At 43.8% G+C, this 138,311-nt stretch overlaps 9 protein-coding genes and 2 long non-coding RNA genes across 27 annotated transcripts in view; 1 reads left to right on the top strand and 10 right to left on the bottom strand.

Annotated features, from left to right (window-relative positions):
• LOC114846482 (nuclear factor 7, ovary-like) overlaps positions 1-1,837 on the bottom strand; it is a 4,076-nt gene extending 2,239 nt beyond the window's left edge. The window contains exons 1-3 of one of the 6 annotated variants that reach the window (XM_055507068.1): positions 1,691-1,837; positions 487-669; positions 1-187 (exon numbers count right to left, since the gene is read on the bottom strand). The exon at positions 1-187 is cut by the window's left edge and continues 415 nt beyond it. In XM_055507068.1, the coding sequence (XP_055363043.1) occupies positions 1-176 (176 nt within the window). In that variant the 5' untranslated portion in view covers positions 177-187; positions 487-669; positions 1,691-1,837. The other 5 variants (XM_055507069.1, XM_055507070.1, XM_055507071.1 and 2 more) reach the window with 5 other exon arrangements.
• A 2,341-nt stretch (positions 1,838-4,178) lies between these two features.
• On the bottom strand, positions 4,179-8,741 carry LOC114846503 (E3 ubiquitin-protein ligase TRIM39-like). 2 transcript variants are annotated; one of them, XM_029135545.3, is made up of 7 exons: positions 8,602-8,735; positions 7,845-8,407; positions 7,646-7,741; positions 7,311-7,544; positions 7,012-7,156; positions 6,374-6,400; positions 4,179-6,272 (listed from the first exon to the last, which is right to left on the bottom strand). In XM_029135545.3, the coding sequence occupies exons 2-7, from the start codon at positions 8,400-8,402 to the stop codon at positions 5,791-5,793; spliced, it is 1,542 nt and encodes a 513-aa protein (XP_028991378.1). In that variant the 5' UTR covers positions 8,403-8,407; positions 8,602-8,735; the 3' UTR covers positions 4,179-5,790. The 2 variants fall into 2 exon arrangements, with proteins under 2 accessions (XP_028991378.1, XP_040925600.1); XM_041069666.2 differs by having other exon boundaries at positions 4,180-6,272; positions 7,845-8,404; positions 8,602-8,741.
• Positions 8,742-8,865: 124 nt separating this feature from the next.
• LOC114846519 (E3 ubiquitin-protein ligase TRIM47-like) lies at positions 8,866-11,700 on the bottom strand. 3 transcript variants are annotated; one of them, XM_029135569.3, is made up of 4 exons: positions 11,568-11,583; positions 10,824-10,876; positions 9,428-10,017; positions 8,866-9,260 (listed from the first exon to the last, which is right to left on the bottom strand). In XM_029135569.3, exons 3-4 carry the CDS (start codon positions 9,962-9,964, stop codon positions 9,003-9,005), a joined length of 795 nt encoding a protein of 264 aa, XP_028991402.1. In that variant the 5' UTR covers positions 9,965-10,017; positions 10,824-10,876; positions 11,568-11,583; the 3' UTR covers positions 8,866-9,002. The 3 variants fall into 3 exon arrangements, with proteins under 3 accessions (XP_028991402.1, XP_028991420.1, XP_028991393.1); XM_029135587.3 differs by lacking the exon at positions 10,824-10,876 and having other exon boundaries at positions 11,568-11,700; XM_029135560.3 differs by lacking the exons at positions 10,824-10,876; positions 11,568-11,583 and adding an exon at positions 10,914-11,210.
• A 108-nt stretch (positions 11,701-11,808) lies between these two features.
• On the bottom strand, positions 11,809-14,824 carry LOC114846499 (E3 ubiquitin-protein ligase TRIM39-like). 2 transcript variants are annotated; one of them, XM_029135512.3, is made up of 7 exons: positions 14,688-14,824; positions 13,862-14,436; positions 13,687-13,782; positions 13,383-13,616; positions 13,143-13,290; positions 13,037-13,063; positions 11,809-12,950 (listed from the first exon to the last, which is right to left on the bottom strand). In XM_029135512.3, exons 2-7 carry the CDS (start codon positions 14,426-14,428, stop codon positions 12,418-12,420), a joined length of 1,605 nt encoding a protein of 534 aa, XP_028991345.1. In that variant the 5' UTR covers positions 14,429-14,436; positions 14,688-14,824; the 3' UTR covers positions 11,809-12,417. The 2 variants fall into 2 exon arrangements, with proteins under 2 accessions (XP_028991345.1, XP_055363047.1); XM_055507072.1 differs by lacking the exon at positions 14,688-14,824 and having other exon boundaries at positions 13,862-14,487.
• Positions 14,825-14,873: 49 nt separating this feature from the next.
• On the bottom strand, positions 14,874-26,347 carry LOC114867180 (uncharacterized). Its single transcript, XM_029169632.3, has 14 exons — positions 26,190-26,347; positions 24,843-25,315; positions 24,346-24,531; positions 24,059-24,154; positions 22,310-22,543; positions 21,623-21,770; positions 21,059-21,085; positions 19,993-20,528; positions 17,487-18,482; positions 16,694-16,789; positions 16,369-16,599; positions 16,124-16,271; positions 16,007-16,033; positions 14,874-15,895 (listed from the first exon to the last, which is right to left on the bottom strand). The coding sequence occupies exons 1-14, from the start codon at positions 26,194-26,196 to the stop codon at positions 15,342-15,344; spliced, it is 3,759 nt and encodes a 1,252-aa protein (XP_029025465.1). The 5' UTR covers positions 26,197-26,347; the 3' UTR covers positions 14,874-15,341.
• A 207-nt stretch (positions 26,348-26,554) lies between these two features.
• Positions 26,555-60,907, top strand: LOC129603832 (uncharacterized). The gene is made up of 4 exons (XR_008694061.1): positions 26,555-26,664; positions 26,888-27,008; positions 27,207-27,255; positions 60,759-60,907. It is a non-coding gene; the product is annotated as an uncharacterized LOC129603832 (long non-coding RNA).
• znf219 (zinc finger protein 219) lies at positions 50,081-66,788 on the bottom strand. 4 transcript variants are annotated; one of them, XM_055507066.1, is made up of 5 exons: positions 66,604-66,784; positions 59,223-59,304; positions 56,607-58,969; positions 56,295-56,441; positions 50,081-54,679 (listed from the first exon to the last, which is right to left on the bottom strand). In XM_055507066.1, exons 3-5 carry the CDS (start codon positions 58,957-58,959, stop codon positions 53,502-53,504), a joined length of 3,678 nt encoding a protein of 1,225 aa, XP_055363041.1. In that variant the 5' UTR covers positions 58,960-58,969; positions 59,223-59,304; positions 66,604-66,784; the 3' UTR covers positions 50,081-53,501. The 4 variants fall into 4 exon arrangements, with proteins under 4 accessions (XP_055363041.1, XP_028991259.1, XP_028991249.1 ...); XM_029135426.3 differs by having other exon boundaries at positions 56,607-58,962; positions 59,220-59,304; positions 66,604-66,783; XM_029135416.3 differs by lacking the exon at positions 59,223-59,304 and having other exon boundaries at positions 56,607-58,962; positions 66,604-66,788.
• A 6,045-nt stretch (positions 66,789-72,833) lies between these two features.
• Positions 72,834-117,163, bottom strand: arhgef40 (Rho guanine nucleotide exchange factor (GEF) 40). 3 transcript variants are annotated; one of them, XM_055504756.1, is made up of 32 exons: positions 117,065-117,163; positions 115,363-115,411; positions 115,077-115,139; positions 114,933-114,987; positions 114,743-114,835; positions 114,425-114,558; positions 94,874-94,963; positions 94,277-94,384; positions 91,712-91,997; positions 90,430-91,579; positions 89,950-90,188; positions 89,704-89,868; positions 89,484-89,598; positions 89,109-89,202; positions 88,914-89,000; positions 88,137-88,253; positions 87,404-87,502; positions 87,139-87,290; positions 86,339-86,477; positions 85,970-86,089; positions 85,221-85,412; positions 84,616-85,128; positions 84,141-84,523; positions 83,633-83,882; positions 83,338-83,427; positions 81,294-81,500; positions 79,652-79,831; positions 79,245-79,425; positions 78,199-78,309; positions 76,554-76,648; positions 75,549-75,592; positions 72,834-75,348 (listed from the first exon to the last, which is right to left on the bottom strand). In XM_055504756.1, the coding sequence occupies exons 7-31, from the start codon at positions 94,949-94,951 to the stop codon at positions 75,566-75,568; spliced, it is 5,178 nt and encodes a 1,725-aa protein (XP_055360731.1). In that variant the 5' UTR covers positions 94,952-94,963; positions 114,425-114,558; positions 114,743-114,835; positions 114,933-114,987; positions 115,077-115,139; positions 115,363-115,411; positions 117,065-117,163; the 3' UTR covers positions 72,834-75,348; positions 75,549-75,565. The 3 variants fall into 3 exon arrangements, with proteins under 3 accessions (XP_055360731.1, XP_028989248.1, XP_040924752.1); XM_029133415.3 differs by lacking the exons at positions 114,425-114,558; positions 114,743-114,835; positions 114,933-114,987; ... (1 more) ...; positions 115,363-115,411; positions 117,065-117,163 and adding an exon at positions 100,878-101,120; XM_041068818.2 differs by lacking the exons at positions 72,834-75,348; positions 75,549-75,592; positions 76,554-76,648; ... (8 more) ...; positions 115,363-115,411; positions 117,065-117,163 and adding exons at positions 81,805-82,064; positions 100,878-101,120.
• On the bottom strand, positions 105,452-114,393 carry LOC114851153 (uncharacterized). 3 transcript variants are annotated; one of them, XR_008693330.1, is made up of 9 exons: positions 111,635-114,393; positions 111,187-111,296; positions 110,890-111,075; positions 110,693-110,788; positions 110,480-110,594; positions 110,244-110,357; positions 107,486-110,148; positions 107,027-107,136; positions 106,845-106,915 (listed from the first exon to the last, which is right to left on the bottom strand). XR_008693330.1 is itself a non-coding variant. In XM_029142759.3 (7 exons), the coding sequence occupies exons 2-7, from the start codon at positions 107,132-107,134 to the stop codon at positions 105,949-105,951; spliced, it is 663 nt and encodes a 220-aa protein (XP_028998592.1). In that variant the 5' UTR covers positions 107,135-107,136; positions 107,486-107,638; the 3' UTR covers positions 105,452-105,948. The 3 variants fall into 3 exon arrangements, 1 of the variants encoding a protein (XP_028998592.1); XR_008693329.1 differs by lacking the exon at positions 111,635-114,393 and having other exon boundaries at positions 111,187-111,594; XM_029142759.3 differs by lacking the exons at positions 110,244-110,357; positions 110,480-110,594; positions 110,693-110,788; ... (1 more) ...; positions 111,187-111,296; positions 111,635-114,393 and adding exons at positions 105,452-105,992; positions 106,090-106,203; positions 106,325-106,439; positions 106,533-106,628 and having other exon boundaries at positions 106,730-106,915; positions 107,486-107,638.
• An 8,830-nt stretch (positions 117,164-125,993) lies between the features above and the next one.
• On the bottom strand, positions 125,994-128,810 carry LOC114851338 (putative ferric-chelate reductase 1). The gene is made up of 7 exons (XM_029143114.3): positions 128,656-128,810; positions 127,628-127,890; positions 127,323-127,511; positions 127,136-127,237; positions 126,870-127,002; positions 126,678-126,779; positions 125,994-126,574 (listed from the first exon to the last, which is right to left on the bottom strand). The coding sequence occupies exons 2-7, from the start codon at positions 127,886-127,888 to the stop codon at positions 126,534-126,536; spliced, it is 828 nt and encodes a 275-aa protein (XP_028998947.1). The 5' UTR covers positions 127,889-127,890; positions 128,656-128,810; the 3' UTR covers positions 125,994-126,533.
• Positions 128,811-131,362: 2,552 nt separating this feature from the next.
• LOC129603514 (uncharacterized) lies at positions 131,363-137,516 on the bottom strand. Its single transcript, XR_008693411.1, has 3 exons — positions 134,673-137,516; positions 134,489-134,590; positions 131,363-134,409 (listed from the first exon to the last, which is right to left on the bottom strand). It is a non-coding gene; the product is annotated as an uncharacterized LOC129603514 (long non-coding RNA).
• Between the last annotated feature and the right edge of the window lie 795 nt (positions 137,517-138,311).

Genomic DNA, 138,311 nt, shown 5'->3' with positions numbered 1-138,311 from the left:
TTGCATAACGGACACGTCCTGTCGTTGCATTTAAAGTTGAGGTCCAGACATTTCTTGCAGAAGGAGTGACCACAGGCTGTGGTGACTGGATCGTCAAATATCTCCATGCAGATGGAGCATTTTAGATGCCTGTCCAGCGAGGAGCTATCGCTGGGTGACGCTGGAGCACAGGCCATGTCTGCTTGGTCTGCAAAGGTAAAGCATTGTGACTTTAGACAACCACACTGATAGTGTACAGCAGCTGCCACAAACCTTTATTATGAAGTTCAGCATTTTTTATATTTTTGATTAAATGCAAACTTCTGTTGTCTTAAATCAGTCCACTCAAACTTTTTTCCCAACATTTATTGAACTCATAAATATAACAAACAAATAAACAAAACCTGGCTCATACAGTACATTGTTCTGAACATACTGGTGGCAAACCTGCATACCTGCCCTTTAATTGGAACATGACATCGTGGTGGTGAGTGTTTGGACACTCACTTATTGTCGCTGTATTGCTTGTCTCCTAGAACCCAATTTCACCAACCGGGCAACGAATTCACGTCCCAGGATTTTGTGCTGGACGGTAGGATGTCCGGCTGCCGGCAGGCTTCGGCGTTCCGTCACCTTCCTCCCACGACGTGGACTGTTGAGATCCGGCTGAAGGACCAAATTTTGTTGGGTCTGAAAACACCACAACAGCACTGATACGCACAGAGACAAAAACAAGAAAGCAAAACTGAGAGCCGACCAGTTTTTACTTCGCCATGGGGAGTTCTTCTGAGATCTTCACTAAGAGACCACCAACTCCAACAAACTTCCCCAAAGTACAACATTTTATTGATGCTTTACACACCTCCAATACTGTAGCTTATCTGATGCACTTGTTATTATACAGGAAACACACAACTTAGCACAGTACCACAAGCAGGTCCCCTATTGTGATTTCAGCACCTGTGCCTAAGTAGTAACGTGAGCACAATGTCAAATTTCCACATCCAATACCTAGAACAGGAAATATGCTTAGAAAATTGTACTTCGCAATTGGCAATACTTATGTAAGCACCTATGTAAGCGTGTGGTTAGATGTCTGCACAAAGGTCAATTTGGTTAGAAGGCACAAGTGTCAATGTGGTTACAAGTTACAGACAAGTTACAGCAAATGCCAAAGATAAATGATAAAGATAAACAAGATAAATGATGCTAAATGAAATAAATGATGAATGAAAATATATTTTCTCCAACACTCACTGTACAAACAATTAACTCAAAAAATGCACATTAAACACCAATAGGAATTTTGCACACTTAAACGTCTCAGGTTTGCAACAATGCAAACAAAGAAAAACAAACCAAACCTGTCAACATCTTCTACAACTACAGCATCTTATTTGACATTTGCTCTAACTGAGCTTACTTCTCTCTTATGGTAAAAGATCAGAAAAGTAGCGGGACAAAGATGATTTGTCCAAACAAAGGACGTTTGTTTGGGCAAATGATCAAAATGTCCACAAACCACAGGGTGAGTGGTTGGATCAAGTTCCTCCAGTTTACCTGTTAGTGCCCTGAATGACAAAGCATCTTTTTGCTCTGCCACGGGTGTGTGCGCGTTTGTGTCATGGAAACACATACAGTACTAGATATTAATAGACATAATAATTGCAGTTCCTTTAAAAAGTCTCTGTGTAAAAGCGTAGGTGATTACCGTTCAGCTGGGTTGCTCCGTATCACTCAGACTTGTCGCTTTATGGCTTCTCTCCCATCTAACATGTGACTTTCCTCCTTTTGGTTCTTGCTTTCTGTGTAAAGTTTCAGTTCTGTGTAAGCCGCACCCATTCTCCCTCGACTCCCACAGGCAGGCGGGCCTTGACGTCAACAAACAAACCACTGGTCTGCGTGCTGCTTGTCTAACAAGTTCACACAAATCAAATATTAGATATGCCAGGAGGGTTCTCACTTATTGTTAGGGAAATTGTTAGTTCCCTTTGTAAATCTTAAATAAAGCAGACACAATCAGTTGAGACCGTCTTCAGGATTTTACTTGCAAGGAGTGAGCAGTTTACAGCAAAGGCAACTTCCTCTCACTGAAGAGAAGACAAGGATTCAGCTCATAATATGTATTGCATTCTGGGAGGTGCATAGTCACACAGTACGTGGGAAATACTGTATTTTTCTGCACAAAGCAAGCATTGGGCTCATCAGATAAGGATTCTACACATCACTGCTCCCTATTTCTTGCAGAGCAGAAGGGAGAAAACTTTAAGGCTATAGCACAGCTAACGAGGCTTCAGCAAAATATGTTTCAATGATTAATGCATTTTTTTCCAACACTTATGCTTTATGGAAACCATTGTTTGGCAAAGATTTCTTGGAAAAAGCTCAACGCGCTTTGTTTTGCACACTGTACCATGTATGTTTGCTGATGAAGACCAGCTGTCCTTCATCATCTTGGTCAGAGTGAAGGACTAAGCCAACATGTTATTGTTATCATACGTCTATGCCTTTTAATAAATGTGTAACAAGGGCAATAACTAACTGTGACACCATGCAAAATCTGAACTACTGCAACTGCAGTAACAGACTAGAGTCAATGAGAAGCAGAATAAAAGCCGACCAGGAAATTCAAAATTACCAAAACCTAATACAAAGCGAGCCAGCCAAGAAACGATGTTAGAAGTGTCCTTAAACACATCGCGTCTCAGGTTTCTTCTTAGGGGTAAGCTGAACATGGCTGACATGTTCATAATGTACAGCAGCTCAGTAACTGTCGGCATTCAGAGAGAGTTCCTCCTTGAGTTTCACCACGTCATGCTACATGATCTATGTGTAGATCTCTGTATCCTGCATCTTTTGTTTCCTTTCCATTTTCAGAGAGAACAAAGCTCAGGTGCAGCAGCTGGATTCAGTCATACAGGTTGTCTGTTAAGTGCAAGTAGAAAATAACAGTGATTTGAAACAAACATCATATTTTCTGAAATTACTGCTAGAGGAAACACACCTGCACATGTTTAGACTCTGCGCAGTTCTGTAAAAGAATGCGTTTAGTTTAGTTTAGTTGGTCTGCATTTTATGACCATGTAAGACTAGTGATATAATTATTACCAATAATTGCCAGCTTCTCCAGTTCTTGTTCAATTTGTTCCATCATGATTGCTGTGGTGTTTCTAATACTTGGAAACATCAGTGATGTGTCCAACTCTACATTTGCCAAGTCTCTGACGTCCAGGTGAGGAAGAGGTGGGTAACTCTGGATAGAAAGAAGTAAGAGATCCATCATCAGACACCAAACTGGGGCCGACTTCTACATCAATGAGCTGTTATATGACAGATCAATATACAGTATATGACGAAACAATCGCTCTCACCTGCAAAAAAAAAATGTGATCCTCTAAATTAGACAGTTTATCAAGGTCCCAGATGGTCTTTTCAAGTTTTTTGATGTCTGAGGTCAGTATCTCCTGGAGGTCGTCTGCCTCTCTCTTCAAACGCTGCCTCCTCTCTTCCAGCGGCTTAAGAACTCTTGCCTGGGCTTGCTCCATTATAATGTGGATAGCAAAGAACACAGCCTCAATGTCAAACCACTCGTTGTCCAGCAGGTTCTGAAAATGAAAATACGCAACAGGCAATAAATGATAACATGTGCTCATGTACTGTACAGTATATTCTCTGCATCATCAAACTGCTGTTTTAAAAAGAACTACTTTTATTTTTACACCCAGTTACAGACTTGTACCTTGCAGTCTGTAAGTGACGTATTTATGTCAGTCCTCTTTGTTTGTCTCTTCTGCCAAGCTGTGGCCCTTCAGCCTTTGGGATGAACGGTGATTCTCCAGGTGGGTTGAACAATACGAGGCCAGACACACCAGACAGGACTTTACAGCCTTTAACCTGTTCCCTGTGCAGACGTCACAGGGCACCTCACCGTCCTTCCCCGTGTACATGTCATCATTTGTCTTCTTCAGCTTTTCTGCAATATCTCTCAGGACGATATTGACATCAGGGACTCTTCTGAGAGGCTTCTTACACAGGGGACACAATCTGTCGTACTGAAAGTTGATTTCCAGACAGTTCTTGCAGAAAGAGTGGCCACAGTCCGTGGTGACAGGGTCGTTATAGACATCCAAACAGACGGAGCATTTTAAAAGCATCTCCAGTGTTTCACCGCGTGAAGCTAGAAAGGAGGCCATGTCTGCTTAGAGACAGAACCGCAGGATAACATGATGTGATATTGATTGGTGTTTCACTCATTACCTACACTAAATGAATGGCCAGAACTGAAACTAGATCAGTCGTGACTTTTGGCTGCAATGCAAAGTAGTGAACCAGAAACGTATTGGTTTTAAAGGTACTCGCACTGCTACAATACATGAGAGCGAAAACCTTCTGTGGGCGAACAACGTAGAAACAAATAAACATTCAAACTTTAGCCACTTTTAAAAAAGATGCTTCTATTTCTCAGGTGAAGAACTTGTTATATTATATATATTCAGCACCAATCCTTATCATAATTCTTAGACAATACAGCAATGAAGGCCACAGGTTTGTTTGTACACATATTGAAATTGTTTATTACTTCATTTATAAAACAAGATAAAGCCTATGAAGTAAAAACGTTCAACAGAATTTTAAAAAATTGATGTTAAATATTGTCAATATTATTGATTGTCAAGTAAAAGTTAAATAAAAAACATTACCGCACGTCTGGTGAAATGTTCTGTATATCACAAGCTCCTCTTTCTCTCTGCTTCAACCTTCAACTTTATATCTCCAACCTCTCTTTTTACTAAGAGAGATGTGTTTGCATTTGAAAGAGCATCCAAATCACATAAAGGGTGTGTTGTTTGTTCAGTTACGTCAATGCAAATCAAATATCGGATCTTTTTCCTCCAACAAAATTGAGTTTAGCTTTATCTTTACAGTAGAATCTGCTTCTTTACTCACTGAGAAAATTCTGTCAGTGAGGTTCATTATTTCTTTTTTCATTGTCTGTTGGAACTTAGGTATGATTAATGAACACTGTTGTGTTCGTTGTGTCATGGAAGAGAAGCTTGCTGTTATAGAAACAATATGTTGCACCCCGTGTATGGACCCTAACGTTATTTCCCCACCGGGGGACGCTGTTTGTGTTTGTATGTAGTTTGTAAATGCTTTTAACAGTAATCTAATTTTCATGTATATTTCATGGATACATGGACATGATCTGGTTTGAGCATCACCTGCTGCTATCTTCACACCTGGTTGTTTTGTGTCTTTATATGTTTGTTAGTCCATATATGTTTGTATTTTAGCAGTTTAGCATTTACTTGTTAGGTTGGTTCCACCCTTAGGGAGTTCTGGGGTGGAGCTTTAGTTAGTTATGCTGTTCATGTTCAGGTGTTTTCAATTTCCGAATTGTTGTCTCTGTATTTAGTCTTGTTAGTTGCTACTGTGTCTACCCCTACACCTATGACAGTTATTGTGTGTGTACTCTCCCATCCCTTTAGTCTTGCGTAAGTAAGTTATCTTGTTTGTTAGTTAGTGCTGGCTTAATTTTCTTATAGCAATTGTTAGTTCCTGTTCATGCCGTGCTTTTTGTTTCTAGCTATTCAAGTTATTTTTGTTTTTAGATTGTTAGCTCCTGCCACCGATTTTGTCTTCTAGTTTTGCAAATTGTAGTCCCTGCGTATGCAGTGATTTTGTTTTAGCTGAGACCTCGAGTTACGGTGCCACAGAGCTTTTGTGATTTCAGTTTCTCAACTTCCCCTCCTCTGGCCGTGCGTTTGGCTCCATCCTAATTGCTAATTTGTACCACAGTAAGTAAGAACTCTAGACAGAGAGCCTGTCATTTCTTATACGTGGGCCGAAATACGGGAAAACCTCACCAGTGAAGGAGCAGTCAGTGAACGAGTACATGTGGGACTGAGCAGTTAAGTTGTAGAAGGAGAGAAGACCTTCCTTGTAGTCCACAAACACTCCCACTTTGTCAGGTTTGTGCTTCAGGGAAAGGCGAGCAGGTGGAGCTGGGAACCCGTCTAATTGTACGCGAAGCCGGTTGTTGATGTCTGGATTCGGGCAGACCTCCCCGTTGGTAGCATCGTATCTAGCTAAACCCAGATCCCACCCGGTTCTGTTGCTCACATCCACCTCCCAGTAGGATTTTCCAGAGGTCAAACTGTTGGGTTCCAGGATGTTGCCAGATAAGTGCCACCACTCTGTTGCATCAGCGTCTCCTTCATGTTCCACTGTCCTCCCACCATTAGATTGAACATAGTGCTGGTCAGACGTAGCTGGATCTGATTTTACATCCACTGTTAAATACAAGTTCAAAGTAACAGTGATTCACAAAAAAACATCCATTTGGTGGAATGTATTTTGTATTTGTTAGATAAAAGCTGAAAATATCACAGACCTGCAAACTGGGAAACTCTCTTAAGTTCTGTGAAGAGCAATTTTAGTTCATTAGTAAAGTCTACTGTACGTTTCAGGTCCAGTATTTGGACAAGTGTTTAGCATATTCCCTTTATATACCACAGCATTGGATAAAAAAAAATCAAGGTATAAATGTAAACGTTCAGCTGTATTTCTGCTTTTCAGCTGTATTTCAATAGGTTTCAATAGTGTTGTGGTAAAGGCCTGCTAAGACTACTGCAAAAGCAACTCAAGACTCTTTGAAGACAAAAGTAATTGAAAAAAACTACAATGGTGTCTGATTCTAACCTGACACATGATACTGTAGTAAAAATTAGAAAGACCCACAAAAAAGGGGGGAACTGAAGGCAGAGCTGATCAGGTCAGGAGTTTACTCCCAGACGTTGACTTCATGCTGTCACTGACCGTGAAGGATGAACTACTGTATGGTTGATTTTTAGAACGAAATACCTTTGACCCACTAACAACAGACAATTGTCACCAAAATGTAAATGCTGTAGTTTTGTGAAATCTGCTAAAAAGAGTTAAAAAACAAGTTGGCTGTGTTTTTAATACATCTGCTTTGTATAATGAGAAGAATTACACTAGTAATTGTGTCACCAGTGATTGAATTATTACCAACAGATGTCAACTTCTCCAGTTCCTCTTGAATTGTTTCCATCATGATTTTTGTGTTTTTTCTCATGCTGCCAAACATCAGTGATGTGTCAAACTCTACATCTGCCAGGTCTGTGATGTCCAGATCAGAAAGAGACGAGTAATTCTGAATAAAAAGAAGAATGATAATTATGTCTGTCATCAGACACATATCTGAGAGAATAATGTCATACATGTAATACTGTACTTCTAAAATGGGTTAGACAAGAACCTTTACAGTATATGACATCATTGCTTTACTATGAAACAATTGCTCTAACCTGCAAAAAAAAGATGTGATCCTCTAAATTAGACAGTTCATTGAGGTCCTGGATGGTCTTTTCGAGTTTTTGAATGTCTGACGTCAGTATCTCCTGGAGGTCGTCTGCCTCTCTCTCCAAACGCTGCCTCCTCTCCTTCAGTGGCTTAAGAACTGTTGCATGGGCTTCCTCCACTATAGCGTGGATAGCACAGAACACAGCATCAATGTCCCACCACTCCTTATCCAGCAGGTCCTGAAAATGGAAAATACACAAAAGGCAGTAAATGTGTTGACAGTGCTGCTGTTTGAAAAAAAATGACTTTTTTTACAGTACACCCAGTTACAGACTTGTACCTTGCAGTCTGTAAGTGACGTATTTATGTCAGTCCTCTTTGTTTGTCTCTTCTGAATTTTCTCTTTCATGTGTGTTTTAGTGTTTTCAAGTTCAGCCTAAAATAGACACAAAAGACAAAGGGAAAGGTGATACAGTCTCTTCTTCAAGCTGTGACTTAATATGATGAAGCTTCATCCACCCCGTCTTTGGTTACGTCACCTTCTTCCGGCTCCACTCCTCCTCGGTGGAGACGACCTCCTCTCCGTCTTCTTCCAGGCAGCGAACACAAACACACTTCCTCTGTTTCCTGTTGTACAGCTCCAGTGGTCGTCCGTGCTCCAGACAGGCTCGCTCATCCAAGTTCTTCACCGGATCCACCAAGCTGTGGCCCTTCAGCCTTTGGGATGAACGGTGATTCTCCAGGTGGCTTGAACAATACGAGGCCAGACACACCAGACAGGACTTTACAGCCTTTAACCTGTTCCCTGTGCAGACGTCACAGGGCACCTCACCGTCCTTCCCCGTGTACATGTCATCGGTGGTCTCTGGGATCCTTTGCTGCAGTTGGATGATGTTTCTCAGGACAAGGTTCACTTCCAATTCATCGCCTACTGGCTTGGTGCACAGGGGACACGCAGCGTCATCCTGACAGGTCCTACAGAACGAGTGTCCGCACGCTGCAGTGATGGGATCCGAAAATGTTTGCATACAGACGGAGCATTTTAGATGCATCTCCATTGAGCATGTGAGATTATCTGACGCACCGGAGGAGGCCATGTCTACTTAAAGACAGAAACCATGAAAATGTTTAATCACGTTGTCGTGGCAATAATCTAAAATGCTTCTTTGGTTTTGCTAAAGCACAGATTGGTAAGAAAGTGTGGAGGTGGTGCCAAAAATACAAAGTCTACCTGTACAGTGTGTCAATCTAAATTTATATTCTATTCTTTTCTATTTTATTCGATTCTTCTCTTACCTTTACAGGTGTCCGGCTTATGTTCTCTCCTTCTATTGTGTGTGACCTTTCTTCTTTTATTCCTCACCCAGTGTAGGTTTCTATTTCATTTAAAAGCCCAGCCTGTTGCGTGTTCTTCCCAAACTGACATACTCACAATCAAATGAGCAACCAAATAATTGGTTTCACTGACGCAGGGCGTGTTGCATCTCAGTGATGCTGGATATTTGTGGCTAAACCTGTTTGTGAACTGTACCGCAACAAAAAACAATATGGGCACATAGGTTTTCTTTGAAATTAATTTGTAGTGTACAGATGTTTTATTTATTCATCTTAAAACATGTTTTACATTTGTGTAAATACTGTAGGTTAATCCATTCACAGTGTGTTTGTAACATCCAGTTGCTTCAGTAGTGTGACCATTAACCATTGATGTGCTGAACCTTGGCCATGACAGCAGCCTGCAGGAAGTGGAGGTCGTCCTCAGTGTGTGTCAGGTGCTCCAGATCATGGTTTCTCTTCTCCAACGCAGAGATTTCTCCCTCCAGATGTTCTATCACCTTCTTATTCTGCATCCATGCCTGGTTCGGGTCTTCTTCGCAGAGCTTGATTTTCTCCACAATTCTCTTTTTATCATGAATATTTTGCTGAAGTTTGGACATTGTCCTTTTGAGCCAATCCTGTGGAGAAACACTGGCCACAATAAGAAATCATGGAAAACATACAGTATTTTTAAAACACACATTACTGTACATGTATCACCACTTTAGAAGCCCAGCGAAGGCTTCCTACTGCATGTTAGCTGATCTGAGAGCAGGCTGCATGAAGCCAATTCACTACACTTTACCTTTTTCCTCTGAGCTTCTCGTTTAATAGAAAGAACGCGGTGCCTCCTGTGCTCGGTCTGGGCGCACGTGGCACAAATGCACGACTGGTCACTCCTGCAGAACATGTCTAACTTCCTCCCGTGCAGCCGGCACACGGAGTCCTCCAGGTTCTTCACCACGCTGATGAGGCGATGGCGCTCAAGCTCTATCCTCTGGTAATGCGGGGCCAGATGAGCGGCGCAGTAGGAGGCCATGCACTGCTCGCAGGACTTGACTGCTTGACGCTTTGTCTGGCACGAATCACAGGGAACCTCTCCAGCTTTTAATGGCACAGCTGCATCCTCGGGCTGCAGAGTGTGGTCGATGTTGAGCTGTGGCCTGTTGGGGAAGACGGCTTTGCAGAGGGGGCACTGATACGGCCTATCGGTCCTCCAGTATTCTCCTATGCAGGCCAGACAGAAGCAGTGTCCGCAGGGGAGGGAGGCGGGGCTGGTGAAGTCCTCCAGGCAGATGCCACACTCTGGTGCTGAATCAAGCCCAAATGTCTGACTTTGCATGCTTGTACATGCATATGCACAGGTAATGGTGTAATCCGCTGGTTACTGTATATCTGCAGAAGAAACAATGACTGGCGTTAGCACAGATTTTCATCTTATAATCAATCTAACTCACTAAAGCACTGCTATAGTACAAGGCAGACAGAAAAGTGTTATTTGATTTGCTGTCCGTAGAAATTCCTGTTGTTGCTAAAAAAAATTTGTATCATCCACATCTGCACCATCAGACAAGTAGAGTAGTATCTGTCTGGAACAACCTACATCCTACCACACGGTATGTGGCAATAGTTGCTTATAAACTACATAATGGCTCGGTCAGCAGTGGCGTTGGCTATAAATATGTTCAATTGTGTCCCCTTAATTAAATTAATAGATTTATTCCAGTTAATTATAGAATAGGGTAAAAAATCTTCATTTCCTACGGAGCATTTATTAATTTTGTCAGTGGGCCAAATGCTGCCAGTTTTTCTACATCTTCATTGAAGTCTATTGGTGTAGTTGCACAGGGAGCTCGGTAGAGGGCGCCGTTTACTCAGGTGTCGCCAGAAGAAGAGGAAGCGCCGAGAGCGACTGCCTGTCGTCAGACTCCGTGAACTCCGTGACATCAAACAAACCGAGCAAGAAGAAAAGCTGTGCCGATGGTATATGAAAAGAGCCGCTGAGAATAAAACGCATCAGACGCTTCAAAAACCTGCTGTAGCTGCCGGTGGTCAACAGCTTGAGGACCGACACGATGAGTATAAATGCTACGCTATAAATACTACGCTACGTACAAATGCTTCTCTGTGATGTTAAAGTGAGTTCTGACTGTGTTTCGAACAAAGCGTTTTTCTTCCCATTTGGTTTACGTGTGGCTGACCTGAGATCTGTAACAGGCGGAGTCGCGACCCTCAGCTGTGGCAGCTCGTCATCCTTTAATTAAAGGGCGCATCTTATCATTAGCACTCACCGTAGGTCGCGTCCCTGTTTAAATTGTTTAGTGTCCTGTTAGTTCATGATGCAAAAGCAAATATTCTACTCTAAACTACTGCTCTAAGTGTTTCTTCTCCGGAGCTTGTTTTAGTATTTTTTTTTTCCGCCGTTTCGTTCAGGAGGTTCGCCTATTTTCTACTTTTAGATAAAGCCTCGACGTAAAACAGCTGGAATTAGTTACATGCAGCACTGACTCCCATAGACTGTAAGTATTAGTCACCCAGAAGAGCGTGGGTGTTACGTCAGAGCATGCAGTCACTTGAAAACATCGTAAAACCTTGGACCAATCAGAGCCCAGGATTCTCTTCCACGGTATGGCTCGTGTGTTTTTCTACTAAATATTAAAGATAACCAGTTTACTATTATATGTATTTCTACTTATCATTAAATATAATCAGTTTAGTTCCATATTTGTTAGAAATCCAAAGTTTGTAATGTTAAATTATGTTGGAGAATTCGTCCAGTGTGAAACTGAAACTGACATAAACCTACAGTAACCCTGACTAACACATTAATGTTGAGTAAATCAGCATATACCTGTAGGAAGTGACCTTTACAGTGTTTTACAAAAGGACAAAACTCTTCAAACGCTTAAAGAGTCAGATCATGATAATGAGAAGGTAAAGCTCACCTTTCCCAGCCGCGTCCCCCTGAGGCTCTGTCAGTTCTGAGTTACAGTCTTATCCGTTGGTTTCTTGTCAGACACACCTATACCGTAACTGCTGTGATGCAGTGATAGGGGCCGACCTGCTGCTAAGTTCCTGGTGGTTCATAACATACTTTAAAGATTTGAAGAACACCAATGCTCTTCCCAGCAAAGGATAAGAAATCATGTCTTTCAGAAACAAATAAAGACATATTGAAACTTTTTTTTATTGTTATTATGTTGATCACATGTTAATGATTGTTCAAGGAAACATTTACCAGAAATGAGCAATACAGAAATATGTTTTTATGGCAGTGTTGTAAAATAACTCTCTGAGCATCTAGTATAACTGTCCACTAGATGCCACTAAATCCATGCGTCTGAACCTGTATCCGCTGTATTTATATTTATTTTGGCCAAACCTGGTCCTCGAGAGCCACCGTCCTGCTGGTTTTCCAACTCTCCCTGCTGGTCACCTTCATCAGGTGTGTCAGCTGGCTGTGACTGAACACACCTGGTCAAGGTGATCAGATCTGGGGCAGGAACAGGTGGTCTCAGCTAAGTTATTATTATTTCCTAGTTGGAAATCGGAAGCCATTTTTACCCCCGTTGTCTGAAGTCTGATCTGTTGTTTTCAACTTGCTAAGAATGATGTTTGCTAAAGTTCACTGGACCTTAAATTCAGTGGCGGCACAGAGAAAACTGATGTAGCTGCAGTATTAAAACACACTTCAAACACATCCGCCGTAGTTCCCCAGGTCCAGGTCCTCCGAGGGTTTAACCAAACTTTTTATCTTTTGAGACTTTATTTTTTATCTCCTTGGAAAAGAAATTCTCATGTTTCCATTGAAGTTATAATAAGAGGCTCCGATTTCTTTGCCTTGCTGTACAAATAAAAGTAGGGGAACAGTTTCTCTGTGAAATGCTCCCCTGTGAAAGAGTGAATGTGCAGCTTCTCATTCACGTCATAGAAGGAGACTCTTCCTTCCTCATAGTCCACATACACGCCTATATTTCGTGGCCTTGGATTCAGGTGAAGGACTATGTGTGGTTTACAGTTAACTTCATAATCAAAAGCTGTTTTTCCAATAGAAAAGAATCCGTGGTCTCTTTGAACACTGACTTCCCCATGCCTTGGCACGGTTTCCTTGGCAACGCCAACATCCCAGTCATTCCTCAGGCCCACTTGGACTTCCCAGTAGTGCCGTCCCGAGGTGAAGCCGTTGGTCCCTAAAACCATGGGAAGCGTGAACCTCTGCAGGTCCGCAGACGATGGAGCAGGTGCATTTTTAGAGTGCTTCAGACGCTTCCCCCACTCCGATATCACAAGGCGACCGCCAGCAGTGACTGGGTCAAAGGTGACTGACTCTGGCAACATTACGCATAGTTAAAGCTCAGCAATAATTACTCATTAGGCATACTGATCTTTAAGGCAATAGAAAACATGATTGTACCTTTATATTGTTTCATTCTGGTGATTTCTGTAAAAAATAAAGACCCAAAAGTCACCATCACCATCACCATCACGGATGAAACCACTGCAGCTGAACTTTACTGTACCTGCGTGTGTCAGCGCTTTCAGCTGGGCTTGAAACTGGTTCACCAGATGACCCACGGCTCTCCTGGCTGTCTGCATGCACAGGTCCGAGTAGACCCTGGTGCTGGACCAGGGCTTGGTGCTGGCCAGGTTGGTCACGGCCTGCAAAGTCTGGAAAGTGCCCCACACGTGACGGTGGCGTGTCATTTCGTTGCATCGTAGCCAGTCGGAAGCGTTTGCGGCTCATAGGTGCATTGACTGACCAGCAGCAGGCGGAGATGGTCGTCACTCTGTGAAAGCACCTCCAGCTCTGACTGTTTTCTCTGCAGCTCTGCGATTTCCTCATTCAGCTTGTGAATCATCTCTGCGTCCTTTTCTTCCGATTTTATCAGCTTCTGCTCGATGTTTGATTTTAGTTTATGTCGCATCTCTTGCACTTGACTCATCAGAGTTTTGAATAGTGCGTCACTGTCGTCAATCTCCTTCGTGGTTTTCTCCTACAATAACATGAATCACGTCATCGGTGTAAATTTGTAATGCATAATAGAAATGATTCCTCATACTCACTCTACGCATTTCTGAAGAGTTAGTAAATTCTGTGATCTTTTCTCTTCTTTCCTCAATCAGCGTTTTTATTTTTGCTGTTTTGCACTCCATTGTTTCCTAAAATATTACAGCTTTGGTTTCAAACGCAGTCAAACCAGTGGGTTCAGTTACACTAAACTAAAACGAAGCGTCTTACTTTCTGCCGAGCCCCTTCCTCCTCCACAGTCACTGTCTCATGGTCTTTGTGTTCGCTCTCGCTGCACAGCTGACAGATGCAAACCTGTTCAGTCCTGCAGAAACGCTCCAGGATCCTCTGGTGCTTCACGCAGATCCTCTCCTCCAGGTCCCGCACCGGGTCAACCAACTTGTGTCTCATCAGTGAGGGAACCCTGAGGTGAGCTTCCAGGTGGGCTTCGCAGTACGACGTCACGCACACCAGGCACGACTTCATGGCCTTGAGCTTGAACTCCGTGCACACGTCGCACTCCACCTCCCACGTTTCACATGCCTCCACTTTTCTCCTCTTAATTTGCACCGAAATCTCTGCAATGAGCGCGTTAGTGCAGACCTCGGGCCTCCCGTGGAATCTCTTCTGGCACGTTGGGCAGTGGCAGAACTCGCTGTCGTCCCAGTGCTCGTGGATGCAGGTCCTGCAGAAGCTGTGACCACACGGAGTCGTGATCGGGTCGCTGAAAGTGTTGTGACAGAGCGAGCACTGGAAATGATCCTCTGACAACGAGGCAAGGACGCTGCATGATGACATTTTGATCCCTGTTGGAGAAAAGTATTTCAGTAGTCTTTATGTCAGTTTTCTAACATTCTACATCAAAGGAAACATGACAAAACATGTTAAAACAGGATGAGTGTAATTAGGTCTTGGACTGCAGTGTACGCGTGGATCCTGATCCCAGTGAGTCACTGTCATGTGAAACAGCTTCCACGTTACTCCTGCATCACATTTAGCTATTTAAATTAAACAAGGTTACAGAATATTGTAAAACTTAGTCTGTAGAATGACTCACCAGTCAGCTCGTAGTTCTTTAAATCAAAACGGTCTCTCGCATATCACATGTCAGTATCTACAAAGTGACAAATGGTGGGAAAAGCCCAGAGAGCTGTGGCAGCTCAGTGTCAGTGGGCGTGGCCAAGATTCAGCATTTGCCTGAAATGAAACCTAGACTGCACAGCAGCACAAACGGGCACATGTCTGAGAATTTGAGGCATTTATTGTTATCATGTTACCACATTAGTCACAGGCCACTCACACGACGTTACCATGCAAATTATATGGAGCAGTTCCTTCTCTGAAACGGGCTGCTTGGAGTTACAACACCTGCTGATGGTTGTTATATGAGAAAGTTCAGACTCGTCTCATGTTTGGGGGTAAATACAAAGCTACTGTACCACCAGCCAGTGTTTATGTAGAGATGCAGGTTCATGTTGCTATGTTTATTGCTAGTTCACCCTTTGGACAGAGGCCAGCTAGTGCTTTCACCCCTCTACATGTCCTTAGCCTGAGCTAAGCTAACCTATACTGTACAGATTGTCATATAGTCCCATTAACACGTGGTAAAAGTCTCATAGTCTGATATGAATTAATTATTTAAATGTACAGCATCCGACGGTCACTGCCACAGTAAAAGTCAGTTTCTGCTTCGGGAAGTGGAAACACGTCCTTAGCTTTGTCTGATGACGCCTTTCTCGTTCACAGCACAGATTGCGATGGTGTCGGAGGCCTTGTCGCAGCAGTACAGGTAGAAGAAGGGCAGAATCTTTTCTGTGAACGTGTCCCTGAACGTGTAAATATGCGTGCGGGCCCTCATGTCGTAAAAGGACACTTGGCCTTCCTCGTGGTCCACGTACACGCCCACTCGCCTGAGCCTGCGCTCCAGGCGGAGCTGTGAAGGCGGGGACGTTGACGCGCGGTAGCCTTGGTCCTTCTTCATGGCCAGAGCCCAGTAGCCCTGAGTGGTGCTCACCGAGATCCTCCCCTTCCTGTTGACCGACGCCTTGGCCACTCCCAGGTACCAGTCGTCCTTTTCGCCGACCTGCACCTCCCAGTAATGTCTCCCGGAGGCGAAGCCTTCGCGGCCCAGGACGATGACCACCGTGTCGAAGCGGTCGGGGTGATCGGGGAGGTCCTGCCACGCCCCCAGGTGTCTCACCTGATGTCTGTCCTGAGAAAGCTGCAGCCATGGATTGGCTGTGTCGGGGTCCAGGGTGACGTCCACTGCATAAATAAACGTAGCAGTTTATTTTGTTTTGCCTTTTGAGATGGCGATTTAATGAAACCAAATTCTAATAATATAATAATTGTCTAATAATAATTAAAAATGGTTACCTGCGTATTTCACAATCTTTTGAATCTCTAAATATAAAAAAACAACACTATTTAGGTTTTATGATGATGTTCTGATGTCAAAACCAAAATATTGGAAACATATGCTGTAAACCCCACCGCTTTCAGCCAGTTTGTCGATCATTTCATTTAACGTTGCCTCCAGTTTGGACACGGATCTCCTGATCATGCCTATGCACATGTCCGTGGGAACACTGGTCTCAGTCCAGTCCTTAACGGATGGAGGAGTGCTGAGGGCTGGGAAGCTCTGCAGAGAGATGCAGCACAGCAAATGGATACGTGTGTAATGTACCTTACAAACTCTAGAGGTCAGTGTTGACACGGCGCCGATGATGTGCAGGCACCTTTAGGAAGTGGATGTGGTCGGCCCGGGACACGTGTTCCAAGGCTGAGTTCCTGCTCCTCAGCTCAGTGATTTCCAGCTCCAGCTCCGCGATGAGGCCTTCTGCCCAGCGCTCCGTCTGCCTCTGCTTGTCCTCTATGGCCAAGACCAGCTCGGCCTGAGTTCTCTGGATGGAGCGCACCAGCTCGGAGTAGACCTGCATGCTCTCCTCAATCTCTCTCTGAGAACTGGCCTAAAAATGCAAGTCAAAAACAATGAGGCCTAAATTGAACCATGATGCTTGTAAGAAGCTGTTTGTGAGTTTGTTTGCTTCCGCGAGGACTCACTTTGTTGAGCTCCACAGAGTGTTTGATCTCCTCCACTTTCTTCACTCTGTCCTGGATCATCTGTTGAACGTCTATTCCTGTTCTCTTCAGCAGCGCCTGCACAACAGCATGTCGTATAAATAAGTCTGATGACATGTACAGACTTAAAGATGTACAAGGATAATAATGTTATTCATTCCTCACCTTGTTTTTATCAGTGATCACATTTCACTAAAAGCCACTATGTCTTATGTTGTCATTCAGATTTATGTTCTTGGTTATCTGATATTTTTCTGCCATAGAAAATGCACGTAGCAATAACAATACAAAATCAATAGTGCACTCTAGTGGAAAAGTCTACTTTTGTTTTAATGTGTTTGTCTCTCCTGGACTTTTAACGCAGCATTTATTGTGAGGGATCCACCCTGAAGCCCTCACTGGTAAATCTAAATCTACGGACAGAAGGTTTCAAAACATATTTGTTCCTGAGTGGGCTTTAGTTGTGCAGGAGCAATACTGTTGCACTATTACTACTGTGCACTGTTACATCCTACAGTATTAATAAGGTTTGTTTAACGTAATCACAGAATATACTGGGCTTTGATGTGAGTGCACTATAGACTGTGTAGACACAGATGCAGCAGCGGTGGTGGCTGTGGTTTTACACTGCCCTGTATGAAACACTACCTTCAGAAACATCAGAAACTATCTTTGTGTCCATGTTGCACCTCAGAAACATATCATTTTGAGAAAGCCTGCTTTCTTTTGAATGTAACTTTTTCCTGTACATTCAATCAAGGACTAGTGCTTGCACCTTTTTCTCTGTCCATTCCCGCTCCACGGGGACGGTGTAGTGCGCCCTGTGGTCCGTCTCAGTGCAGAGCACACAAACGCACATCTGGTCCTTCTTACAGAACAGCTCCAGGAGTCTTTCATGCTTCGGGCACATCCTGTCTTCCATGTTGGCTACGGGCTCCATTAGCTTGTGCTTGGTGAACCTGGCGGCGTGGGATTTCAGATGCTCCTCGCAGTAGGACGTCAGGCAAACCAGGCACGATTTGATGGCTTTGGGGCGACCTTCCCCGAGGCAGACGTCACACAAAACCTCCTCCCAGGACGGAGGAGGCAGTGCAAAGGTCGGAGTTGAAGGCGAGGGTTGAGGCGATGGAGCGGCAGGGATTTGATGTGTGGCTGAGGCTGATGTTTGGGGCAGCAGCATTGCAGCGTCCTGAGCTGCTGGGTGGGAGGTGGCCTTGAACATCGGTGATGGTGGAGGAGAGGTTTGGGGGCTTGGGAGCGTTCGGAGTAATGGTGGTAAATCCTCTTGCGCTGACCCACCTCCTGGACTCTCCTTTAACCCCTCCGTCTTTTTCCTCTCAACCTCTTGTTTCTGCCTCAGCTCTCCCAGAAGCTGCTGCCGCTGGTCTTGCTCCAGAAGTCTCTCTTCATCGTCCTGTTTCTTCCTTTCCATTGTAAACTTCTTTTCCTGCCCCTCGGCCTCTTTGCTCACCTTTCCTTCCACACCTCTAACCCTGATCTCCTTGAACTGCTCTGCAATTTCCCTCAGCACCGTGTTGACGCTAATGTCAGGCCTTTTGTGGAAGGACTTCTTGCACATCGGACACTGATACAAGGGGCTGGTTTTCCAGTATCCCAGGATGCAGCTCTGGCAGAAGTTGTGCCCACAGGGAATGGATACAGGGTTCGTGAAGACGTCCAGACAAATGGAGCAGTGCACCTGCTCTTCAGAAAGGTTCCCAGTGGTGGCCATTCCTACACGGCGGAGAGGGAGGGTCATTTTCAGCACAAGCTACCAGCCTTTGAATGGGACATCAAACCTGCTGTGATATTGAGGTTGCTAGGGTTAGATGGCGTGACTTTATTTGCAATATTTGCATGCACAGCTACAAAGCAAAGCTACAATGCTATATTGTATATATAACAATGCTAAATTATTACTAATTTATATGTATATTTATTATACTTTATTAATATTTCAATTTTTGAACACAACCTTCTTATTTGGAAGCAGGGGCCCTTTTTTCTCTTTGGGCGGTGAGTTTCAGACATTTAAACATACCATTATTTGACTGTACGTTTCTGTGATTTTCTGTGAGTACTGTAGCTAAGTGTGTGAGCAGCTCCCTGCTTGAGGCCTAGTATTGGTCTAGTGATCTGCAAAGCATAAAGCTTTAGGCTCTAGGCCATTAAACATGCAAATAAATATATTTATATACTGTACATTGTAAAGCGAGACATCTAATATGATTTAATATGATTTAGGTATCTGCGCGAATCTGCCTCAGCTGCACCAAAACACCTTTTCTTTTGCCACAGCATTTAAAGAGCACATACTGTATATTTTTAAACCTACAAAACATAACAACACTCCCCGAAGAGATCTGCACCATTGCAACGAAAAGCAGCTGTGACAGGACGAAAATTAAAACAGCGGCAACAGAAGAGCTGAGGTTTGGGGACACTCACCAGAGAGCAGCTGCCTCGAGCCTCTGCTGTGCACTGACACATGAGACTGGCTGTAACCACGTCCACCCCCAGTGTCCCCACACTAACAAACACCTCACGCCCAAAATATCCCCTCACTTGCTCTCCTTTTACCCCCGTGACAAATTTATACTCAACGGTCATGTCCCTTAGAGCTCCAGGAGGAAAGACCTTAACCCCTTTTTTTATTTTTTTTATTTCAAATTACTATGAGCATACACCAATAAAACATTCACTACATAAAAATCAATTACAGTAATCATCTTTATTTATTTAGCCTTTAGAAAGAAGTTACACATTCAAACATATGATACAAAAATACAGCAGGTTAATTGAAACAGCTAGGTTGAAGATGTTAACAACTTCTGTACAAATTTCATCTAGTTTCATTAGCAAAATTACAATGACGTCCCAAAACCTTATTAGCTACAGTTAGAACACTTACACAGTAAGAAAGGTGGAAGAAATAAAGCGTCATTCAAATAACGTATGTCAAGTCATAGAACAAATATTTCTAGACCTTTTCGATCAGCATTTAAGCAGAGTGTTTACATGACATCACTTTAGAGTATGCACTTGTATTTCATAGTCACAGTAGACTTTGGTTTCCCTCAACATTGGTTTCTGTCACTGTGTGTGGGGACGGCATGTTAGTGATTTACTGTAACTGGAGGGAATCCAGTAATAGTTGATAGTGGGTAGTTTTCATCCATCGATCTAGAGCTGGAGATTGGACTGGAACATCTACTGAGTAGTTGCTATCAAAGCTCTTGTTAGTCTGTGGAAGCTTCTCTTAATGCTTCCTGACTGTCTCAGGAGTGTTTAACTGGGGTTATAATGAGAGGAGCAGAATTCCTCCCATCCTGGTTGAGACAGGGGCTGAAGATTGGGTACAGGCTCTCATTGAACGTATCGATGAAGGTGTAGATATGCAAACGCGCCTTCACATCATAGAAGGAAACCTGGCCTCCATCGTAGTCCAGGTAGATTCCCACTTTGCCGGGGTGGGACGGCAGCATGAGAGGCAGACGGGCCGACGCCAGCGCCTTTATGGCCCCGTTCTTCAGCCACAGGCACCAGTATCCGCCCTCGGGGCTCAGCTTGATCTCACCCTTGCGATTGGCTGAAGCGCGGGTGACGCCGAGCGTCCATGCCGTCTTACGGCTCACGTCCACCTCCCAGTAGTGGCGTCCGGAGCTGATGCCTTCTCGGCCCAGGACAAATATGGCAGGACTGAAGCGTTTGGGGCCCTCGGAGTGGGAGACCTTCCGCTCTTCGTACTTCACCTGGTAACCGTCATCGGACACGACCAGGCTCCTCTGGGCCGTGGAAGAATCCAAAATCACCTCACCTGAACACAAGAGTTTGGAATCATCATTAACATGAATACATTTTCTTTGTAAACATAATAGTGTCGACTGAGGCTATGATCACTCCTCAGGTGAACTGTTATGAATTCCCAAGTTGCACGTTGCTACTTATTCTGAAGTGATGATACCTCATCAAACTGATTGTACAGAAAATCAAGTTCGTTTTTGAATGAAGTAAGTCAGTAATATAAAATTGGACTTTAGGTACTTTCAGGTAACTACATGTCTTATCACTGAACCTTTATCTTTTCGTTTTTTCTCATTAGGTGTCACCACAGCAAACCTGCTCCGTTTGCATCCCTGGACAGAGTTCATGTTTTGTCCAGGGACACTTCAACACATGACAAGGGATTAGTCAGGCCATGCATCACCATCCAGTGGGGTGATGGGCGCCCGCTGCACTGTACCACTGTTGCCCTCAAATATCTCAGCACTGAATCTAGAATTATATCCAGAGTCATGCCTGTTCACAAGAAACATGTCATAAGGCACAATTAAAAGCGATACTCACTTGAGTAGTTCTGCACCTTTCGGAGCTCTGAGACAAAGACAGAGGATGAGAGAGAGTTAATGCAGAACTCGGCCAAAGAATAAAAACCAAAGCAGACGATACACGTGGTGATGAATATGTGGGTCTAATCCAGAACCGCTCAAGACATTTGCTGCTGTCAGTCAACTCAGCTGCCTCTCAACGGGTTCCAAGTGGCATCAACACTGCCGCCATCTGTCCCACCATCTTGCGTGTGTGAATGTGTGAGTATGGTGCAACGCTGACTCACTTGGCTATTTCCGTGTGCTCGTACAGTGACCTACATACAGTATCTGCTGTTGTGCACAGGAAGCGCGGTCAACACTGGACATGAGACGATGGGTTTTACTGTAACGTTACATAATTAATCCACACACGCTGGGGGTTACAGGTCATCACTCTTTCAGTTTCCCATGAATAAAATACATATTAAGAAGAGTTCCTGTACTTTGCACATATTACAAATGACACAAACAAACTAAATGCATCACTTTAAGGATGAATTAAGTCTTCAACAAATCAAAGCACGGTCTCTTTGGCCCTCACCTTTCCCGTACAGTCTCTTAAGCTCCTCCTGGAACTTGTCTATGAGGCTGCTGACAGACGAGCGGATGGTTCCCAGGTAGAGGTCAGTGTTGATGCTGACCGCTGACCAATCAGTGGGCTCCGGCGGGGGTGAGAGCTTTGCCAGCTTCTACAGGAAGCGGAAGAGAAAGGTTAGAGGAGGTAAGATGAAATGAAAATTTAATGACCCCTCAGGGGAATCAAAATGGAAGCAGACACATTAAATACGTTGTTGAGGTGGAACTCAGAGTACTGACAGGCGCTGGGATGGTGAGAACATCAGCGCTGCCTTTTGATGGAACAAAAAAGCTTCCGACACCGGTCGGACACAGATTTGCTCGCGGTCTCTGTTAGTCCAGTTGCCCGACTTCCCTCATTAAGCTCGGTTTTGCTTGTGTTCTCGTTCTATCTGGAAAGTCTGCATCAGCGACTTCAAAGGCGTCTTTCATGTGCGTGAGAATTAACATTTACTGTAGCTCCATAAACAGCCCAGGATGAACACGCAGGGGAGCGCTTCCACAGCAGCTGGCTCTGCATACGCGCTTTGATGTCGTGCTGCTAACGCGCAGCTGGTGCAACCATGCTCATCCACCTGATCATTAACCAACTAAACACCGTCGCTTTGAGAAGAAGATTTGCTTTCGACTCGAGCGCCGCATCCGGCGTTACCTGCAGGAACACCACCTTGTCCTGGCGCTCGGCGTGGGCGTCCAGCTCGTTGCTCCTGCGCCTCAGCTGGCTGAGCTCGTTCTCCAGACCCCGGGCCAGCTCCTGAGCGTGGCGCTCGGCCTCGCGCTGCCGGGTGGCGATCAGCTCCACCAGCTCCGCCTGGCTCTGCTCCACCAGGCGCTGCAGCTCGGCGTACACCTGCCAGCTCTCCTCCAGCTCCTTCTGGGCGCCGGCCTGCAGACAGAGGGGCAGCCTGGGCGTTAAGGCGCACGCTCCACGGTTGAGGTGAAACGCCTCCAGACTATGTGTTTAAAGCTGGGGCCGAGGAGATATTATCAAGTAGATGTAACCGCAACTGTTTCAGTCATGTTATCTAGGAATTTCCAAACAGAAAGCCGACGTCAACACACAGTAAGTTAAGAAAACCTTTTCTGTGTCTAACGGAAACGTCCATTAGACACAGAAAGCTTCAGGTCAAACTCTCTGGACTCAACCAACTTACTAATAAATCATAACACATATCACTCTCTATTTGCCCCCTCCTTCCTTTAACCCAAGCATTTTGCCTTTAATAAAAGAAGTAAAACATTTAGACTTTAGGGTTTCACTTTTCGAATGTTTTTGGTTCCTGCTGATCTTCTTGCCTCACCTTGCTGTGAGAGAGTTTGTCCACATACCGTTGTCTCTCAAGGTGAGAGAGATTTAGGTCAAACAATTAAAAACTAATTAGACTAATAAATGAACCTGTGAATGGAGTCGAGTTTCAGCTCTCTGGTTTAATAGAGTGGTTCACAGGAAGTCTGAACAACTGGATTACCAGGTTTTTTCCCCTCAGTCAGATGCAGGAACACTTACTGTGTCACGTGAAACCTATGCTTTCGTTTTAGGTGTTGTGTTTGGTATTTCTAGACAAAAGTGTAGCAACTGAAAGTAATTAATACCCAGTTTATTTTTCTTTCCTTTAGATTTTCTGACTGTTCTTGTGTAAAACGTAAAAGGATCCTTTTTATCATTTATATAAATGTCAGTCAACGGCAACGTGCACGTGGGCGGTCAGGTGTTTGTAAACGCACACGCATTCAAACCCATGCTTGTTTTCCTTGCTTCATTTCTGAGCCAACAGAACGTTAATAATAACGTTTGCATAAAGTTCGACCAAATCTCATGTTACAACAGGTCAGTGTGTGTCTCCACATACATTCACTCACAGCTTCCTTAAATGAGGCTGTAGGTGAATAAACAGGGCGTGTGGTGCTAAAGGTAAACAGTGAGGCCAGTCACACTGGTTAGACTACATGCAGTGTGTGACAGCTATGGAAGCCTGATTCAGGCTCCACAGTCTGCATCGGTGCCCTTGAACCGCGACCCGCTCACGTTTAACAGGCTCCGCCTGCATCACAGAGCTGCTTGAAGTGCAAATAAAGCAACTGAGCTTCAGTGCATGGAAGCGAGCGCATTAAAGCAGACTGGGCAAATATTTAACACGCTGCAAACTCAGGCTTTACAACATGGCCACATACTGATTAACTACATGATGACAGGTGAAATAAATTAGCATACTGGGCAGTTTCATAGGCAGTATGAAAGTATTATGTAATAAAATCTGATCTTATTCATTATTTTGCTTATGACAAAGTAAAGGTTAGTTTTGAAATTTGATTCAAAGTTAATAAAGTTGAAACTGAAACTTTTATAAAGGCCCTAAGATCAGGAGGGTTGTGAAGGTTCTGATCCTCTAAGTGATCTTACCTTGATCACCTTTATGGACTGTTTGATCTCCTCAAGCTTCTTTGACCTTTCCTTGATCAGATGTTTGAGCTCAGACCTCTTCTTTCCCACAGTACTCTGTGAAAGGATGACGAGGAACGTGCATAAATAAAATTAGTAACGACCAAGAACCAGTTGTGAGAAAGCAGTTCCAGGTAAAAGCCCCCTCCCTCTTTATTCTCACAGGTTTGTAAGAAAACACACAAAAATGACGATAAATGATACACGCTTTATGACAAATCCTGCTGAAAACACAAGTGACCGCTCACCATCTTCCTCCTCCACTCCTGGTCGACGGGGACGATGTCGTGTGACTTGTGCGTGACATCTGCGCAGGCCTTGCAGATGCAGACGTGGTCCGTGCGGCAGTACAGCTCCATGAGGCGCGCGTGTTTCCTGCAGGCCTTCTCTTCCACGTGGAAAATGGGCTCGATCATACGATGAGAAGACTGTGCCTGCGTGGGTGCGAGAGAGCCATGAAGTTGGACGGGCGCATGTAAAGCAGCTGTGGTTGGAAGTGCCACATCCATCCAGTGCCACGGATTTGCATTGGATCAAAACTATGACAATTATTGGAGGTTTGGTTCAGATTTACATAATTTGTTGCATGTGTTTAAATAAAGCTAAAAACTGCTAAAGGAAACTGGAAGGTTGATATAACTTACACTATAGCATTCAGTCAAACATTACTGTCTATATAATAAAATACTTTTTGTTTTTGTATAGTGGTTTTTGCCATGATATGAAGCATAACAGACAAACTGACCTTTTTATGATTTCTGAGGTGGGTCTCACAGAAAGAGCCAGGACAGTTCAGGCAGGACTTGTGTGCCTTTAACTTCCTGCCAATACACGCATCACATGGCACCTCCCCATCGCGGGCGAACTCCCCGGTTTCCACCCCTGAAAAGCCCCCGTGGCCTGCGTCTGGACTCAGGCTCAGCGTGGATCCCATTGACATGCTTCCACCTTCGCCCATGCCTCCGCTCATCACCAGCCCCTGGAACTGGGAGGAGATTTCTGCCAGGACCCTGTTGACACTCATCTCGGGCTTTTGGCTGTAGGTCTTTTTGCACATGGGGCAGGTGAACTTCTTGCTGTTATTCCAGTAGCCCATCAGGCAGGCCTTGCAGAAGCTGTGGCCGCACGGTGTGGAAACCGGCTCCACGAACACCTCCAGACAGATGGAGCAGCTGAACTGGTCCTCAGAGAGGACGCGGCCTCTAGGAGAAGTCATGCCTGGAGGAAAAGGAGGAGATAAAGAGGTAAACACCTTCTAGTATATGTGAAGTCCAAAAACTGTGGACAGTACATTATTGGGACATGTTGAATAACAAGGAAGTAGAAACAATACACAATGGTGTAATGGCTCCTGAATTAGGTCATGAAGAGAGTTGCCTCTTTTTTTGGAGTTCCACAAAGCAGTTGCGCTTCACTGACTTGCTCTGGACACGCAGACAACAGGAGATGGACTGTAAACCGCACACACTACTGTTGCATTTGAGTTTTGAGAACACGAAAACACGAGCGACAGAAATGTCAACACTTCGTCACGTAGCAATTAGTGGAAATGGCAGTTGGTGCTATGAATTTAACAACAAACAAGAGAAAGCGTATCTGTAAAAACTTACGTTGGTCATTTTCATTATGCTCAGACAGTCGAAAGTGGTCATTATCACTTCTACACAGGATCAATAGATGCAGTCATGACTACAAATCCCACCTTTCATCCTCAAGATTTATCAGACTCAGTATCAGGAAACTAAATCTTTTGCTAGAGTCAGTGATGTGCGTCACAGTTCTGCCCAGATGAGCGAGGAGCTATGTCAGGAATGCAGAAAGTCAGGACAGCCTGCTCCACGGCACCTGCTAAAGTCAACAACTCTGAACAACCTCAACCAAAAGCTGTTACTCTAATTTAAGCTTCAGAGTTAAATCCAAGCGAGCTACTGTAGATGAATCTCTTATTTTGTAGAAAAGTGTGTCCACTTTCTTTTTCTACTTGTTTCTGACCCTTCGTCAAAACAAACTACTGTATCTGTAGTAAACTGGACAGAGTGTTTCCCTTAACTTTCTCGTTCAGTGTTGAGGTGTGAGGTAAAGTCAGACTTACTCTGCATGTTGTCCTCTGACGTGGAGCCGCACAGGGCTTCGCTTCGTGCACTGGATCCAGACAGGCGGCCGCTCAGGTATAGTCTTCCTGAAACTCAGAGGCCCTGCCCCTCAGTGGGACTCACCCAGGCCTCCACACCCACTGTTATCGCTCTCCAGTACTAAGAGAGGACACGTCAAGCTGTTTAGATTTGAACAGGCCTCTGGGGGGGAGTCACGAAATAGGCTGATTTCAAGCTAAAATAATCCAACTCATTCTCACATAAACAATTCTTTTCTTAGAAATCAGTTAAGGAGTAATTTAATTCTGTAGGAAGCTACTTGTACTTTGAATAGGTCCACGCCCAGCATGATTTTGAGTGCAGATCATGTGACTGCAGAAACAGACATGTTGGAACCCTCCCAGCATGCACTGGGGCAGCATGCATGCAACTGGCCTGTTTCTGAACCGTTCTTCATAGTACTTTACATGAGTGGTAAGCTTGTTTGTGTAGAGGACTAACATCACAATATATTAGTACTTTAACATTAGTACTTTAACATTACACACAGATGAGGATTTGTTTAATTCAACCAACAGATCTCAGTAATGCTGCATGAACAAACCACATGCTCCATCCTCTGTTCTGGTATCACAATGTGTTTTGGGTGTGTTGCTGCTGTGCTAACCTTTGTTTCGCTCTCCATTGTATCGTTTAGGGCGTGTTGGAAAAAGAGAAAAAAAAATGGCTGACATTTAATCCATGCGTCAGGTGTTTGGAAGGATTTAATAATGTCACTGCAGTGGACTGGGGGCTTTATGACCCATCTAGTAGACAAGGTAATAAATGATGCTGCAGTTTCCTCAGAGGGTTTAATGATTAGATTAGTGACATAATAATTATCAGAGGACAGACTAGGATTGATATCACCACATATCAACACATCTACAGCTATTTGAACATTGCAAAGTGTTTTAATATTTAATTGTTTGCTGGTATTTAAATTCCAATAATGTTGATCTGGTTGTTTCTGACAGGGCAAAATGTTATGTGGGCCGAAGACAAATTACCCTTTTGTCAACAAAGGTGAGCAATCATTTTGTTTGAATTATTAGTGATGACACAGAGCGATGGTTCCTAATGCACTAATATGTTCAGTCATAATTAAAAGTAGAGCTACAGCCTCTTCTCTGCTGCTTTGTCTGTGTAGTTGCATGTTGAGAAGGTGAACATGAATCTTGGCTTCCACTGTAAATAATAAATAATGTCATCTGGCCCACCCCCAACCCCAGAGAGGAGGAGGAGACAGAAAGATGCTCTAAAGTTCTTCATCTGTGATTTAGCAAAGTGCTCTCTCCTCCTCAAACGCCAGATGTGACTCCCAGCTCTCTCATGTTTTTTTAAAACATTCACAGTTGAAGGGGATTGAATTTAAATTATAATTGGATAATCAAGTCAAACAATCAAACTTTTGTATAATAATACAAACATAATAATCCACTGCACTATCTTGAGCTCTGTAGGGGAAGCTGGGGCATAATTACGACGAAGATAAATGATGGAGCTGATGTATTCAATGATAAATTACAGAGTCATTAAATGATTAAAAATAAGTCTATTTATCAAATCGCCCACGGTGTTCAAATGATCTCTGCTGACAACGTTGTTAATCACAGGGTCCAAAATACTGAGCGGTTTTCCTTCAGTCATTGTTTCTTTCAGTAATATTTTATCACGTTTGCAGTGAGCCCAGCGTTTACTGACCAAAACGCAACTGTCCCAAAATGCATCAAGACAGAGGCTCGTTCCTATTTGATGTACAACTATCCCTTCACTTACTGCAGCTTCTGAACATGCTGCTCCATGTAATTGGTGGTGAGTAGGTTGAGGATTGTTGGGAAACAAGCAGGTTTATCCTGCTACTGGATAAAATGTGGATCCGCTGGTGAAGCGGTCAAACAGGTCCAGTAACTGACCAAGGTGTGAAAACGCCCTAAGACCAATTTGCTGAACGTGCATTTGACAAAGCACGGCGTGAGTCACTTTGTATCAGGCCTTTTCACACCTCTGCACATTTGCTCCCGTCTGAATAAGCTGATGACTCGGTTCGGTTTCTTTCCACGCAGAGAAACAAAAGCATGAGTGAGGATGCGGTCTGGTCGTGAAAGTAAAGTGATGTTCAGGAGAAGGGTTGTCAGAGTTGCAGAAGAGGAAGATCAATTAAAAGAGAACAAAACGATGACTAGAAGCATTACAAGGATGAAATGTACTGAGTGAGAGAGGTGAACTTTTCAGTTTAAGAGTCTGAAGTCTGCTGAGTTAGGAGTGTTGTTAAAATGTCGCTGCAGACAGTCATGAAGCGCAGAGATTTGAATGGATCCTTCTTTGGCCGCCACAGCTACTGTGGAATATACATAATTCATGCCCCAACTCTCGATTCCTTCCAAGACCATAGAAATATTGGTCCAATGCATCGTAATGTGTGTTTTTGCACATGCTCTGCTGCTTTGCTGCAGCTTCGGTGGAAAAACCCGTCTCTGCGATCCTCCAACAGTGACACCTTCTTTGTGATGCGTCACGAAGGATGCTTGTGACCATAAATAGTTATTCGGAGGCATTTTTGTGTGAAGGTTGAGAGCGCGGCAGATTAATGCCGATTACAAACAGCTGTGCTGGAGTCGAGGCAGGTGTGAGCAGCTGATAAAGCGCGGGCTGGTGAGGAGCCTCGCTGACTGAGCTGATTAATGAGGCTCCTGGTTTCTTCCTCTCGTTAGCTTCTTGGGGGTGCTTGGGTTTGGAGCCTCCACCGGCTGAAGCTCCGGTCTCCTGCCAGTCATCGCTTCCTCTGCGTCTGAGAGCAATAAAAACTTTAGTTGTGGAGGAAACTAAACAGTGGCTTGTAAAAGAGCTTTTCACATCTCGATGCTGTTTAAATGTACTTTTCATGCTTATTTTAGGATCTGATGCTACTGCAGTACATGAACTCCTACTTTTATCACCAATGTGGTAAAAGGGATTTAAATATGAGTCCACATTGACCACAACCCTTATTTTCTTTGAGGAATCAGTCACATTGACACGTTGACTTCAGGGTTTGGTCCCTTTAGAGTCTCTCCTGGTGCAGTGGACAGCGGCACACATCTGCATCTGTGTCGTCCGTGCATCTTGCAGTGCAAATCATCCTCATCCATCAAATGTGTCAGAAGTCTAACACGCGGCCGCTCCTTTTTGTGAATCTAGTTTTATCCTGGCTTCACCTTTTCATCAGACAAGATGAAGGGTGCAAGATTAAAGAAGTCCTCTGCGCTGGAGAAACAAAAATAGATTGCTTTTACGCAACAGAAGAAAATAACTATAAAAGCTTATGACAATTTGTCATTAAATTCATTAGAAGCAGAAGCAGAGAGTGGCTGCTGCTTTTAGGTGTGTGTGCACCTTAAGCTGTCATGAGCATTAAAGTTGTATGTCAGTTTGAGGACAGGTTCATGAAACAGATGCCAGTGTCAACACTGAGACACGTTTTGCCTGCTGCTACTGTTCTGTCTTATTATACAGGCCTTAAATATCTACAGGACATAGAGCTGCAGCTAATCTGTAGTAAAAAGGTTTAATCCATCTTGTAACAGTAGCATTAAATCCAGTAGTGATATCTGAACAGGCATTTGGGGAATGTGGGGATCACAGAAATACACACACAGTAGGAAGGACACATCCATTCATTTCTTTCACCAACGTTCTTGATGCAGTATTTGACTCTGCAGCTGCAGTTCCTATCTCCACCACCAGGGGGCGACCCCGCGCTGTCGGTGCACCAACACCAGCTTTTCGCCTTGCGTTTATGATCCGACCCCACAGCGAAGCCGACACCGTCGTCCATGGCAACGCAACAACTGGCTCAAATTATGACGTTATTTCCACAACAAACATTCAAACCGGTGTCGAGTAATAAAGCGCTGCTTCTGTCAAATCCAGCGGGTTTCAGTTTACAGTTTCAAACCTAGTTTGACAATGTTGCCATGTTTCTGCTGCAGCTCTGAAACCCAACACTGCGTGAAACACAATGCAGGACCGACGGATTGATCTGCAGCACGGAGCTCCGTGCTTGGGCTCCAAGACGAGCACATCCTTCAGTCATATGATACACTACATCTCATTCACTGCAGATGCAGTTTGCATTTTACTTCCTTCCTCATTTCCCCTTTTCTAACGAGACGCCTGTGTTTGTGCCATTTCATGCTGTGCTTTGAACCTTTGTTTCCTTTTGGAACCTGAATCTTGATTATTCGGTGAACGTGAGCGTGCAGCTGTGCAGACGGGCTGAAATCCATGCAGCCCCAGAGCAAAGCCTCTGCAGAGGTGGCGTCGCATGATGTTGGACGGCTGCACTTTCTTGTGTCGGCTGATTTTGCTTCACTCCCTGTCGCAGTCAAGGCAAACACAATCCCACTCCCCCTCTCATTCTGCCTCTGACCACTGGCAGCTCCTCTGTCTGTTCCTCCATTTTCATCTGCTGCCTTTCTTTTTACTCCGTTTCTTCTTCCATCTGTCTTATTTTCCATCAGCCCATCCAAATGTTCTGTTTCAGGTTTATAAATAGAAGGTATACAATTCTTTCCATAGCTTCCTTCCTTTTTTGCGCTCTCTCTCGCTCGCTCGCTCTCTCTCTCTCTCTCTCTCTCTCTCTCTCTCTCCCCCTCCACTCCTGCACTGAGCAGAGTTGCTGGAAGCTGCACTGCACTGTTTCCTGCCTTAAAGGGGGGAGGGTTCTGTTCTTCGCCCCGCTCACTCCCAACTCCCTCATGTTGCACCTCCATCTCTCCCTCTCAAACACCCTGCCCACACCTTTCTCTCCGCTGCATCGTTATCATTCCTCTGAAACCCACGTGAAGTCCCACTGAACCCTCTAATAATTTCCTCACATCGCAGCGTCTCGCTTCCTTATCCCGCGTGTTATCTTGTCTCCGGTCGCTCTCTTGGTTTTCGGGGAGGGTATCGAGGCTCTCGCCGCCTTCTGGGCACAATGGTGCTGCTGAGCTTTACTGATAGTCGGAGCGGATAGTGTCACACTGCCCGTGTTACTGATAACCCTGCTCTGCCCCAGCAACTGGAGAACAAGCCCCACCGCGGAGCTGAAGCCTCCTGTGAGTCTGAAAAGGCATAAACAGTCTACACCATTAGCTGGTCTCGTAGCGCAGGGGGATAAATGCCAGCTGTGATGTGCTCTTTGAACCCGTTATAGGGAGGCAGGATGAAAGGCTACGGAACCGACACCCACCGCCTTGCTCAGGGGCACTGGGAGCAGAGGGGTCCTCGTTCCTGCTGCTTGCAAAGCGTGTGTGAACCCAACCAGCCCCACGATGATTATGTAAGAGTATTGATGCAGCCTGAATCACTGTGTGCTGTGGAACGGCTAATTAATAAACCAGTCACATAACCAAAACAGACGTCATTGTCAATAAGGTTTGAATCCAAAGACAGAATGTTTCATTAGGTCCTGTGGAGTAGAAGTTCTACTGCAGTGGACCGTGGATCATGATGGGTTCATTTTCCTTTCAGGGCCCTAAGACTCTCACTTTGGGGGGGGGTCTGGTGGGGATCGGTCTGGCAGGCAGAAGCGCACCACTTTGAGCCCAGCTGATTCCAGGTGTGTCCTTGAGCAAGACACTCGACACTATCTCCCTGAAGGTATGGGTCGAATGCAGAGAACGCGATTTCCCCGAGGGGATCAATGAACCCTTATCTAATAAAGAATGTTTAAGGCTCAGAGCGTTGCCGTAGCCCCAGTAAAGCCAACAGAGGCTTTATACTGTACACGTATGACGTCAGGCCTGATGAAGCAGCAGCATGACGCTCAGAACAGGGGCGGTGACTAAGAGGACGAGAAACCTGATGACTGATGCCGACAGGTCACAGTTCTAGTAGCACAGCACTGAGTTAGTCTTCTAACCTCAGAAGTGCACTGTGGTTGTTGTTAATTCGCTCATAAAGCATGTTGATGGTTGTTCTGGCTTCGTAAATGTTCGACCAGGATTATAAAAAGATTTCAGCCGACTCCTGAAGACTTAGGCCTCTTTGATGTTTTACAGCCTAGACGCTGGATGAGACACATTATTCCAACCCCCCAGTTTGGCAGGTGCTGCTTTTTAAAATGTTAAAACTCACTGCTGCTTCTTTTCATGTCAGTAGTCTTTGCCGCTCCATCACTTTGTGCAGCACCTCGGCTCAGGAGCGTTTCGCTCGCGCGCGGCGGTCACTTCGCCAGCGCCTCCGTTCCCACTGCCCGGTGCCGACGCCTCCCTCGCCGCGAAGCGCGTCTCGCATCCGTCTCAGGTAAGGCGTTTCCACGGCTCTTTGGCCTGATGATTCATGTCTCTGTCAGCGTATCTGAGGCACGGAAGCGTGTGCATTTGGGCCAACGTGGGATCATCTTTAAATCATATTATGCTAAACAGCTTAAACAGCCACAGCGGTTGACAGCAACATTATCTCCTCTCCGTTCGGAAGTGATCTGATCTCATCTGATGCTGTCTGATCTGATTTTTGTCTCCTCTCGTCTTATGCAATTCGGAATATTCTCCACATATGTCTTAACAAAGGCATTGACAGCCGTGGCAGGCATCGCGCCGTTTCCCAAAGTGATGGCATGAGACATTTTGGGGCTAAAGATCACAAGGTCCAATAAACATGTGAAATCCCATCTTTATATTATAAACTCCAAAAATAGGTCTGAGCTGCAGGATTTTCTTTTGTTCGAGCTTAGTGGTGCGATTCAAGATCAAAGAGCATCTCGGGCTTAATGCAGCCAAAAGCTCAGGGATGAAAACCAGCTACTGAGCATCAGGCTTTTCTTCTCATTAATCCTCTTCCTTATGTTTACTGAGTGCGTGTGAAAGGCACCTTTGTAACATGGTCTAGATGTTCTCATGCACAAACCTTCTGCATCTTCTCCCTCTTAAACAGTAGAACGTACTGTACAACGCTGGCACCGCCTGAGTAGGTTAAAAATAAACCCAGCATTAAATATTTAAACTTGAAAAATGACGATTTTGGTATTAGGAGTAGAGAAAGTTGTATACTGACGTTGAGGTTGATGCCTCACAGTGATGCTAATGTCTTTTAATATACACCCACAGCTCTTCTGTCAAAAGTTTTTCAACCTAACTTTGCTGTTCAACACAAAATATTTTTATTAGATTTTTTAGTAGCTAAAAAAGCAATAGCACCTGTTTCAGCATTGACTGTATTTGTAATCGTGGCCTTTATTTGCCGTTGTCTTTAGTTTTTAGCACAAATGATGGATGAGGGTTAGCTCAGTAAAGTACGGGCAGTGTAAAGGTTTCTCTCTGTTCCACTGCTCATGTGAGACTCTGTTGGAGATGAAATTGACTAGAATTGACCAGCGCTGGGAGCTTGTGCGGTTTAAACTTCAGTGAGGATGATCGACCAAATCTCTCTCAGGCTGTGAGAGTGCGCTCACTTCAGTCAGATGCTAGAAAGCAGCATGTACTGTATACAGCATTACTACTAGTTTAGCAGACGGGCTTGAAGGCTTTCATTCATGTCAAGGAGACGAGCAAAGACATGGCGTCCTATTTATCCCGTGTATAATTAAATGCTCCAAATTCCTAAATTCCAGCTCTGTGATGAAGAAGCATGGAACCATGTCGTGTAGTGTCATCCACCGTGCCGTCTGAACTGGAACAGCACCCAGGAGGAGACAAAATTAAAGAGGCGTCCCCAGGGTGGGATCCACTTTGGGACCCTCACACTGGAATGAAGTCATCATACATAAATGGATAATCCATGTTTATTAAACGTAGCACATCGTAAGAGTCATTCCAGGTCATGTAATAATCGACAAATCAAAGGTCGTAAGAGTTCAAAGCAAAATGCAGCAAATTTTATTTAGTGCAGAAAACACGATACAGGGAGTGTTTTTGGGCATCCTCACCTCAGCCACCGGTTTCTAAATCTAACAACATCATTAAAATGTAAAAACACACAAAAGGGTGTCACATGCTTTCACATCAGAAACACAACAAACAAGATGAAAACGTTCCTAACAGTGTTGGTGTCCACATACAGTAGGTCCTAGAAACGTAAGCAGTGTGATTATGGTGAAAGAGACGAGGCCGACGGAGCGGGGGGGCGGGGCCCTGTCGAGCTTCCTGATTGGCAGATGCCTCCCTGAAGGGTTAGGTCAACAGGGTGCCGGCTGGACACGCCGCGAGCCCGTGATGTCACAAACCTAACATGTTATTAGATGCTTCAATCATGCACTCACCGAAGTGAGATGCACTGGGTCGAACCTTCTGCTGGGCCGCTTCTACCGACAACAAGAGTGGGGGGGGGGGGGTGCACAGCAAAGGAAGAGAGTCTCTAACTACACGTGTTTCTGTTCTATTATGGCTTTGATGTCTCATCCAGGCTGCCGAGTCGGACCCAAACATCCTCTGTTGGCGTACAGCACCAACGTACTTCTCTATCAAGTGTGATATATTCTGATTCAAGCATAGTTAGAAGTTAATCTAGTTAATATACCTGTAGAAAAGCAGAGGGGGGACCGGGGAAGCGAGCGGGTTCGAGGGGATGCTGTACAGACACAGTAGTGTATAAACTGTATGTACAAAAGCCCTGGCGGCTGCGATGCCTGCGGTGACGTCAACGGGGGTCTGTGAGGAGGACGCGGGGACTTCACTTAAGCCGTCTTAGACGAAATCTATGCGGCTTTGTTCCATTCATCGTCCTTTTCCCCCCGTTCACAGCGAGCACATTGCGATCACCGAATCCCGCGTTCGGCTGCCTTCAGGGAACGTGGAACGAGGTTGGGAGAACAAAGCAAAGCGAAAAACACGGCGTTGGGGGCGGAAATGCAGGGAGACCGGTGTCCTCATCCGCTTTAAGGTCTGCAGCGTGTCACGGGGGGAGGTGGGGGGTGGGGGGGCTGAAATGCAGGCAAAAGTTTGTGTGTGAGAAGCTGTGGCTGAGAAGCAAAGTGCATCTACAGAAATGGCTTTAATCGCTCACAGGAACGCGTTGAATGGAGGACAAGCTGCTGGATGGTGAGAGAGGTCACAACGATCCCACTGATCTGCGTCCACCATGCAACCATAGGGAAAATGCACCTTCATGGCTTCATCAACTCGACATTTTAGCCTAAATCTGTGTGCGGCTCCTCCTCCGGACGCTTTCCGCCGAAGCGGCCGTTTATCTTCCACTAATCCGTAGCAACTGGAAGTGAAGTGGAAGCGAAGGAGACAAATGCTGGTGCGTGAGCAACGCGCTTGCAGACGCTCAGTGACTCATGTGAGGTCTCCTTCATTCAGCCGCTGAATGATCGCAGCGCCTCAAATCCATGAGATTCATCACGAGTCACATTTCGCACTGAAATGACCGGCTCGTCGCTGCTTCTGAGCCGGGCTTGTTGCCAAGCAACATTAGGCTTATTTGGATAGTGACAGGTAGCTATTTACAGCTCCAGACAGAGACTGTGCTTTCAATTACATGGGTTTGACTCTGAAGCAGGTCGCACAATGGTGATTTATACCCTTCCCTTCCTTCTACACAGTCCGCTGCTGACACAATGTAGCGTCGGATGCCTTTGATGGCCTCGTTGAGTCCACGCAATTGGTCGTCAAATAGTCGGTGTTATTTATTACTATTGTGTTTGAGGCGCGTGACGCTGAGCAGCTGGATGATCCGGGGCAGGTACATGAAGGAGGCTGGGCCTCGTCCAAACCCGGCCGCTTTGTGGAACTTGCTAATCCCGTCACCTCCGGCACAAACACGTCCACGGTGGACAGATTTACAAATGCTAAAGCGACACAGCCCCGCTCTGATTTTACTTGAGGTGTTTATTCGAAGCGCCTGCCAAACCAAATCCGCCTAAATCCGTATTACTTTAGTGTACGTCAGGTAATTATTTGAGAACCATGTCAAATCCAGTTAGAGGAGAAAAGCGGCGCCTGATATCGAACTCAGGTGGTGTCACGGTGCGTTGGGACCGAGGTGGTGACGGAGGCGGCGCCTGGCTTGTGCTGGTGGCTTAAATACAAAATAGGCTACATTCCAATGATAATTCCAGTAATTAGTGAGATTATTATTATTATTAAAGCAGTAGAGGCTAATTCTGGCTTGGTCGGTGCACTACAGTACATACATTGAGGCTGGAGAGAAGCAGGAGTGTTAATGTACAGTTCACACGTTGGAGTCTGTTTGTATAGTGTGCTTTCATATTTGCTGCTGTAAGTTTGGATCTGAATAACAAGTGGGTGCTTTTTTTATGCTTCCTCTTTCATTCTGCGTTTCTCTCTGTTTGTCGGTCTGGTCTGAAGGTGACAGGGCTCGGGTTCATGGCTGGCATCAGCTCAGAATCATTATCCAGTGTTTATTTAAGGGTGTGGGGGTTCAGGTTACCCACTGGCCACAGCGTAACCCAGCACTGAGCAAGGCTGGGAGCTCTCAGCCATAGGAAGACCGCGTTTAGATGTCAGTGATCCCTGATGTGTAGATTAGCAAGCAGCCTCCTGTCTGTTACTCAGGTGAAGACATCCCAAATCCACAGCTTATAGGTTGACCTGTAATAATTTTCCACAGTTTATCTAGTTTTACTTTTGAAGTTAGATTCTCATGAGAGACTAATTTCATTCATAGCGATATGAGACAAAGGTCACTGTTACTTGATAGACTGATGTAGCATTAAAGGAAAAGCGTTGCAGACTCTTCAACAAAAAGCAGATGTGGATGGAAGCTGTAAAAGTAAGTCAGGAGATTATGAATGAAGATTACACTAGCTATATGTACGATGTGACTATGATGAACTTGTAACAAGCGTTACATGAAGATATTTTACACGTAGTCTATTGTATGTATATATGCAGCATTATTGTCTCAGAAAAGGTTGATAATTGCTGTATATCATGCTATCAACATTAGGTGTGAGTAGTTTGATTTTGTATCATATCCACTAAATGCATAACAGCTTATTTATGTAGCCAACTGGCGAAAGCAAGAGGCCTAAGAAGTCATACGTGACAGTTGTTCTTTAAAAGTTAAGTCATAGTCATGAAAATGTACGTTTTCACAGGAGTAGAAGCAAAGCTATGAAGAATCAGTGCCAGCAAAGACTCTAATGGCACAAAGAAACAGCTGCTTTCAAGCAATATGTGCGAAGTGAGGCATTATCTTACAGTGGGAATTATTTATCGCTAGTATCAGTGACCGAGGCAGCAGCGCCTGAATGGACGTTATTAAACCAGCAGGTATGAATATTTGAATGGATTTCCACCGGGTCACCCAGCGCTCGCTGACATTAACCAGCATCGGGTATCACTGACGGAGCATGAAAAGATGCAGCGGCTGTAAACACAAACACCTGATGACGCATCAGCCTCCAGCTCCGGCGGGTCCGAACGCCCCTAATGACTGACGCCGGCGTACGGCGCCGGCTTTTACGTCGCATATTGATCTCCCCTGCAGCGAATTAGCCCCGCCTGCGCAGGTCCGCAGCCAGTTTCCATGACCACCACCTCTATCACCTGTGAGATCGGACGCGCCGAGGCGCTTTTACACCCGAGACCGGCCACCGGTGTCGCCTTGCACCTCGCAGAGAGAGACGGGGAACGAAAGGGGCGCGTTTGACGGAGAAGGAGGCCCGAGGAGCCTGGCGTGTGCTTCCCTTGTGGTTTTTTGTTGTGCGTTTCTCTTTCACTGCCGCTGCAGGACGTGTGCTCGTTCCGTCAGCCAGCAGACGCGCGCGTTTAGCTGCTTCGAAGCGCGGCGTCTGTCTGTCAGAGCGCCGGCCTCGCGTTGCATCTGCGGGGTGAGCGGGGACAAACGGGGGTCAAGGTTTCGTGTTCGGGGGGGACGGGGGACACAGGTGTATGTAGATATGAAGTGGGGACGGGAGATTATATTATTCATCATGCTAGACTATAAATTCCACCTCTTTTTTTTAATCTTTCTCGCCTCCTTGTCTTTTGCCAACATCTCACTCATGCAAAAAGGCTTCATGACACTTTGCATAATATGATGATAAAACCTGCCCCCAATCATTCAATAGTTTACTGGGATTCTGTACATGTGAGTAAAGTTGTATTTTTTTTATTTTTATTCTTTTTCTCTGGTAATCAGTCACTTTACTTCTTCTTCTTCTGAAAGCGTCTGAACTGGTTCTGGATGGCGAGCGCTGCCTTCTCCGTCTCCGGCGCCTCCAGGTCGATGTCGACCTCCTCCTCCTGTTCCTGGGGCTTCGCTGCCGATTCCTTCTCTGGAGGAGGCGAAAGGGCAAAAGACGGCGGGTTAATAAGGGGCGCCCGAGCTCGACCCGACTTGGGCTGGAGCAGGTTCCACGTCCTCTCAGCTCCAGTTAGAACAGGGAAAAAACCCCCACCCAGGAGTGGATGTACAGGATATACGCTCACACCTCGCCTGCATGTGTCTGACAGGCCGGCCTGTGAATCAGAGCCTATGAATAGCTCTGGGCTATTCACATCGCTACTGTACAGCGCGTCATCGCTGTGCATGTAACCTGCAGAACAGTGCAGCTCAGCGAGCAGCGAGCCTTAATGTGAAGTATGAAAGGAATTCTTCAAACCAGGGCATGATAAAAACATCCCACGTGGTCTTGGTGAGAGAGAGAGAGAGAAGAATACAGTTTTGCTTCGTATGACAAGCAGGCTGATGAGCATGTGTTTCCCCCCGAAGCCAGTTTCCTGCACGGGGGACGGGAAAAAGGAGACTCACCTTTATTGTCGGCCGCAGGCGTCTGGCTGCTGTTAGCAGACTTGGTGGATGCCAGCTGCGGGGAGAAAACACCGCATGCGTTACATACAGCTGCGCACCTGCAAATCTGATTGAAAACGCGCCTCGCTTTTATTAACAGCGTCCCGCGCGCGCGCGCGCGAGGCGGACGAGCGCTTGGCGTCGTCTCGGGAAGCGCTCAAGCGGCCGTGAGCTGCTGGAACGACACGGCGGCGGCGCAGGGAGCGCTGAATGAGCGCCGCCTGATTCAGCGTGACTGCGAGAGCCGCGCGCTCCCGCGCGTCGTCATGTGCCAGATATGCCACGAGCAGAAATATGGAAGATGACAGGAGCGAGCGGTGACTAGCATCCGCTCCAACGCCAATTGACAAGTGATCTAATTTTCGGATCTTTCATCTGTCCGTCTCTTTCTGTGTCTCTGTCGCACCTAAATCATATTTGCGCTGGTCGTCGTTCTACTGGAGCTGCTTAACCATCAGCTAAACTCTACCTTTGGCTCCCGTCATGCGTGTTATAACACCCTCTATACAAAGTGTAAGAGGTAGAAACTTTTTTTGTTTTGTAATGTGAAATAGTGGAGTCTGGATATAAACTCTCTGCTCTGTCAGGTCAAAGGTCACTGGTCACTGTCGTTGACTGTCTGATTGTCTTTTGCATTGCTTTGTTATGCGGTAGAAGACGCGAGCTTCAGTTCAGAACCTCCAGTGAACCGACCTCAAATCATGAAAGGCTGAGTGTGATTTCTGCTTCCTGTGTTCTTGTTGTGTTCTCCTTCTGGCCATTAGGCCTTGTTTACTTTTCTGGGACCCCACCTCTGTTGGCGTTACTCTTGCAGACATGTAAGTCAGCGACACAGGAGAGGGAGCGAGGTGAACTGACAGAGAGGGGGCGAGAGATTCAGCCAGATTCTGCCATTATGCAACGTCGTGTCAAAGCAGGGAAAACAGCGAAGTCTGCGCGCGTGTGTTCTCATGCGTGTTGATGTGCGTGCGTGTGCGTGCGTGTGCGTGTGTGTGCGTGTGTGTGCGCGTGCATCTGTCCCTGCTTAACGCTGTCCTTATTGCGCTTCATGATCCATGTAGCAAATGGACCGTGGGTAACACAATCTCTAACAGAGTGTGAGTGAGTGAGGAGAGGCCTGTCACTCCAGCACTGCCAATAACGCAAAAGTCATTGCTGTGTGTGTGTGTGTGTGTGTGTAGATGTGTGGACAAATTGTATGTTGATCTAGAGGCTGAGGCTGACTTTAGGTTGGGGTTCACCACAGCCAAGGATTCTTATAACTATACAGTGACAAAGACATGTGCATGATTTGTGTAGGAGTTTTGCAGCATTCACAGCATTCATCTACAGCAGTGTAGATGAATGCACAGTGTGTGTGTGTGTGTGTGTGTGTGTGTGTGTGTGTGTGTGTGTGTGTGTGTGTGTGTGTGTGTGTGTGTGTGTGTGTGTGTGTGTGTGTGTGTGTGTGTGTGTGCGCACGCATACATGCAAAAGACACTCATGGGGGTCAACAGCCAATCCGGGCCCACAAAGTCCGACGGGCACCCACAGTAACGCTCAGTGACTGCGACTGAGGGGGAGTGGGTGATGACACAGAGAGGGGGAGAGGCTGAGGGGGGAGAGAGGAAAAGGAGGAAACGGACACAGCGAAGTGAGGATGAGATGAAACAGTGATGTCAGCGCGAAGAGGTGGGCGGAGCGGGCAGACGCAGCCTGGGCCGAGTGCTACCGCAGTCAAATGGATGGAGAGCCGTCATTGAGGCTTCGTCTCAGTCAAGTCTGCAGCAGTGACGGTGGATGTGAGGGAACGAGCAGCCACTTATGTTTGAATGGAGGCAGCAGCTTCTCCAGCAGTGGAAGGAGTCATTTGACTAAAGTGGGTTTGTTTCAGTCCAACCTCACGTTATGTCATCTACACCCTGAGGTGCATTTATGCATTTAACTTTAAATCCTGTTGCGCTGTAGATTATTACTAAGACTAAGACAATGACAAGCTTAGATTCAAACTAAAAAACACACTTCATGCTTTCTGCGATGTGTTCAGGCGCCGACAGGAAAAAAACAAGGTGAGGTGGAGAGAGACTGTGGCAGCGTGAGGCAGCGAGGGAGCGAGGGACGCATTAGAACATGGACCCGTCCTCTCAGGAGTGTGTTTGATGAACTGAGAGGAGGATCAGAGCTGAATGAGGCCGGGCAAACAAGGAAGAAAACTAATAACCGCAGACAAATGTGTACAGAGAAGAGGCGAATTAGAGGGGGAAATGAGATTAAAGGGTTAATTAAGGGAGTGAGAATGAATTTGAACAACTAATGTAAAGGCTTTAACTTTCTCAGCGCCTGCTATATAATTTCGAAGGTAAACTCTAGCCTTGACACGCGACACGTCTGGGTCCAGTTCCCTCCTTCAATCTTTTATTCAGGTCCACGTCGGGCTGACGCCATTATATGTTAATGATCGAAAAAAGGGGGTCTCGTTCGCACGAGACGAGGCTGAATGGGAGAAGGAGCAGACTGGTCACGTCAGAGGGAGGGATTAAAAAAAAAAAAAAGACAACTTAGAGGCACTTGGACTGAGAAAGTGAGCGACGATTAAGGAAAGCCAGACGCGGAGGACGTGGGACAGTGACAGCGTAAGTGTGGACGTGAAAGGTCCAAGAGGATCCATTCCGTTCACTTCTAAGTGATACTTGAAATACGGGCTGAGGAAAAAGAGAAACTGAAACCTCTGCAGCCAAGAGATGCGCGTGTGGCTGCGGGCGAAGTTGAGCAGCTGCGGCATTTCACTGCGTCTAACTCAGCTGTTCTCTAACGCGGCCGTCATCGTATCCTCCTCCATCCTCGTCTCCTTTCCTTACTCATGAATGGCTCCCCCCTTGAGACGCGTCCTCATCACCTCCTCCCTTCACTTTTGTCCTTTAATGAGGGATTTCCCTATTTTACACGTCGTACTTAGCGCTGTGATTCATAAGCGGAGAGAATCTGGGGCCTGGGCGGGCGGGCGGGCGGGAGGGGAGGGGAGGGGAGGGGGGTGAGGATGGGAGACGGGGACAGATTGCAGCGTTTAACAGGCTGCCTCCGGGGAGCCGCTGAAGGTGATAGAGAGAGGGAGGCGGCGCGGAGCGAGACGGGAAGTGGAGTAAGAGGGTTATCAAGCAACAAAACAAAAAAAAAGAAACAACGTCTGGCTCCGCGAGGAAGCCAGGAACGCACGCGCTCTATTGAGAAAAGCCCGGTTGGCCACGAGCCGAGCCCAGATGGACTCTGCGCTCCGCCGCCTCTTCATCCGCATCCAGCCGCTCCTCCGGGGAGCGCACCTCCGTCGCGCCTCCGTCACAGCGCTGCGTCCGCTCCGCCCCGTTCGGAGCCTCACAGCCAAGACTTGGCGGGATCAAACTAAGCGTCTGATGACTTCTATCGGCCCTGCGTTTGTCACGGCTCATTACAAGCCGCTGCTGCCGCTGCCCGTTGCGGAGCGTTAAGGCCTTGGTTTGGGTTGACGCGGAGGCATCGCCACACATCATCTGTTTTCTAGGGGTTCTGTAAAATACTAAAAAAATGCTCAAATGTTAAATTAAATGTTCTTTGAGGAAACGTTTGCATCTCGCTGCTTAATCCAAACTAATGTAGAAACACAAAGGTATTAATACAGAAGGCTTGAAAGAGAGTCTCCAGCAATAATAAGTAAAAATACTAATATTCAGCACTATCATTTTATCATTCACCTGGAACTGACTGATTTTCTGAACTACTCTGTTTTTGACGCAGCGACGGAGAAACGCCGCGAATGCCCCCAAAATGTTACCCTTGAATCCACCGCAGTCGCTGTTTTAGCCCGCGGACGCGGTGGAATCAGCAGCAGAAGGCGTCCCTCCGAGTCGAGAGATTAGCTGATTGCAGGTCAGAACGAGGGGACGGACGCGTGATTGGCCTCTCTGTCGCAGGGCGAAGCGACGCGGCCTCTGGTCGCGGCTTCGTTGCTCTCCACCACCTCGCTTCTCCTGTTGCGTAACGTCGGCCGCTTTGAAAAGCTCCTGTTTTGGAGCCTGGGTGGACTCGTGCTCTTTTCCCTTTCCATCTCCTCTTGTGTCCTCTCTTGCCTCCGATGGTACACCCACCCAGGCCCCTCTCTCGCTGCCCTCCTCTTCCTCCTCCTCCTCCTCCTCCTCCTCGCTGTCCTGCCTCTGAGGACTCTCGCAGTCTGGGTCCGGTTGGGCACAGATGTGTGTATGCACTGTACAAGCGCAACATCTGCTCAACTACACAACTGCAGGTGTGAAGTCCTTTTTAAAATGCTGCTTTTAGGGCGTAACTGCTGCTTCTAACGAGCCTTCAGCTGTAATACTGCTAGAATGAGACTTTCCCCCAAATTTAGTCCAAAAATAGCCGAGGCTCAGATTATGTTGTCATCTTGCGATTTTAAACGGATGACCTCCGGTTTAGGAGCTTAACCTGTGTGGAGCTGTGCTGTAGGTCCACTTGCGTAAGTCATAATCTGCCATCAAAGTCAACGTGTACGTCTAAGAATAAAAAAGAAGTAATCAACATGAAGACTGGCCGATGAAAGTGGCTTTAATATTACCCTTTAATCCTGTGCCCGTGTGAAAACATCAAGCGCTGAGCTCTCTTCCTCGACTTATTTTTCTAGACTTCAGCCCGTCGGCCGCCGTCAGCCTCCATTCTCGGGCCAGAACCATCGCTGCGTGCTCAAATGCAGCGTACCTGCCCACCCAAAATAGCAGGATGCCCGTTAATGGCTTTACGTAAGTCAGTGGGTGTGGGTCCGCGCGGCGAGAGCGTGAGTCAGACGGAGCTCGGGCTCCCGGGGGGAGAGGGGGGATAATGGCTGGTGACGACGGACAGGATTAGCCTGGACGACACGTAACAACAAGAACGCCAGGAGAGTCGGGCCAGAATATTGGACGCGTTTAAACTGTACACGGTGGTTCCTCAAACTTTCAGCAAAGCGCTTTCTCACTTAAACTTTTCTGGAACCATCCAGAGCAGGCCTGTTAATTACGCATTAGAAGTGTTTATAATAGTATCAGGCTTCGTCAGTTGAGAGCTAGAAATTCAGCCAAATAATGTTTGCAAAACGCAGAAGAGCGAGACAGTCGCTATAGATTACAGCTGATCTGCCCTCACCGCTATGTGACCCCTAGCGGCCAATGTGAGCATTACAGCACATGTCCCCCTGATAATGGATCTGTACCCCTCAAAGGTTGGGGCCGACGGTAAACAAAGCACAGGATCCCTCAGGTTTCCTCAGCACTAATCTAGACAGATTTCTATTGATGTCACAATAGAGGAAGAAGCAAATATTCAAAATAAAAATCACCCTGTTTGTGAGACGTAAAGATGACACAACCTCAAAAGTAAAAACACAAGTATCAACATGAAGAAAATAAATCTCATAGTCTCCTAAGACATATCAAATAATGAAACTAGAGAAACTATATCAACTCAACAACACAGAGACCACTAAGAACTCCATCAGAAATTTCTATTTAATTTAAAAGCATATAAAAAAAAGAAATTCAAGCTTTAAGTGTATTCAGCACTACCTTTGAGTGTCACATCATGTGCCGGTAAAAGCAGATGCATCTAAGTCAATTCTCCAGGTGAACATGAGAATAAAGTGGCAGCTTCAACGTACTGCATAAGTAATTTGCAGTTAATATCCAGAGTGTGCGTCCCTGACTTCAAACGTTCACACGCCCACATGTCGCGTCGCTTTCGGGTTCAACATTCACAGCCTAGCTCCTCGGGAAAATGGGAGTAAATAATTGGGTAGCGCTCGCGAGAGGAGCGGACCAGTGGTGGTGTCGTATAATAGCAGCGGCTTAAAGCAGGTGCCACCGCCCAGGGACTGACAGCACACAATTAGGCTCCCTTTAATAGAAAAACACATCCTGTGCAGGTCCCCTTTCTCTACTTGTGCTTGTCTCTGCACCACTCACAATGGTGTCTTCTCTGACAACACACACTCACACAGAGCACATTTCCTCAGCAGCAAACGCACACACACACACACACACACACACACACACACACACACACACACGCACAGAGCCTCGTGGTGCACTTGCTGTCAGAGGGGGGAGGAAAAACCGAGGCAGCAGAAAGCCTCTAAAAGCTCAGCAGAAATGTATTTATAGAAATAAAATAAAAGGATTATACCTCCATGAAGGAGCAGGGGAAAGCCAGACATCCCTGATGCTACAGTTTATATTGTCAGCTGGGGGGAAGAAACCAGGAGGAGGAGGAGGAGAACGAGGAAGACGAGGAACAGGGGACGGACTGAGAGAATGAAAGGAGGACTGGTGGTGGCTCGGATGCACTTGAGCCGCTTCAGATTGGCCTTCGAGCCACATCAGACCCCACTAATTATCGCCTGCCAGCCTGTTGTGAAGCGGGTGGCTTTTAGAGAGAGGGGAAGCCTGCTACGTGTTAATTACCAGCATAATGAGAACGCTACCTTCTCTCTTGCCGCATGCACGCGAGCCCTGCTTCACAGGATTAGCGGCTTTATTTTGAAAGTCATAAAAATGACTCAGATTTCTTATTTAGCTTCCTAATGCCGTCCTGATTTCAAGAGAGCGCGCATGGATAAAAAAAAATCCGCCAAACAGCTGTCAAAAGTAGATCCGCTGCCAAACATGACTTACATAACATCCCCAAACTCATCTCAGTCCCTGGATAGTCCATTCACTTCATTCATATTCCTACAAATTAAAAGCGTCGACCCCCCCACCCCCCCCATTTCCTCCTCCTGTAATTCACTTGTTCTCCGCCTCACGCCGGGCAGATGTTGGCTCCCGGATGTGCGCTCCCGAGTGCTAATACCCCTCGCTGTTGCTAAGGAGAGCGGAGTCGCGCCTTCAGAGGCGAAGACGGCGGAGCGGGAGAGGGGAGGAGATGAATAAGAGCTTGTGAAGAGAAAGGAGAGGAAATGAGGCAGTGGATGACAGGACTTCAGCTGGAGGAGACAGTCTGTCAAAGCAGGGGGAAGCTGCAGCACCGTAACTCATCACTGTTGCTCCAGTGAACGGCGCGGAGCCGGCAGACAGGCCGGCCTCGCTGTAAAGTTATGACGCGCACTCAATTCAACGGAGCAAGTGCTTCGCGGCGTCGTCCACTGTGAGACGCTGCTGCAGTAAATCGCAGGGGCTCAAGTGGCCAATGGCTGAACGCGTCTTTGCGTTCCAGCGGGTCATCGGCGCAGGAGGGAGGCGCGAGAAAAGCCTGAATGCTTTTAGCGGCGCGTTCGCTGGGACCGGGCCACGTCTGCAGTCTAATGCACCAGGTCACGGGTTCAACTGGGCTCGGTCCAAATGGCTCCTGATAGGAAGAGGAAGCCGTGGACGGCCGCTGGGGAGCACCATTAGTGGACTTTCAGAGACACTTTCCAGTTCAGCATTTAAGGCCAGATGTGCGCGTTCTGGTGCCGTCTCCAAAGACGTGAATCAGCTGAATGCAACGCTAAAACGCTGCAGTCGGCCTTGGCTTCTACTTGTTCCGTCGGTTAAGTGTTGAGCTCGCGATTTGAGGAGTGAAGTCATCGTGGATGAAAAACGTAGGGCTGTTATTGAGTGGCTTTATGTTACGTCCAGCGTCCAGTGGCTCCTGCTGCTGACAGCTTCCATCCGCCCAGCGCTAAGGAGCGAGAGGCGAATGCAGGGTCCCACTGTTGCAGCAGATGACCGCTCTGCAGGGACTTTTTATACAGTACAGATGTGGGATTGATCACCAGCTCAGCCTCCTTCGGCTTCACAGCGCGTCAGAGACGACGCCGAAGGCCGATCGACACTCATGCATCATTCCCTGCTGTCGCTGTGCAGCTGCTTCCCGCTCACCTTGCAGGTCGAAGCCTGATGACCTCCACCCAAAACCCAGATGTAACGAGACACTCGGACATTCAGCTTCTTTTACCACGCGTTCACCGTCTCCTGCAGCGAACACAAAAGACCACTTCCAGCTCCTCACCGCGACTCCTGCTTTTTTTTCTCCACATCTCAGCCTTTAAACTCTGCACTTCAATCATAGGCAAACACTGGCTTTTTCTTCACATCTTATGTCTCATCTTCTATCTCCGGTCTCTGAGATGTCGCCGAACAGCTGCACGATCCAACTCCACATGACCAGTCTCTCCTCCTCCATTAGCGCAGGACGCCTGCAGCATTAAGCCCCATCTCCATCATAAAAAGCTACTTTATTATGCAGGGACAGAAATTGTGCACATGCAGCAAGTTTGAGGAGGCACCATGCGGTGGTTCTGCAGGAAACGGAGCCCTGCTGCATGATTTCTGGAAAGTAAGCTGTCCTTCCTAGCTGCGCAAAAAACCCTGTTCATTCACCCAGAACCACGCACCACCATCACATAAAGCTTTACCCGCCTTTCTTATTGGGACCAATTCAACCATCCGCTGCAAATGACGAGCCATGCATTTGTTCATTCAAATACAACTAGTGATTTGATGGTCCAGAGCCCCGACCGGCCCGTCTGCGGGTCCCCAGACTCCACTTTGGGGAAGCCCTCGTGCCCCGCCAGCTGTTCGCTGTGCGCACTGGCGACGCGAGCGGGCGCCGCTGCCGCCGCTCGCCTCATTGCAGTGCTTCTGTCAGACTTGGGACTAGAGCCAAGCAGGAGCGCTGCGCCGAAACGTTCTGTTCTGAGTCTTTGCCGAACCTGGCTGCGGCTTTTTTGGTGGCGGCGGGGGGGGGGGCGACGGCAGCGCAGAGTCAACGCGATGGTGCACAGAAAGAGCACCTGGTGTTAATTGCCTGCGCGAACTAGTTGGGGCGAACGGACGGGCTTTATTCATACAGGTGCGCGGTGTTAACGTGGGCTTTGATGCGATGGGGGAGTGATGGGGGAGAAGCGGAGGCAACGCTCTGACTGCAACGCGCAAAATAACTGGATGAGCGTCTCTCGCTCCTGCGAACCAAACCAAGCTCAGCACCGAGCCCGGCTCTAAGACGCCTCTAACGCGCGCGCACTCACCTCGCTCATGTTGGAAGCGTGCGCGGATGGAGTTCTGCGGCAGGGGACGGACTTGACTCTTCGCTGCTCTCCGCGTTCGGCTCGGGCCAGAAAAGCGAAGCCAGGCGCTGCGGCGCGTGTGAGCTGGAACAAGATGCGGAGGGAGATTCAGCGGCGCCGCAGCCCGTGGATGCTCCGGGGGAGTCCGAGTGCAGCGGCGGTCTGACGGAGTGAAGTGATGCTCAGCTCGCCTCCAGTGGAGATGATGGAAGGAAGCTCTAGTGTGCGTAACGGTGCGTCTCTCTCTCTCTCTCTCTCTCTCTCTCTCTATGTCTGTCTCGCCCACTCAGTCTCCACCAGTCACCAGGGAGCAGACTATTGCCCTAGTACAGGGATGTAGGCTAATAGGTAGGCAAAAAGAAGAGCAGCCCCGGAGCACTTAACGCTGCTGGTCTCAGAACTGTGCTAATTGACGTTTTATATTTATTTATTTTCTGTTCAAATGTATTTAGAGCTTCCTCGTATGTCCTATCCAACTTTTATGCTATTTAATGATCAAAGTCTAGTAAGAGTTGAGTGTAATTTAAAAATACATCTAACTTGGTAAGTAACTAAAAGGAATATGTAAGAACGTGGAAATCTTGTTAATTGCACGTCTTTCTTTTATTTTAAATCCACTGACATCCGGTGTTGCATTGCATTTCATAAGACGGGCAGCCAAGATCACACGAGTCTTTGTGCACCATTAAAACAGACAAAAAATATTTATGTTACGTGTTAAATTATTTTTTAATTACCTGAAAACGAATTTGTCTAACGCTGCAGCCGGTGACATTCGTGTCCACTAGATGGCGCCGTCGGGTCACATATGAACCCTCCGTGTCTGCTCTGGCCTGGGGTTTCAGGGCTGCCGTAAACTCTCTCCAGGTGCAGATAATTGGCAAATAATGAATTGGCTGATGGATGAAGACGATCACAAAACTGTAATAGTTTTGCAGTTAACAACGCACCACGGACGAGTAGCTGTGGTTTTAAAGGGGATTAAACTGGTCAGCAGGGATCAGACAGGAGTGACCTTTGTTTGAAGCGGCTGCTGCTAATAGACCTGGCATCTGGGTTAAGGACCCCATGACCACCAAACTGTTGCTGAGACACTAAAGCGTCACAGCTTGAGGAGACTGTAATAATATCGCTTGTGCAAAGACCAGAGCTACGCATCCAAGTCCAGACTCAGGAAATGGGCAGTGAATAAATAAATACAACAAATGCTATTTACAGCGACAAAAGACAGAGCTGTTTGCATTTTTTGTGATTTATTGCATAAACTGCTCTTAAAGCTTGAACCGGTGTTGTCCATTCATCTGAGTTCATCTAAATAGTGGCGTGTGTTGAGTCTGCTTTTAGCTTTAAACTGATGTGTGTAATAGCATGCATGTCAAATGCATAACTACTTACTCTATGTTTCCAGTATGTATTTCTATTTCAGTAAGTATTTTATTAAGTACTGTCTGGCTCCTTACGCACTCCCTCAGCAGAACATTTCACCCACTTTTTAATTTGTATGCATTTATTCGTATTTGCGTTTTCTGTACAGATTATCATCCAAAATGCTTTGATTTCTGATTAAAATTTCAAATAAGCACACCTTTCATATTCAGCCCGTTCCGCATGTCTGCTCTTACTGTATGGCAGCTGGCGATGCCAAAACGTTTTCACGTCTCCAGTGAGAGCAAAGTGTTCACAGTTTCAAACATACGGATCCTGAGCAAGGCCCAGGATGCATCTTGCAAACATGATAAATCCAGTAAAAGACTTCAGAAGGAACCACACTGAACAATCTGAGGAAGCACGACTAACATAAAACAACACAGCAGTGTATGTAACATCTTCACCAACTTTTAAAATGACTAAGGAGAATGTGAGAGATTCCATGCGATTGTAATTTCCCCTAAAGCCACATGAGGGCTCTTTCTCCCTGCTTTTACTCTGTTAAACCAGGGATGTAGCTGAAGCAGCTAAATTCAGACCATACCAACAATTGTTACTTACAGTAGTTATTTATTTTATAAAAAAAAAAAAATCACTGTTGATCTGCAGAAGTCTCATCACTGGTGATTTTGAGGCGTCATCTGCATAGAAGACTAGAAAAATGAAAAACGAGACGGATTTGATTGTGTTTAATTATTTCTAATGTGTTTTATTTTTTTAATCTGTCCACAAAGTCATATTAGTCACTACTATGTTAGATCAGTTTTCCCTCACTGCAATGGCAGTCAGCTACACGAGAGCCCAAACCCAGCATGGTCCCCTAACCTCACAATAATGTTCACCTTCAAAATGGCCACTGCTAAATACTGATTGTACAGTCATCTTATCTGGTACCGACTGAGCTAATAGTTTACTAATTATTATGTTTAAAAAAAATCAGTCATCACATTGTCTTCATTACATAGATTTGATCTAAAATTTTGTTAAATGTGCCTATAGACACATGGCGAGGCACCTGCGTGTTTGTACAGCCTGTGGTAAGTAGCTCTTAACTCAAACTATACCTTGAATACATACTCCAGTCTTTTAGAGAGGACTTATCTTTCTGTGCTATAATTTTGGGTCTGGAGTTTGAGTCAAAGGGTGTTTTTTTAAAACATGCAATCCTCTAGAGGAAAAACACTACTTAGGCAAAGGGTTTATTTTGAAAAGCTGTTATCGCTCAGGGAATTTTTATTATTAGACACCTACAATGATTGGCAGGTCGTTTTATTCCCATCTGCCAGTGGGAGGAGTAAAAGGGACCATCGCTCAGGTTTGTGCTCTCTTTAAAAAAACACAACATCTCTAGGGCTATCTGTACAACATTCAACAACACATTTCTCTTGTTTTTTTACGTATTTTTCTTAACCATAATGCCAAAACAATAATAATTATTATTATAAGAAGAGCATTTTCCATCTCAACGGCATTGAACAAACACCACACAAACTGAAATGAAAATCTAATAAAGGCCTCAATACCAGATAGTACACGTCACCTTCAAGTGGTGTTAGAGATCGACAGCTTACGGACGAGAGAGGGGCATGAAGAAAGAGCAAGCAGAAGAAAGTGAGGGGGGATCAGATGAGGGAGAACATATTTATGTGTCTTTTTATGCTTTAGTGTCACATTGGACATGTTTTGGCACATCATGAGATTAAATATAATAGTGATTAGTCTTAAACCTGGGCTTTGGTTTACCAAGGGTTAGTATAACAACCAAAGTTTAACCCTGCATGTCTAATGATTTTCTTCTTATCTGGAGGTTAGGGTTAACAGCCATCGAGTTAGATTGTAGCAATCTTGTTTAAGGCCTAATGGGCCTGAAGTGTAGAAAAGATTCAGGTCAGGATTAAAAAACAAAAACAGGAAATGGATTGTGGGTGGGGAAAAGTGAGGAGGACAGGAAGTGGAAGGACATAGGTGAAAGAAAAGGAAAGAGGATGCAGTGTGGAGATACAGTATAGGCTAAGTGCTTTTGGTGAGTTTTACAAAATACACCAGGAAGTGCTTGAAACAGAAGGCACGGTGGCATTGACAGTAGTTGTTAAGGAGACACCACTAAGGGACTTTCACTACAAAACTCATAAGGTGCTCTAAAAAAACACATTAATGCACATTAAGGTGTGGTTGCAATCACAGAAAACCCCATCAAAAAGTAGTCAGAGCAGTTAAATAGCCATCGTCTACCAGTGTACGGGGAAACTAGTGCCTCACATTTGTGTTTTTTCCATAAATACACCTTAAAACCACAAGAATTCACGATAATAATTGATTATGCTTCCACTAGAATTTTAGAAAAAACTTGATTCTGAACTTTATTTAACAACCAGTTCAACGGTTGGATGTTCGCTCGACTGATGGGCCGGTTTTGCTAATTGATGGGGTAAATCTAACGAAACCACAGCTTCACACAGTTTAAACAACAACAGAAAGTGACAACTTCCATTGAATAAACGTTTGGTCTATCGATAAAGTCAAAGTAAAAACGGCTACTTTGGGAACTCAAACCTTGCACAGTGCTCTGTATAGACATTCCAACTAGTCTTAGCTCACAAACATTATAATCAATAATTACCTATTTTGATAACCTTTTTCTGTAAGCATCTTAAAATGAAAATAAACAAAAACTATTATTCTTGTCTTTACAAAAGCTACACATATTCTACTGGGATGTCTATGCATTTGTTAGTGTTTTAATAATTACTCCTATCATTGTCCTTCTTTTCATATAAAAAAGAACAGAGGGAATCTACTCATCTAAATGACACTCTCAGATTCAGTCCTGTTTGGCAGGGCGGCTGCTTTCTTTTTCCAACTCTAGCTTGTATCTCTTCTCCGATGGAGGAAAAACAAAAACTGTTCATTTTTTTGACACGAGTCTCAGTCTCTTGAAAAGGACATGTCAGTTGATTGTGTTCGGGGGCTCGAGCGACGGCCCTCACCCACGCTGGCTGCGTTTTGTTCTCTCCTCGCCTTTATGATGACCTTGAGTTGCCTCGACAACTGCGCCCCACGCTTCAGCACCATTGTAAACACTAAAGTTTGAACTGTGACCACTATTAATCGCTCAGCATTTGACCTCTTTCATCACGTTATACACGTCACCTACTTATTTTGTCTTCTCCTCAAGCTGAGCCAGAAACGGCTGTCGTTTCTGTCAAGGATATCACACTACAATGTAGCATTTCTTTTACAACTTAACTATTCACAACACCGTAGACCCACTTTTAACAAATATACTGTACTTAAATTGTTTTAAACTGTATATTCAGATAAATGAAAGAGCCTTGATGCGCAGAAATATTAAAGACTCTCTTGACAACACACATAAACAGGCACTAACTGAAAAGAAAAACGTACAAACTTTTCATTCTGTTTCTTTAGTACAATTGTCTAAAAACACTTCTCAGACAAACAAGGCAGTGATTTACAGATGAGAGAAGTACATGACCTGTAACAGTTGCCTCATGCCTTAAATTAATACCAAAAATCGTAGCTGAGGTTCACAGCTTGAAAGTTTCCTACTCTAAATTTTCCCCAATCAGTCGAGGAGGAACTTTGTTTCATACTGTTGAGTGGTCCGACACGTATCTCTTCACAGCTGGTTTTAAGTTGATCAACACGGTAGTCTTGGGATATATATTTCTTGTCCATTGTTATCTCTGGAATGATGCAGGATCTGCCTTATATTTATTTCTTCCGTTTACCAAATATGCGATCATTTTAAAAATCTATCTTGAAGTGAAGCTGAAAAAAAAACAGAAAAAAAGTGGCCTAGAAAATCCTGAAAAGATGCATCCATGCCCAAGTAAAATGTGTTTTGTGAGGGTCCACATTGTCAGAACTAAAGAAGACAAATACTTTTGAATGTAATAGCTATGAAATAGCAGTATTCAAGCCTCCACTCTCTGGAATTTTGGAGGGGTGAGTCTCCATTTCAACGTACACCCATTTCCTCCTCTCTGCAAAGCTTTCCACTCATTCGATTGTGGCAAATGCAGCTGAAAACACTGAAGACCATTCTCTGACTGAAATTGTGTCATCCAAAAGCGTTTTAATCTGTTAAGACTCCTTCCTCCTCTCTCTCTCTGAAGCTCAGGTCTGGTGAAAGAACGAGAGACATCCTCAGATCCCGGTCCTGTGAATCTTCCACACTGCTGTTCTCCAAATTATCCTCCAATTCCTCGTCTGGCTCTTCTTCCTCTCCATCAAGCTTCCCCTTATATGCCACACCATCGCGTACACTCCTGGATACTGTGGCCACATTTGAGTCTGGGCAGTCAAGGACATCATCCAGATGCTGTGTTTTATCCTCAGACAGTCCATTAGTTGTCTGGGCCTGAGTTAAGGACCATTCCCCCAGGGGTGCCCGGGACTCAGCCTCAATTGCGTGCCTCCATATCTGCATGGAATTAAGATCAGAGCGACCCTTTCGGGGCCTGGTGGCCTTTGGGGCTCCACTGTCACCCAAAGTAGTCAAAGAGCCCCGTTTGCGCCGGGACTTACTGGTGTGGTTGACCTGAAGATGCATGGCCATCAGCTCAGCAGAGGATGTACGGAAAGGGCAGAACAAACACTGGCTTAGTTTGACCCCTGATGAACTGTCGCCGCCACTGGCCTCTCCTTCCGCAGCCACACTCATGACGCCATCTTCTTCCATCCCGCCAAGACCGGGTGAAGGACGACGGGACAGATCCAGGGGTTCAAACCCACCCTGATTTGAAGGCGCAGGCCCCTCTTTGTCACTTGAGGACTGAACCATTCTGCTAGTAGTAAGGGGCTTACGCCGGGACACTTTTGGAGCCTTTGCTGGGGGAGACTCCCTAATCCAGCCTCCTTCCATTCCACTTTGGTAAATGGCTCCCATTACCCCAGACAGATATCTATACTGGGTCTCCAAGTCGACATCCCTTAGTGCTGCCAAGGCCTTTCGGTGCTCCGGCTGGTCCGGGAGGCCCAGCAGCCAGGACTGCTGGCTTGACCTAGAGGAGGAGGACTCAGTGGAGACGCGGCTGCCTGAGCAGTGGTTGAGTTGGGACCGGCGCTGCTTGGCCATCCCGGAGGTTGCAGAAGTCAAGCTGTTGATTGTGGAGGTGAGGCCAGTGGAGGAAGAATTGGAGGAAGCTGACATGGCGTTGCGTTGTTCCCTGTGGTGTCGCTGGAGGTGGTATTTCAGCGAACCCGACTGAGTACCCGCATAGTCACAATGGGGACATTTGTAGGGTCTTTCACCTAAAGAGAATGGGACACAAAAGGATATATGTTACATACATATGTATGTATTATGGTATGATATGGAAAAACTGAAATAGACATTAGTATCAGTGAATCATCCACCACATTTGTGGAAAAGTCATAAAAAGCATTAAGCCCCCCCCCCCCCCCCCCCCCCCCCCCAGCCTTAGGTGTAATTCAAATGTCAAGCCAGCTAATTAGTTTTCGAGACACAGACAAAAGAATACAACTCACTGGTTACTGGGTAGGTGCAAGAACCTGAAACGCTACAGCATTTCTCTAAAAAGTGCCACCAGCAATACATAATGAGCTATATTTTTTACATTTACACATGATCCTTTAAGCAGCTGTGTGGGAAATGTAGTTACACATTTTAAAGGGAGATGGCAGTATTCCATCACTGGCTAGGAATGACACCGCTGGGAAAGATAAAGAGCAGGATCATGCTGGAGGCATATCAGCAGCAGGATATACACGCGTGAAAAGCACAAATGATCTTATTCACGGGAACAACAAATGATCACACAAGAAGAATGTGGTTTTATTTATGAACGCAGACATATAAACAATTAGACTGTGCTGCTGAGACAAAAATAATGATGGTGTTAAAGTCTCGAGGGGCGACAGTATTCTCAAGGGGGCAGTAATATCAAGAGAGTATTATTATAATTTGATGACTTCACTTAAATTCCTGACCATGTGGTAATCACTCGATGGCATACAGAAGCAATAGTGCATGAATAATATAGCTATGATGTGATAGCTGCTGCAGTACTAAACAGATGACAATGTATTTTAGATGCTGGTTTGCTAGAAATCAGTTACCAGTGACTGAAGATTTGTTGCATCTTAAGCCCTAAAGCAGCGTCTTGATTTTGATCAAATATATCAAGCAAAGGTAAAAAAATAAAGAAAGACAATGACTCACGCTGATAGCATCTTTTGAATATGGATCAGTGAATGAGTGAGTAAGTAAATGAGTGAGTATCAATGTTCATTAAGTCCTGCTGACGTGTCAACAGAAATTCACTATGAGGTCTTTTAATGATTGTCCTGTTCCAGTGTGTTGGAAAGTTTTACTGTTCTCTGTCTCTGCTAATTAAATAAAGATAAATTAAAGTAGAGCAATTACACATGGGTTTGTCTCCAAGACAAAAATTCTCAGGTTACAAACATGAGGCAGTAAATCTTCCATCTATTACATTTTTAATTTTGCATAATTTAAAGTTAGACAAATGAAGTTAGGGAAAAATGCAGACTGTTAAATTACTTAAAGTATTTTGCACCTTTATTGGACCCAGGTTAGTCTAGTAAAAGATGTTCACTGGGTGAAGATCTAGTCTACAGTACCAGTTACCAAAAGTGACTGGGTTTCCCTCCTAAAACTACTGCTACTATAGCCTTGAATAAGCCACTTAACCAGGAGCTGCTCCAGTGGAGCTGCTCAGTTGCCTGCAGTGGAGGGCTATGATTAGCCCTGGCCAGCTCTCCAGGGTGAATGTGTGGAAACGGGAGAAAATGGTAACGTGCGGGTGCTCATCGAAGCCTTTCCAGGGAATTGTAAAGGTTAAGACAGTAAACGTGGTTTGTTAAACTCACAACAGTTTCTCACCTGTGTGAACTCTCAGGTGCACTTTCAGATGGTGTGAGGAGCGGAACGCTTTGCCACAGTAGGGGCAGTCTTTTATCCCTCTGCCACGCACTCGCTCCCTGGTGGGAACTGAAGGTATGGAGGAGACTGCTGTCAAGACATTTTCTCCTGCAAGGGGAAAAAACGTTGTAAAGAAAATTGCTGGTACGATTGGCCCCATGAGAGCTTCTATTTACAAGAATCATTCTGAAAATAGTACAGAGTACCAGTGTGATGATTGCTACATCATTACATATAAGCAAACACATCCAAAAATTCAAAAAACACGTGTACCTTTGAAGCTTGAGACGACAGAGTGAAACCCTGTAGCTGCTCCTGACTGCTGTGACACACCGCTGTGGAGTTTCGATTCCTGTCTCACGTCTCCAGTTTGCTGGGATCCACCACTGTGTAGCTGGGATTCCTGTCTCACTTCACTGCTGCCTCGTCTTCCTAGCCCAGCTCCTCTGCCACTACTTCTTCTACCATCTTCTTCACCACCACCACCACCACCACCACCTCCCTTCTGGGGTCTCTGGGCGTGAACACGAGCGTGAACCACCACCTGTTGTAGACTGCGGAACAGCTTTCCACAGTCTGGGCATTCCCACGGCCCTCCTGTCCCACCAGACTCCTCTCTCGGATCCAAGCCTCCAAGATAGGCTCTGACTTGATCTGCGTCAGTGATTACGGAGCTCCGACCTGCGCCTCGCTGGCCTTGATGCTGGCCTCGCTGGTGGGGCCTCTGCTGCTGCTGAGCAACTGCCAGGCTGCGGGCCACCAACTGCCACCAAGTTGCCTGGTCCCCTCCTTCAGATACTGATGCTGTAGTCTCACCCATGGCCCTAGTTGATCCCCCTCCTCCCACTGAGTCGCCTCCTCCTGAGCCGGTAATACTGCCACCACCACCATTTCCCATCTCTGCCACCTGAGCCACTGCTTGAAGCCTCTCCATACAGCTAGCACCACTGCCATCATTGGGTAACCTGAGATAGCCCAGGATGGCCGACTTGCTTGAGTTTATCCCCATTCTGCCTCCACTGTCCCTTTCTGATCTTCCTTGTGCACTTCTGCCACCCCCTCGCTGAGCCAGAATGAGGCTAGAGTATAGGGAGTTGAGGGACTGGCTGCTCGCAGAGGCTTTGGTCTGCTGCTCAGCACCACTCAGTCCCCCAAGGGTCCCCAAACCAGCCTTCAGCCCAAGCTTGTTAAGATGTACTTTCATGTGGTTTTTTAGGAACCAAGGCTCCTTGAAGCCACGGCCACATACCTGGCACTTATGGTCCAAGGAATCCTTGTGCTTTCGCATGTGTCCCTTAAGGAACCAAGATTGGGTAAACCGCTGTCCACAAGTATCACAGCGAAAGGCAGGCAGCGAGGACGATGCAGCTGCCGCAGCGGTTGTCGTTGTCTGTGGGGTACCTGTGGCAGGGGCTGGGGTGTGGGTTGGGGTGGGAACTGGAGTGTCAGGGGTTGCAATGATGGGCCTGGAGCTGAAGGCTGGTGGCAGAGCAGGTACTTCAGGGGAAGGGTGACATTCCTGCAAGTGGGACGCGAGGCTTTCTTCTTGGCTGGCAGAAAAAGGACAAAGAGTGCATTTATACGGGTTGTGGAGAATGCGGACATGTCTCGCCAACTCCGAAGCCGTGCGGAATTTTCCCTTGCAGGCGTGGCAGCGAAACGTAGGCGCTATGGATGTGGACACACACTCCCCAGTGGTGGAAGAATAGTGAGAGGTCACAGAACCAGGATCCTCGGTAAGAGGAGGCGTCAATGCTGTGCTGTCGTCCAGTAAAAAGTTTTGATTCTGGTCAGTCTGTAGGCCATCATCTAGACCTTTAACCTCTCCATCAACGTCTTCTTCATCTGTGAGATGCTGAATGAGGGTCTCAGGTAATAAACGTTGGTTAGCGTGACTCCTATGATTCTGGATTATGTCTTTGTGGTTCTGTGGGACCTTGAGGTGCTGCTTTAGGGGTGCAGAGGGAAGTCCAGTCCGGTAGAGGGCTGTAGCTCTACGGTCTCGGTCCAGACTGTGAGCTCTGGCGTGAAGAGACAAAATACTTTGGAATCGAAATCTCTTTCCACATACGTGACAGGGAAACCTGAGTGCAGGCCCTGACGAGCTCCCTCCTACTCCCGGTGTTGCCCTTGTAACAGTATCTTTCTGAAACAACTGGAGGTCTAGCTCGTCGTTGCAGTTGCCACTCTGTCCTGATGAAAGGGCCAACTCTAGCGCTCCAAATCCAAGGACCGGCGCTGATGGCGTGGCCGGGGGAGAGGTGTCCAAACAAGGGCTACATCCAGCCTCTTGTCCTCCTCCTCCTGGAAACAAAGCCACTGCTGGGGTTGGAGACGGGGGAACTCCATCAAGATCTTCCTCGTCATCTTCTTCATCGCCATCATGGTGATTGCTGTTATTATCCTCCTTCAGCAGGAAAGGAGAGAGGGGGAAGTAAGGCGTAGTGTCTGAGCTCTGAGGGGAAGGTTCAGGGCTGTGAATGGGAAGGATAGCGGGGCTGTCGGGTAGGGACAGCTGGGTGTGAGGAGACGAGGCCTGGGGGCTGTGGTCCAGGGACGGCAGTGTTGGAGGAGACTGGGGCTGCTCATGAGCAAGAGACAACACACACTCTGGCGGAGAATCCATCCTCTATCAGTAGAAAACAGAGAAAAAAAAGAGAGACAGATATTGAGCCTGACACATGACTTAAGAGGAGTTTGAAAACCTAGAGGAAAGGTTAAATTTACATGTTGTGCATAATTACCTTCAACTGTAATATGACCTTGAACAGATCTGGAGAATACCAAACTATAGACATAAATAGTTCTAAGTGTGCCTTGCAGGAGAGCATGTGCGTATGAAGGCGTGTGTACATGCAAGTGTCTCTGTCAGCAGTAGAAAGTTACCAGCAGTGTGTGTTGTGTTAGGCCATTCTCTAGAGTCTGGGCTGATGGGGGACACACTTCTGTGACAGCCTCCTCCTTTAATTTTCTGGGGACGGAAAACAAACAATAAATAACAAAGCAATAAAACTAATGAGTGTATGAAGACAAATGAGAAACTTCACTTAAATATAAGTGGTTTGCAGTGACAAATCTAACGATGATTACACAATTAAGTTGTTGCCACTTAAAAAAAAAACCTCATTGAACCTATTATCCAACTAAAAAAGGCTTTAGGTAAATTAGCAATATCGGTGTCAGTGTGGGCGCGCGTTCTTTTGAAACACTGAGCAATGAACTGCAGGTAGCAGATTTTTGTCAAATAGGATTAAAACCAATTTGTGTTCAATCTCTTTGAACGTATCCCCCAGTAAATGTTAATAGCAGGGAATTGCATGCACTCAGTACAGCAGCGTTTTAATGCACCTAAATGGCGAGCACAAAGACACGTCTTCATTTGATCCTCAATTACTCCTCCGTCGACGCAGGCGCACGCATGCGCCGCGGCGCTAACAGGTGCGCACCTGTTAGCGCCCTCCGAGCACCGCGGCGTCCTGTCGGCGCATATGGGAGCGTTATCCGGCGCGTGGACGCGTATCAGCGCGTGTGTTGGCGTTAAGGGCACCAGCACAGGACACGGACTGTCCCAAACAGGATGGGCGCGCAGTGTTTTGACTTCCCCTCACGCCCTTCCTGTGCACAGTAGCGACTTTTAGCTTAAAGCGCGCATGCCTTAAAGCCGCTGCCTGCGTGAGGTGCGTCCGGCCCGTGCACTGCTTAGTCATGCTTACTGGTGTAAGTAATGCACCGATGCAGGCTTATTCTGTAGTGTTTACTGCGCTGCAGCCGTCACCCGGGATCACAGACTCAGCTAAAACGTAAAGTATGATATACAGCATATTGAGCACGCCAGCGTTTTGGCGAGCGCCCGCACGCGCCCGGATATTCTGAGTGCACAGCAGTTTGCATCAGTCCCACCGAATTTGTGCACATCGGCTGGTTTTCGTCCGTCGTCCGGCGGAGTCGCGAAGCCGCAGAGGCGGCCGCGACACAAACAAAAGGTCATCAATCACCGCGGCAAAAACAATGGAACATCTGTGTTCGCAGGTGCGTCGCCCAGATCTGCGTTCGCACGGCAGCAGCATGGCCACATATGTGTTTATATGATCGGCTGGATTTGTGCGTCTCTGTGTGCGGTTGTGTGTCACCGAGCCTGGATGACAAAGAGATTCTCATGTAGCCAGTTGACATTTTAGCTCAGCTATGACTCACAGGGATATCACACCATATCAATCACACAAACACACACACACGCAGACACACACTCGCTCTCATAGTCCTTCCTTAATCCACTATTATTGTTCTTCCTCTCCCTTCTGTCTTTCTTTCTCTCCCCGATTCCTACTCCTCCCATCCCCCTCTTATGCTCTCGCTCCCTTCCTCCGTCTATTATTCACTAATTTTCTTTCATTCTCTCCCTCTCTCTTTCTTTCTCTCCTGCAGTGTTGCCAGTTGGCAGCGTGCCAGGGAATGCTGATATCAGCTGGTAGATTGGGCCCTGCCAACATGGCGAGGAGCAAAACGAGAATGGAGGCAGACAGAGGGGAAGAAAGACACAGACGGAGAGAAACATACAGTGCAGTTACAAACTGGGCAGCATAAAAAAAAACACTGTCAAAAGCCGTGTGAATGAAAATGATTTAATGCGATTGCCAACGTGGTGTTGGGGGGAAACGGCGGGATGGAGCGACACAGACGTGGCGGAGTAAAGAAAGAGGGGAATCAGAGAGGTGGTGTGACAGGATGGCGCTCAACACGCAGAGACACAACAACTGATTTATCTGAAGCGCCTTCAAAGTCAAGGCAGAAAAAATACGCATCCAGACGGACGTGGACGGACCCCGAAGAGAAAAGGGAGAGTGTCTCTAGATGTATCTCAGCACTGTTAGGTCTGATGGAATTATCATATGAATATCAGCATCAGAATGCGTTGTTCCAGCGTGACGGTGGCTGTCGCCAACCATTGGCCCTGTCACGCCAATGAGGGGGATCTGGATAGATGCAAAGAGGGAGATAAGGCGCCGGATGCAGGGACGAGGTTGGAGGCGAGAGGCACAGGTGGAAATGGACCACGACGCACGCCGGAACCAGCCGGCTAAGACGCATCTGGACACGGTTGGACGAACGCTTGTCCGCATGATCAAAAAAAAAACAAAAAAAAAATGAGGTGCGTTCAAAGGCTGCGAAAACGCCACGAAGGAAAGGATGCATGCTGGGAAAAGAAAAGTCAAATCGTATTATAAACATGCAATTTTAATGCCAAGTGCAAATTTGACCCAACTAAATAATTCAGGGTTGACATGAGATAGAGGAATCAAACTGTAAGGAGACAAAAACACTAAACGGCTCCTTCCTGCTTCTCCTCCGAATCTGCTCTCGAAACGAGAGCGCATGGTCATTTTATCTGTTAAACGCTGTCATCCGCGATCGCAGCACAACCTGTGAGAACTGGATTTACCGACATGTACGAGCGGCATTGCTTAAATGCTCACTCCCTCGTATCACAAGGTGAGTGCGAAGGGAAAAAACGGGGCGGCTGCTGAGTCACACGTCGCATCAGCTGCCAAGGGAGTCGCAGCGCAATATGTTCAAACAAGTTTGTTTGTGGGGGGTTTTGGGAGCCTGTGTGTAAATAGCAGCTGAACGGCGTGAGGACGGCCTGTGCAGGTCGCTGCGTGTCAGGGCGCCGCATTAAAGTGACTCTACGTATGTGTGAGGGCGTGAACTGCTGCGAGTGTGGGTTCGTCAGCGCTGACTATCAGTTACAGGCTGAGCTGTCTGTCGACCCTTCGCTGCCAAACAAAGACTACTTTGTAATTTCCCATTTGCATGATTATAGTATATGTTGGAGCTATTTGCTGTTTCACTCTAGTAGTTTTTATAGTAGTATCTTACAAGTATTAAAGAAAACAGATACTGTTGCAGACATACATCTACTGTATGACCTCTCTAATGTGTTCTGTGACCCCCCCCCCCCACACACACACACACACACACACTCCCCAGGAGCCCAGGCCTCATTTAGAGACTCCACTGCCCTGGAGGAACAAAGGGTTAAGATACACAGCAACTACTTTTGTGTTATTTTTGCCTGCGCTTGTTTGCACATCCTCCACCGCGTGCCTAAAAATAGGCCTCGCCAAGGTCTCAGGCCCGAGCCTCAGGGCGAAGCGTGTGTCTGCAGGCTGCGAGCGCGGCCGCCTCTGCACTACTGTACGTGGAGTCCCATGTGATGAAGCGTGTGAGAGGTGAGGTGTCCTTTCGGGAGACGTGGGAGAGACACGAGAGACTGGCCACAGAGAAGTGCATATGAAAAGGGAGGATGAGTGACGGAGGAGGGGGAGGGATGGGGGAGGAGTGGGGGGGGGGGGGGGCTCTCTGTGTGGTACAGTGCAATTTGGACTTGTGGTTTTATCACATGGTCACGTGGAAAACTTCCCCACAGACGGTTTTCATTTCCTTTGCTTCACCTTTCCCTGAACCCTCCGCTTCGCTGCAGCGTCGTCTGGCTCGCGCGCTCCCTCTCGCCTTCATCTGCAGCTCCAACGGCGATGAAGGAGCAACGGCGAAAATGTGACTCGCTCACGCCAAAACTTTCGTGTATCGTTTTAAACGGAGCGTGAAAACGGGTGTGGTTCGTGGGATGCAGCGGTGCAAGGTGCCGTGATGCCGTTGAGTCAAAAAGTGCCGGTGTGTCAATTAAAATGCAGCTGTTTTCTTCAAAGTTAAGAGGAAAATGATCCATTTAGACCTAAACTTCCAATCGTTGCGTCTCTCTCTTGCTGCAGATGAGGATCCAACCAGCAAAACGCATCGACCCCTCCGCTGCTCTCTCCATCCTCCATCTCCTCTCAAGCTGTTGCTCCGGAGTTCCTCCTCCCGCACCGAACGCGGGCGCACGTGGAAAAACGCGGGGCGACGCGACGGTGCCAGATCCCAGCGAGTGAGCGGGCGAGCGAGCGAGCGAGCGCATCGGAGCGCCGGGATCGCGGCCGCATCTCGGCGGAGAGACGAGACCCTCGCTCCGACGAGCGGAGGCGCCGGCGGACGTGTCTGATTCAGGATTACACGAGCAAAGCCGCGAAGAGGAGCATCTCTTTGGAGCAGGCAAATGTCATGAGCCAATCACCGGATGTGTTCCTGCTAAAAGGCTTAGCGCCGCACACTGAACATCACCTGCAGGCGCCGAGAGCAGGGGAAGCGGAGCAAGGGAGCAATCACACACCTCACAACAACAACACTTACGTCTTGTTTGCTAATCAGGAATCTAAATTTACCCTGAAAGCTGTCAGTCAGAGAATGAACACGCGACCCACATTTTCAGTTTTTACCAACCGCAGCCCATCTTCTGCGCGTCTGACCTCTGACCCCTAGATGGATGTGTGTCATCTGCTGTATATCTATGAAACATCTTCCTCTCTCACCTGCTGTTTCAAATCACACCGGGCCTTCATGTGTGCGATCCGAGCCCAAAAAACGATGAACCCGAGGTAGCTGCACAGTAGGACCTCAGCCTTCAGTGACTACCTGCACAAGTGAAACCTGTGTGAAACTAGCCTGCAACTCCATACAAGTGCTGCACTATTTAAGTAAGACCCTATTGCTCTAAATACAGGCTAATCCCGAGCAGCCAGCAGAACTCTCAACAGGCTCAAAATGTCACAATGCAGTAGATTCTCCCTAACTGAGGGCAAGCAGGTGCCTCTCCCGCAGCGCACTAATGACCCAATTATATCAATCAGAAGCCTTGATTGGTGCTACACTCCTCTTCCTTTTACTCTGTCTTTTTCTCTCTCTCTTGCCTGCAATCGTTTCCCTAAGAGCCACCTGGATGGGGTGTGTGTGCCCCCTCAAGTACAGTACAGTATGTTCAAAGATGGGGAGGAGGCAGCGCTGATGGTGGCGGAGGAGGAGGAGGAGGAGGAGGACACTACTTGAACACAACAAGCACAGAGCACAGAGAGAGGTTTGAATGAAGCAGGACCATTAGAGCCTTTTTAACGTGGGGCCAGTGTTTTATACTCATTAGTACAGTAGGTTTAGGATGAGGGCTTCAAATATGACATCACCACATCGTACCGGGGAGTGATACTTCACTACAGTGAGGCATTTTAATGACGCTGTGTGTGTCATTTTTTTAAATATTCACAGTAGCACCTTCTACTAAAACAAAATGACTAAATGATTTGGATGAAGCGACTCTACAACAAGTGGGCAACAGAATATATTTTGACGGGTGAAGCGGCGCTCCCATTTTTGTGTTTACCTGCCGGGCACATTTTAAGACGCTGCGTGCTCCAGAAAGTATCGGTTTAAAAATGATAATTAATAAAAGATGAAGTTCAGGGACCCGCCACAGCATCCCTGGTTGTAGGACGAGCCAGCAACGTCAACCTACTTCCACCACGCACGCGCTGCGAAAGTGTGACATTTTGGGTGGATATAAAAATAGGGCATTTCAGGATCCCTAAACATATTCCATTGGATCTGGCGAAGGCGACGGGAGTGTCTTTGGTCAACCCAGATGACACGTCTGCGCCTTATCTCAAGAGGAATTTCCTCCTCGCCCCGATGATGTGCGTCAATAACGTGCAACCATTTTCAGTCGCTCTTTTCCCCTCTTCTCTCTCGCGGCCATCTCAATTAGAGGCACATTAATGAAATAAATAACCGTCAACAAACAATGCACTAATAAACGCGCCCCCCCCCCCCTTCGCTAAAATGAGATCAACCCCGCTCGATCCGCGCACGATCCCGCTCCCGAAAAACGCGAATAAAAAAGCCTAAACAGTGAGGTGTAGTTTGGAGAAGTCGGGGGTGGCGTGTGTGTGTCATGTCAGCTATCGCTCTCTCCCCTGCTCCATTTTGTTCTTAAATTTTCTATACAAAAGATTAAGGGAGGGGAAAAGACGAGTGCGCGAGCGAGCGAGCGAGCGAGCGGGGAGAGGACGAAAGGAGAGAAAAGTGCCATCATGGATTTCATCTGGAGCCCTCTGCCAATCTCCCGCACCGACACCAGTCCCAAAAAGCCACGTCGCGTCCGAGAACGCACATTTTAAACGCGGCGGCGAGAGAGCCGTAACTTGGATTCACGGGATCCGCTCCGGCGACACGCGTTCTCGCACACGCTCGCGCGCAGCCCCAGCGTCGCCCGCCACACTTGCTATGCTACTTTCCGAGCTCGTGGACGGTGACGGCGATGTTACGGGAACTGAACGCGTTTTGTGGTAAACGCTGGGGGAAGTGGTGCGGGTTATAACGCGCTATTGCAGCCGGCGGGTGCGTTTTTTTTTTTTTTGCGCACATCCCACATGAAAGTGACGGTGCTTATCTCGAGAACAGTGCACTACACAATGCCTAATCTGAGTCCAACAAAAGAATTAGTCAAGCTAATGGCATCTACCTACAAATCGCCCCTTTTAAATCAACTTGCTAACAGGCAACCATCCACTTTTGCGCCTCAACATTATGTCTGTAGATGATCGAAATGCTCCGTTACGCACCGAGAACTTGTGTCTGGTTTTGTAAAAAGCTACTTTTTCGTTTCCCGGAGAGGTTAAACGCGGATAAAAGAAAAGGTCGCGGCGCTGCTTCACGTTAAAACCGCTCTCAACGCGTGCGTGGACGCGAGCGAACACAACTTGGTCGAAGTTACGCGAAATAAAAGGAAAAAGCCCTTTAACCGCCCCGAGTGACTTTTCGTGCACTTGCAACCATTTTCCCCCCAGTCGCGTCCAATTTCGGCTCCGCTCGCGATCGCGTCGACTTGTTCAAACGCTACGGCGACGATTTTAGAAACAAAGGCGCATTTCTCCGCTCCCATTGCGACCCCGCGGCTCCGAGCCGGGCTGCGGGGCTGCAGACATGTCGGCCGCTGGCGCACATACACCGGCTCCGTACATACGTGACACACACGTAAAGTGGTCCGGGGCGCGCGGTTACATGCGTCCGCACTTACATACATGCTTCATGCCAGGCACCCGCGCACACGCGCGCACACACACGCACACACGGATCCGAACTGAACATTAAAGAAGCGGAGTGGCCTGAGAAATAAAGCAGCAACAACAACAACAACAACTATATTGGCCATTATCCCGAGTGTTGATCGTGGAAAAAAAGGGCAACAACAGGCGCAATAAATTCAACAATTTTGGGAATGTTTCATCACCGGTGTTTCATGCCTCCATGCATAAAAGTGCATATGTAAACATAGCGGTGGATAAAATTAAAGTAGATCAATGAAGATATAGGATATATGTTGAAAGTAAAGACTCAGTGTACTTACGGGAGAGGCGGCGAGGAGATTAATGACACGACACGTCATGATTACGTTTCACTTGAATTAAATACATTACGAGTTGGGAAAAAAATGGAAATCAGGGTTGTATACAAGCATACGCCGCTTCCCCCTCCCTCCTCCCTGCGTTTGGTCAACCTCTTTTCTCCCTCTCTCTCCCTCTCTCTCTCTCTCTCTCTTTCTCTCCCTCTCTCTCCTCCTCCTCCTTCTCCCTTTCTTTTCCTTCTCCATTTCTTTTCCTTTCTTCTTGCATTTTTTCCCATTTATTGCACAGGAGTGAGTGAACAGGGAGAAGCCGACGAGAGAAGTGGGAGGGAGAGTGATGTAGGTTGGAAATGTTAATTATAATCTCAGCGCAGGCACCATTTTACAACGCTGTCATCTCTTCACATTTGGATCCTAAATATGGCATCTGGGGTGGCGGGTAGCTGACAGTTTGGTTAGACATTTTTTTTGGTGGGGGCAGAAAGAAAAAAGGAAAGTTTCACACCAAGTGTGTTGGGAGGGATGACAGGGGCAGGGGGCAGGCTAAATGTGGTGGTGAGCCACCCCGGAAGCACATGGTCGCACTGAGGATGAGGACATATAAAAAGTGCATGCACTGTATTTGCATGAAGGTTTCCCAATATGAGGCCTGGGGACCAATAGGGCTCCGCCAGGAGGTTTCCAGATGGAGCCCAATGCAAAAATACCAACAGTAGGAAAGAGTAAAAGTTGAAAATTATCTTAGCAACAAATAATGACAATGACAATAATAACACATTTGTGTCCAGAATTAGATTTATGTATACAAACAGAAAATGAACCAAAGGAAAGTTTCTTGATTATTTAAACAATTACTCGTTTCTGCTTCTGTAAATTGCAGATTATTTGGTTATTGTTTGCCCTATCATTAAACATCAAATCCACTATTGGCTGCAAGACACCAAAACATTTATTTTCAATAAGCTGCACAGTGAATCATGACTGACTTTCAGCCTCTAAGGTCTTGCGTTAAACTTGGTGTTGAAAACTCGAATGTGGAAATGTTCGGCTCATTCTTTGTGTTATCCTGCTTAGTGATTGTCAAAAGCCTCCGTGAAGCACTGGAGGCTATAAAAGCGAAACAGAGTAGTAAGAAGTTGAAATTGTTATGTCAGATGTGCATATATTCAGGTGGGACATGACTGTGAGTGGCGCTCGGCCTGTTAGGTGTCATTAGGCTCAATGTTAGAGTTGAGACTGATTTGTGTTTTGCCTCATGTTGCCTCTATACTGTAACACACTGCAAAGTCAACAGCCAGTGGCCAACTAGCACCTACGTTGTCCAACACACAACAAGAAATAAGTTGGCTTTAATCAAAGCAGCACAGTTTTACTTTAAATCATGTCCAATGATGAGTTGCAAATTGTAATGGTAATTATTTTTGTAAATATAGTCAACCTACTGTAAAATTAATTTCTCCCAACATTCACTTTGTTCATCCTGTTCAATGACCCAAAAATCACCAACATGGGACTTGCTAATGGTCCAAAGTGGTTTAGGCCACTTAGCAATATTTTGAGGCAGGTGATCCCCAGTATCCAGGGACTAGTCCATGTCTAAGCTTGGTATCATTGTCCATAACAGATGACGTCTCTAAATTATGCATAACTTCACTTCTCCAAATGAAACCAACAATCATTGGATCTGTTCAAGCATAAGACCAGTTTGCAGTCTGAATAACTTATTCACGTAGACAACTTCACTGGAAGCTAGTTCCACGCTACAACATTAATATTCCAAATGCCCCAAGTCGTCACCGCTCCACCAGAGCTCTCACAACCACAGCTGAGGACTCACCGTAGTCTGCTGTGCAAAGTAACGGCCACTTGGGACAATATTTTATTTGCAACTTTAAACTTTACACTGCTAAAATTACAACTGACAATTGGCTTTTAGCACATTTTGTCCCATTTGGGTCCATGTGGAGATGGGAAAATGTCAAACTTTAAATAATCTTACAACTGGAGGGGACCAGTGCTCTGTTACAACCGAGGATTGGCTCTTGAGTAAATAGTAGATTGCTTTGCACCAGGATGCCCAATACTGTACGTCAGTCACCATCGTGTGCCATCAAAACAGATTTAGATTACATTAGTTTGTCCAGACTATGCAACCTTGGCTTCAGGACCCTCCAACTTCTTACTAAAACCCAAACAAACAAGGTCCTAATATAATTTTGCCTGTAATAATAAAATATACTGCACATAACCATGTTGACTTTGGGACGTTTGTCACTTTACTTTGTCTATGAAAAGTTCTGTTAGCAACTTGCATTATTTCAGATATTCTCCTTGACCTGTGGAGCATGTTGAGGTTTGAAGAGCTGAGTTCAACCCTTTGTTCTTGCCGTTTGTTTTCTGCGTAAGTGGCTCCTATGAGCAAACAGGATGAGGGCAAAACAACGCGCAGAGTCGAAGCGCAGTCCGTAGGCCACGATGCAGGCTGAGTAGAAGAGCCCACGCGCCTCCTCCACTGGTGAAGGCTGAGAGGCCTTCACCACATAGAGTAGCACAACAATAAAAAGTCACCTGAACATCAGGTTACGTAATCGCGCAGAATTATCCACCTCTAAATTCAGTTTACCTAATTTTAAAATTTTTTTTTCGTCATTCAAATGCTTCAGTTTAGTCGCCCTGGATTATTGGGTCCAGGTGATGTTTATCTCTGCCTATGTGTGTTTGCTCTCTTCCTGATAGAGCCGAATTATCAACCAACTGTACCAATGAATGTTTTTCAGTGAAAGGCCTTGGTTCGCCCGTTTAAATGTTATGTGTGCACACAGTGTGTGAAGGTAAACGTTGGCTGGGAAATTCAAATGTCTTTGCTGACGCAGAACATATCTCCTGGATCAGCCATTGTAAGCCTGCTATTGTGTATCTGAGAGTGACTGACTAAGTCTGTGGCATATGTGCAGTGCACGCTTGTCTCAGTGTGTGTACATAGTAAATCAATGTGTGTCTGTGTGTGTGTGTGTGTGTGTGTGTGTGTGTGTGTGTGTGTGTGTGTGTGTGTGTGTGTGTGTGTGTGTGCACGTGCGTGCGTGTGTGTGTGTGTGTGTGTATGTGTGTGTGCACATTTTGCATGTCAGCAGCTTATATGTATATACGTGTGTGTGTGTCTGCTGATGTGTCTCTGTAACTGTGCTCTCTTTCTTTGTGTGCGTGTCTTCTCTGTTTGTGTTTGTGTGTATGCTCCTGGTACATATGTGTATGTGTTTGCGACTGCCACAATGGCATCATCACCCGCCCCTGACGCTTTGATTGTTTTCTCTGCTGCAGCAGAAATGCACCAATTAATATGCAGGGAGTGAGTGAGACACACACACACACACACACACACACACATGAAACACAAAAAACAACCCCCAAAAAACACAGCCATGAGGGAGGGAGACAGGGAGGGAGGTGTGATAGAGAGGAGTGGGGGGGGGGGGGTGCAGAAGAGATGGCACAGAAAGAAGGAAAGAATAGGGTAGATGAAATAAAAGATGAGGAAAAGTGTGTGTGTGTGTGTGTGTGTGTGTGTGTGTGTGTGTGTGTGTGTGTGTGTGTGTGTGTGTGTGTGTGTGTGTGTGTGTGTGTAGGAGAGAGAGAGAGATGGACTGAGATAAGGGCGGAGGGTGGAGGCGAGGGGGTGTAGATGGAGGGGTTGAAATCTGATAGATGTCTGAGTAAAAACAAGAGAAAGATAGAAAGAAGAATGAGGGATGAGGGGATGAAGGGAGGAGGGGGGATCAATATGTACATATTCAGTGAGATATGGTGGGAAATCAATTGAGATGAGGGGAGGAGGAATTGATTTGGAAGGAGGAGGTAGAGATGGGGGGGTCACAAGGAAGGAGCGAGGGAGGAGACGATGGAGGAGGAGGAGGAGGAGGAGGAGTCCAGAGGTGGAGTGATATGTGGCTACGGCTGCTGTCCTTTTTGTCGCAGTGTCAGGGTATTGATACTGTAATACACTCCCACCCCACCCCACATACACACACACACACCATCACCTCTCACCCCCCCATCACAATGCTGCCGTGACAACGGCTGTCGCGGCGACGCCTACTGGCACAATGCAGCCACAATACTAAGGGCACTGAAGCATCACATACACACACACACACACACACACACACACACACACACACGCTCAGAGAGCAGAACAGGCCAGGGAGAAAGAAAAAAAGGAAGAAATAAAAGAAAAAAAAGGGGAGGAGAGATATAAAAGGGGAGAGGTGCAGATTAAGAGGGAGGTAGGAAGATGGATGGATAGAGGGGAAGAGGAAAAAAGGATGGAGATAAAGATGAAGGGAGAGGAAGGTGGAGGGGAAGGAAGGGTAGGGGATGTGGATTGATGGAGAGACAGGAGAGAGGGAGGGAGGGAGGGAAGGAAGGAGGGAGGTGGAGGAGAGATATGGCAGGATAATATTACATGTGTACAATGCCGGAGGGTGTGTGCCCATAGAAACATGTTTAATGGCTTTTATGATTGCAGGGAAGATTGTGTGAGGTGCGTCTTTTTGACAAAGTGATGTATGCACTGCCTGTGTGCAGCCAACAGGGTGTTTATGTGGCGCTGGGCGGGAGGACAAATATATGACAACAGTTACGTGTTTATGTTTACACATACCTGTGTCTAGACGCTGCGCGTGAATGTGCACGAGGCCGCTTCGCTTTAAGTTCAATATTACTTACTAGAAAAACAACGACCCATCTTGATATGATTGTTAAATATTTCTGCCTCTGCTGAAAACACCATGAATCTACACAATGTCCTTTTTATTACCTTAAAAGAGAGAACCCAACCCTGAACGCATCATCTTTCACTTTGTCTGACAGAGCTCGACAGCAGAGACACGTTTTTATATTTAATACAAGTGTATTTGATCAAAACAAAGGCGTCTCGGTACCTCCCTTATCGTTGCCTTTATTCTTTCTCTATTTCAGTCAATAAAATTTTATACGACTATATAAAGCAAAATTCTAGTGAAATTAAATAGGAAAAAAAAAACAATATTGATGAATTTGATCTGTTACTTTTTGTCGCTTATGGGATTTTTTAGGGGGCAGCTTTTTTCCCTCAGTGCTTAAAACCGTTGGTGCCAAAGTTAAGTGAAAGCATGAAAAATCAAATCAAATGAAAGCCACACTCTACCTTCCCTGACCTTCCGCTGCCAAAGCGTCTGCACCAGCGTATTACTATATCTCCCCTCTACATGTTCGCTCATTTACAAAAGAAACGCTTGGCTGGATGCTTATAAGTCAGTTTATCCGCGTGAGATGACCGGCGTTCCTCTTTTCCTTTCTTTCTTTTCCTTCGTTTTTTTCGCCTCACACTATCTCATAGTGTGTGCGTATGATCTATAGTTCCCTGCCTCCCTCCCTCCCTCAGCCTCCCCCCGCCTCCCTCCCTCACCCTAACCCTTCTTAATATGATGTAAAAAGCTAATCGCATGCAAATGTCTGTTGTCCCGGTAACCAGGCCTGAAAAATCCCTTTGATGTTTCCCCCGACTCATTCTCTTCACGTTCTCTTTGTTCGCCACAGTCTCGCTGCTTTGTCAACATCCCCCCTTTTACCCCGCTCGCTCTCTCTCCTTCACCCATTCTGCAGCTCTCTCGGCCGTCTCTCAGTTCTCTCCATTAGAAAAAAAAGTTCCAACTCTACTTTGTGTCTCCCTCTTTCTATAAGCCCCCCTCTCTTTTTTCCCTGCCTCCTCTCCCCCTCGTGCTCCTGCTCTCCCCTTGACTGTGCCTCTCTGTCTGTCTGCCCCTTCGCCCTCGCTCATTTCCCATCATTCCCACCTACTGTCTCCTGTCCTTCTCCTCTGTCGTTGCCTTTCTCTCTCGCTCAGTTTTGCCCCTTCCTGTTGCTCCCCCCGTCTCTCTGCCCACCCTTTATCTCTCATTCCTCTCTCTGTGCACAGATGGACACACACACTCGTGCTCTCAAACTGCCCTCCCCTCCTTTAGAGAATTTGATCCCTGGAACTATTTGATATGGCGCTGCTCTGTAGTTATCTAATCATTCTGGTTTTCGCGGGGCCTAGTGGAAGCAGCGGCACAGCTGGCTCTCACAGGCGAGACCCCACTCATTACGGCAAGTTTGAGGTTACAAGGTTATAGGCCTCATTTTGAGGTTAGACCTATTACAAGGTTCAAGCACAACCTTCCACCCACGCCATTAAATCCCTTCGGAGAGGTTCAGAGCTTCTATTCGGTTTTAATTCAACACAGAAAAGTGAAAAACAGTCAAAGTACAATTATCAAGTAGGAATAACATGCATTTCCAACATTCCTTCCAAAAAATGTAAACATCAGGCGGAGAGTGCCGCAGAGAAAGAGCAAGAGGGAGGTTTATGTACATATTGCTGCCTTGCAATGTGACACAAAAGCGAGGAATTCTGCATATGACAATCTATAATGCAGTAAGAATGAAAGATGGTGTTCATTACATTGCTTCCAATATAACGCAATGTACCAAACAGCTAAAGGCTATGAAGTGTACGGGGCTTCTCCAAGCCAACAAATTACATATTGATTCAGAAGTGGCTCGATAGCCATTTGCAATTTTTGAATTTGGATGCAGATATGAAACGTGCTAAATCTGATAACAGCAACAAACTGCTGCTGCTGGTGTCTGGAGACACGGGCCTGACCTCCCGCCGCTGCCGGCGTTCGCTACCTGATGGTTTCATAACGTACCTTGAGCATGATACTGTTTGATGCACATGCTTCCCAATCAAACTGGCGAGTGGATGCTGATTGGTTTTACTGACTGAATGCTTGCTGAATTAAATCATTGGGATGAATCATTGGAGCTATTATAATACTGTACATCTGACTACCTCTGCATATTCGGTGCATCTTTGTGTTTACTATGTGACATCTCCACCAGACTTTTAACTCTGCAGTGCAACATGTCAATGGACCCAGTATTAAAACTGGAAAAGTACTAGAGCTAAGCTGGAAGCTATTTTTATCTTTTGTTAGAGACACAATTTGTGGAAGGACTGGTTACATAGTGTGGCATACTACCACTTTCACTTTGTAGGATGACGAGACCAGTACCACTCTGATGACTGCTATAGCAATGTTCAATAAAAGCAGATTCACTTATAATTAACTCCAGAGCTAATAATGACCCTGTACCTTGTAAAGTGACCTAAATGTGGCCCAACCACTGGACGGAGCCAAGCTAACTGGTATCTTATTGGCGCGTTGACTGAGCTGATGTGAGAAGACAGCCAGATGAACCTTGGCCAAAATGATCAAACTACGAGTGGTTTGAATTCAAAGAAGAATTGAGCACGAGCCTAAATTCTGACAGGTGTTTTGTTGTCTGCGACCTGAGCCAAGCTAGCTGTTTATCAAACAATCATAACAATCATAAAAGTGGTCTCTTATCCTCTTACTCAATAGTGAAAACACTTCCTTTCACATTTAAGTTAAATTGATCTGCCAGCACGCGGATGTCAAATACTATCTGGCCCTAGAAGTCAGATTTCATTAGGAACAATCGGATGTTGTTTTTTGTTCGCAAGCACAAACCCAGTAAAACCAGAAAACAGACAAACAGATCCACATTTCTCCATTTTATGGAGAGACCCTCCCAACCAGGAAGCTGGCAACTCAAACAATACTTCATTGTACACAAATCAACATTGCACACACACCCACTTTATACCTTTGGCATATATAATATGGCATATTACAGGTATAATAATTCATTATCAGTACACTGAGTAACACTGTAAGGCACCAAAAATGTTACACTTTAAACAAGACTAGCTAACATGTCATTTTTAATTCTTTACCACTATTAACAGAAAACACAAAATGAATAAGGCCAATATGATAATGTACAACATCGAGGCAATGCTTCCTGCAGCCCACGTGTTCAGATGTTACCTTGCATGTCGTTGATTTAGCCACTGTGCTGGGCTTTAAAACGGCCACAGTGAGTGTGTGTGAGCATGTGAAGTGAACAGTGCTCCACTGTCCTATAACAATAAGACTGACTGCATGTGCTGAGAGATGTGTGTGTGCGTGTGTGTGTGTGTGTGTGTGTGTGTGTGTGCTCATACCACCCCTGCCTCATTTGCATAGATGCAATCACACCTAGCCTCTGCCATGTGCTTTACACAGGCAGGCAAATCAAACCCTACAGTACTCCATTCAGCGGCAGGAAAATGACAAAGTACATAATACATTCTAAATCTGCAATCCTACGGTGGATTTACGCTCTGCATATTACTTCCTGTTTATTATCAGATGCTGGAGCATGTGATGCGTACAGTCAGCCAGCCAGGCAGTCAGTGGTTCAGACCAAGTGGTTTGGCCTAGTGGGGAGCCGCGGGGCAGACAATGGCCGCACTGTGTGGCTGAAGTGCCTTTGGTGTCAGTGACTCTGCCAGCAACTGAGACTGGCAGATCCAAAATGGCGGAGCACAGAGAGAGCCCTGCTGGTGCTTGTCATGCTTTGAACGGGGCAGTTTTGATCCTTTTTGGATGCAGCTCTGCTTCGGGGGAATCATACCAGAGCTGGGAGTTTCAACATGGTCAAAGCATTTTATTTGTTTTGAGGAGGTGAAGGGGGGCCGGGGAAGAAGTGGAGGAAGCGCAAGTATTTGGGACAAGTTCAAATACAGTCCAAGGGTCTTGCTCATTGAAATCCAGTTTGGCCTGAAGAGATATTTAAACCAAGTCCAGGGTCCAGTTTCTGATTTGGAGAAATCAAAATAAAGTCAAATATTAACAATGTCATAACGCCTAACTATTCATTATAAAAACAATGGCAAAATCGGCAAAAGGTGAACAGTTGGAATGTGAGCGATGCAGCAAGACAAGCAGCTAAAGTCAAGACGGCAACAACAGAGAGAAACAGGGATAAAAAGAAGGATGCAATAAACAGTAACTTACTCTCATTGAGATGACAGTTACACGGCTGTAGAGGGAGACTGACTCTGAGGAAGGGGGGGAACAGACACAGTCATTTCATATTCAGTGCAAACGAGCGCGTGCCCTCACGCGTGCACAGGCGGCAATCCTCCCTCTGTTGCTGAATATGTGCATATCGCTGTCTGTGTGTTTGCCCTATCTATTTAGGCTGCATGTGTCCGTCTGTCTGTCAATCTGTTCCCAGCGCAGTCTGTTTGCCAATCTGTCATATTCTGTTTGCTAGATAAGGAGATTGAGACAATGTGTGTGTGTGCACGGGCGTGTGTGTGTGTGTGTGTGTGTGTGTGTGTGTGTGTGTGTGTGTGCAGAGCAAATTCATTTAGACTCCACGGTGGAGATGCTGCGTCCTTACTGCTAAGGATATGCATGCACTCTGTCTTCACTTTACTGACATACACAACCGATTCTTGCTGTTTGAAGGACACGCATATAAATCACCCCGATGAAGCGCCATTAGTTTCACCACTGCGGCTTCAATGGTCTCAGACATAGGCTACATACAAATGGCTGACATTTTTCTCCAAAGCAGTTGATAGAGACACGTGTCTGCGTTCTGTGATCAACTAGTCCCAAAGACCAGGAAGCGTCAGTGTTTGCAGTTCCACTGCAGCTTAAGGAAAGTCAAGGCTAGTTTTGCTACACACAAAATGACAAACCTAAATATTTAATGTGTCGACACGTGAGGCAAGAGAAAAGCAACTATGCATGAAGAGTCCTGACAAATACACATTATTCTAATTGTAATGTGTGTATTGTGAGCATATGGATCTTAGGGAGACAGCTGTGGACTTTGCAGCTTATAGTCAACATAATTTGGACACCACCTGCTCAATTTGTTGTTACTACCCTTCAAAAGCATCTACTCCTCTACATGCCCACAATTTAAATCTACATTTAATCGTAAAGAAAGCGTTTACATTTGCCGCCACTGCATTGAGTGAAATGGCAGTAGTTATTTTTACACACCTGTGAGTGACTTCTCCTGGGGTCCCTCCCAGACGCCGGGGAACCCCCGTCCTTCTGACTGCCGACAGAGGAAGAGTCCGAGCAGCTACTGTGGACTGAGAGGCACAGAGAGAGCGTGAGTGGTTATGGCATTAAACATATCTGAGAGGCGTTATTCTAAATGCCTGTCCCTTTGGGCATAAGTCAGAGGGTGGAACAAGTTCAATACAGTCGTGCAGTCAGATGTAATTCACATGCATGGGTTTCGTGTGTGCACTTTTATAATGTAAACCTCTTGCGTAATGCTGTTTTCTTGAAATTAAAAATGGAGGAGACCAGGTATGGGAGGCACGCAAAGAGAGAGTGAGGAAGCATTTTTCTCATCCTGTTCAATGAATTTTTAACACAGTGTTCTGTCCCAGAGGACAATTCATGCATTGAAATCCTGAGCTGCTGCACTCAATGAGACACCTGGTGAGCAGTATGTGCATTACAACCAGCCATGAATGGGAAATCACTTTGGCTCTAGGGCAGCAGCGGCCTTTAGAGGCCGGATGGTGGCTCTGAGGAATTCTATTACACATTGGGTGTTCTCTATGTGTTTTATCTTCGTGTTTATTTAACTCGTGGGGTGATATTGTTTGTCATTAGGTTGTTTTGATGCCTGCTGTATGTTTGTAGGTTCATTTTATGGTTTTCTATTTTGTCCAGTAAGTCTATAATTAAACTCAGTGTACTCAGCAGGGAGCTTGTGTAAACCTGTTGCTAATTTTGTGTAGGTGGAGGAGACTCGTGTCGCTAATAGCTAAGCTGTTGCTAAGTAAAAGCAAGACTGTGTTCTTATTTCAGTATCTCCTGCTCTTTTGGATTTTAATGTAATTGATTGTTTTTTCTTCCTGAATTCACAATGTGACCTCTGAACAATGTGGAAAACTACAGGAATGTGGCTGATCAGTATTTTAAAAAAACAAACAAAAACTAAATACAAACACCCAACCCAACCTGTAGTCCTGTGTCTTAGTGAGTGTTAGTGCCTTTCAGCTCTTAAACGTCATTGTTGCAAATTAAAAAGAAGTCAAATTTTTGTTTTTTAAAGAACAACATTAATTTTGCCATAAACATTCAATAACAAAGTTAGCAAGTTGCTAATGAGCAACTAGCTACACTTACCGAAAAGAGAAAAAGGTTCTCAAACAGGTCACAGATGCTTAAAGCAACGGTAACATAGGATTGTATTCATGTATTCATGTGGTGAACACACAATCACACAAAATGCAAATTATGGATCTATTAGTCAAAATTACGCAAATCAAAGTGTTTACATCTTTCTGCGCTGCCACCTACTGGCCACAAACAACGGCACTATTAGGGTAACTGTAACTCATTCCCCCAAAAATATTTATATAACAAAAATAAATAATACATATAAACATGTACCACTTTATTAGGCACATGGAAGATACTCCCAGATACACCCATTTTGTTTCCTGTCTATATTCAAGTATGTTTTTTAGCTCGCAAAAAAGTCTAGTAATCCAACTTGGTCACATAAACCCCGACCCACTTCCTGTAGACGCACTTGTGTATCTGTAAGGTGAGAAGTGGAGCTGAAGGGTTTCCAGTGAAACGTCTACACCCGTCTGGTAGGTTGCCTCGCACAACTTACCTCTGTCATTGAGACTATAGATGGAGTCCAGCTCTGCGCCTTGCGTTCCTGTGGCATCCAGCAGCAGTTTACTGGAAAGTCCCATACACAGTGACTCTTTCAGACATAACTCTGGGAAAGCAGAGAAATCATATATAAATACAACTGCCACAGTGTTTCCATCAAAACCACACTGTGCACCTGCGTTGCAGCACATTTTATGTGAACCACATCACTATACAAGACTGAATATTTATAGTTTCTCGAACAGGACTTGGCCTGTTGGGAGAAAAGGATGTTTGTCTATTGTTGAGTAAGAACCACTGAAAAACAAGCAACTGTGCCAAAAAATGTGTCAGGGCCGTTTTAATGGCAGCTGCGTTGCATCTTATCTAACGTGATACTGTAATCTTAGCCAGTTACAGGAAACCATGCAGGGTTTTATGGATATGAGTAGATGGACATGACATGTGATATCCAGCAGCTCTGCGTGTTTAGAAAGCTTTGTATAAACAAATGAACAGAAATCTAACAAAACATTGGAGGGGGCGCTGGTGGTTTTTTATGTGTCCTCTGCTCATGACAGATGTATTTACATTGAAGAATCTGATTCATCTTCTAAGGTTCACTGAAACGCACGTCCATGGGACTAGACCTCTAAAACAATAACCTCTAGAGGTAAAAAGTACCAGTGCTCTGTGCACTTTGTGTTACATCCTGAAAAACTCTGCAGGACTTTCAATAAATGAGAATATTTTGTCTCATAATGGAAACGTCATGCACACTGAACAACAGCTAACCTATATTACCCACAATGCAATGTGAAAGCTGACAGTTCTGTCAAAAACCTGGACATGTTCTGCTGGCGGCTGCAAACGTGGGCTTGTGCTGTTTGCCTGAAGCAGAGATGTTCTGTCTACTGATGTCACTGGAGGCAATTTGTCACGCACTCGGCAGCACGTTACCTCTGTTTTGTGAACATCAAACCACCTGGAGCTCCACTGAAGCCCTTTGAGACTCTGTGGGTCCACGGTGAAGGCTGATGGGGGTCAAAGTTCAAACCGTACCCGTGTTGTTGATGGCGTGCGTCCATAGGAGATGGGCGATGTCGTGGGTCCAGGCCTCCCTCTCTTCTCGGTCCTTCGCCTGCAGGGTGATGCAGTCTTTGGTTCTTGGAGCCTGGCGGACCCACACTTCGAACTTGAGGCCGTCCTCGCCCACGCTCTGGGTCAGACCCATCTCGCCCATCTGCAGGGAGAAACAACAATACATAGAATGGTGGGGGTAAAACAAAACAAATGCTATTAGGATTCCGGCCATAAAAAGTAACCACAGACTTAGTTTGTCAAAGTTTGGATCGAATCAGTGAAGAAGATTAAACTCTTCAAAAAGCGAGCGATGGAGCTACTGTAACAAAAGCCGCCGGAGCAGATGACGCAGCATGTGTGACTGTTTCCATGTGAGCCTTCTGTACCTTGATGCTGTGTTTGTAGCTGTAGGTGGTGCGTCCCGGGCCGGGGCTCTTCTGTTTGGTGAAGATGACGACGTGCTGGTAGAGGAAAACGTTCCTCGCCCCCGCCCGCTTCCTCCGCGCCCCCCCGCACACCGACAGCTCGCCCTGCCGCTCCAGCTCGCCGCGCTCCGCCACGGGGATCTGAAATCGCAAACACACCAGCAAATTAGTAGGATGCACTTATCTTGGCCTCAGGCCCAGCCGCCGGCCTTCGTTCGCAGAAAGATAGCATCTTAATTTCTATCCTAAAAGGCCATTTAGCCATGAATTGAGTTGGAATCGATTGCGTTTTCATTGCCAGTGGTCAATCCAGTTTCTTTTGGCTCAGTAATTATATTAAATAGGACCAATACAGTACTAATACGACTGAAGGATGTATTGTAAAGTTATCTCTGATCTTGCTAATTTTTTGCATTCTTAAAACCGAGCATAAGGTAAAAATCTGCTGCTCTTTAGAAAGTTACTCATTTGAAGGTCTTCATGGACACATTTCTGACATATTTATTACCTGATGCTTGCTGTCAGTTTTTTTTTTTTTTGCTCTAGAGCAAAATTTCAAACTCCTCCACCAACGCAGATTTTCTCGTTGTGAGACATTTCAGCTACAAAGATGGAAACACTTACTTCTTAGTTCACTAAAGAAAAAGACAAAGCAGTGTAATTATTCAGTCCCTTGCATAGTGACACGTTCCCTCTTCACAAGGACGCTTCTTTCTGTTGGATCTTCACTCTAATTGGCCAGCTGACTCATGCCTTTTGTAAAAAACTGACTTTATTGTTCACGTCAATTACAGGGTTGAGACTTAGCGATGTTGTTTTGACTCCTGGCAGAGGCAGAGAGAGGATGATAAAAGTCAAACATTATGTAACGCTTCATAAGGACCCGATTGTAGACTCGCAAAGTCCCAAACGACATAAACAATTTCACAACTACAAGAGCTCTGATCGTTCACCAGCGACGGATGACACAGGACTTTATTTTTAACCCTCTCGAGATGCACAGGTCATCATATAAGTGGATGCTTCATAGTCACACACTTTACAAACACCCCCACACACAGGAGCTGTGCAATGTGGAACAGCCCAATGGGAGCGTTTGTCCTGAAGTAATCTCTCCCCTTGCTCGTAAGGAGGAGGCGTGTGTGTGTGTGTGTGTGTGTGTGTGTGTGTGTGTGTGTGTGTGTGTGTGTGTGTGTGTGTGTGTGTGTGTGTGTGTGTGTGTGGGAAGTGTACCTTTGTCACGACTATCTCAGAGTAGCATGATATGGGTTGTACTTGTTGTTTTCTGACTTGTTTTATTATTTTTTTTTAATCTGTGTAAACTGCAAAACGAAAGTGTTTCTAGTTGGTGGAGACAAACTATTTAATTTAAATATTTTTTAATTGTTACTTTTTTTCTACTGGGTTCTGAGTAACCCTTCTTGTGCAAAACAAAGAAAAAGTATACGTATTTGTTATATTCAAAATAATTAACCCCACACTGCTAAAACCACTAGCAGGTCAGGCTGGTGGAGGAGACAGATGAGTTGCTCCCTGAGCCTCTGAGTAGAGAAAGTGGGACTTGCACACTGAAACTGGGATAAACTGGGACAGGCACTCTCACCGGACATCCGACGATGAGGTCACTGGCCCGGAGGTCCTCCCCGTGCCGCTGGGCATGTCTCAGCATAGAGAGGGCGGAGTCAGAGGCGGGGTTCAGGCCTCCCAGCTCCTCCAGGGCCTCACAGTACTGCTCCAGTCTCTGAGTGGGAGCCTGCAGACAGTGAGGGAAGGCCAGAGGGGACAGGGGGGAGGCTGCAGGGAGCTTTGACTACAAGAGAAGGGGGAGGAGGGAGGTAGAACAGTGGGAAACACAAACATGCAATACACTATAATATGTGCTGCTCGAGTTTTAGGAATATAGTCAAAGTAGGCTATGAAATACTGGAGAAAAGCATCCAGTTCAGGTTTTACCTAGGAACACACCTCCTTTACTTTGAAGGCTTATAATTGGGAAACTTTCCTTTTTGATCAAACCTATACTGTAGGTAGAAAAGCTCATGTCACTCTAAAGCATCTGCTAAAGGTGTACGTGTTTATCTCCTTCACACAGCGAGCGCTTCTATTTTCCTCACCCTTCCTGCTTCTATCTGCAGGTCTGTAACTCTGTCTCTGTCCTCGTCCTCAGGTTCAGACTCAGAGCGTCGTGTCTCCTGATTGTGCCGTTGCTGATCCACCTGCCTGTGTTGTGTTCTCTCTTCTCTATCCCCTCATCCCAACCAGCGGAGCCTGGTTCTGCTGGAGTTGTCTTCCTTTAAAGCTTGTTTTCCTCCTCCGCTGTCTCCTGGTGTAGCTCAAGTGCGATTTGTTGGGTTGTCTATAAACTCTGTAACGTCTTAAACATTTGGATTCATTCTAATACATTTCAATTGCATGGCATCGTTTTAACACTACCATTGATATCACAATAGCTTAATGTCATCCCTGGGCTTACTGTAGATTTAAATTGTGATTATGTGACATCTTAAATAGACGATTGTGTTTTGGTTGATTATTCGGCTATTTTCACTAACTCCACAGATCATTAGCCCATGCTCCATCAAATATTATGTTGTTATGCATTTAAACTTTGAATTACACATATGCTTGGATGTTTGATTTTAACAGGTCGTCTGGTACATTGTTGCCATTTCGCAATGGCTGATTGTGGTCTGATTATTCAAAAATACTTCAAACTATTCCAAATAAGCTGCACAACTGTTCACTGATGATTATTACATGACATTTAGGTTGAATTTGATGACGAGAACTGGTTCAAGTCTCTGTTTTTTTATCTATTTGTGGTGAAGAGGTTGTTTGGTCTGCTACAATTGCTACTTGAGGCGTGTGCAATCAGGATAATTATTGTTTTGGTCATTATATCTTGAAGTTACAAGGAGCCAAGCGTGATTTTATTGGTAGGAAAACACATATAGTACAAACACAATGGCATTCCCTCTATTCACAGCAGCCATGAGAAAGTAGCCATATGTGGTCTTTATGTCTTTGCGGTCATGATTATCATTGCTACCATAACCAGAGCGATTACCATAATCGCGTTGCCTCAACACCACTTTAATGACCATCACCATCTCGATTACCATAAAGTCGCCTGTAGATATAACCCACAATGTGTTCAAGCTCCTGATGGACATTGAGCCCATACTGCCCTCTGCTGGTGGCTTCACAAATGCTCCTTGATGTGACAATACTACAGTCTCAAAGATCTTAAGCACTGTGATCTCGTCTTATAAGTCCTCTCAGTTATCTCACAATCCTGTTGATGTATTAGTTTTACTTAACTATAGCTGGAGAGCTCAAATTGCTTTCTCTATAATCCGCCTTTAATTGGCTTTTCTAGTGTACATTAAACAAGTAATTAGCTTTACTGTATACAGCTCATTTTTAATTGCAGCCACTGTTGAATAAAGAAACTTTAATTGGCTTGTGCTTGTCATGCACATTTAAATTACTCATAATATTATTCTCAGTGCAATTTCAAAAAAGAAAATGAGAATTTTATTTAACACCAAGACAAAGAAATTACACAAACTGGTTTAAGCTCCAAAGCCAAACACTTTAAGAAATTGACTTGCTTGGTTAGAGAGCAGCTGTTTGATTACTCTTACCTTAAAGTAGTCAGCAGCCTGTGTGACGTGTGGAGAGTCCAGCTCTGGTTTATTCCTGATGTAGTGGGAATACTGCAGAAACTGGTCTCGCTGTGTGATGGATACATCTAATATCACAAACCTACAAAATCTCAATTTCACTAGAATATTTTAGTCATTTTATCTTTATTCAACTTGCTCACATCCCCAAAAGATTTATTATTATTACTATTGTCATTTTGAGCTAGTAGCAGGTTATTGTGACCTGGAAACTCCACTTTTGCTTTCCCTCCTTCTCTTGCATTCCTTAACTTACGTATTTGCTGAAGCAGTCCTGCTGCATTAAACTCTGCACAAGAGCGCCCTCCATTGCCGGTAGAAGGCTCTGCGAGTGAAAGGTGCTGAGGCTGGACCAGTTGGGGAAAAGGACGTCTGCCTTCCCCCTGATGGAGGCCGGGGTGTCTGAGAGCTCCAGTAATGGGATGTATGTTTCCTCCACCCCCTTCAGCACAGTCACATACTGCCTCTCTGAGCTCAGCATCCTGCACCAGAGCAGGTACAACTTACTGCAGGATGACAGAAGAAGCAGAGGACAGACATAAGAACAGTATGGAGAAGGCAAGAGAACGTAAGAAGCAAATGTGGGGGTGAAAGGAGAAGTGGGAGGGGGGCAGGAAATGCGAACGAATAAAGGACACAGATCAAACATAAAATGATCTAAGATTTATGCTGACTGATCAAATCGTTGTCTAACAAACTTCACATAAATTATTCATCTTTTTCATCTCAGACTGGCCTTTTCCACACATTGGACACAAACAAACCTCTGAGCAGCCGAACCAGCTCGGTCCGTGCCTGTCTCCCTCTCTGTTCTGCCCAGCAGCACATGTTGCCGTGGCGACCCCGTGTGATCCACCACCTCCTTGCTGCTGACCTCCACTCCTCGGATCAGTACCCCGCTCCCTCCGCATCCTCCTCCTCCGCTGCCCCATCCAGGGACCGCAGCAGCCATGCCAGTAGTGATCACCGGGTCTGCTAGTGCCCGTCTCCCCAGCCAGGACATGGGGGAGTTACGACTCGCTCCGACCACAGTAGACTCTGCAGGTTTGGGGGTCGCCGTGCCTCGACGGGGGGCCAGAAGAGCCTGAAGGTCAAAGCTAGGGTGGCGCTTTCGAGGTGGCTTAGGAGGGAGTGGGGTGTCTGTCGGCTGAAAGTAGAAGAGGTTGGTCACAACAAGCACTTTTTTAATAAATAAGATCAATATATTGAACGGATTACTGATAAAAATCCCAAACTCACGCTCTTTTTCGCAGGATTCAGAAGATTCTGTAGGAACTTCCCTCCTCCAGCGCCGCCTCCTCCTCCACTTGCTCCCCCTGTTCCCTCTTTCTTATTCCCTCTATCCTCCCCTATCTTCAATGTGGAGCATGTCTGTGGTCTGAACAGCGATGCCAGGGACCCCCAAGACTGCAGTCCCCCCTCCCCTCCTCCACCAGCTCCAATCCCCCAGTCACCATCCCCCTCAGGACCCATTAGATCCGAGAAGCTGGTGGCAGATGGCGTCTTGGATTTCCCCTGGCCCTGATTCTGGTTCCTGTCGGACTGGAGGAATCGGGGTTTGACCTGAGCTACGGTCCGCTGGTAGCGCTCTATGGTCTGGGTCCAGAGCTCCAGGAGTGCCCCACCCCCGAGCTCAATGGCTAAGGAACGGGCATCCTGGAATCGGGATGGAGGGATGGGAGGGAGGGAGGCGAGAGGGCAGGTGGAGGAAGAGGACGAGGTGGAGGAGACTGCATCACACCACTGGGTTGCCTGCAGATAGGCAAAAAACAATATATTTCTTTGTCCAAACCATTAATGCGTTTTCAGAATGTGAGAAGAGATTTCTTCCAGGGACGCTGTACCTCAGTCAGTGTGGACAGTAGCCGCTGTGTGTTATCCAAGGTGGTCCAGCAGTCTGACAGACAGTGGGACATGTCTCTCAGCCTCTCCCTTACCGGAGGAAGTCGGATCTGCACGTCAGTCAGGCCCGACCAGTCCAGCTCGCACCAGCCCTCCAAATCGCTGAGCACTGACAGCGTCTCGCTGTGCAGCTCCTAAAGGATTCAACAAGATCCAATGTGAGGCCTTTAGTGTCTAATAAGGTAGCTTGACAAGAGACACTGGGGGAATAATGAATAGAGTTAGTGTAACTGTCTCTGCTGGGAATTTACTGACTGCCTTCAGCATTAGCCTGTGTCCTCAAAAATGACATAAAGGGTGTCCTACACAAATCTTGTGGGCTATGAAAAGTCGTGATTACTGAAGTTTATCAATGTAGTCTGATACCGCAAAGGGCGTCCAAGCTAGTGAATTCTGTTCTGGGTGAAAGAAAACTACCAACATGTGTCAAAAAATACATCAAATATATCAGACTAGCAATGTGAGAGCAGCAGAAACCCTATAACTAACACTGTATCTACAGTGTTAGTCACACACTCAACTCTACTACTGTGTCAAATTTCACTGTTATGCTAACACTAAAAACATTAATAATATACAAATGATACACATTTTCATGGAGCATCATGTGTGAATATAATTAATTGTTCGCAGATATGCAGATGATCGTCTGCTTTACAATGTCTTTACCAACAAACTATGAAACACTCACATTAGCTGCTTCTCTGAATGTTTTGAACTTCTGCTGTTTAAGTGAGAGCCTGCTGAGGGACAGTGGAGGATCCTTGTAGTCCTCCAGCTGCGACTGCACTTGCTCAATCTCCTTATCACACTGTGGAATTTAGTCATGAGAGGGAGCGAGAGGGGACACAGCACATTATACTCTACAATAAGGGAAAGAAGTCAGAGAATGCATTTACATGACTCTGTCTTAGTTTGTAAAACCTCATTACTTAAAAAGACTAAATCAAATACACACAGTCAAAAGTCATTGTAGAGTAAAACGATGTCAAACGTGACCAATGCAACAATTTATTAAGAATAAAATCATTCAAAATCAATTCTTTTTTTCCTTTCTGACCTTTTCCAGTTTGTCCACCAGCTCCGCTAGTCGTCCCAGAGCGTCGAGGTCACGACCTCTCTTATTAGACACTTGAACTAGTTTGTGAAGTGCGTCATCCACGCTGTCATAGAGTTTAGAAGTTGTAGCGAGAGCAGCTCTAAAGAGTGAAAAGTCAAACATTAAGTGGACTAAAATGTAAAAAGTTGCTTTGTGTTTTTTCACCTAAACTTTGAATGACAATGATCCACAGTGACACATGCTCTGGTGCAAAAGGTGTAATTATGGAGAGCAAAAACAATTCCAGATGTATATCTGCTCCAAAGTATTTGGCCTTGTTCTTGGTTCAGACTGAACCAAAGCTCATTACTGGATAGGAGGAGCAGCTACAAATACAATCGCCTTTAGATCATCTTTAGGCCCTATTCATCACAAACAAACGTCTGATTAAAAGTTCCTCTTCTCCGCCAGCTGGTTTTCATTTTTTTCCTCACAACAAACAACTTTGTTTTCAGCATATTTAAACATATAATCCATCTTGACTAAATAATGCTTGTATTAAACATACTGTATTACCGAGGAAGTACACACATTTCTTTCCTGCCCTTTTGGGACCAGCCTGGTTGTGGATGGTGGTTTCACTATATACAGTATGAACCTGAGCTTAAATAAACATGATTCTGTGTCTCAGGAAACATTTTTATCCAAAACAGGCCTTTCTAGTGCAACCATATGCATTAGCGCCAACGAGAAGAAGCCAGATGTTGATCCTGACCATGTCCACTCGGATCAGTTACAGTACCTCTTTAACCCTTTGTTACCTGCAGTCCGGCGACGTCTGCGCCAGCTTAGTTGTGCTGTTGGTTAGTCCTGCGAGCCAGGCTCCTCCTCTCTGCTGCAGCTCTGTTAAGCGCTGGTCAGCCAGGACGCTTGCCATGAGTTGTCCATGTTTGCTGATGCTCAGTGGAACATTCTGCAGAAAGACCACATGTTTGTTATTAAATATGCATCTGGTTGGTATTTCTCAGGCACATCACCGATCACTGATACACTGAGGCAAAAGCACACCATGCTGGCCCTGTGTACCTTGATGTTGTCGGGCAACGGCTCAGTGTCCATGGACTGCAGTGCTTCTCCCAGCAGAGAGAGGGCACTCTCACAACGCTCTGTCAGGCTCTCCAAACTCTGAAGATGGTAAGAGATGAATAAAGCTTACAGTACTTACATTAAATGAATTTCTGCACATACAAAAGACAAAGACAGTTTGTGTCAGCGCCATGATATCTCAATCTTGACAGAGGTCAGAGAAAGTCCAGAGAACAGGAAAATGTTTCCATCTGTTTGGATAAAGAAGCTTCTAAACTGTCTGGGAAAAGTCATTGAGAGTCATTAAGATTCATTTTAGTCTCTCTTTCCATTCTTTTTTTACGCTTAGTTCATTATGAGTCTGGCAGGATGCTTTCATTAGCAAGAACTAGAACTTAGGGTAATATAACCAAAGCATTTAAAGAGAAATTCTCAATTGTAATTTACTGACAGCGTCTCCTGAGGCCAATGTTTACATTAGATACACTGAAGAAAATGGCTTATATAAATAGAATTACACACAGAATAAACACACCCACATAATGACCAAATGCACAGATATCAGTCAATCTCTAATGCTTCAACTAATCACTTCCTTCCTCACGTCGATGCATCTGCTCCAGTACATTGGACAACAATACACGATGCAGACATTTTAGTAAAAATCTGAGGGAAAACAAAAAAAATTGATGCGATTATCATCTCTAAACAGACAAACAAAGGAGCTTCTCACTAGTCTGAAAGCAAGCCAATCTGAGTGACAGTGGGTGAAGTCTCCATCAACCTCTCTGGGGAGCTGTTGCTTATCTACATATTGCTGAAGGACCACTGTTCCTCGCACTGTGTGGACCTAGACGGGACAGATCAGACAAATTAAGTGCAGGAAATGAGACAAGTCAACAGTTGATAAGATAATTGAATGTTTGAAAAATAATTTAAAACAGATTAAAAAAATGAGGCAACGACAGTTGATGATATGATCTGCTATCACTGAGCATTATATTAGTAGCAACGTCCGTTTAAAAACTTAACAAACTTTAACTTTATTTTGTACTTACTGCAACAGATAATAACCCTTATTTCGCGACTTCAACTGCTTACAGTACCACTTCTTTTGTTTTTGTGTTTTTGTTTTTTATAAAATGAAGTGAGCATGTTCTCCAACTACACTTGTACAGTATCATTTATTAGTTAAGTTGTTGGCAGGGGTAAAACCAATTACCACCAAACAGCAGACTGGGCCAGGCAGTGTGAGGCGCAGTGCCAACAGCTGTTTTTTTCCACAGCAGTGTTAACATCTTTTGGGTGGGATTTCCTTTTGACATTAAAAGTTTTAATGCTGCCAGGTTGAAATGCAAAACACATGCAAGGAAGGGAAGATCTCTGCTGATCAGATTTGAGCAAAATAATGAAACATACTGTAGTATGCAGTAGTCACATGGAAGCAATGCAGGCTGGGGAACTTATATGGGGAATTTATATTTACAATATGAGATTTAAATGAAGTCACCTCGGCTCCTTTCAGATTATGGGAAGTGGTCTCTTGCTGCTCCTCCACTAGAATTAGAACGGATCCCAGACCACCAGGAACAAGCACCTGTAACACAGAAAGAAAACACACTTAAGCACAACTGCAGGCAAATTAAGGCGCACAAGCAAGTAGCACATTTAGCCGAACAATGTTTTATATGTTTTTCTATCCCACCTGGAACGATTTAAGTGCAGAGAGGCAGAGAGCAGAGGGGAGGGCATGTCTGCTGTCTATTAACACAGTGAGACCCTTTTCTTTGGCTGCAGGCCTGAGGAGGATGAATGGAAAGAGGTGTAGGTAGAATTTAAACAGAACCAAAAACATTTACAAACAATGCCATTTGCTGTCATATAAGAAATCTAAAAAAAGTGAAGCAAAATATAAATAAAATAGCATTATGAATGTTTAGCAAGTGAAAAGACATCAATATCAGCAACCAATTTAAATTTGGAAAAGGTAAACAAAACAAAAAAATAATTTGCATTTGAATGCAATGCGCAACTATAAGGTTATCTTTATTTATAGATTCAAAACCATGGAATTCCTTACCGAGTGATTGTGTGATAGCAGGCCAGGAGTCGGGCCATCTCCTCCTCACAGAAATCATCCTCCGGTGTATCTGTCTGTGTGAATACCAGAGCCCGTCCCAGCCTGTCTACTGTTCCTGAGGTCAACAGGCATCAGAGTAAAGAGGGAGTAGATAGATAATAAGTGTATTTTGGTTTAACTGCTGACTAGTTATACTGTAAGAGTCCTGAGAGGAACTTGCCTGTCAACTTAAGCTTTCCTGACTGGACGAGCTCAGTGTCCAGATCCCTAAGTTTTGGAGGCTCGTTGGAGGTAAGGCCATTTAGTTGGTCAGGACATATCTCTGCTGAGCCCACCTCTTCGTTAGAATGTCCGTTACACACTGGCAATGAGTTGGCTTCGCTCTCTGATGAAATATACAAAATGTAAAGAAAACATCTAGGGGTATTTTCATTCAGTGTATTTTAATGCAAACATTTCCTCAAACCTGCAGTGCTTTTCTTTGTGTTCTCTTCCCCTTCATTAGTGTTTGTGGCCACTCCATTACATTTCTCTGGCAGTTTTGTTTGCTCTGAGTGGTTCTCCTCTCTGAAGGGTAGTGTTATTGAAGTAGAGCAGGTAGTGGATATTGGTTGAGGAGCTTTACCTTGTGGTTTTGATCCTTTCTGGTGTGTACGCACTCCAGACCTAGCTCTCCCTTTGGCCCCTTTTCCCCTCCTTTTTCTCCTAAAGGCAAAGTACAGGAAGCTCTTAATGAGGTGTCAGAAGAAAGTTAATTTTAATATTACTAAGCCCCAATAGTCTATAGAATGTGTTCAGGAGATGTGATCTATGCTAGGTCAATACATGTATATGTTTGACATATGTACTTTAAACACAAAAGCATCACCTAAGTGTAACTGCTCTGTACTTTCACACACAAAAACAAGAACAAGTGTAGTGTGAGAAATACAAAGTAAATGTATACCTTGGTGCTCTGAATCCTGCAGTTTTAACTTCCTTTCCTCTGGGACAAACTCTTTGTCCTTGCTTTCCTTCATCCTTTTCCTCTGCCCTCTTTGCGTCAGTTAAATTCTTCATCTTGGACCCGTTCTTTCCACTTTCTGAGACCTCAGTCAATGGTCTCTCTGGTGCATCTGATGTTGGGGTGGCAGCCTCACTGTCTCCACTAAGTGGGTTATCAGGATCCTCAAAAACACAGTCAGAATGAGATCCATGATCTGAGTGGCCCTCTACGTGTCCAGTGTTTTGGTTCATCAAGTCGTGTATTTCATTTGTGACCAAGCTGTCTCCACTCTCTGAATCTTTCTTTCTGTGGCCATCTCTGCATGGCTGCAAAAGCCCATTGCTATCTCTCTCCTTGCCCACACCTGGCCTTCTCTCTTTGAATGAGGCATCAAAATAAAGCGGCCGACTGTCTGAACTCTCAGAGTCGACACTTGTTTTGTGTCCTTCATCAGAGTCATGAACAGAAGAGGAGTATGATCGTCTCCCTCTGCCAGGTTCACCAAGTCCGGAGGGAGGCTGGGGAAGTAACACATCGTTTTTGGATGGCACAGAGTCTCCTTTAGCACCAAGGACCGCCCTAAAGCTTCCTGACCTCTCCATTCTTCCATATCCCCAAGCCTTTCCTTTGCGGATTTTGATGGCCCTACCTCTCCTGCACAAAGGCAAAGTCTTGGTCTTACAGATGCCATGCATTTCTAGGTACCGCTGCCTTGGGTCAACGCCCCCGTCAGGTCCACTTCTGGGCTCCAAAAGCTCAACATAGTCCCCGTCAAACTGTGGCTGTCTACCTGTCCGCCCAAGTCCATCTTCACTGCGCCTTCGCCGACTGAGTGCAGTCTCAGAGTCTAAGCCATCTGGGGGTAAATTGTCATCCTCCTCCTCATCCCACGACCAAGAATCCAATTCTCCAGAGGATGAACCACCCCAGCCCCCGAGGCTGCTCCCTCCCTCACTGGGTAGGCGGTTGGATATGGCTGTCTCATGGCTGGACATCAGACCCAGCTCCTCACAAGGGTCGTGGATGAACTTCGGGTAGACTACCTCCTTCCACGGCAGTCGAACCACACCATCACATGTACTGACTAAGCAGGTATCAAGGCCTCCTCCAACTATTGAAAGGTGCAAGAAAATAAAGTTCATGAGACCTCTTACTGACCACTAACCTCATATATGATTAGACATTTATTATATAGAAAACATTTAGAAAAAGTGGTACCTACTGTAAGGATATTATAACTTACCTTCTCGCTTATGGCCTCGTTCCTTGTTGATGCTATGCAGCCACTCAGTGCTGAACACAAGAGGATGCTGCGACTCGGGTACCAAAATTTCCTGTACTGTGCGCCCTCCAGGGGCAAGACATTTTAAGGCCAGCCGTGGGCAGCGTGTAGAGAAAGGCACAACTTGTAGGTAGAAGTCATTACTACGCAGAAGCCTCCAGTCCAAAGTAGAAAGCTGGACAACCACCTTCTCGCCCAAACACAGAGGCCAGCCAGAGTGAAGGAACAAGCAGCCCAGGTACTGAGACTGAGATAAGAAAAGCAAATAATTACATCTTTATCTTTGTCAAGTTGGTCATGTTGTGTACTCACTGGCCTACAAATCCAACCTCAAAACTGTTCTGTCTAGTGCGCATGTATGTCCTGGTGTCCCATTCATAAAGGACAGCCCATGTGAGCCAGTTGGAATCTGTGCTTGGCTTGGTTATTTTGTTGAGTCAGATTTCTAGAACTGACACCAGACCAGTCAACACTTTTTTGCTAGCTCAACTGGCCAAAAGCCAGGGTCACATACAAATGTAGAACCTGTGAGTCACACTGTCGTTCCTAAAGTGTAAAAGTGCTTACCTAGCATGACACGCTGAGAAGGCTGCAGCATGCAACAGATCAGACAAAACATACAGTCCACTGTTATATACTGTAGGTGGAGACACAACTAGCACACTGTTAACCAATCTAAACCATGTAGGATAAATATATAAAACAAATCTCTTTAGTACAAACTCTCTTCCCACCTTAATCAATGATGTGTTGAATATCCCCCTTTCTCTGCACTCAGCTAAAAAAAACTCATCCACAACTCTCTTTTCTGTTCCCAGACGCATCTAATCAGCAGACATAGGGCTCCTCCCTTTCCTTCTAGACTCACGAGACATGATCAAATTATATCCTTCATCGACCTCTGCCCCACCTTCCCCTCTCTGTCTTTGCTGCAAATTCTTCCCCTTAATCCTTCCTGTCTGTTTTCAGTCCTTTAGCAACATTTGACAGAAGAACACTGATATGTGTCATTCAACAGTACGTTCTCCTGTCTTGAAAAAGTTTGTATGTAACATTCAGCAACTCTGTGTCCAATCACCTTCCTCCCTACTTTTCTCTGTGCACCCCAATGTTTGCTCATTCTCCCCCACCTCCCATTATCTTAAATTCCTCAATCAGTCTACTATCGTCTGCAGACTCCAGCATCGTCTTTTTTTCCTAACACAAGCTCAGTGAATGAAAGCCATTTTCATTCTCTCCGTCGACTGCCACTGCTCCTCTGTTACTCACTCTCTCTTTCTCTCAAAGCAGTAACATGCTCACATATGGAAAGAATTATTGTCATGACTCACAGTCTAACTCCCGTCCGAGGAAGCTCCGCTCAGCGACAATGAAAACACAGCTTGCTCACAATGCCTGTGCATAAGAGTGAGTGTTGGAAAATGTATAGAGTAATATGAGAACGTTCTTTCTTTAGCCCCCAAGCTTGTGCTAAATGCCATGTATTGTTTATCTTTGTGAGTCTCCCTAAAGGAAGGCTCTTTGGTGTGAACCTTAAATAAAAGTTGCATCTCATTTCTTGGTTTTCTTGTGTGTGAAGTAGTCTTTCATTTAACTACAACCAAAGATCTGTATTTATGTTTGTGTTATTCTGTTTTGAGCCAGTTGGGGTTTTAGAGCAGACTGACCCTCTGCTCTGTTGTTTGCTAACCGGTCCACTGTACTGTACGTTCAGGCATGTGTCAAATTGTGCATGCCTTGAACTCTGCTTTTGCATTACAGCCTTCATGCCCCCATGTACTGTGACACTACTCTTGACATTTGGGTTCAAGGCACAAATTAAAACTTGAGAATCACCCAGACGTGACTGCCGTCACAGTCTAAGGTCGAAAGGTTTCAATCAATACTTTTATTCCCCAAATAATGAAAAAATAAATCAAGGCACCTTCAGAGAGGTCTAACATTTAAATCAGGGATGCATATGAAGAATGAAATTTATGTCATTTTGGACTTGAGATGAACTGGACTTGGATGGATCTGGAGTTAACATTATTTACTTTCTTAAATGTCACTCAGACCTGTCTGTGGGTTTTTTGATAAGCAAAAACAAGTGAATCTTTAACTTCAGACAGAACAGGTCTCGCAAACAAAAACAATGATCTATAACCAAAAATGTAAAAAAACAAATGACGCTTTTAAAAACCTTGACCCTTGACCTAAATCAGAGGTGCTTTAATAATACTTTATACAGAATTAAAAGATCTCTGTCCTCAAGACCTACTTTTCAGACCGTAACACCTGACCTGGAGGCTCCACTGAAAATCTACTGAACAAACAATTGTCATAATAACAGATATTTCAGTCTTGTCTTTATTGACATGAGACTTGACTTGGAAAAAAATTCTATGCCACTATAGACACACAGACACTCACAAAACTGACAGCATGACCTTTTTCACCAACACAGTCCAAAAGCAACTGACATGTCCAGTATGTGTCACTCAGTACTTGTGTTTCTGATTATTCAGCTATGCATATTACACTCACACACGCGTGCTGCTGCAGCTTGTGCAGAAGGTGTTTGGCAGGAACAAAGTAGTCCAGGAGGTACCGGAGACTGTCATGTTGATATGTCGACTCCAGGACTGAAAAGACCTGAAAAAAGACATAAAAGTCAGCTAAATAAAAGAAAACAAAAATTAAAAACAGGTTTTTAGTATGAGCTGAAGACTATTTACAACTGAGCTGATATAATAATCAACAAGGCTGTTTCGTTATTAAGGCAGCATTTTCCAAAACAGCAAAGATTAGATTTGAAGCTACACAACAAACTATTACTGATTTCTCATAATCATAAACGGAAAACTGATTAAACCTCATCAGGGAAACAACTGTGACTGTACCCAGCACACAGCTATTTCTTATAATAACGTTACATTTATGTTTTGGGGAAAAAGTCACAGCAGTCACGTTAAAGGAAGTGGATGCAGATCCTGCGTACATTTAGCTCCTTCTGTCTATAAAGTTAGTTCCAGGAAAAGGTTGTGTCATCAGCCACGTACAATGACCTAATGTCCTGAGTCCATCTAATTTCTATTATATAAGTAGGTGTAAAGATGTGCCGTGCGTGTCTGCAGGCTGTACCTGTGAGAGGAGGGGTGGCGCCGTGCTCTCAAAAGGAGGATACAGGGATGACAGGGCCCCCTGCACACAATCCTCCATTGCCTCCGAACTCTGAGGGGGACAAAGATGATAATAGAGGGTTAAGCCAAACCCACTGAGGTCTGTGTTTGTGTTTAACAGCCGGCTTGTCTTGCTTTCTGCTGACACATATATACACCCTCACTCTAGTTTCAACTTCCTGTTATATGGTCTGGGGCGTTTCCTCCGAGGCCCAGTAAATGTAGGAACCCCGAGAACAAAGGAATCCAGTTAGCAGTGCAGACACACACACACACACACACACACACACACACACACACACACACACACACACACACACACACACACACACACATCCTTGTACTTCTATCACCCTTGACATAATGCCTTCCCTAGCCCCTAACCCTAACCATCACAAATAAAGGCAGACATCTAACCCTTGCTCTAATCAATTCTAACCTCGGCCCTAAAATCACATCTTAACCTTTAAACAGGCCTTCAAAGAAGTGAGGACATTTTGTCAAATGGTTGGAAAGTATGTTTTTGTACAATACAAGCATGCACATTCACACACACATAATGAGGACCGTTACTGAGGCTGAGGGTGACATACACTGTTTATTTTTCTGCATTGGCTGTTGGCATGGCAACTTGTGCTTTTTTTCCCCCTCTTGTCCAACTTCACATTTCCTTTCCACTTTCCCATCTGCTTCTCCCTGTTTTCCTCAGTCTCCCCAGTCCTTTTTCACCTGATCATCTCCTCTTTTACATCTAACTCTCTTTGGTTCACCTCCATCTGTCTATGTGAATGTCATCTGACAATGATTACACCGGGATTCTCCTTAACAGAAGGAATATTGTGCTCAGTAACTACAAGAAACCAAAGAGATTGACAGAAAGCCATGGGAGAAACCCCAGGATGGGAGAACAGACTGTACGGAAAAAGTGGCTAAAGCGTGAGCCAGGAGTGAATGAGCTGGTCGTTGTGGAGGCTGCATGGAAGATCTAGGTACACACAACCGGGTCTGCTTTGTGCAGCCACATGTGGGGGTTGGTGTTAGCATAGAATGGTAGAAAAAACATTTCTGCATTAACATTTGTAACTCTGAAATATTCTAACAACATGAATTCAACAACTCAGATACTGACACCAAGTGTACAACAAACAAAGGACTTACTCAGAAGTTGCACAGTCACAGTGAGACTCAAAACACATATTTTATTATCAAGTGGCACTTGATCCATGGTTAATATTACTTTTCCATGGCAACAGAAAGGTTGGAGGGGAATTATACAGCAAGTTAGAAAAACAACAATGACAAACGTAGACGATTATTGCTAAACACAAGCAAAGCTTTGTGGGTTTGCTAAGCAAAGCCAAAAAATCCCAAAGAGGCTTGTTTTGGAAACCACACATAACATACCAGTTTTGAAGACACACACAGACATGTGTCTACGCTCAAAGGAAAAGGGAACTTTCATGATGTTAATGCTCCAATTCTGCTAGTTGTTTGCCTTAGATAATTTACTGTACCTCCTTAAGACTTATTAAGTAGAAAAAAAAAACACACATCAAAGCAATGGTGCACCGCTCCGCATGGGAAACAAGTTAGATTAATGGCACTGCATTTCAAAGGACATCATTTAAAGGCCAACTAGATTTAATGACCTTTACATCTACATTTTTATCTTTTGGGTTCATTTACAGGACACTTTGAGGAAGATGTGTCCTAGACGGAAAAGCAATTACCTACAGTATTTACAATGTAAAGTATCATACATGCGCTCTGAACTCTAACACACACCTTCTTTGATGAAACATTAGTGTCTGTGCACAGGACGAGGTGTCTCCCAGCTGGGACTATAGTAAACAGCCATCTGTTGGAGAGCATGGTCTTAGAGGTGTGGTGGTTGTAAATCGAAGGTTCAAACAGCGTTCTGGCTCACTTTCAGAACATACGGCGTCTAGTAAAAGCACTGGGGGGGTTCAAGGAATGGCAAAGCAAGCCAGCAGGAGCTTCCTCCCGAGGTAATTCAACAAAACTCCACATTACAGCAGAACATACTGCTAAGCTGATAGGGAGGCACTGCTGTATTTTTTAGGTCTTTTAGTTTATCTACAGTTGCTTTGTCTATGAGAAAATATTATTTGGTTTGGACGTGTTGGAGGAAAACGCAGCTAACCCACAATAAAATATTCTAACATTTAAATCTGTTTTGTTTTTCTTAAAAATATCAAGAAAACCTGTAATGTCCTTTATAACCTATTTGGTTTGTGCCATAACCCTCGATAGTTGATCAAGAACCAATGCAAAGCACATGAATGAGACTTTGTTTTTACACAAAGATGTGATGTAAACATTTGCCCCAAAGGCTCTGAACAGCCACAACTCTTTACGTATGAAGTAAGCAAAAGTCAAGGGCACGTGTGTGAGAAGATGACCCTGAGTGAAGGCTGTTGAGCAAACTCTCACTGCCACTCTATAATAAAGTCGTGTCAGTTTTGCTAATCAGACTGGTTGGTTGGAATCAACCACACACACACACACTACGTCTCCTGTCCTGACGTTAATGCCGGTTTTGTGCACAGCTTGAGTGTAAGTCAGGACAACATGAGCGCACATCCTCCTGTTTGTGCCGAACACGGACCCAGACTCAGGTTACGTCATTGCTGCGTCACACTTCCTGTCTTTCTCTTTTCTACGGAGAAACGAAAAAGTCAGTGCTTGTCACCAGAACAGAAGCTTTGCACAGAAAAGCAGAGGCCCCTGGCTGATTATCCACTTCACTTCTTTTCTCAACATTTTGATGACCCCCCCCCCCTTTTTTTAATAATGTTACAACACTCGTGTAGAGGTGTACCAGACAAACACATCTTTGTTACATATAAGCACTTTATGTGTCAGTTTGGCTTATTGAAATATGTGAGAAGCCATCTGCTAAATACAGTACCAGAGACACTGGGAGAATGAGACAGGGAGCAAGGGTTCAGACAGAAAAAGGAAAAGAGGAGGAGGAGGCTGACCTGTGGGAGAGATCGATGGGAAACAAAAGCTGCAGCAGCCATGATAGAAACCAGATGTCGACCTTTACAGTACGTTAGCATAGAGGGAGCGTGTGGAACAGAGCAGAATGAACAGAAATAGAGAGGCGCAGGTACACTGGAGAGACAGGATGGAGAAACAGCCAGACGAAGAAAGACGCCAGGCATCTTCCAACCTGACCAGCGGTTGGTCACACAGCTAGTTGGCACTTTGAACGGCTGGTTTTACAGCATTTGTTTGCTATAAATCCTTGAAGAACATTGGATGAAGCATAACATTATGGAGAACTCATACGGTTGGGCAGATAGCGATCACCGAGTTTCTCCTCGGTTACTGCTTTGGACAACTGCTGGTCAACTATCCACTGTTGATAATTCAACCAGCATTGTCTTCAACCACGGCGGGAACCAAAGAATCATTTGTTTTTTAAAGTTTGTTTTTGAAGCTGTTGTAGCTTCAGTATTGATACTATCTTTTTGCAAACATGTGGCCTTGCAGCTTAGACAGCATTTCACTGGCAGTTCTGTTTTTAAGCAGCTACTTCATTTGTCTTTCAGCTCTGATTTGGTCTTCTGCACAGATTCCCTTTATTAGAATGACCTTCCTCATCCTCATCCCTCATCAACTAATTACTGAAGCCAACGAGAGTCAGTGAGATGAAACTGCGTTGATCTTCAAATCAAAACAGTTACTGAAGCTAAAAGCTCTCTAAAGCGGTGCAGTGATTGTGATGATTTGTGTCACCTTGCACATAATAAAATATGAATTCAAGCTTTGAAATCAGGATTTTAGAATTTATGTTGAAGTAATATTGTTACGGCCTGACAAGAAGTGTCAGACTGGCTTCTAAACTGTAACGACCCAAAAAGACCCAAAGAACATCTGAGAACTTTAATAGAACTCACAGTCTAAACATGAATTTAATAAAAAAAACACTCCCACAACAGAAAACCCAAACAACTGGGCGGCACAGAGAAAAAACAGGAACCAGAACCAAGCGAGACGACGGGGTTAAAATAGTCTAAGAGGACTGAAATGAACAGAGCGGACCAAAAACGGGAAGCGCCAAAACCTGGTGGCACGATGGACACCGGGCCGGAGACCGCAGTCTGGTGACGTTGACAGACGAGCAGTGAGCGAGTGAACGAGGCGGGCACTTGAGCCGAGCAGAGGGGGAGGGACAGGTGAGTGGAACGGGTCAATCAGTCCAGGATGCAGAGGGGACGATCAGGGAGGAGGTGATCAGAGTCAGAATGGACAAGGGGAATCAGAAGGTGAAGGAGGCAGAGACACTGCATGGATGTCCAGTCAAGATGCCAGTGGGACGGCCACACTGAAACTGGAAATACTGAAAATAGCCTATAATATCCTTGGTCTGGCTGAACTCGGTGTCATACGATCCTTACAATCACAGGAAACTCAGCTTCCAGATTCCTGTGACGGGCAACACGGCCAACTTTGTCTGGGCTGTTCTAATGACGTATTCTCCACTTGCCCCGAACGCCCCGCAGCACTATTAAGAAATAGTTTCCCCAGTTTTAATCAGATTGCTTTTTTATGATTAGTCTGTTCCCTGGCAAAACCCAAGGACTGGCACATCTCATTAGAATTTCAAAATCAGAACTGGCCAGAGAGGGAGGCGGTCAAAATACCCTTTGCAACATATTTCTGGCGAAGAAGCACTGCAGTGTGTGTGTGTGTGTGTGTGTGTGTGTGTGTGTGTGTGTGTGTGTGTGTGTGTGTGTGTGTCTGTGTGTGTGTCTGTGTGCGCGTGTGTGCGTGTGTGTGACTGCTGATCCATTTTAACACCTATGTGCATGTGTTAGCAGCCGTGTATGTCTCTGAGCTGAGCTAGTATGTGCAGTCTGTTTTTACTTTTTTAAGAGATACTGCAACGCCCTCTTGAAAGTACTACATTCATTACTACATGTGACTTCTGTCATAGCAGAGGTTGTACATCTGTTTGCGTAAGACTTTCCCCGTTGGCTGCCGAGGGAGATGAAAGTGCCTGTGTTCTTCCCTTCCTGACGTCCATGCCATCCCTTGTTCCTGCTTTCCGTCCATTTTTTTCACTTTTCTGTTTCTTTCCCCTTTTTAGCGGAAAGTGTGGCATCACTAGAAACCATCGTAGCTGCAGTCCAGGCCTCCTAAAATAAAAATAAAAAAAGGCAGCCTCGTCTTTTATTCTGTTCTTTCCCACTCCAGCCCTCTTCCCTTCTGTTTTTCCTCACTTCCCTGCCAAAGGGCTCCACCCTGGCCAACACAGAAGCGTGACTATGGCCCAAAGCCTCCACTTCTTCATCACTTTTACATACGCTTGTGCATTAGTTTGTGTGCATGCGTCTGCCGACTGCCGGTCCCTCTGTCCCTGTGTGTCACTGATCAGGCCACAAGTGGGTGGGGGTGATAAACGAACTCCCGAGGGACGCAGCAGAAAGAGCTCTTAGTGAAGCCTCCAGCTCGCTCTGCAGCTCAGCCACAAACATCAGCAACGTCACGCCACGTAAATAAAGCCGCCCTCATTCGCTGCCACTGGCATCTGACAACTCTGCAGCTGAGTGTTGTAAGTGCTGACTGGACGCCTTCTCAGAGAGATGTGTCCCTTTGTGGGATGTGGATGATTATACTCAAATGTGGGTAACAGTGATGCTTTGAAGCACATGTGCAAATGTGGGTGTTTGTGCAGAAAGTTTCTATCCCGAGTGTAAAGGCTGAAAAGCATGCGTTCATCTAACATTTAAGGCAGAACTTAAAATGTTGCCTCACCATAGATTAAAAACAAACAAAAAAAACAATTTTTAAATATTGTAAGAAGGAATAAAGTTAGCACAAAAGGAAAATGATTCGCTAAGGAAGCTTTGAAAAGTTCCCTAATCGTGAGTTATTTTCAACCACTTTGTGACAAGTTTGATTTCTCCGCAACCCAGAAAACGGGGACTTACCATGATTCAGCCAGGAATCCCTACAAAGTCCTCAGTTCCTTTCATGAGTTCGCTTCCTCTGCGCATTATCCGCAAAAAAACGTCCTTCCCTCAGTTATAATCAGCCTCCATTTCCTGCTTTAAATGTTGAGTGCGCCGCTAAGTGTTGCTTTTCTTGTAATGTTTCAGCGCGTAGAGGTCTCGTCTCCCACCGTTATGTTGCACAGCCTGGGAACGGCCCGCTCCGCGTCGTCCCTTCGCGCTCCCACCTCCCTCCCCCCTCCTCCTCCCCCAACTAACAAGAGCGCCACAGTTCCTCTGCGCACTCACACTTTCCGTTTTTATCCTATAACTTAGTGAATAGACAATAAGAAGCCGTTACTCCACCCAGGCGTATGCAAAAAACCTTCTGTTTTATTGTTCGACTAATGGTGGAAAAGCATGTAATAATTAAGTTAGGAAAACTGTTTAAATTCAGTTGCTTAATAATAGCGGCTATAATGACTCACATTAGTAGAAAATCCTTATTCTCACATGATGGAATACTACTTTCCTCCAGAGCAGAATGGCGTCAACTCAAAGCTGGACATTTTATAGAGGGGCAATTTATGCTTCTAACTCACACTCACAAAAAAATCCCATTGTATTGAAGGCGACTCATTAACGTACCTCCATTTCCCATGATGCAACTCAGTGGCGTCGTTCTAGACCCGGCCAACAGGCCACGCGTCTTTGTCTCACGCTTCTTAGCTCATTTTGTGACAAAAAGAGTTATTTTACAAAACCCAAGCCAGTGTTATGTTGATATAATAATATCGTATAACTGTAAAAAAATCAATAATAATAATTCGGCTTCATCATATTCATAAAATCATAATCTTCTTTAGCTGAGATAACTTTAACAAATTCTATGACTTTAAAGTATGACTTTTTCTGGTTCTTATAGGGTTAAAGGTTGAGCAGCTATGACTCATTATTTTTTAGGCTTTATAAAATATATATTTTTTTTATGATGAGGCCACACTGGTTGCTATAGCACGACTAAACTCATCTTTAGTCCTTTACTGTACGACTCGTTTCACACTAAGCATCCATTTTAACAATGCAACAGCTCCCCCTTGTGTTTATTGCTGTTATTACAAAAAAGAAACGGCAAAAGGATAGATGCTTGGATCTATTGTTATTTCTATGATATGAAGAACAACATTAGGTAAACAACAAATGCATGTTGTGGTTAAATCTATGGGATGTTCTTTAGTAAGAACCAAGAGTGCGTTGGAGCTGTCCTAACTTTGCTTTTCTGACGCCTGTGGAGCATCGCTGCTTTCCACCGGCACCTGACCATAAACAGCATTACCACCAGAAGGTGTTGATGTCAGCTCACATACAGTACATTCATCAATGATGGGTGCAGCAGTAATTATAATACCTGAAAAGTAAAGCTGGCTTTTTATAAAAGAATATTGTCACTCAAATGTACAGTATATTGTCTTTAAGTAGCTTTCAATTTGAACAGAAACAATTCTAGGTGTGTTCACCTGGAAAAACCTCCCGGTAAAACTGAAAAGAAGAACTAGAGAAATGCCGTCATGTCAGTCTTTTAAAGTGATATGCTCACACCTCCTGTCAAACATTATGAGCTGTAGGACTGCACAACAGCAATAGTTAATAAAGCAAGCAGATTTATGGCTGAACGTCCTCAGGGCTGTAACTGGGTCAACAACAAATATGAATGTATGAATATGTATTGTACTAATGGTCCTCACAAAGGACCTGTGGCTGTGTAATGAATAACAAAAATTTACTTTGTACTAGTCTAAAGAACAGAAACTAGGCCTGCGCATTTTAAAGTTTAAAGATGAATTACAAAACAACCGGACAGGTAGGTCTTTGAGGACCTCTGCTCCACATACACGCACACACACTGACAACAGAACCTGTTAAAGGCCAAAGCCTACAAATCGCCTCACAGCAAGAAGGTTCTGGGTTCAATTCCCGGAGGCGGCCCTGGTGCCTTTCTGTGTGGGGTTTCTCCCCATGCTTGCCCGTGAGTGTGCATGGTTGTCTTAGGGAATAAGCGGCTTAGAAATTGGATGGATAATAGATTTACAAACACATTTTTACTATTAAATAAAATGAATAAAAAAATCGAATAAAAAAAAGGTTTGAAATACCTGCAGAATATTTAATCTCAATCAATACAATAGGTTGTTCCTACTAGTCATGTTGATAAGATTTTATCTATTTACATTAAATTGTTATTATTAGTCAAAAATGAAATAGAAGTACACAGTATGTTAATGTAGGAGAACCAGCAAATGTTCCACAGTTTCACATAAGTTAAACATTATTATCAAAATTGTCTCAACCTGATCCACAAAGCATCTCAGGGGAAAACTCAGAATTTGATCCATGACTGACTTTAGTTACTAAATGCTGAGTTTGATCAAAGTGTTAATACTTATGTTTGTTTATGGTTATTGCCCAGGGCAGAACAAAAGACCTCTAAACCCATTAACAGACGAATAGGAAGATAAAAAATTAATTTTCTATTTACTGTACAGGCACTTTACAATGTCCAAAAAGGCCACTGGGACATTTCGCCTGAAGTATCTGTTTGTAAAGGTTTGTTTGGTTTGTTTGTAAAGGTTTGTTTATTGTTTGTCTGTTTGTAAATAGTTCCCAGCAGCGATGTGACAGCCACCACCGTCACATTCTTGTCACATGGATCGATGCCTACAGTGGGAGGAGGTGAAACGACAACCGTCGGCATTGTTCTCTCTGTTGCCATCATTTACAAGTAAAACAAGTTTTTCTTGAACCTTAATGACGTGTGGAGATGAGTCTGAAATGAATGAATGAGAAAAAAGAGAACACTAAAGCCACAGAGTTAACATAAGGACATGCAACCAGAGTAAGGCTAGTCTGCTGGTTATCATATTTATATTCTGTCTCATCCAGTGCAGACTAATGAAGACAAATAGAGATTATGTACAGTGCATCGTGTTATATGTATACGTTGTCATACATCAATGTCATTTGTTAGTGTACATTTTTTCAAAGCAGCTGAACCTCCTTTTCACAGAGTAAATAAATATTTTCTTTATCATATCATTCAGAATCAGAAACATTTTTATTTCCATGTACAGTGAAGGTTTCACAAAACTAAGAGTAAGAATAAAATAGGAAGTGAAAACTGTGCAGTAGGATAACACACACACATAACGCCACATCTGATAATAAGACTGGACTCTGGTATAGATATACAGTACTACTCACATTAGTATAAAATACAGGCGTGGACCATAATCACCCAACATCAACAACTTATTTTAGAAGTTGTATTTCAAAATATATTATCAATGTGTATTATAACTACTACTACTATTATAGAAACTACTACTTTGTCCCTGTTATGTTTAACTAAGGGAACCAAGGTAACTGTTTTTCAGACAGTACTTTTGGCAGCTTTATAAGCTTAAAATCAAGAGTTTGTTTAAGCAATTTGTGTCAGTGAAGTTTTCATTGGATTTAGTCTTGATGAATAAACAACATTTTCAGAATAAATGTATAAAAGAGACACACTGTCTCCTAATTTTGGACTCAAAGAAAACCCCAGGTTCAAGGTGAAATTGACTTCCTTTAAAACACTGGGGCAGACATGTTTACTTTCTCTGCAGTATCTCAACAACATTCTTGTATTTGTTCTGGCGGTCACATTCTTGCTGAGCTGTTTGTGTTAAGGGCACCACACCCATGTTAACATCTGACACACCTACGTTACAGCTCTGTGATTTTTCTTCATTGCATATCTGTGACTTCATTCAGTAATCAGTACTAACATTTGTGTCACAGCCTACAAGAATAGTACTGATACGGCTACGGAGTTACTGACAATTAATACACAGAAACGACAAACTCACAGTAACCTACAGGTTTAATACACTACGCGTTTTTAACATCAGGTATTCCGAGATTATTCTAAATTGTAAGTTTACTGGTAAATAAAGACAATTTTATTTTAACTAATTCTGAAATAATGAAAAAACATGACAAAATAGCATGAAGGGATTAATGATGAATGTACAATTCTTAAATATTACAAAGGGGAAAGTGAGCTTAAATGCTGGCAAAAAACAGGGATATTTGCGTTTATGACATTAGCAGCCATCTTTGATGTTGGCTAAGCATTACACATAATGTTAAGTATTGTTGTTTAATCTGTGATTTATCACTTAGCCAGTTAAATTAGACAACATACCTCAATACAACTTTTATTTTCCACCTAACTTCGGTTCAGTTTAAATCTATATTCCTACAAACCTGTAGGCAGGTTAGCAAAAATGCTTCTGTGCTTGTTAAACCATGTTACGGGACGTGTACTCCAGCAGGTGTTTGCTGGTGAAGGGCCAGTAGCCAATATTAACTAGTGGTGTGTGTGGTGTAGGCTGTGATGCAGCCATTTATTAAAACAACAGGACCTGAAGGCCTCTCACAGAGTCCCAGTAAATAGTGAAGGAACGTAAACCAGTAAATGTTAAACCAGCTGAAAACTGTCTATCACTGTGAACTTTACAAATATACATTACAACTGCTAACATTGTCACACCTTTCATTTTAATTGGTGTACAAAAAATTGCAGAAACAAACAAGTAAAAAAGGTAAATAACATTAAAATTCACCTTAAATTAACACAATTATGACTGTAAGTTGTTGTCTTCATTACATGGATGATTGTGTAAGGTAGTAACATATACACAGAAGACATAATTATTCATCACTTCATATCCAGTGGTACTAAGTTGACCCCGTATCCAGAATGTGTGTTAAACATTAATTCACGTTCTGAAAACCGGGTGCTGGTTTACTTAACCAATTTAAACTAGGAAACCAAGCAGAAATAATTTCTGTGATTACTGTAGGTCTGACTTACATAATGAATAAATAATACAATAAATCACATTAAGAATAATAATCTTAATTCTCTCACTGGTTTCAGACATGAAAGAAGTCAGAAGGCTGTGGAAGAATAAACAACCCCCATCACCCATACTTCCATCTCTAATACATTTGTACGACTTCTTCACTTTCCTCACATCAACGCCAGGACCAGCACACCTGCAGTGATCAGCAGAGCTGTTGGGACGGAAGGCAGACCAGATTAAAAGACATTGGGAAGATGCAATAGTTAAAACATCACTCAAATAGATCATTTTTTTTCTCTTTTGTTTACCTTGTGTCATTGAATGCTGGATGGTGATGCCGTCATTTGATCCTGTACTGTTACCTAACGGAGGTGTAACGTTAATCTGGAACAGGAAGTTGAGGTTTCCCAAGTCACGAGTAGCTGAAAGCACAAGGGAACGACAACTAGATCAGAGCTGGAGAGTTGATCACGAAAAAAACAGAAATATGGAATGTGCACATATTGACAGTGTGACATGCGTATCTCTAGTAGTTTAGCTTACTGCTATTGTAGGATCCATTGTAGATGTTTACCAGAGTAGCACTTATTATTGTGGTATTAATTAGGCACTGGGTAATGATTCCATTGTTTGTGCCGTTCACAGAGGGCACGCTCATCTGCAGAAGACATTTTGACAGTTAACACTATGCTTATGTGTCGTTTCCATACTCTCATCTCAAACGTCAGTCTTTGGAAGAAACACAACTCACATTTGCTGGGATCAGTGTGATGTTGTTGAGCAGAGCAGTGTAGAAATCAACAGTTGAGCTGCCGCTTGCGCAGATGTAGGTTGTTTCATTTTTTCCCTGCAGGGAGCAAGCAGAAGCATTTCAGCCTGTCTGCAGACTTTAAACACCACGTAGCATTAGCTCAAGGGTAGGTTCGTAATGGCATGAGCCTGACATACAAATGCAGAGTTAGAAGTCACTGTGGCTGCGATGTAGCCGGTTGCATTCCCTGAAAGCTCAAACAAAAAGCCAGCTGCATCCGGCTGTGCAGAGGCAAAGTAGCAGCTTTGTGAGGAAGGGTTGCATGAAGAGGGCAGGGATCCACAGTACTTTGTCATGTTACACTTTTGATTAGACACAGCTACCTGCATGGGAAAGAACAGCAGAGTGTTGAAATCACTTTCACTGTACGATGGTTTACCACCAACAACTTTTTAATTATTTTTTGTTACGTTTCAGTTCATCACAATACTCACATTGAGAGGAGTAGGCGTTTGGTTCATGATAAATCCAGTTGTAGCTGTTGCTTTGTTTACGGCAACAATTACCATAAACAGGACAGTGACAAGTACTCTGGTGTTCATACCTGCAGAGGGTAAGGCACAATTCAATTCAGGCATGTAGCTTGGCTCAGACATCTTATTTGTATGTATATGTGAGCTCAGAGAAAATGTTAAAGCGAGAATATTTTGTTTAATACTTCATGATACTAGGTACAAACTGTGATGAAGTCATTTTACTAATATCCAGCTATAAACCGCTGCCATTTGTACATTAAAAGTAGAATGTAACAAAACCTGTTCCTGCTTCAATGTTGCTCCTGTCTTTATCAGACAATAATCCTCTCTATGATTCTTTTTTTAAATTTTACTTTAATTCATTTAATTTCTAAAGTGCTATAAATCTAGCATAATATATTAAAAGTGCTAGCCTACCTGTAGATGTTCTTGTGTGTTCAAATGATGAAAAACTGTTGTTAATTCCTTGAAAGAAAGCTCTGGTTTTATATTCAGGTGCCTCTGATGTTGCAAGTCAGGTCCCAGGTATGAATGTGGCGATTGTTTTATGTGTCTCTATTTATAGGATAATAGAAGGACGCAGGAACTGTTCTGAGCATGACAAAAACATTATGTCTGACGTCATCTGTCAATGAAGGGTGGATTCATTTGAATGAGTCTAAGAATGTGAATGATGACACATGTTGTGGTTTCACATTTTATGCATACTGTATGTTCAAATGGACACATTCAAGCTAGTACAATAATAAATGTTATTAGATTTTAGTATTGCAACATAGGTTTTGTAACATTAATTGTGCCTCAAGAGTCTTTTTTCTTTTAAACTAAATTTCCTTGCATTTCTTAAATCTGAACAAAATTCCTTTCCATTAACTTTCCACACACCTTCACCAAAGCAAATGTCCTTAAAAAGTTTTGACTGTATAATAAATAGAGATGTGGTTTTGTGAGGGTGTGGCAGCAGCTGGTGTGGTGGCCAGTCCGACCTGTTATTAACACAATTTCAGATATTGGTTTATCATTAGCCGTTCTTATGTTTGTTTCAATATCTCTACCCTCACAACTCTGACCTGTTTACATTATAACTAGCTTTTGTTACAGTACATGCACATAACAAACAGCATTTTTCTGTAAACAAGGAGCTGCATGACAAAAGTGCAACGCTGCCATAAGCCACAGGTGTGGGAGCCACAGCCTGTGTACAGCACACAACCACAGACTGTTCAGGGTCATTCAGACTTGTGGTGTAACTGTTGTACCAACATGTCAATAGGCTAAATACACGTATTTATGCCTTTGATTGTAACAGGAAATTACTGGTGCCCCTGAATGTATAGTAGTTGAAATACAGTACTGTGATATTTTGTATGACACTTATCTCTGTCTCTAGTCTATTGACTAATTTTATCTTAAATGTTTGTTTCAATAGCATACAGAAAAAAAATCTGGGCCAGGGAAGGGTTCCTTTTAAACTACATGCAAATTTAAGGCTCAATAAAAATAATGCAAATATATGTATTTAGCTGCTGTAGCTGCACTGAACTTATATATATATCATAATAATGAATACATACAAGCTGGAACACGCCTTGCCATTGCTCCCAAAACTCGGAACTTCAGCATAGCATTTCAATTATTGCAAAGTGTTTTAAAGAGTCACAAATCCATCATAAGGGATTCCATCATGCTTTTAAAGTAATTTTAAATAGTTACAATTTTTTTTTTACAAAAATAGTTATAAATAGTTGCTCTGTGATCTTAGTTGCATATCAGTGGCTTCGATCAGTAATAACTAACATCTGTGTCATGTCCATCAAAAACAGTACTGATGGCTACGGACTCGCTGACAGTCACCAGTTAATACACAGAAATGACAACATCAAAGTAACCTACAGGTTTAATACACCATACCTTTATGCCTTCAGGTATTCCCAGATTATTATGAGTTGTAAGTTTACTGTTTAATAAAGTCAATTTTATTTTAACTAATTGTAAAAAAATAAAATAACTCGCATAATAACATGAAGTCAATAGTTATGAATGTACAGTTGTTAAATATTACAAATGGGGAAATGAGAATAAATACTGGCAAAACAAGGATATTTACTTTTAAGACAATAGCGGCCAACTTGGCTGGGCCAAGTTGAGGAAAACGTTGGCTAAGCATTACACATAATGCTAAGTATTGTTGTTTAATCTGTGATTTATCACTTAGCCAGCTAAATTGGACAACATACCTCAATACAACTTTTATTTTCCACCTAACTTCAGTGCAGTTTAAATCTATATTCCTGCAAACCTGTAGGCAGGTTAGCAAAAATGCTTCTGTGCTTGTTAAACCATGTTACGGGACGTGTACTCCAGCAGGTGTTTGCTGGTGAAGGGCCAGTAGCCAATATTAACTAATGGTGTGTGTGGTGTAGGCTGTGATGCAGCCATTTAATAAAACAACAGGACCTGAAGGCCTCTTACAGAATCCCAGTAAGTAGTGAAGGAACGTAAACCAGTAAATGTTAAACCAGCTGAAAACTGTCTATCACTGTGAACTTTACAAATATCCATTACAACTGCTAACATTGTCACACCTTTCATTTTAATTGGTGTACAAAAAATTGCAAAAACAGACAAGTAAAAAACGTAAATAACATTTAAATGGATGATTGTGTAAGGAAGTAACATGCACACAGAGGACATATTCATTCATCACTTCATATCCAGTGGTACTAAGGTGACCCCGTATCCAGAATGTGTGTTAAACATGAATTCACGTTCTGAAAACCAGGCGCTGGTTTACTTAAAAAATTTAAACTAGGAAACCAAGCAGAAATAATTTCTGTGATTACTGTAGGTCTGACTTACATAATAATAATAGAATAAAATAATAGAATAAATCACATACACTTTAAATTGGAAAACTAATCTTAATTCTCTCACTGGTTTCAGACATGAAAGAAGTCAGAAGGCTGTGGAAGAATAAACAACCCCCATCACCCATACTTCCATCTCTAATACATTTGTACCACTTCTTCACTTTCCTCACATCAACGCCAGGACCAGCACACCTGCAGTGATCAGCAGAGCTGTTGGGACGGAAGGCAGACCAGATTAAAAGACATTGGGAAGATGCAATAGTTAAAACATCACTCAAATAGATCATTTTTTCCCTTTTGCTTACCTTGTGTCATTGAATGCTGGATGGTGATGCCGTCATTTGATCCTGTACTGTTACCTAACGGAGGTCTAACGTCAATCTGGAACAGGAAGTTGAGGTTTCCCAAGTCACGAGTAGCTGAAAGCACAAGGGAACGACAACTAGATCAGAGCTGATGATTTGATCACAAAAAAAAACTGAAATATGGAACGTGCACCTATTGACAGTGTGACATGCGTATCTCTAGTAGTTTAGCTTACTGCTATTGTAGGATCCATTGTAGATGTTTACCAGAGTAGCACTTATTATTGTGGTATTAATTAGGCACTGGGTAATGATTCCATTGTTTGTGCCGTTCACAGAGGTCACGCTCAGCTGCAGAAGACATTTTGACAGTTAACACTACGCTTATGTGTCGTTTTCATACTCTCATCTCAAACGTCAGTCATGGCTTTGGAAGAAACAGAACTCACATTTGCTGAGATCAGTGTCATGTTGTTGAGCAGAGCAGTGTAGAAATCAACAGTTGAGCTGCCGCTTGCGCAGATGTAGGTTGTTTCATTGTTTCCCTGCAGGGAGCAAGCAGAAGCATTTCAGCCTGTCTGCAGACTTTAAACACCACGTAGCATTAGCTCAAGGGTAGGTTCGTAATGGCATGAGCCTGACATACAAATGCAGAGTTAGAAGTCACTGTGGCTGCGATGTAGCCAGTTGCATTCCCTGAAAGCTCAAACAAAAAACCAGCTGCATTTGGCTGTGCAGAGGCAAAGTAGCAGCTTTGTGAGGAAGGGTTGCATGAAGAGGGCAGGGATCCACAGTACTTTGTTATGTTACACTTTTGATTAGACACAGCTACCTGCATGGGAAAGAACAGTAGAGTGTTGGAATCACTTTCACTGTACAATGGTTTACCACCAACAACTTTTTAATTATTTTTTGTTACGTTTCAGTTCATCACAATACTCACATTGAGAGGAGTAGGCGTTTGGTTCATGACAAATCCAGTTGTAGCTGTTGCTGTGTTTACGGCAACAATTACCATAAACAGGACAGTGACAAGTACTCTGGTGTTCATACCTGCAGCGGGAAAGGCATAATTCAATTCAGGCATGTAGCTTGGCTCAGACATCTTATTTGTATGTATATGTGAGCTCAGAAAAAATTTTAAAGGGAGAATATTTTGTTTAATACTTTATGGTACTAGGTACCATAAAGTGATAAAGATCATCACTAACAGTGATTATCTTGTTTTATCAACATCCAGCAATAAGCTACTGTTCCTGCTTTAGTGCTACTCTGGTCTTTATCAGCCAAGAATTCTCTCTATTATTCATTTTATTTAAATTTTACTGGTGCCGGATTTCTAAAGTTCTATAAATCTACAGTAGCACAATATATACGAAGTGTTAGCCTACCTGTAGATGTCCCTGTGTGTTCAAATGATAGAAAACTGCTGTTAATTCCTTGAAACAAAGCTGTGATTTTATATGCAGGTGCCGCTGATGTTCCACGTAAGATCCCAGGTAAGACTGTGACACTTGTTTTTTGTGTCCCTATTTATAGGACGTTAGAACGACGCAGGCACTACTCAAAACATGAAAAAAAAAAAAAAAAAAAAGAATATGTCTGACGTCATCTGTCAATGAAGGGTGGAATTATTTGGTCTACAAACGTGAATGACGACTGTGGATTCACATTTTATGCATACGTTCAAAGACGCATTCCAGCTAGTAAAGAATGTTATTAGATTATGGTATTGTATTACAGGTTTTGTAACATTAATTGTGCCTCAAGAGTCAAATTTTTCTTTTAAACTAAATTAAAGCTGAACTGCACATATAAATCTTGAATCTGAGGAACATTCCTTTTAATTATCTTTCCGCACAAGTAAATGTGCATTTGGTTTATCAATAGCAGTTCTTATGTTTGTTTCAATATCTCTACCCTCACAACTCTGACCTGTTTACATTATTACTAGCTTTTGTTACAGTACATGCACATAATAAACAGCATTTTTCTGTGAACAGGGAGCTTCATGACAAAAGTGCAATGCTTCCAAAAGCCACAGGTGTGGGACCCACAGCCTGTGTACAGCACACAACCACAGACTGTTCAGGGTCATTCAGACTTGTGGTATAACTGTTCTAACTACATGTCAATAGGCTAAATACACTTATTTATGCCCTAGACTGTAACAGGAAATTACTGGTGCCCTTGAACATACAGTAGCTAAAATACTGTAATATTTTGTATGACTCTCCATTATTAATTATTTTAGCTTAAATGTTTCTTTCAACAGCATACAGTAAAAAAAATCTCAGGAGGGAAGGGTTTCTTTAAAACTACATGCAAATTTATTACAGTTTTTGTTGGTCACTTTGACGCAGCCGTCCAATGAAACAACACAGTTCACACGAGCGACTCCAATCACCACCAACGACCAATCAGTCATAACACAGGAGACAGCAGAAAAAAAAAACCACTGATCTCAGTGTGAATGAGTGCTTCATTGATTGTCATTGGAGCCTGTTGCTATTTGTTGTCTTTGTAGCTTATGTCAAATAGACCTTTTATGCAAAGAATTGAATCCAGATGAAGAAATTCTTTGATTTACTGTATTGAATCCCTGACATTCATTTTTCAAACTGTGGCAGACTGAAATATTGTAAATATTACAGAAAACTAACATACAGTCAAATCTATTGGAGGATGAGACACAGCCACTACTGATATTCAGTCTCTGCTTTAGACCTCCTCCATCCATGCTGGTAAAGAACAACACAGACCTGGCACCATTTTAAGGCCTAAAAGCTGGTAGCAAATAGAAGATTTTTGTGGAGGAGTGACAAACAGGTGCTACAGTATGGTGAGGTCATACTGCTCTTACTGGTTTCTACAGTAATAGTTGGGAACAGATGGTTCCTCTTTGGTCACCAAAGCTAAAACAATGGAATTTAAACTGTTTGAACGACGTGTTAACTGTTTTGCAAAAGGGAGGAGAAAATTTGTCAATCCAATGAGAATGGGTTTACACATTGTGTCTGATGCTCTGCTGGAATAGTGATAATGATTCACTGAAATGTCCCCCACCACGACCTCAGAGTGGGACTCCTTCCAGCAAAACCTGTCTGTCATTAAAAGTGCTCCATTCTTGGGTGTTTTAACCCACACCAAAACCTATTCACTATACTAACTGATAAACACATAGGGATTTTGAGGATTACTTTTATTTTAAATGGACTGGTGCCGGCAACAGTGCCTCAGCATTTATATATATATGTGCATTTCATTTCACTTTGGACTGCTTCAAGAATGAGCGTGCCTAGTACAATTCTGGGTTTGCTTCACGGCTCCTGTTGTAGAAATGCGTTTCTAATGCGTAAGTAGATGCTTGATAGGCATATATATATCATATAGCTAGTGCCATGCTAGCGGCTACAGCCAAGGAGCAGTCAACCTGTTGAAATGTGCTGCTGTGGGGTGCTGCAATCACACACATGTGCAGCTAATAGCTATGGGCCTTCGAGCAGCTACAGGCATCAGGCAAGCTACAGGATCAAGCTTTTGTTCTATTGAAATGTGCTGCTCTGAGTTGCTGTAACTACACAATGAAGGGAACGCTAGTGGCATGATAACGGCTACAACCAGAGAGTTGTTGCCAGGACCTCTCGAGCGGGTTTTCGGGGTTTCTCCATCTGGAGTTGTTTGGCAGATAGCTTTGCTCCTGTATTCCCTATAGCCGTTAGCGTGCCACTAGCTCGCCATTAATAGTTACACAGACAACTAATCGTGCTGCTGTGTTGCAGTTACTGCTAACGACTACAGTCACGCAGAGAGCTAAGCGGCAAGGTTGCGCACAATTCCACGTGTGATATAAGGCAGCTCCACTCCACAGGTGGCTGCTGCTCATATTTGTGTTGCGTTACCGCAATGTTAGCCCTTTGCACTTTAGAGCTAACAGCTGGATGATCACTACAATAGGAAATTGCAGATTACATTTATCAACAATAAGTTTTTATGCAATAGAAGATTTAAATTGGCAGACTATTTAGATTGTATATTTGAATTGTTACTATGCTTGTCTGTTGTTTTAGCACAGGCAGGCCTGTCCTCTTTTTGTCTTGTATTGTTTATTGACAGAGAAGGTTGTGACCTACATAATACATACTGAACATTTCACTAACCTACAATTCTGATTGTAGTACCTTTTTTTATGGTGATGGCAAGGACAGCCACAGCCTTCATCTGGTCCAACATACAGTACAGTGAGTGTTTTATCCATCAGGATAAAACACTGGAGTCCCCAGTACCAGCTCACTAGCCTCTGTAGACTAGATACCTGTAACAACATGAGATATTAAGACATATTACTTTCAGGTTTATTAAGAATGATAATTCTGCATATATCACTCCCCAGATAGCAGACTAACATTGAATAAACATTAAAATGGCTGTATTTTATATAGTACACAAATAAACATAAATCTCATTGGTCCTTCAGGTTTCTGTAATGACTAACTTACCCAAAGTTGCACATCGTCCTTGTTTTTTTAAAAACAGTTCTTCAGTGGAAGAAAGGGACATACTGGAGAAGCAACTGTCTGCTCGCGATTCACCTAGAGTAAATGCAGAAAAAAATAAACACCTTCAATGTGCTGATTTTCTATATGTATTTAACACAGTATTTGCAATTAGTCATATGCATAGATTTACCTTACTGTAGTATCTTCATGTGGGTGCATGGCATCTATTTAGCATACTGATAACTCTGTTAAAAAAGTGATGAGAGAGTGATGAATTTGCATTTTAATTTTAAATTTCCAATGCTACTACTGTAAGTTAAAATACTGTACATACCTTGTTTGTCATTTAATTACCTATCTTGCCATGCATCATTCCACCTGGTGTCATCATGTTTTTCTGCAGAAAGAGATGTGTTTTGTCACTGAATTAAAGTACATCTCTGTAAAAGTTGACATGCTGTAGTGTCCCACAAATTAAGGTAATCAAAGAAAAAACATGAGACACCTCAGGTTTCATGCAGCTCTACAACTTCTAAGAACCAGTAGAACAGGTTAGTAAAGATGAGTAAAACACATTGCTTGGCAAATGGTGTAATGTAAAATAAATATGGAAGGCTTACTAGAAAAACCTCTGGTATCTGAACAGGTCAGCTTCAGGACTGCAATACACTGTAAGAGGAAGTACATGAACACATCCATTGCCTAAACACTGTTATTCTCTCGGTGCACACACAATGAAAGAAACAAAAGCAAAGAGTTTTCCCATTAATTCTTGTTTATATATAAATGTTTCCTTGTTATTTCAGATCATCACTATTATAATATATATGTATAAATCACATCAAACTGTCAACTTGATAAGAGCTTGCTTGATATCTGAGTGCTTTTTAACCCTTTGGTTTCATAAAATGACTTTGTTAAACCAACTGGACATTGAGATATATTTTAGTGCCTATTATATGAACATGATTCATAAAACATAACAATTACATACTAGTTCTAGAATACCAAATTTTACATGAATCTTCATGAATGTAGTTATCACCAGTCAATAAGTGCACATTAAGTACTATAACATTAATCATTAACGTCACTCAGGCAGACACTGACATTGTTTATTGATTTATATTTTATTTTTATTGAAGTACAGTATCAAGCAATGAAGACCCACAATGACTAACCCACTAATTTAGCATTGGCTTACCAAGAAAAGTGGCACATTTCACTCATTATGAGCCGAGCCTTAGCCCAGCCGTCATTACATGGGTTAATACGCGGAGCGATTGCTTCCTGTTTCACCGCTTGTCAACCACAAAATGCACATTTCTTTACCGTCACTTTCTACAAGCTCAATATTGCGCTTATCGATGTGTGTTTGACATAATTACTCCCTTGATCGCGCAAAAACGGGCAGGCGCTTCTTCGCGTCAGTGACGTTGGCGCTGCTCCAGTGAGTTAGCAAACGAACTCAATTAGCTTATTTCCCAACTCTCAAGCTGGAGGAGAATTTTGTAAGTCGTCTTAAGACATTTTCAAAACTGGATTTTCAGTCAAAACAAAAGCTCATAACTGATGGAAGACCAACGCCGGAGCTTAAAGGTTTGCTTCAAACTACGGGACAGAAGACGAGTCGCTCCTTTCAAACGGACTGGTGCACCCGAAAAGACTGGCTGTGCTGCCACAAACCGACTGTACTGTTTTCAACCTGTGATAACGTCTGGACTAACACGGGATATTGTATAAAATATATAAAACTAAGACCACAAATGGTTTAGGGTTTTCTAAAAAATGAAGACACCAACTTAGATTTTTAAGTCAAGTAAAGTCGAAGTCTTGCGTTGATTTGCAGTCCTGTGTTAACTAAAAGTACAAGTGCTGTGTTAACTAAATAAGGCAGAAGTCCTGTGTTAACTGAAAGCAAAGTCTAATGTTTCTATTCATGTCCACTGTACAGTAAGTGTGTTAGGTCCAGTGGTAAATCCTGTGGTATTTTTTAAAGTCAAAGCTCTGTTTTAAGTGAGTAAAGCAAGCTAAAGCCAGTATCACTGTTTGATCCCCTCAGTTCCTCTGTTAAAAGTGAATTTAATTAAAGTAATTGTGTTTTCCCATAGTGAACATAAAGATACTCATTCAAGTTCTTTTATTGTAAGTGACTTAGAAGTCAGTGCCTCATCAGCCACAAACCTCACCACACGCCACTGGCAAAAGCTAATGCTAGTACAACTGCAAAAAAGTCAAGACTTAAATAATATTTAATATAATATTTCACTTAACTAAGTGTGTAAGACAAACTGCCCAAGGAGAAAAATATAGAAAACCTACTGTATTGTATGGCTCAAAAGTCGGTACCTTCTCCTCCATTGCAGCACAGGACGGTGAATCCCCTTTGACTGATTTTCCCGCTCTACACCGTCATGCTGCGTTCAACAACTTTGGGAAATGGCCACTTCCCTGGCTCTTGCAGAGCCTAGTTGATATCAGCAATTTTCCTCTAGTACGTCAGTGCTTAAAGTCCGTCAGTCATAACCTCACATACAGGACATAAGGAACCTTAATTTAAATTCAAAGTTTGTGTTTTCAGCATTGAACCAACTGTGTCTTGTCAACATTCAATCTATATTATGTACTGTTAAAATTTCAACTTCAACCAAAATGATGATTCTGATCCAATTTCAACATTGAATCAATGTTACCTTGCTACTGTATCTGGGTCATTATTAAAAGCAGTAAAAATACTTTAGGTCAATATATAAGTTAAACCAATGCTATGTTTATTCCCGGGTACCTGATGAAGTGATTACTCTGAATATTAAAGCAATTTTTAAAATAAAATTATGTCAGAGCAGCAGCACAAGTGAGACAAAAACAGTGCGACATTTCTTCAGCCCTAGAAACATCGAAGCTCCTCAACATTCATGTTTTTTGACTACACACCACCCCCCTGGACATTGTGTCTGATCACGGCCCACAGTTCATTTCTCACGTCTGGAAGGCTTTTTGTTCTGCCCTGAGAGCCACTGTAAGTCTGTCCTTCGTTTATCATTCCCAAGCTAATGGCCACGTGGAGAGGGCGAACCAAAACATCAAGTCGGCCCTCAGATGTCTGGCCACCTCTAGACCGCAGGACTGGGATGAGTACCTAACCTGGGTGGTGGAAACCCATAACTCCCCCACCTCTTCAGCCACAGGTACAGTATGTCACCCTTCTTGTGCTATCTGGGATACCAGCTGCCACTATTCCCCAAGCAGGAAGCTGACCTCGCCATACCCTCTGTCCAGCATCACATCCGCAGATACCGGGGCATTTGGTGAGAGGCCAAAGCAGTGTTGGTACTAGGGCTGCAACTAATGATTATTTTGATAATCGATTAATCTGTCAATTATTTTTTAGATTAGTCAATTAATCTGATTAAAAAGTATTGAAAATCTTATTTGACGTTTTGCTTATTAGATATCCCATAATCCCTTAATTTTCACTCTTTAAATCTCAAACAAAACACAAAAATCCAGCATTTGAATAATAATAAAACTTCAATATTCAAAATATACAAAATATATATCTGCAGCAAAGAAGATCTGCAGCAGCTTCAGTCAACCTGACTGTGAAAGAAAAAACCCATGAAGACATGTAAACTCCACAGAGACTCCAGGGGTGTGTTCCAGAAAGCAGGGTTGATTAACCTTATTTAACCCTGAATTCTCAGTTGATTAACCAAGAACCTGCTTACCCTGAGTATGTCGGTTCCAAAACACCTGAGAAGAGTTAGGTTAATCTACCTCCTGTCGGTAACCCAGAGTTAACGCACGTGCACGACGTATATATAAAGACACTATTATCCAATATTTGGATAATAGTGTCTTGTAATATTCTTGTTTAATAAGGTGTAATCCTTCTGGAGCAGGAAGAACTCAACCCAAGTCAAAATGAAACAAAAAATCCTACAAAAAGTAAGTGGTTGAGGGCATTCCTGGGGCACTTCATCACATACCACCTCCCACGACATGAGTAACTTAGTGAAATGTAAGTTTACCACAGTAGTACTAATCTTTATTATTTCTTAGGACTTTAAATGAACTACTGTCTCTATTACTAGGATATTTGAATCTGCTTAACAGTAGTATGCAGGCTTATTTTATTTACCTGCATAGGCCTCTACTCAGACTTTATTTCACATTGATCTTATGGGTTGCATTGTCTTGCAGTCACTGATGGACGGATTATATTATTGGACCCTCCAGAAAGCACACAGTCTGGGACATTGTGTGAAGCAAGGTAAATAATATTCCATTTTATTTTTCAGGACATGAAGAATTGATAAAAGCTTTGGTGCAGAAACCTTAATAAAAGTGATTTTGACGAATCATGTGTCTTAAGAGTCTTCCATCTCTGTGGTCTACTTGGTTCAGTACCGGATCCTCTTGGTCATCTTCTACAGGACAAGGAGGGTGGCTCGCTCCTCTCATCATGCCAATGTTGTGAAGGACAACACAATCCACTATAATGACACATGCCCTCTCTGGACTGACCCTGAGGCCACGTAGACACTGGAACCTCGCCTTCAGGATGCCTGTGGTCATCTCCACCTTGGCCGTGTTCTGCTGTGGGCCCGGTTGAACTGTGTCTGTGGTCCAGGCTCAGGGTTAGGGTAGGGTGTCATTAAATAGGGCAGACAAGGGAACCCTCTGTCCTCCAGCAAGTAGCTATTGTAGTGTCCTGTAATGATTAAATTGGGAAAACAATAAAACAATATAGTAAAAACATGTGTAAATTACAACATACCCTGTTGAAACGCGTGGCATAGTGATGACTCCCTGAAAACTCTGGAATCATGCACAGACCCTAGTCATTTGGCTTCAACATTAGTGAGGAGATGGGTTGCATCACCTAGTTAGTGGAAACAGTAATGAATTTAATGGTTTTTAAACCGAAAGATTCTAAACAGGAAATAATAGTTACCTGCATATTGATATTGTAAAATGACTTCCTATTAACATAGTCTCCCTCATTGACTGAAGGAGCTTTAATAGGAATGTGGGTGCTATCGATGCACCCAATCACGTTTGGAAACTCTGAAATGGAAAGTAATAAAGGAATACGGAACGTGTGCGTCTGTGCAGTACGTCCGAGGTGTACGTATTAAAATATGTGCCATAGATTATCATAGAAATGACAAACCTGCCACTCAAAAAATGTCCTGGTGCAAAAAACGAAGAGCTGCACACACAATGCTTTCTGTGGTAGGTGCAGACCCGCGTTTGTTAAGTTTGAAATTAAAGGTTCCAAATGTGCCTCCACGTCCAGGGGCTCGTCATCAAACAGGCACGTCCTGCTCACCTCTGAAACGAACTAACCCTGAAACATAACCTGCTCCGGAGCAGGTTATGTTCAGAGACTAAGTTGCTATGGTTACATACATAACCTGAACGTTACCTCCGTTTTTGGAACCGAAAGCTGAGGTTAATCACTAACTTACCCTCAAACTTACCTGGGTATGTCACATAACCATCTTTCTGGAACACACCCCAGGGCTCCTTCTGGCTCCGAGGCAACAGTGACAACCACTAGAAACCATGTCATCATATTTTAATGCTGCTGTTACATTTAGTGTCTGCACGGTTTAATTAAGTTGCGCTGTTCTGTGGTGGCGCCGTTCATCACTATGTAACGAGATGATGCGCAGCCAGTTGACGCTCGCGGCAGAACAGATTAAGTAACGATGTAACTTTTAACACAGCTGCACTTAATGAAGAATCTTCACGTGATGGATAAACAGCGTTTGTTACTGCTACTACATCCAGTATTTACAAACCACGAGATGAACTTTGTATGACTTGCAGGTTAACGTTGTCTTTAATGCTCATATAAAGAAATAATATTTTAATAATTTCTCCTGCTGCCGCTTGGTTTGTTTACTCAGGCCGCCAGAAAGTTCAACTAAGGTGAAGTCTGGTGAGTAAGAACATGTAAGCGGTAGAAAACTAAATATGACCTGTCAGTCACACGTTAGCAAACATGTTTTTGCTTCTTAGACATTGGTTAGTGGTTAAAAAACATTCTTTGAATATGACCTGTCAGTCACACGTATTTTTTTTGTGGTTAAAAAAAAAAACATTCTTTGACTGAATATGACCTGTCAGTCACATGTTAGCTAACCTAGCAACATCTCTCTCTTTCATAAGACGTTTGTTAGAGGAAAACGTTTTAACTACATGTAGCCATGTAAGCTAATTGACCAACAATATCACCAGAAGCTTTGTAAGGTTTAATGTCTGTAAGGACAAACAACCTTTATTTTCATGTACGTTTTCGGTTGTTTTCTTTGTATTTTGCTGTTGCTCCCGTTCCTTTCATCTACCGTGCCTTTTTTTAGGCAAAAATGGTCTGCTTTGTGTTTCACACCTTTCAGCTAACAGACACAAAGTGCCACAGTGAAGCCATTGAATGTTTTGTTGTAAATTCCCATTGTTATTATTATTGTTCTACCGCCATTTTACGTCTGGTCCCTGGTCCAACCATCCTGCCTGCGTCCAGTCCCTGCCCCCCGCACGTATACACGGCAAATAGCATTTTTTTTCTGAAGGCTTAGAGTGGGGCTCCCTCCAGCATGTGGCGCCCTAGGCGACCGCCTAGTTTGCCTATGCCCAGAGTCTATGGGGAAAGATTCCATCCTCCTCATAGGGACAGGATTGTCCACAGGTTTTGTTGAGTAGGGGCTCCATCAGCCTCAGTTAGAGGCTCTCTAGTGTGATCATTCATCCACACTACATCACCATTCTGATTAGGTGATGTGACCTGTCTGTTGTAGTAGTGTTCATGTTTTTGTCTTTGCTCCTCATGATACGCATGAACATCTTGAAAAGCCATCTCAAGTCCGTTGACAAGCGTAGTGTCATAGTCTTGTCCTACCCCCCAGCATCGCACATCATTTTGGCTAATTGTTTTTCGTTCTGTTAAACTCTTTAACCATCATTTCCACAGGGCCGGTATGGTGAAGTTCTTTTCTTGTTTATGTTTAGTTTCTGGCATACAAATTGAACAATGTGATTCATATTGTCTGTCCTGACCTGACCTGAAAAACGTTCCTCCGACATATTTTGTGAAATGATCTTAATCAACTATAACATACTTGTATCCATAGGAAGTAAAGGGGCAGTTCTGTAATGTTGATGCAGACAAACTGGAATGGTTTTTCTGCTTGTATAGACTGCAATTGAGCTATTTGTTGTGGTTCAGGTTACCTAAATGCTTCACACATCTGGCATCTGTCACAGAAATCGCCAATGTCAGACCTCATTCTCGGCCAATAACCCATTAACAATAACAACAACACAGTTACAGCTACTTCTAATGTGTGATATGCACTGTAATGACCAGAGCATGGATTGCCATGAAAGAGTGTTCATAGTCAACGTACTGAGAATCGACACCTGGTACAATAACGGCTGACCTTACACAATAACGACTTAGGAAATTGCCAACAAGGTTTTCTCAGTTGTTTGTCTTTCACCTGTCTGAAGTAAAATATTTTGTTTTGTTTTACCCAGTCACGTATTACTGAGAGACTCAGCTGTTAAGCCAAGATATAATTTCCCTGGCTAGCAAGTTGAACTCTGAGTGGGTTGTCAGGACATGCAGCTTTCTTTTCTTTGTAGTCATGGGCTCTTCTTCTGTCTCCTCATTGGCTCAATTACCCTGTGCAAAGAAACTTTCCAAAGACGTTTGTTTGCTAGCTTAGGGGTTTCAATTTAGCGGTAATGTATAAGTAATTAGTGTTACTGGCCAGAGCAGCTCGTTTAAAAAGGTAGCTGTTGTAGGTGCTGTAAGACATGACAGAGCCATTGAATATTAGTGTTGTCTTGGGTTCAGGTATTCACGTATGATTAAGGGTTCTCACATGATTCACGTATAATTGACTACTGTAGTCCTTTGTGAGAGAGTTTGTGGCTCCCTACGGACCGTGGGTCCTCGGGCTCCATTCTCTCAGGCCGGCCCTCCCACTGGGGGGAGTGTTTGCCCCTGGTTCTCATGGGGCGGACAGCGTTGACCCAGGGTGGTCCACTCTGACCTCAGGTGCTGTCTCTGTGGCTGCTGCAGCTCTGCCTGGGGGGCTCTGTGTGGGCGGCATGGGTCGCAACACCTGCCCTCCTGGAACTGAAGGTGTGTGGGCTCCCTGCAACAATCAGCTGTGAGTTGTACCGTGATTCAGGCTACTGTGTCTTATCAAAAATGTGGTTGTTTAATGTGGGGTCAAAGTCGCCTTGCAATTGCTGAGATCACCAGCATGTGGTTATCCTTCATTAGGATAACATAGAATACTTCACTCAAGGTTTAAATTTACTTCTCAAGCAATGTTTTACGTAGTGTCATTCAGTAAGTCTTTTTAGCAAAGTGAAACCCATTTGTAGGGACACCCTGTGTTGAAGGGTGGTAGCAGCGCCCCCTTTTGGATGAGGCACAGACCTGTTCACCCTCCCCTCATGAGTTTTCTTTGTCGGTTTTACAGTTTTTCTCAGTCACTTTAGTACATTTCTCAGATCAGAATGATAGTCTTACTCCTCAAAACATCTAGTCATTAGTTCATCGTATAAGTCATTAACTGTAAAATGGTTGACCAAGTTGTCAGAATGTGACAAACATATTTTTATACATCTCCATTATATGTTCTTTTCTAAATCTGTCCTGAATTGGTAAATTGCTCTCAGGTGACTTGACTTCCTCTAACAAAGGTACATATCATTAACCATCAACTGGCAAGTATATATGTGGCTGGAGCACAACACAAAGTTCTATGTCTTACAATGGAAGGACAGGGAATGGTGTCAACAGCCAGAGAGAAGAAGAAGAGGAGTGAGGCTGCGTGGTGGAGGAGTTAGGGGGCAAAACAGAGCAAGAGGTTGAAGACGTGTATGTGTTCCTGATAAGAACCACACTTGCAGAGCATGTTGTCAACCATTAGCACAATGGCTGAGGCTGGTAAAAGGGTGCAGCCAAATGTTGGGAGAACAACTGTATCCTCAATGATTCAGACTTTTCGTAGAGAGAACAGGTATGTAATCTAAAATATGAATTGTCCTGTAATGTTTCACACAATATCACAGTATGTTTACAATACAATACTATATATTTCCTACATAGGTCTGCGAGACAACTTCACAGGGGCAGCAGAGGGCCCCTGCTCCTTCTCTGAGGCTATTTGCACTGTGGTTGTAGAAAACAATGCCATAAGACTAAGGGCGATAAAGTGCCATTATAAAGGACAACAACATATTTGCAAATATCCAAACAGACAGCATCTCAACCACTGACAGAGTGCTGAAAAGACATCGGATGAATATGAAGCAGCTGTGCACTGTTCCATTTAAATGAAGTGGTGAAAGAGTGAAGGAACTACGCTACCAGTACGTACAGGTAAAACATGCATGGACATGCAGCAACTGTACCACACAGTAAGCACTATGTATATCATACATTGATATACATTACAGTGAGTGTGATCTTTACACATTTGCTATGGCTGTAGAAACATAATGCAATATGTGATGTATACACTTGATGTAACTCAATCTTGGCCAAAATAAAAATGCTTGTAATTCATAAAACTCATTTTGTGTCTTCTGTTTATAGCGTATGACGGAACTGGAAGCACATGAACGGCCACACAGCTTCATCTACATGGATGAGGCTGGCTTCAACCTAACAAATGCAGAAGGCGTGGCTGAAATATCATCGGCCACAGGGCTACAGTTGGTGTGCCAGGCAAACAGGTGGGAAAATAACCATGGGTGCTGCTACCTGACAATGGTGTGCTTACTCATATTCCCATAATTGGTCCATACAACACAGAGCATCTTATCATCTTTCTAGAAACTCTCTACAGGGACCTCAACTCTGATGAAGAGAGCGGTCAGAGTGGAGATCACCTGCCAAATTATGTGATACTTTGGGACAATGTGAGTTTCATCACTCCAACATCATCAGGTAATGGTTTGCAGCCCACAACAGGATGCGGATGGAGTTCATCTCACCCTACTCTCCATTTCTTCACCCTACTTCACCTTACTAAGCTGGATAAGACGCTCTAAAATATTCTTTCCACGCTGCATCGCAAGAGATGACAGAATTAAAGTAATTTGACTGTCTTGTTCGTAGACAAAGACACAAGGACTTGACATTCTGATGGCATTGACATGTTCAATGACATAAAAACTTAGTTTTAAGAGATGAACTAAAGATTTTGAGCATTAGACAGACTTTTGCAAGAAATCCATAATGTTTTGCTTTTTGTACAAATTGTTTTGAGAAATGCACACATATATTTGCAAAATTCAATTCTGATCTGAGAATTGTACTAAAGCGACTGAGAAAAACTGTAACGCGATGAGAAAAGTAATCATGTCACAAAAACATTGTAAAACACATGAGACAGGTTGTACAAAGTCATGGTGTAGAATAAATCTGGCTGGAAACATTATACTGGAGACAAAATGTGAAAAAAAGAAAGGGATTATGCCTTGTAACAGCCCATTTACTGACAGTTTCAGCATCGGGGCTCAGGCTCCCCTCGCTGACGCCTCACTTACGGTTTTTCGCCATATTAGATTAGGAAATGTGCAGATTTAGTGATTTTAATCAGAAAATGTTAAGAGAATTGAAATTATAAGAAAAAATATACTTTATAACATGTATAACACAGATAAATGGAAAAAAAATCAAAATTTTATTTTACGTTTTTTTAGTCACTGATGGATGGATAGCATCGGACTGGGAAAGAGAAGGTTTTTGGTTCAAGTCCAGCTGTTCCATGGCGTAACCCTAATCTCATTGAAAGACTTCACATTAAATGTAACTTCTTACCTGGTATTTCTGTAATTAAATTACATAAAGTCCACGCTTTAGGCCTCAGGTTTTTTTTGAGTGCAGAAGGGCTGAAGGGCCTTCTCTTGCTCAAGGATGCAGTACCAGAGGTGACGATTGAACTGGGGATGTTCTAACTCTGTACTAGGCTACAAACAGCAAAAAACATAAACACATAACCGCTGACTAATAGAAGACTTGTCGTAAATATTTGCAGTTGTGAGGCTGTAAATGTGTTTATAGAGAAAATAATATAGTATTCATCTACAGTATATGTTTTATGGTGAATTGTAGAAACACTAAGGCAAGAATGTTGAATGAATGCTGATGAAATTTAATTAACTGCTAAAATTATGTCAACAATATTAGAAATATTATATAATGAGAAAACAATGATTTATTTGCTTTAAATATTTATTTCAACAAAAATGTTTTAAAAAGTTGGTACAAAAATCATCTTCACCAATATCTGGTATATAGAAAATTCCTTCACAGACAATCACACACTTAGCCAATGAAGGCTTCACAGTGTGTATATTTAACTTATCAATAATATGTTTACTCACACCAAAGAGAATAAAATCCACATCTGCCAATTGCTGGCATCATTGTGAGTGTAATGAAGGGAGAAAATGTATGTATCACTGTTTAATAGTAAGGCATTGCCAGGTAGTTGATTTGGTCTGATGTCCATAAGATGTACATCTAGTCCCAGTTGTTAAAATGTTTCCCAGTTTAATCATATTCTTGTCATTTAGTGATTGGTTTACACCACTGAACTTACTGAACATAGATATAACATTTAATTAAAATCTTTGTTAGATCCAGAGCCTCTAAAAACAGAGAATAGTTTCACTATTATCTCCAAGTACAGTAGCTCCAGGCATACTGTAACTGGTCATGGTGTGTGATTAATTCATTTTCTTGACTTCATCATTACATGGTCAGACCCAGTGCAACCATAACAATCAGCACAGCTGTTGATAGAATGAGAAGCAAAGTATCAATAACTTGCACTGTAGGTATTTGATCGTTTAAGAAGGGTTAAGGTATATAACATTTTGTCAAAGCCCTGCTTACCTTGGGTCAGTGATTGCTTGAATGTGATGGCATGGCTGGCTGGATTGGACAGATCTGCAGATTGTTGGAATGCAAGAGTGGCATTGCCCAGTGTACCATTATCTGAGAACAGATGAGAAACACAACTAGATGAGAACATTGCTGATGTACATGGTGTATGTGTGAATGCATATCTCTGACAGGTTAGCTTACTGTAGCTTCCAGTGAGGAATCCCACTTGAAAGAGTGATGATGATGCTTTAGTGATTCCAGCTGGTAATGTGGCATTGAATACGCACTGGATTTTGTTTCCATTGACACTGCCAATCACAGAGCTCACACTCGACTGCAGAGCAAAAACATTTAGTTTACATTTATATATATATATAGCTCATATATATATATATATATATATATATATAGCTCATATATATATATATATTAATGTGGTAGTATACTTTAAGAGATAAAACACTCACGGTTGATGTTGTCGTCAGCCCAGTGCCATTACTGTAGCTAGCAACTAAGAACTGAACCACACCACTGTTGTTTGCACAAATGTAGGTTGTGTCACCATTTCCCTGCAAATAATAAGAAACATTTTATTGTTTACCTTGATGGCTTTAATGTCAGACTTTTTTGGGTAAGTAATAGAACTTAACGTACAACTGAGCTGCCAGTTGAGAGAGCGGTAGCGATGTAGCCTGTTGTGTTTCCTGACAGCTCAAGCTGATAGTTTTGACCACTCTGAAGCTTGGCGGAAATAAAGTAACATATTCCAGTGGACGGGTCACATGAAGAGGGACTTCTCACACAGAGCTTAGAGGTTCCACAACCGTTTTTAGAGATAGTTGTCTGCAAGGGACATAAAATGGATTAGATAATGTGGATTTTATTGAAACTCAACTTCATTATTATGAGCAACTTAACTATTCTTTTTTTTTATCTAATATGCTTTTCACTTCACTCACAGTAAGGGCCCCCACTGGGAGTGGTGTTGTAGTAGTACTTTGTGTTGTAATAGTAACGTTTGAAGTTGTGGTGTTTGTTGATCCTGTGCTGCCTGACGTTGCTGCGGTGTTTGGTAATCCTGTGCTGCTTGGCGTTGCTGCTACTACCGTGGTGTTGGGCATTGCTGTTGTGGTGGCATTTGTTGAGTTGGTTTGTGCTGTTGCAGTGTTTACTGCTACTGCTGCCACAACCAGCACAGCGATGATGAGCCTGGTGTACATGTCTAGATCAGGCAGAAAGGGTTACTTAGTTAGAAAACATAACAGAACACTGCACCTGCAGTTAGATCTAGTAGCAGTGACAGTAGCAGATGGAAGTAGCAAAGGCTGCATCCTACAATACTTAAAAGTAAATAATAGAACCATTACCAATAACCTTACTGCATAACAGACTTGTGATTTAGCAAAGGTAAACGGTATTAGTGTAAATGCTGTAACCCTAAACTAATTAAAAATGTATTGCATGTATGTATATACTGTATACATTATTGAGGATGTTATAGATGATTTCTTCTTCTGAGAGTAAAGAATTTGGAAAAATTCGTATCCTTTTTAAACTATATATCTCAATAACACGTAAATTACTGCTTGTTTTCCTTATGTCAAGCAGTTTGTTAAACTGGGACACGGTGCAGAGAGGAAAAATAAATGAATGAACAAAGAAGGACCATTGTTTCTTCCATTGTTTCCTTTCACAACTTGGTCTACAGTTGATGTGTTCCAAATGTGCTTAAACTAGTTTTCGTTGGCAATCTTTTACATGGAATTGGTCCCAGAGACCAGTATCATTTAAACTGGTGTAAACCGGTGTAAATATTATATTACCTAATTTCTCGACTTCTTCTCGATTAGACATTAACAGCATATATTTTACAGGATTAACTTTTAGTTAGTGTGTTGCTTGGAAAAAAGCTTTAGAACAAAGATTTATAGAAAGGTGAGTAATAAATAAAACATTAGCATATAATTATTAATTTATTTGAGCTTACCCGTAGATTTTTTTGTCTTTAGTTTAAAGAATAGATGAGGTATTCTTGCTGCAGGCGCGGTTTTTTCAGGTTGACTCCCTCTGATGTGTCCAACAGGATCCTAGGTTAAGAATTGACACCGGCTTAGGTCGTGTACGTATTTATGTATTTAGAGGAATGGGCGGATCAAAGAATTGGATTTCAACACCCCTCTGACATCACGGATGTTTTAGGAGGAGTTTTGGGTAGTATTGTATTTCAACCTACACAATTAAAAAACATGAAAGCTGTGTATATTAATGCACCTGACATCACTGTAAAATAAGAGCAGCAGTCTAAAACATTTTAAAACCTAAATTTTGCATTTCTATTTTATTTATATAGTTCCAGTTAACAACAAAAATTATCACAAGACACTTTACAAGTTAGGGTTTAAGACCTTACATGCATTTACTTGCTCGGCTTCTACAATGGACTGGCATTTTTTCCGGTGGCAGGAATTCTGTTGTCAAGCTTAAAACAAGATTCTGTTTTAAATATATTTAAATACTGCAGAATATCTTATGTGAGTGTAAATGTCTGTGTGCGCCTCAGTTTAGAGAACCGGTTTGTTACTGGAAGTTCAAGTTGTCAAGTTTGTTTAAGAAAACCTATTGTGTATCACACATTCTTATGTACACTTGCTTGCTCTTTGTAAGAAAGTAACACAGTAATATAACAGATGGTCGTTTCTAGGAACAATTAACCTCTGTGAACGTATTCCTAAATCTACAAACATAACTAGAAAATTGGATCATTAATTTAAAAGTTATGTATTAGAAATATTGAAAACTAGTAAAATGGAGTAAAAAGAGTTATTCTTTTTCTTTTCTTTCACGGAAAGACAATAAAGCCTTTATGTATGTTTAGGCACTTGCTGTAAATATTGATAGTTGGCTTTTAACACTTTGAAACACTTAAATGATAACTACTTGTTCATTTAATGGAGCATTGCATTTCCTAGAAAGGCACATCCACAATGAAAGGTCTTTCTACACCACTGGAAACAGAGTTATGGTTAAATTTAGTGAAGCATTTTATTAAATTTACTTTGTCTCGAGTAAAACTCAGAAAACCTTCTGCATATTCTGTCAATTGCTCATATATCCTCAAATTGTCACTGTAGTCTTTGGCCATGTAAATACCATTCAAGGGTTGGCCCGAAAACTTGTTTTACTATGGAATTGTTTAGTGTTTGGTTTTGTTTGATTGTTGAAACTGCACATTGCAAATCCATTTGCAAAGTAACAATTTTCATGTTCAGGATGAATGTTGAGAAGGCGTCCTCCGACTTTACTACACTTTTTTGGGTACGAGGAAAGGAGCTACAATCTGACAGAACTAAGCAAACGCCAGTTCAGAATCAAATCAAGCTAGTAAAAGAACAGTGAAGTACAGACACTGGTAAGCAAACCAAGCAGCTTTATTGGCCTGTGTGGGAATTAGACATTACGTTTTAGGGACGGCTTCAACATGTTGCTGGGAATGAGGCTAAAGCCCTTTTTCCACTGCTGTGTGTGGTGTGAAACATTACAATGTTTAAAAAAAGACATCAAATGAAACACACAAAACGTGAAATGTCTTTGTGTTTTATTCAATTGACGGAGCCTCTGTGTCATTTCCTTAGGTTACCACTGTTGCATGCACATAGGAAAAGCTTTGATTTTAAATACACTGTGACTTTTAAAGTTGTTTTTAGTTCATACAATAGTTTTAGTCAAAACATGATTATTTTAAAGCAACCATACAATATTTCTTCTTTCCCATCATGGCAACACTAACTCTAACTGCTGCGACGCACTCAGACCCTCTCCATGGGTGCGCGAACAAGGTACTGTGCTGCTGCAGAGGTGTGGGTCCCTTCTAGGCTTAGGAGAGAGCCTGCACAGTAGGGGTGGGCGGATCGACCTAATATCGTTAATATCAATACCAAAGCCAGTACCGATATCGATCGATACCCCGACAAAGATATTGATACTTTAGTTAAAGTTTTATTCCCGTACGCACTGCTACCGCCAGAGGCGACCTAACTATCTTGTCCGTCTGCGTCTCTAAGTGCCTGTGTGACGTGCCTGCGCCTGAATGCCAGAGCGAAGCAGACACACACCATCACCCCTCCCCCTCACACCTTCCTCTTGCTTTGAGATCTCACGTGACTCAGATACTCGGCCAGTAAACTAACAAGCATGAGGAGGACAGAGACGAAGACGAAGGATGGAAGCAAGAAAGAGTAGCAGCGTGTGGTTTCAAATGTTTTCAAACATTTTTTTTAAACAGTTTTGAAACAACGGCAACCTGTACAATCTGCAAAAAGGCTGTTAAATACAGTGGTAACACCACCAATTTATACTATATATTTATATTTATTGTTGACCTTTGACTGGGTTCTTTTCTCCAGCCAATGTGACTGTGTCAGAATACCAGGGTTGGCAGAACCACCCCTTCTGTGTCTCCTGTTTCCCCCACAATTCCACGCCCTTACTCTGGACCACACCTGCTCCATCTCTATCCCTCAGTGAACACAATCATGTCTATTCCACACACCTGTGCCTACCCTCTGCTCTCCCTTTACAGTATACAGTATGCCCACCCCGCCTGCCAGTCTGTGCTGGGTCATTGATGTTGACACTGACAATGACACGCATGTCCAGGTATGCTGTACTCAGTTTTGTCCTCCTGGTTTATTTTGTGTTCATTTTGCAGGAGTGTTTTTTGGTTTCCTGATTAGTTAGACCATTCTGCTTTTATTTATTAAATAACTGTTCTTATTTAAGATCTCGGTTCCGACTTGGGTACCGAAGTTTTCCACGAACACAATCCTAACAGACTGGCCCTGCGTGCTCCATAGACCCACCGATGCATCTTTGAACACAGAGAATGAGGGCCAAGAAGTTGTAACCAATCAATCCCCCATAGATAACTGCCATTACAGGTAAAGAAGGCCATTATAGAGCTCCAGGCTGCCCTAATGTGCATTAACCTTTAGCCATCACGGCTGGACAATTCTGTCATTCACCCTTTAACCTCTGCCAGCACCAGGTCTGCCTCCTACTGCCTCTGCAATTTTTCTCTAAAAACGGACTCTCTTTCTCTGTTAACATCACTCTGCCGAACCGCTGCCACCATTGGCCCCGTCTCTCATTCATACTGGCATTTGTCAGTAAAGCCAACAATACATTCATTCGTAATATCCTCTAGGCAGAATAAATGTGCGATTTACCCATCACCCATCACAATTTACCCTCCAAACCATTGTCCCCCAAGGTGGAGATTGATTTTGCAGTGCCTTAGCCTCCAGCACCTCTTCAGCTTGTTCTGCTTCCTGAAGCGAATCGCCCTGTGAACTCGGTGCTGCTAGGAATCCTATTCATGTTTGTGTCGCCACTCTGGGGTGAGCCCTCTCAGGAACACTTGTAGTGTCAATTTTTCTCTGGTATATGTCAGAAGATGAGGTAGCCAGGCCAAGAGCCTAGAGCCCCCCTCCCCAACCAGGGTGAATCAGAGGATAACAGGATAGGCACCCCATGGCCATGCAGCCCAGCTTGAATGTGAGTGTGTGGAGCTGGAGTGCACTAAAGGTGAGGGAGAATTCCAGGGGCACAACTGCTGGCTGATAGAGTTCCTTCTGGACAGTGTCCCCCAACCTTAGATGTCCCAGATACTGTATAGTTAAAACTGGGAGGTAATCCTCTCTACCAGGGCTCATGGGTTAGGTCACAGCTAGCCTTACCTCCAGGTCCCAGTGAAAGAACCCACCCCCCAGGTCCCAATGTACATGTATAAGCTTAGGCATTAGGATGTTTGGAAGTCCACCAGATGCCTGAGGGGTCCAGTAGACAGAAACATCAAAGAGAGGGCCCTATCCACTGGTCAGTAATTTTAAGAAAATCCTACCAGGCTTTGAGAGAGATGTTGCTATGCTAATACGCTGGTAGCAACTATGGTGTTTGATTTTTGTGCTGATAAATAGTAACTGTAATTCATCCATCCATCCATCCTCTAGTCGCAGGGGTGCTGGACTCTCACACCTACAGGCAGACCCAATCCAGAGTGACCAATGAAACTAATGCATGTATTTGGTGCTACCCACTGCACCACGTGCCGGCCCCTGCAACTGTAATGTTTCCACAAAAAAATGTTTGTGCATTGTCTAGTCTGTTGGACTGGGTTTTATATCAATTTGTGGACTCAGTCTGTTCGAGAGAAAATAGTCAAAGAAGTTAGGTCGTACCAGGCCACTGCAGTGTTTGGATTTTTGGGGCGTTTTAAGCTGATTCGTGGCATCTTATTTCTCCATAAAAGGTTTGAGATGGATGAGTCCAAAGCCATAAACCACACCTCCCTGGCTAAGTTGGAATCATTGAGATCTTGTGGTTCAGTCTAGGCAGGATAATCATTTTCATGGTGGCAATTCTTCCCATAAGTGAAATAGGTAAGACCTGCCATGTTTTGAGCTTGGCTTCTATTCGTTTAAATTATGGATTATAGTTTAGTTCAATAAGCTCTGACAGACTAGGTGATAATTCTTTGCCTAAGTATCTGATGTTCCTTGATCTGAGTCAACAACAACGAAAACAACTTCTACCAGAAGGAATGTTTTTCACCTTAAGGTTACAGTAAGTGGTAACATTATAGATTTTTTCCAATTGATGGAATATTCTGAAAGTGCTGAGAATTAATCTACAGTATGATGCTGATATAAAACAACATTTTCTACATTATTCATATCTTCTCAATAATCAATAGAAAAGCCGTCTTCACTGGTGTTTTTTGCCTATAGTATTCATCTTTAGTGATGAGCTCTAACCCTTTCAGGTTGGAAGGACTCCTAAGTAAAAAAATTGTGAAAAATTATGCCTTTGTACCTTGTCTTGTTATCTTTTATCTTATCTTTTGAGAACCTGTGTTATTTCCAGTAAACAAATTTTAATTCGACTGTGTTCTGCAGTGTGACAATTGTAACTGAGATAAGGCCTGAAAAGACAGAAGGGAAAAACCCTGCTGATAGCACTTTTCTGTTATGATTCTGGACTTAAATGTCTTGAAATGTATATTGATACAGTGTAATTGATGTGCAGAGTGAGGGTGTAATTGTTCTGTCAACAATTTCAGACAATTTATATAATAAAAAATATTTTGATTCAAATATTTATTTTTAAAAATTTAAATTACATAGTGGAATTCACAAAAATCATCTTCACCGATATCCTATAAATGGAAAATTCTTTCACACACATAATTACACACTAAAATATCAGCCAATCAAGACTTCACAATTGTGTGTAATTGAATGATCAATATTAAATGGTATATTATGTACAAGTAGTTATATTTATAATAATATGTTTACTTACACTGAAGAGAATAAAAAACACATCTGCCAATTGCTGGCATCTTTGTGAGTGAATGAAGGGAGAAAATGTATGTGTCACTTTTTAGTAATGCATAGCCAGGTCTGATGTTTTACACCCAGTGGTCACGGTTGTTATATTGTTTCCCAGTTTAATCACATTTTTGCCATTTAGTGATTGGTTTACGTCACTGAACGAACTGAGTATACATTAGCATTTAATTTAAATCTACTTTGTTAGACCCAGATCCTCTAAAAGCTGAGAACAGTTTCACTCAATCTCCAAGTACAGGCAAACTGTAACTGTTTATGGTGTGTGATGAATTCCTTTTCTTGACTTCCTCATTACATGGTCAGACCCAGTGCAATCACAACAATCAGCACAGCTGTTGATAGAATGGGAGATATTTGATCTTTCAAGAGGAGATATCAAGGTCTATAATGTTTTGCCAAAGCCTTGCTTACCTTGGGTCAGTGATTGCTTGAATGTGATGGCGTGGCTGGCTGGATTGGACAGATCTGCAGATTGTTGGAATATGATGGTGGCATTGCCCAGTGTACCATTAGCTGAGAACAGTAGAGATAAGAGATAACATGGCTGACGTACATGGTGTATGTGTGAATGTATATCTCTGACAGGTTAGCTTACTGTAGCTTCCAGTGAGGAATCCCACTTGAAAGTTTAGTGCTTTGGTGATTCCAGATGGTAATGTGGCATTGAATATGCACTGGATTTTGTTTCCATTGACACTGCCATTCACAGAGCTTACACTCAACTGCAGAACGAACACATTTAGACAGTTACAGTAAAGGTAAGTTCTTACTTTTGTGTTTTATATATATTTAAGAGAAAAAAGGCCCACAGGTGTTGTTGTCAGTGTACTGCCAGTGAGGTAACCGACGAAGAACTGAACCATGTTGTTGTTGTTTGCACAAATGTAGGTTGTGTCATTGTTTCCCTGCAAATAACCAGAAACATTTTATTGTTTACCTCGATGGCTTTGATGTCAGACTTATTTGGCTAAGTAATAGAACTTGACATACAACTGAGGTGCCAGTTGACAAAGCGACAGCGATGTAGCCTGGTGAGCTTCCTGACAGCCCAAGCTGATAGATTTGACCACTCAGCTGCTGGGAGGAAATAAAGTAACATGATGATGCACTGGATGGGTCACATGAAGCGGGTTGAGTCAAACAGAGCTGTTGGGTCCCACAACCGGCTCTTGAGATACTTGTCTGCAAGGGACATGGAACAAAAGAAAAGTGATTAGATAATGTGGATTTTATTGAAATTTAACTTCATTATAGTGACCAATTCAGCTGTTTATTCTATCTCATATAGATGCATATCACTCACCCCCCCCACTGGGTTTAAGGGTTGTGTTGTAGGACCTTGCGTTGTAGAAGTAGTGTTAGATGTAGTGTTTGAGTTTGCCGTGCCGTTTGATTGTGCCGTCAAGCGTATGGACTGTGCAGTTGCAGTGTTTACTGCTACTGCTGCCACAACCAGCACAGCGATGATCAACCTGGTGTACATGCCTAGATCAGGCAGAAAGACTTACTCAGGTAGAAAACATAACAGAACACTGCACCTGCAGTTAGATGTTTAGCAGCAGAGGCTGCAATATTTAAATGTAAATAACCAAAACCATTATCAATAACCTAACTACACAATGAACTTCTTCCTCTCAACCCCACATCTCTTTTGAGCTATGTGGAACACATACATCAGAACTGTGGCTGTCATCTAATCAAGCAGTTTGCTTAAAGATTAAAACCCCGGGTGACACGACATTTTTGAATGACGTTATTTATGTATGCAGGGTCTTGATAGCAATCTTTTGTATAGACCTAGTCCAAAAGATCAGTATCGCATAAACAGTTTTTGAGATCTACAGAAAGGTGAGTAATAAATAAAACATTTTTACATACAGTATGGATTCATTTATTTGAGCAAACCTCTAGATTTGTTTGTCTCCAGTTGAAACGATGGGTGAGATTCAGTTGAAGCAGTTGGATGAGCAGATGTTTGTTCTTCTTGGTGCAGGCGTGGTTTTCAGGTTGGCGTCCTCTGATGTCTCTAAAAGGATCCTAGGTTAAGATTTGAAACCTGCTGCGTTTGTGTACCTATTTATACATACAGTATAGAGGGAGGGAAGGGTCAATGTATTGGAGCGTTTGTAGGAGGAGCACTGTATCTCAACCTACGCGTTAACGTTATTAAAATATTATTATTACATAATCTGACATCTGTAATAAAGCAGAACCATAAAAGACCCCAGTGGTCTAAAAAAGTAAAACTATAACATCTTCAATTCAACTCAGTTCCATTTGTATAGTGCCAATTCATCTTAGGCCTTTTACTGTACAAGTCAGTGTTGAAGACTTTTACATTTGCATTTACTCATGACTTATGACAAGTTTTAAATTTGACTAGCAGTTCTATTGATGACATGAATTCTGATGTTACGCAGTAATTTCTAATTTCAACCAAAGTTTGTCTTAAATACATATAAGTCGAATATTTATTGTGAGTTAAGTGTAAACGTGTGTGCTACAGTTTAAAGAACTGAGTTTTTAATGGAAATTCATGAATTTGTTACTGTACTGTACTTACTGTATTATGTAACAGTACACATACCTTTCCTTGACAGGCAAGAGAACACACATCACTCTTGTCTATGATAACAGATGGCAGTTGCTATTCAGTTATGACTATATGGATAAGATGAACAATCCTGTTAAATGTCTGATTTTTTTGAACAGTTAAGCTATTACTATGAATGCAAACTCATCTCTGATGGATTATATAAAATTATATTATAATTTGATGCTTTTCAATGAAAGTTTATTTATCCATTGTATCCATTTATGAAATTCTTGGTGAATTGCTGAAGAGTGAAATATCCTCTTTTTCTTTTCTTTCATTTTCAGCTTTAAGTTGTTTGAGTAAAGTAAAAACGTTTACGTATTGGCAGCATTTGATGAGGCTGCACCATACTCTAGTGTTTTGTAACAGTCTCGGTTAATAAATGGTTGCCACTTTGGGCTTCTCAGAAAAGCCCAATTGCATTTCCAGTTTATCTGCATGCAGTAAAAGAATTTAGCTGTTACATGCATGAAAACAGAAGTGTAAGATCTTTCTACCCCACTGAAAACACAGTTGATTCCCACAATGGCCATGCAAATAACTCAGAACTGACAAAAGTAGTAATCAATTAAAATGACCAAAAATTAACCAATGAAAATCAGACTTTGCTTTTAAATTGTGGCTGAACATATTAATTAAAAAATACAAACTAATCAAACAGGACATGAATATTTGAATATTTTTGTTGTTTCTACAGTCATTTGGCCACTGGTATCTGTTATCTTGTTCTTCCGGTCACGGCTCTAAGCCTATGGCCACAGGTGAGGGTGGGAACGTAGTCTGACCGGTAAATTGGGAGCATCGCCTTTCGACCGACTGCATTGCTGCAGCTGCCGCCCTTTAGCAAAGAGCCTCGGACTGCAATCTCCCAGAGGACCCCCCCCCCCCCCCCCCCCCCCCCGAGTGCTACAGGGGAAGTGTTTGAATGCCTTCTCCAAGTCTGCATAACACACGTGGACTGGTTGGGCAAATCCCACAACCCCGCCAGCACCCTAGTTATTAATAACCAGCTGAATGCATATTCAGAGGGAGCTGTGATTGTAGCAGGTGACCTTAACCATGTGGACTTGAAAACTGTGATGCCAAAATTACACACCAATTTTCAGACAAGACACAATAGCATACTGGACCAAGTTTACACCAATATTAAAGAAGTTGCCCCATCGGGTCACCGGTGACCAAGCCTGGGCTAATGAATTAAATCAGTTCTTCAACAGCTTTGACTCTGCCAGGCCCCCTCTTTGCACCTCTCCAGTCCAGGCGTCTCCTCCCAGCTGCAGCTGTTCACACCTCAGGACCACGCAGTCCACTCTGCCCTTCCTCCGACCGCAACAAAGGGACCCCGAACAACCCACAGCTCCAGACCAGCCACCGCCCACCCCCTCTGCCTCACCCTTAACCAGTTTAGGAGGGAGTTAAGGAGGACAAAGGCCAGGGAGGCATCAGGCCCTGATAACATCAGTTCCAGGCTCTTTAGGGAGTGTGCAGACTAGCTCTGTGAGGTAATACTGGAGTTCCATGGGAGCACCGTGAGAGTCATGATTGTTGACTTCTCTAGTGCTTTCAACACCATCCAGCCATTACTGCTAAGGAGGAAGCTGGAGGTGGCAGGTGTGGACCAACATCTGGCTGCTTGTA

This window comes from Betta splendens, chromosome 2 (genome assembly GCF_900634795.4).
Source record: "Betta splendens chromosome 2, fBetSpl5.4, whole genome shotgun sequence".
Classification (NCBI taxonomy): Eukaryota; Metazoa; Chordata; class Actinopteri; order Anabantiformes; family Osphronemidae; genus Betta; species Betta splendens.
The sequence above is the reverse complement of the archived record's forward strand: the minus strand, read 5'-3'. Positions and strand labels throughout refer to the sequence as shown.

What these genes read in the sequence shown, in the direction of transcription:
- arhgef40 (XM_029133415.3), bottom strand. An exon ending in CTATAGTCTCAATGACAGAG is followed by an intron (nt 76,649 to 78,198) that starts GTAAGTTGTGCG and finishes TGTGCCTCTCAG; the next exon opens with TCCACAGTAGCTGCTCGGAC. An exon ending in CCAGGAGAAGTCACTCACAG is followed by an intron (nt 75,593 to 76,553) that starts GTGTGTAAAAAT and finishes CCCCTTCCTCAG; the next exon opens with AGTCAGTCTCCCTCTACAGC.
- LOC114851153 (XM_029142759.3), bottom strand. Translation starts at nt 107,134, where the DNA reads ATGAACACCAGAGTACTTGTCACTGTCCTGTTTATGGTAATTGTTGCC. An exon ending in AAACGCCTACTCCTCTCAAT is followed by an intron (nt 106,916 to 107,026) that starts GTGAGTATTGTG and finishes TTTCCCATGCAG; the next exon opens with GTAGCTGTGTCTAATCAAAA. An exon ending in TCACACTGATCCCAGCAAAT is followed by an intron (nt 106,440 to 106,532) that starts GTGAGTTGTGTT and finishes TGTCTTCTGCAG; the next exon opens with ATGAGCGTGCCCTCTGTGAA.
- LOC114846503 (XM_041069666.2), bottom strand. Translation starts at nt 8,402, where the DNA reads ATGGCCTCCTCCGGTGCGTCAGATAATCTCACATGCTCAATGGAGATG. An exon ending in ATCACATCTTTTTTTTGCAG is followed by an intron (nt 7,157 to 7,310) that starts GTTAGAGCAATT and finishes CTTTTTATTCAG; the next exon opens with AATTACTCGTCTCTTTCTGA. An exon ending in GGAGAAGTTGACATCTGTTG is followed by an intron (nt 6,401 to 7,011) that starts GTAATAATTCAA and finishes TGCTCTTCACAG; the next exon opens with AACTTAAGAGAGTTTCCCAG.
- LOC114846519 (XM_029135587.3), bottom strand. Translation starts at nt 9,964, where the DNA reads ATGCAAAGTCAGACATTTGGGCTTGATTCAGCACCAGAGTGTGGCATC. An exon ending in GAGAAGCTCAGAGGAAAAAG is followed by an intron (nt 9,261 to 9,427) that starts GTAAAGTGTAGT and finishes GTTTCTCCACAG; the next exon opens with GATTGGCTCAAAAGGACAAT.
- LOC114846499 (XM_029135512.3), bottom strand. Translation starts at nt 14,428, where the DNA reads ATGTCATCATGCAGCGTCCTTGCCTCGTTGTCAGAGGATCATTTCCAG. An exon ending in AGGAAGGGGCTCGGCAGAAA is followed by an intron (nt 13,783 to 13,861) that starts GTAAGACGCTTC and finishes GTAATATTTTAG; the next exon opens with GAAACAATGGAGTGCAAAAC. An exon ending in CAGAATGAAACAATATAAAG is followed by an intron (nt 12,951 to 13,036) that starts GTACAATCATGT and finishes TAATGTTGCCAG; the next exon opens with AGTCAGTCACCTTTGACCCA.
- LOC114851338 (XM_029143114.3), bottom strand. Translation starts at nt 127,888, where the DNA reads ATGTACACCAGGCTCATCATCGCTGTGCTGGTTGTGGCAGCAGTAGCA. An exon ending in TCCCAGTGGGGGCCCTTACT is followed by an intron (nt 127,512 to 127,627) that starts GTGAGTGAAGTG and finishes TGTCCCTTGCAG; the next exon opens with ACAACTATCTCTAAAAACGG. An exon ending in GGCTGACGACAACATCAACC is followed by an intron (nt 127,003 to 127,135) that starts GTGAGTGTTTTA and finishes TTTGCTCTGCAG; the next exon opens with TCGAGTGTGAGCTCTGTGAT.
- znf219 (XM_055507065.1), bottom strand. Translation starts at nt 59,188, where the DNA reads ATGTACACACGCCTTCATACGCACATGCTCTCCTGCAAGGCACACTTA. An exon ending in AGGTCATATTACAGTTGAAG is followed by an intron (nt 58,963 to 59,077) that starts GTAATTATGCAC and finishes TTCTACTGATAG; the next exon opens with AGGATGGATTCTCCGCCAGA. An exon ending in GCACCTGAGAGTTCACACAG is followed by an intron (nt 54,680 to 56,294) that starts GTGAGAAACTGT and finishes CATTCTCTTTAG; the next exon opens with GTGAAAGACCCTACAAATGT.
- LOC114867180 (XM_029169632.3), bottom strand. An exon ending in ACCTCAGAAATCATAAAAAG is followed by an intron (nt 24,532 to 24,842) that starts GTCAGTTTGTCT and finishes GCACCCACGCAG; the next exon opens with GCACAGTCTTCTCATCGTAT. An exon ending in ACCACATCCACTTCCTAAAG is followed by an intron (nt 16,272 to 16,368) that starts GTGCCTGCACAT and finishes ATCTCTCTGCAG; the next exon opens with AGCTTCCCAGCCCTCAGCAC.